Genomic DNA, 142966 nt, shown 5'->3' on the forward strand with positions numbered 1-142966 from the left:
CGTGTTTTTCTCCATTCCATTCATTCCTCATGCTTTGTACGTTCGATTGGAGTTTATGTCTTGATGTGGCAGCAGCAGCTCAGTTCTGATCCTAAAACAACGTGTGACTTCTCTCAGATTGTTTGGATTATTATATTCATGTGAACTTGAAGTATTTAAGTATGACCCCTGACTGTGGTATCTCATTCTAACTCGACTGTGACATGTGGAAACTGCAGTTTGGAGGAAATGAAACCTTTTTTCAATCTCTATTGATAGTTTGAGATCATATGAGGCAGTGAGTCAGAGACCTGTAACCAGGATCTCTCTTGGTCGTTTACTCTTTTGAGCTGCCAAATACATTTTCTCTGTTTTTCTCTTTATCACCCGTCAAAACATTCATCGACATCAGCAGTTATTTATCTGTCTTTGTGTGTTTGATTTGTCTCAGTTTGCGGTTGTTCATTATGTGGAAGTAATGGTCCAGTTTTCATTCTAAAATGTGATTTCTTTCAGATTATATCTGTACATAATACATTTAAAGTTCCTCAGTATGAGCCTAAACTGTGACATGTCATCCTAACTGAATTGGAACATGCAGAAATTGCAGTTTGGAGCCAATGAAACCTAATTTCTTCAGCTAAATAGGCTAATATCTTTTATCTCTCCTGATTGTTTGTGGTAATCTGAGGCCGTTATCAGATGTTCAGGGACCTGCAACCAGGATAGTTGAGCTGTTATGAAGCGTCTCTTTATTTTTACTGTTTAATGTGTTTGTGCTGATTTTCAGGAGTTTTTTTTTTCTGCACACATTCTCCTGTTTTTCTCTCTCAGCCCCCTTCCTCAGCCTTTTCCTCTCCTCCTCCTCCTCTTCCTCCTCCTCCTCCTCCTCCTCCTCCCCACATTTCACTCACGGCAGTTGTCGCTGGTTCAGCTTGACTGCTTCGTTAGGGCTCATCATTTGCATTCAGATTAATTATCTAATTACCGACAAATGTCCGGCGGCCACCCCACACTCCGGCTCGTCAGCTCTCAGCCTGTAATTATTTTAATCATTTACTTTCATCTGGAGCGTTCCTGCCATACTCCTGTGTTTAGAGGCCATTCTTAATTACCCTGCCAAGACACTCTTTTCATGAGAGGCAGGCGGGAGGAGAGAGGGGCTGGTTGGAGGGAGAAGGGAGCAACTGTGTGTGTGTGAGTGTGTGTGTGTGTGTGTGTGTGTGTGTGTGTGTGTGTGTGTGTGTGTGTGTGTGTGTGTGTGTGTGTGTGTGTGTGTGTGTGTGTGTGTGTGTGTGTGTGTGTGTGTGTGTGTAAGAGATAGACCAATGGGGACATGATCCAGAGGCTTTGACAGCACAGAGGAAGCTCCCTGCTCTGCTGGATGCTCTTTCCTCCTCTCCCACTTCTTTCTTCTCCTCTCTCCCTCCCTCAACCAACTTCCACATCTCTCCTCTCACCCACACTCCTCCTCCTCCTCCTCCTCCTCCTCTACACCCTCCTCCCTCCCTCTCCCCCTCCGTTATACTTCCTCCCTTTTTCCCTTTATCGCAAGCACACACAGGAATCGCCCGTGGGCTTCAGTGCTCCGACTGCTAATACACTGACACACACACACACACACACACACACACACACACACACACACACACACACACACACACACACACACACACACACAGAGGCAGGCGAGAGAGAGAGAGAGAGAGAGAGAGAGAGAGAGAGAGAGAGAGAGAGAGAGAGAGAGAGAGAGAGAGAGAGAGAGAGAGAGAACGAGAGGCAGAGGGGGAGTCATGCTCCCCGTTTGTGGCACTCATCAGGATGCACACATCTCTGCACTATCTGCCTGGAAAATCTCTCCTCTCAGCAGCTCCGTCTCCCGCCTCCATCCCTCCATCCCTCCATCCCTCCATCCCTCCATCCCTCCATCAGACCTGCATGGATGCACACTCTGTCTGCCACCCGTCCTTCCTCTTCTCCCTCCTCATCATCTCACATCGGGCCTGCTGCTCCCTGTCCTCCATGAGAGGATGATGTGTCTCTCTCTCTCTCTCTCTCTCTCTCTCTCTCTCTCTCTCTCTCTCTCTCTCTCTCTCTCTCTCTCTCTCTCTCTCTCTCTCTCTCACTCTCGCTCTCTTGCTTCTTTTCTCCCTCTGACCACTTCATAATGATGCTCTCACTCATCCCTTAAGCCTCTCACCCTTCTTCTCCCCTGACTGCTCTTGTTAAGGAGCGAGGGAGAGGAGAGGAACGAGGGGGAGATACAAGCTCTGTAATTGGGCTCTTGAATATTTAAGTCACTGGGGATGAAAGTTTAATGAAAAGATGATTATCTACCAGTTTATCACCCCACTGTTTCATATTTCATTTTCACATTCTCATTCCGAGCGGCGTTTGTTGGATCTGGCGGGCGGTGGAGATTCGGAGGAGCGACGTTGAGGGCCGCGATGCATCGGAGACGCTTTACGGAGACGCAGACGACACATTTTGTCACTCAGACCCAAAAACTCTTCTGTTTTCCACCTCTTTTCTTTTCTTTTTTTAGGAGGGCGGGTTATTATGGGTTGATTTGTCACGCTGATCATCGTTTATGTCTCCTAAGAGAAACGCTGCTCTCATGCATTATTCCTCCATCCGTCGTCATTAAAGCAGACTCCTGGTCCCAGCTGCAGCGTCTGTTTCAGGCAGATGTTGAGATGTGATGCTGGGGAAAGATGTGATGGAGGGAAACGCCAAGGCCGCCATGAAGAGGAGACGGTGGGGGGGGGGGGGGGGGGGGGGGGTGATTATATGGTTCTCCTAAAAGCAATGAGCAAACCAGAGCTTTATGATGTCATGAGGAATGATCTTTGATAGGAAGGGTTTGTTCTCCTGTTTCCTCCTGTCAGTTGGATGTCATTGGACCCTGAGTGTTTAGAACCCCATCAGACCCCATTAGAAGTCAACACTCAATACAAAAAGGGAAACATGTAAAGAAAGTAGGTCACAATGGATATTTTCACTTATTTTCTGGTGCCTCAGTTGGTAAAGGTCGGTGGTCTGAGCAAACATCATGTGTAGACGAGTCAGTGAGTCGTGGATCCTGTGATGCTGCCATCAGGGAAACACACTGAGGTCCAGACGCAAAGGAAGTGGGTGGAAGCATCTGATTGGACACTTTAAACCGTCAAACCCAAAGGTGGCGCTTCGATGCGCCGTGCTTCCATGTCCATGTGTGGACGAGACCAGAGCAGTGAACCCGGAGCACTTTGCACTGCAGGTCACTTTTGTTTTGATGAATTCTTCCAGCGACGACTGGAAGACACTTTCAAACGACGGGAACTGAGTCAATAGAGCAGTTTGTCTTCTAGTTTGTCTTCCAGTTTGTCTTCTAGTTTGTCTTCCAGTTTGTCTTCTAGTTTGTCTTCTAGTTTGTCTTCCAGTTTGTCTTCTAGTTTGTCTTCTAGTTTGTCTTCCAGTTTGTCCTCCAGTTTGTCTTCTAGTTTGTCTGCTAGTTTGTCTTCTAGTTTGTTTTGTCTTCTAGTTTGTCTTCCAGTTTGTCTGCTAGTTTGTCTTCTAGTTTGTTTTGTCTTCTAGTTTGTCTTCTAGTTTGTCTTCCAGTTTGTCTTCTAGTTTGTCTTCTAGTTTGTCTTCCAGTTTGTCCTCCAGTTTGTCTTCTAGTTTGTCTGCTAGTTTGTCTTCTAGTTTGTTTTGTCTTCTAGTTTGTCTTCCAGTTGTCTGCTAGTTTGTCTTCTAGTTTGTTTTGTCTTCTAGTTTGTCTTCCAGTTTGTCTTCTAGTTTGTCTTCCAGTTTGTCCTCCAGTTTGTCCTCCAGTTTGTCTTCTAGTTTGTCTTCTAGTTTGTCTTCCAGTTTGTCTTCTAGTTTGTCTTCCAGTGTGTCTTCCAGTTTGTCTTCTAGTTTGTCTTCTAGTTTGTCTTCCAGTGTGTCTTCCAGTTTGTCTTCTAGTTTGTCTTCCAGTTTGTCTTCTAGTTTGTCTTCCAGTTTGTCTTCCAGTGTGTCTTCTAGTTTGTCTTATAGTTTGTCTTCTATTTTGTCTTCCAGTTTGTCTTCTATTTTGTCTTCAAGTTTGTCTTCCAGTTTGTCTTCTAGTTTGTCTTCTAGTTTGTCTTCCAGTTTGTCTTCCAGTTTGTCTTCTAGTTTGTCATCTAGTTTGTCTTCCAGTTTGTCTTCTAGTTTGTCTTCCAGTTTGTCCTCCAGTTTGTCTTCTAGTTTGTTTTGTCTTCTAGTTTGTCTTCCAGTTTGTCTTCTAGTTTGTCTTCCAGTTTGTCTTCCAGTTTGTCCTCCAGTTTGTCCTCCAGTTTGTCTTCTAGTTTGTCATCTAGTTTGTCTTCCAGTTTGTCTTCTAGTTTGTCTTCCAGTTTGTCTTCTAGTTTGTCTTCCAGTTTGTCCTCCAGTTTGTCTTCCAGTTTGTTTTGTCTTCCAGTTTGTCCTCCAGTTTGTCTTCTAGTTTGTCTTCCAGTTTGTCTTCTAGTTTGTCTTCCAGTTTGTCTTCTAGTTTGTCATCTAGTTTGTCTTCCAGTTTGTCTTCTAGTTTGTCTTCCAGTTTGTCCTCCAGTTTGTCTTCCAGTTTGTCTTCCAGTTTGTCTTCTAGTTTGTCTTCCAGTTTGTCTTCTATTTTGTCTTCCAGTTTGTCTTCCAGTTTGTCTTCTAGTTTGTCTTCTAGTTTGTCTTCCAGTTTGTCTTCCAGTTTGTCTTCTAGTTTGTCATCCAGTTTGTCTTCCAGTTTGTCTTCTAGTTTGTCTTCCAGTTTGTCCTCCAGTTTGTCTTCCAGTTTGTCTGCTAGTTTGTCTTCTAGTTTGTTTTGTCTTCTAGTTTGTCTTCCAGTTTGTCTGCTAGTTTGTCTTCTAGTTTGTCTTCCAGTTTGTCTTCTAGTTTGTCTTCCAGTGTGTCTTCTAGTTTGTCTTATAGTTTGTCTTCTATTTTGTCTTCCAGTTTGTCTTCCAGTTTGTCTTCTAGTTTGTCTTCCAGTTTGTCTTCTATTTTGTCTTCCAGATTGTCTTCCAGTTTGTCTTCCAGTTTGTCTTCTAGTTTGTCCTCCAGTGTGTCTTCTAGTTTGTCTTATAGTTTGTCTTCTATTTTGTCTTCCAGTTTGTCTTCTATTTTGTCTTCAAGTTTGTCTTCCAGTTTGTCTTCTAGTTTGTCTTCTAGTTTGTCTTCCAGTTTGTCTTCCAGTTTGTCTTCTAGTTTGTCATCTAGTTTGTCTTCCAGTTTGTCTTCTAGTTTGTCTTCCAGTTTGTCCTCCAGTTTGTCTTCTAGTTTGTTTTGTCTTCTAGTTTGTCTTCCAGTTTGTCTTCTAGTTTGTCTTCCAGTTTGTCTTCCAGTTTGTCCTCCAGTTTGTCCTCCAGTTTGTCTTCCAGTTTGTCTGCTAGTTTGTCTTCTAGTTTGTTTTGTCTTCTAGTTTGTCTTCCAGTTTGTCTGCTAGTTTGTCTTCTAGTTTGTTTTGTCTTCTAGTTTGTCTTCCAGTTTGTCTTCTAGTTTGTCTTCCAGTTTGTCTTCCAGTTTGTCTTCTAGTTTGTCATCCAGTTTGTCTTCCAGTTTGTCTTCCAGTTTATCTTCTAGTTTGTCTTCCAGTTTGTCTTCCAGTTTGTCTTCTAGTTTGTCTTCCAGTTTGTCTTCTAGTTTGTCTTCCAGTTTGTCCTCCAGTTTGTCTTCCAGTTTGTCTTCTAGTTTGTCATCTAGTTTGTCTTCCAGTTTGTCTTCTAGTTTGTCTTCCAGTTTGTCTTCCAGTTTGTCTTCTAGTTTGTCTTCCAGTTTGTCCTCCAGTTTGTCTTCCAGTTTGTCTTCCAGTTTGTCTTCTAGTTTGTCTTCCAGTTTGTCTTCCAGTTTGTCCTCCAGTTTGTCCTCCAGTTTGTCTTCCAGTTTGTCCTCCAGTTTGTCTTCCAGTTTGTCTTCCAGTTTGTCTTCCAGTTTGTCTTCTAGTTTGTCTTCCAGTTTGTCCTCCAGTTTGTCTTCCAGTTTGTCTTCTAGTTTGTCTTCCAGTTTGTCCTCCAGTTTGTCCTCCAGTTTGTCTTCTAGTTTGTCTTCCAGCTTGTCTTCTAGTTTGTCATCTAGTTTGTCTTCCAGTTTGTCTTCTAGTTTGTCTTCCAGTTTGTCTTCCAGTTTGCCAGTTTGTCTTCCAGTTTGTCTTCCAGTTTGCCAGTTTGTCCTCCAGTTTGTCTTCCAGTTTGTCTTCCAGTTTGCCAGTTTGTCCTCCAGTTTGTCTTCCAGTCCTTCATCTTACTAACTCATGACAACTCAACAAAAATCAGTTATTTGCAGAAAATTCAATTTTTACAACTAACATGTGAGACTATTTATCCTATCAGATTTGTTTACATGTTTCGATGTTTTCCCACATATTAAAATTAGTAAGAGTTACGAAACACAAAGAGACAAACATAGTTTTTGTAATTATTTTCATAAACAGCCAGAACCTTAGCAGAGCTGCTTTTATCTCAATGCAGAGATCTTAAATGATAAATATCTAATGATGTTCGGACCTTCCTGATGTCAGTTTTAAAGACATTTGAAGACGAGTCACCAGATATGGTCACTTAAAGGTTATAATCCTATAACGTTAACTGTGTTTTGGATGTATGCAGTTATATTTTCCAGCATTAGAAAACTCAAGTCGTCTGCAACAAGAACAAGTAACAAGTCTGTCGTGCCTAAAAGATGAATTACCTCCTTTTTATTTCTATTTGTGAACCAAAAAGTGAGTAATCCAGTGTATGTATGACCTGTATGCACTGCAGGGAGCAATGTGTTCGACTTTTCACTGAAATCTAAAGTTTTATGTGTTGAAATCATTTTGTTATCATTTAGAATCAACAAAATTTGAGCAGTAAAATGAATCAAAATGTAAATATGTACCATATCTACAAATCAAAACTCGTATGTGCAAGTTAATATTTAGTTTTTTGTCTTTTTTTAATTCTGTCAGATGGTTCAATAAACACAAAAAAAATCAATTATGGTTTACAGGGTTAACTTTATTAAAATACTTTGCATAATAAAATTTTATTTCTATTAACTATGGAAAGATAATTCATTATATTTAAAAGAAAAAAATGTATTCTGAAAAAATACTATTCAAGCCATCAAAATAAAATCAGTTTAAAGTGTAAAATTGATCCAAACACAGTTATTTCAGATTTTAATGCTAAAAGATAAAAAGTCGTGTGATGATTTCTACATTCTTCTGCATCGTGAAGATTTCCACTGAATAAGACATTTTCTTTTAACTGAAAACTTGAGATATTGGAAAAGTGTAAATGGTGAAGAGTAGTGGACCCAGGATGGAGCCCTGGGGAACTCCACCTGTCCACCTGTCCACCTGTCCACCTGTCCAACTGTCCACCTGTCATTTTTTTTTCTTTCTTTTTCTAATATGTCTGTAAATATTTGAACAATGACACTATTTTCAGCCTTTCAGCTCTACACGGTACCATCATGGATTTGAAAAAATCCTTTAAAGAAATACAAACTTTCAGCTGCAATTTGAGGGTTTTTACTTCCAAATCAAGTAAAGCTGAAGCTCAGAATGTAGAATGAGTCATTTTGATTTAGAGATTCTAAGAACCGAAACACAAGAAGGGATTTTTATCACTTAAAATTGTGAATTTACAAGAAATCTAATGAAATGTTGATGAATAACTTTAGTAACGAGGGTAAATCACTTTGTTAAACAAAATATAAAAGTAATCCTACTTTTACTATTTAATGAGGACCCAAAACAACCAGCTATATTTCTGATGTATTCTTCTGAAGAGTGTATTAATCCCATTAAATCCTCCAACTTAATGGTCTTTTCATTAAGAAAACAGTTTTTCCAATTCAAACCACTCACTTTTAATCTCGCTCGAGTCTAATATAAATAAATAACATTAACAGGTAAAATATCAACTATTTGTTGATTTTTCTTTACTCCACTAAGCCTGTCCTAACAGAATAGTTCAAATCCAACATTTACAGGAATTAAATTAAACCCACTTTGAAAATGCCTGACCTAGAAAAGAAAAAGGCATCAGTGGTGGTCCAGCCCGGTTAAATGTTCATTTAAGTGGTATTAACCTGTTTTTGTTTATTCCTCTAGACACGAAAATGATTTTTTTTCCCTGTCAGACATTAAATAAAAGATGAATTCTGGGTGAAATCTTTAGCTGGGAGCCGGAGATGCTGATGAAAGTCGTGTTGATTATATGTGACCTCCACAAACAGCCCAGAGACACGGTTCAATACGACGCACAAGGTTACCCTTTGCTTTGTTTTAATGGAGTGGGATAAACAGGCGGCTGTTTGTTATTCATTCTCATTATTCATAATGGTGAGGACATTAATCCCCTTTTCGCTGGAAGATGGTGTGAAAAAGCTTTGTAGCACCTTCAACTCCAACCCCCGGTGGAATACGAGGGGACTGTGGCGTTCGGAGGGGGATTATGTGGAGGGCCCACACATCGCCCGGGGCCACCGCTTGGAAAGGCGACACAGTTGGGACGGTGGAGATTAGAAAGAGCAAGGTTCAGCGTTAAAAAAAAAAAAAAAAAAAAAAAAAAAGGCCACTTCCAGGCAGAGATACGGCCTGTGTGGGTCCATGACCATCTCCTCCCATAAGTCTGGGATCAATACTCTCACTTTATGCGTGAAAACAAAGATAAGATGTGAGAAACCAGAGGCCGGGTGCATCTCCTCCCCGTTCTGTTATACGTATATATATCTTTTTTTTGGCAAAGTTGCATAAGCTGCATTATTAAGGAGCTTCAGCTTTGTCTACAGGCGACCATATGTTGAAGTCTGCTCTTCAAAAAAAATAAAAAATCCAATAACCTGTATGAAAGAGGCCTCTGGGGAGCTCCGCACCGTGTTAACCTCTCCACTCCCTCCGCCTCGGGAGAGTGTGGGGTCTGAATCCCTCTGCTGGCTTATCACTTTAATCCACGATTTCACGGCGACGACCTGCGCCGCTTGTCGCTTTTTGTGGCCAGGGTGTCGCCGTTTAGCCCGGCCGGGCGAGCAGCTCCATCTCCAGGCCGGGGGAGGAGCGCAGGGAGGGAAAAGAGCAAGTTAAATGGAAGTGACAATGTGCAAACATTCCTGCCGGCAGCTGCGCAGCATTCTCCATAGTCCACCGCCCTCCGCAAGGCCACCGCCGACCCCTCCCCGTGACCCCCCCCCCCCCCCCCCCCCCCACACACACACACACACACACACTGCCTGGCACACGCACCTGCCGCTCCCAGCCGGGCTTTCACCGACAGCCAGATAATCTGTGGGCGGGACCGGGCCGGGGCTCCCCTCAATGTGCTCTTGAGAAAACCCCTTATGCGTGAAAAAGCCTCTTTTGTTCAAGACAGTTTTATGGGACAACATCGGGCATTATGAGGTTTGGGGGATTTTTCACGGGACTCTATAGAAGGGTATAATCCTTTCACGCACGGGACGAATAAAAAAGTTTTAACCTGCTGTTTTCATATTTATTAGCTGGTTATAGCAGACGAGGCAGCTGAACCATCAACACCCCCCCCACCCCCCCCCCCCTGTCCTCCTCCTCCTCCTCCTCCTCCTCCTCCTCCTCCTCCTCCTCCTCCTCCTCCTCCTCCTCTTCACTCACACACACACACAGACACAACTTGAAGTCGTGGAATCAGAGGTTGACAGGCGGCAGCGTCTTGAGCGAGGGCCTCAGTAATGGACCTGATGGTTTAACTGAATGAGTCAACAAGAGTCAAGTGGGCGAGTGACACTCGGGTCATAAAGGCTCAAACGCTTCGCTCTTTTCTCTTCGTGGCAACAAGTTGTAAAAACACGTTATCCAGCTTTTTATTTTGGTAAAGTTCTTCTTTATAAAAGAGGATCGAACTTTTTTATGTGTGTGATTTTTCTGTCTTTGTTTGAACGTACACATTATTTGAATAGTGAACAGGAGTGAACCCAGGATGGAGCCCTGAGGAACTCCACATGTAATTTGGTTTGGAACAGACTAGAAATAACTACTTTTCACTAAATACAACAATTCTTTTTTATGTTACAGCCAGGGTACGACTTGACCACTCGATTTCAAATGTACAACAGCAAACTTTTATTTACATCCAAATTGAGTGAACAGTGTAGCGACGACAACATAGTTCACACATGCCTTGGTGGTTTTATTTTGACAGTCACCATAATAACAATCCAACTTGGTAGTTCTATTTTGACAGTCACCATAAGAACAATCCAGCTTGCTGGTTTTATTTTGACAGTCACCATAAGAACAATCCAACTTGGTAGTTTTATTTTGACAGTCACCCTAAGAACAATCCAACTTGGTAGTTTTATTTTGACAGTCACCATAAGAACAATCCAACTTGCTGGTTTTATTTTGACAGTCACCAAAATAACAATCCAAATTGGTAGTTTTATTTTGACAGTCACCATAATAACAATCCAACTTGCTGGTTTTATTTTGACAGTCACCACAATAACAATCCAACTTGCTGGTTTTATTTTGGCAGTCACCATAATAACAATCCAACTTGGTAGTTTTATTTTGACAGTCACCATAATAACAATCCAAGTTGCTGGTTTTATTTTGACAGTCACCATAATAACAATCCAACTTGGTAGTTTTATTTTGACAGTCACCATAATAACAATCCAAGTTGCTGGTTTTATTTTGACAGTCACCATAATAACAATCCAACTTGGTAGTTTTATTTTGACAGTCACCATAATAACAATCCAAGTTGCTGGTTTTATTTTGACAGTCACCAAAATAACAATCCAACTTGGTCTGTCCACTAGAACGTCTGTGTTCTCCCAGTGTTAGTGTTTAGAGCTCATTGTTCTGTGTGTGTGTGTGTGTGTGTGTGTGTGTGTGTGTGTGTGTGTGTGTGTGTGTGTGTGTGTGTGTGTGTGTGTGTGTGTGTGTGTGTGTGTGTGTGTGTGTGTGTGTGTGTGGTTTCATTACAAAAACAAACAACAGCGCCAACTTGTGGCCTGATATGTTAGCTATTATACAAAAACTCTGCAAACGGACATCATTTTGAAAGTGTTGCTGGTTGAACGTGACACTATCTATCTATCTATCTATCTATCTATCTATCTATCTATCTATCTATCTATCTATCTATCTGTCTGTCTGTCTGTCTGTCTGTCTGTCTGTCTGTCTGTCTATCTATCTATCTATCTATCTATCTATCTATCTATCTATCTATCTATCTATCTATCTATCTATCGTTCTATCTATCTATCTATCTATCTATCTATCTATCTATCTATCTATCTATCTATCGTTCTATCTATCTATCTATCTATCTATCTATCTATCTATCTATCTATCTATCTATCTATCTATCTATCTATCTATCTATCTATCTATCTATCTATCGTTCTATCTATCTATCTATCTATCTATCTATCTATCTATCTATCTATCTATCTATCTATCTATCTATCTATCTATCGTTCTATCTATCTATCTATCTATCTATCTATCTATCTATCTATCTATCTATCAACTGTTTTTCTCTGTTGTTTCTACTCTGACGGCAGGTCTTTCTATCCAGTTCATCATCCTCAGGCCTCGGGCCTCAGCCTCCCCTCCGCCCGGCCTCACCCGTCCTCCCCTCTCTCCCTCTCCCTCCCTCCCTCCCTCCCTCCCTCCCTCCCTCCCTCCCACCACCACCACCCCCTCTCTGTCAAAGCTGATTGTTTCCACGCCAGCAGAGTGCTGCGGGCGAACACACTGTCACACTACATCAGGCAGCGGGAGGAAGGGAGAGACTCTCACGGCCTCGTACACTGGATGTATTTCTGTGTTGGGAAGAGCTCGACACACCAGGCCGAGCCGCCGCCGCCGCCGCCGCGGCAGCAGGGATCCCCAAAACTTTTTCATGTCAAGGGCGTCTGACGGCGCGGCCACGGAGCTCAGCTTTTGTCCCGGGGAATGTTAATGTGAAAGGCCTGTCAGTGAGTGATGTGACAGGCCGGAGCTGATGTGGACAGGGAGGTGAATCTGACAGCAGCTTCACAGTCATGAAGCACAAAGCATCAGACGCCTGCATTACTCTGCAAATATCAGGACCAATCCGTCAAAGGACATCTTCTTTATGTCCTTTTTTTGGTTTTTTTTTTTTTTTTTTTACAAATTCACACTTTTTAACTGAAAATGTCACAAATTTCATACTGATTTCATATATATATATATATATATATATATATATATATATATATAAACACACACAAAGAAATTAGTTTTAATTTCTCTTTGAAAAATCTTTAATGTTTCAATTTAATTTAATAAATCTAACACTGCAATTAATGACTAAATTAAAACAAAAGAAAGCATAAAATAGCATAGCTTAGCATAACATAACATAGCTGAAGTATTAGAGTGTTAAAATCGAAGCTATCTCTACTTTATAACAACAAATGACTGATTGAAAATGTTTTCGTTGTTTCTTTAACCAGAGTGGTTTTATTTTAGGATCTGAAACTAATTTGCAGAACAAAATGTAGCCTAGCATAGCCTAGTGTAGCCTAGCGTAGCCTAGCATAGCATGGTGATCATGTGATAGAATATTAATCTATTAAAAATTCACACTTTATAACTGAAAAAAACACTGCATGACCAATGTGTTTTCTAATGTCGACCACAATTGGTTTAAAAATGTAAAATTTCAATTATTCACAAATTAATAAAATAGCCTAGCTTAGCATAGTGTAGCAAGGGAGAGATACTTTGACCGTTTGTCTTTTTTTGTTATAATGATTGAATTTATTCCCTTAAAATTAAAGCAAAATTGCTAAAAAAATAACTGAAGTGGAAAAAATCTATAAAACTACTCAAAGTTTTATTTTAATTATATTTACCTATTTTGTCAATAGCGGGCATATGATTCAGTTATCTGTAGAAAATACATGTTCTTGTGGAAAATTCCTCAGAAAAACTATAAAGTAAGTCACAGTCAACAAATGAAGGTTAAACTAAGAACAGGATTAGATTGTTGGCTTTGTTCTGTAAATGATGTGTTGTATTCGGCACTATATAAATAGAATTAAATACTCAGTAGTCACTTAAACGTTATCTACATGTAGATTGTATTTGAATATTTGTCAAATAAGCTGAAAAATAGTATTTAGTTACGGCAATGTGAGTATAAGAGCTTAACTCCTGTACACATATAAATACTAAGAAGTAAATACATAAATATGATTGATTAACTTGAAAATAACATACATATATGTAATAACACATGAAAAAAGAGCAGTTTTCCACAATTCTTCTCAACATATTACTAGATTTTCCAAATTTGTTTGTTACAAGAAACACAAAGACGAGATTAAAGTTTGAACATGTGAGTTTGCGTCACTCGGCTGGTGACCTATTAGAATTCTACTTGATTATTCAACATGTGATTTCTAAAAAAGAAAAAAGAAAAAGAAAAGTGGGAGCTGCTCACCTTCCTGGATCCCTGGAGGTCTCTGCATAGAGCGCGCCTGTGAGCACTGCTGCCCTCTCGTGGCCAAACGTGGGACCAACAGAGGGGAAGCTCCAGTCTGAGTGTGTGATGGAGCATCTCCCCCTCGTGGAGGCTGCTGGTGTGTGTGTGTGTGTGTGTGTGTGTGTGTGGGTGTGTGTGTGTGTGTGTGTGTGTGTGTGTGTGTGTGTGTGTGTGTGTGTGTGTGTGTGTGTGTGTGTGTGTGTGTGTGTGCAGGTTACAGGTACAGATCTAAGGTCAACACACTCATCCGTTCATCCATCCATTTAAACGTCACTTCATCCACCTCATGGAAGCTGGAGAACCCGGAGGGAACCCGGAGGGAACCCGCCCCGCCACAGGGGGAACATGCAAACTCCAGACATAAAGTCCAGAATCAAACCTTTTCACGTACTTAAAACCACAAAACAACCTCCTCATGTCGGGGACACTTCTGTCATGAGCTGCTGGGGTATGAACTAAAATCAGCTCATTTAATGACAGTTTAGAATTAAGTAATAATAATTCCGGTTTAATGCACTGAGACACAAAGGTCTGACCTGCTATGGGATGGAAAGGCTCTTGTGATGAGGAAGTGTTTGGCTTCTCTTGATTCGTGACAGTTAAAACGGTTTCTTTCGTGTGATGCTGTGCAGGTGTATCTTTAAAAAAATCTTACAATTCAATTATACCCACAATTAACTCCCATATAATTTAGATTTATTATACAGAGCCTGAATATTCCAAAGCTTTTTTTGGTTCCTGAGAATCACAAATGATTGCAGTATCTCGGATTATTAAGTGTTGTGTGCAATAAGTTGTGCAGCCGGAAGTCATAATAATCAGGAATAAAATGTAAAAATGTAAAAATGTAAAAATGTAAGAACCAACAAAATGTTGAACTTTCCCCAGGATTCTTATTTTGGCAGATGAAACTATCAAGACTGACGAGTTACACAAAGATAAATTAAAACAAAACGGCTCCATCCATCCATCCATCCATCCATCCATCCATCCATCCATCCATCCATCCATCCATCCATCTCCTCCCTCTTCTCCGTTCCCGGGTGGTGGTGGTGTCAGTCTGAGCACCGTCACCCAGATCACATCGAACCATTAAGAACCTTCCTGCAGGTGGAGAGCCCACAGGAAGGTGGAGAGCCCACAGGAAGGTGGAGAGCCTACAGGAAGGTGGAGAGCCCTCAGGAAGGTAGGGAGCCCACAGGAAGGTGGAGAGCCCACAGGAAGGTGGAGAGCCCACAGGAAGGTGGAGAGCCCACAGGAAGGTGGAGAGCCCACAGGAAGGTGGGACATGAACCCTCTACCTAGAGAGTCTCGTGCTCTACCAGCTGAACTATCCGGAGCAGAACTGATCCATGAAAAGGTAAATGATCCAGTTTAGAGATTTTTCTCTTAATTCGTGTTTTATTCTGCTTATTTTTCTTCCTGTAAATTAAATCCAACCTTTCTGACGCCGCGGAGTTTAAAAGTAAAATCAAAATAAGAATCTGAGGTAAGAATTACTAAACACGTGTATAAAGTGAAGTGTTGCAGTAAGTTCCCGTTGAAAGAAACGTTATTTTTATTTTTATTTTTTAAGAGGTGAAGATGGTGAAGACGATCGTGCGGGCGCTGCGGGGAGCCACGGCCGCGCGCACCGCGCGCACCTCTCCGCTCACTTTGTCTCCGGAGCGGGAAAACACATCAAACAAAGAAGTATCTTACATTATTCTGTAGTTTTAGCTGTTTTCAAACCATCTGAGCGCTCGTGCAGGTTTGCGGGAAAAAGGAGGAGGCACGTGCGTCAATGCGCTCCGTCCGTGCTCGCGCTGCAGGGGCCCAAACGCTTCCCCACCCCGGAATGTGTTTATGTTAAAGAAGATATGAACCCAAAAATAGATTCGTCTTGTTTTTATGCCACTCCGCGACATTTGGTTTAAAACCTGCAGATAAAAATGTGTTGGCACCTTCGAGAAGTTTGATGAGAACGAATCGATCGTTGCGTTGCCGCGTTGCTCTGACGTGTTTGTGTGTTTATCTGACCTGAGGAACCAGTCGATGGAGATGTTGGAACTATGAGTTCACCCGAAACCGCTGAGCAAGAAAATGCAGCCAGTTTCAGCCTCAAGCTTCAATTCTTCATGTTGAATATTAATGAATTTGTTTGGAAGTGAACCGCTAAGTCAATGAGCCTGAGACAATCTGACAAGACAAAACATGAGACGTCACGACTTGACCTCTGACCTTCTGTGAAAAGGTTGCAGGTTCAAATCCGCGTATTTATTGAAAACAAAGGTGATGACGTGTCACTGCTGGAGTGTGACGAACAGGAGCGATTTTTAAAATCAGTTTTCAGTTCGGAGTTCTTAATAAAGTTCTTACTTTATCATTCACGTTACAGGCTGAAAAACACTCCGTACTAATGACGTTACTTTGGCTTGATGTACTCAATTACAAGTGAAAGTAGTCAAACTACTCATAGAATTAGTTCCTTTTTTCAGTACATTGAACTGCTTTAAGGGATTCATTCAGCTTAATAGTCAAAGTTTCTCAGATAAACATTCAAAAACAAAATGACACAATGGTCAATGAACATAAATCACAAATTCTCTCTATTAAAAATACATTTATTGGCTCCAAACAAGCAGATCAAACGGATTGATTATGTATTAAAATTGTGAACTCCACAAGCTTGAATCGTGTAAATTGTAATTAAGTATGAGAAGAAAAGCAGCTGCAAATGTTTTTAAGACTTCAGTGTAACTCTGCAAATCGAAAGGTGGAAACTGAAAATCCATTACAAAGGTTTCAAAGGATACCCGGGAAAATCACTTTGTACTTTTGGTTTTAAGTTAGATTATAATTAATATGAGGAGAATTAAGTACCTAAAATGACTGTGTAACTATAACGTGAGGAGTAATCTGTTAGTTTCAGCTGATAAATCACTGAAATACAGTAAATGTGGTTTATTACCATCGATGGAGACACTGTGACCGTGTCCTGTGCGCGTGGACTTTCACGTGTGTTTCCATGATGCGCGCTCCCGCAGTCAGAGTTCCTCTCGCGCCGTGTGAAAATGTGTGAATTCATTTGAAGCTCTAACTACCTTGAAATCAGGTTTCGGTGGTTTACAGATCGTCACAAAAGGCGCGTTTGTTCCTGGATGTCCTCTCTTGGAGGTGCTGTTGTGGCGCGCGCTGTTTACAAGTCACCAGCACCCGTAAACATGTTATCCGCCCGGCAGACACCCACCTCCAGCCGCACAACAAGGGATCAATATGTAAATGGATCATCCAAGAGAAAGGCGATAAGCTGTGGAGAGGCGAGGATGAAAAAAAAAAAAAGTTGGGGATTATCCCCAAACTTGCCCCGGGGTTTGGCTCCAGTGCGCAACCGGACCGCTGCGTCTGCGCGCCGCGGCCGGATCCGACCTGCAGGGACCCGGGGCGGCAGACTGGCAGGTTTAAACCCCCCCCCCGCCCCCCGCCCACACTCCCCCCGAGGCGCAGCAGAAAGAAGGGTGCCTCGCGCAGGATGGAGATTATAGAGGTGGCAACGTCGGGCTGGTATCTCCATGAACACACGCACACACATATTTACGCACGCATGGAAAGGAGGTGCGGTGGTCCGGGAGTGCCCGCAGGCGGCAGCAGGCTGCCCGCACCGGCCTCACACGGCTATCACACTGTGAGCAGCCCCCCCACAGCCCCCCACAGCCCCCCCACAGCCCGTGTGATGAGCAGATACAACAACACTTTGTTCACGGCACAAAGGGGCAATTGTGAGCTGAAATGTCACGCGCCTTCAGGCGTCAGTACAGCAAGTACAGGGGCTAAAAAAAAACCCCAACTAAAGCCTTTTCTTTATCTGAGTCATATCCGCAGCCAAGAAACTTTGATAAACATTCGCTGATCTGAGATGGAAGGAAGGAAATAATCTGGACTGTTCCTCCATTAAAAACACAGATCAAGTCAGATTAAAGGGAAAAACACACAAAGTGAAGCTAGAAGTTTTCTTTATTCTTTATTCTTTATTCTTTTCATCAATGATAATTATAAACATCGGCGGTTTTCAAAATGTGGAGCAGTGAAGTGTCAGGAGGGACCCGGCAACAGGGAGGATGAGGGGGTCGTAGGAGGCCTCTTCCTCTTCACGTTACAACAAACAAATTAAGTTTCACATTCAACCCAAATGTTTGTGAGTTTTACTGTCCCCCATTGTGAAAACCTGTGATATACATGATTCCAGGGTATAAATAGTCTCTAACACAGTTCAATTTAAATATATTGTGGTACAGCAGATGTTGGCAGGTGACAAACAGCCACAGCGAAAACACACACACACACACACACACACACACACACACACACACACACACACACACACACACACACACACACACACACACACACACACACACACACACACACACACACACACACACACAGAGTTCTTCTGATATAAACATCTTTGTCACGTCACACAAAGTGGTCATACAGTCATTGCTCTGATCAGAATGTACATATATATATATATATATATATATATATATATATATATATATATATATATATATGTATATATACGTCTTGTAGGTTTAGGATTTGGTGGAAACAGGAAGTAAAACTGAAGAGGAGGTGAGGCTACACTGTAAAAAATGACATTCGCAGTATCAGATACTTCACTGAAGTTCAAAACTTTCAACGAGGCGACACCCTGATGCATTCAAAACATTTTTGCTTTAAAGAAGCTACGAAAAAATCTGTTTGCCAAAATTGATTTTTGAATTTTCCCATTTGATGAGAAACATTTTCATTTTCAGGTCATTTAACTTAAAAAGAAACACAAGTTGCTTCCATTAGGGTTTGAAATGAAAGTCATTCCATGCTGTTTCACACGGGAGGGAAGTTTGGACGACTATAAAGTTTAAACTGGTTTCATCAAATGTGTAAAAATGTATGTGGTGCCACATTTGTACATTAGGCGGCGATAGTGAGTCACGTTTGGAATTGTTTATGATCCAATCTGCCATTTTTCTTAAGATTTCCATGATGACAAACTCGATGCTGGAAGAAGAAGACCGCACAGGCCTGGGCTCGCTGGCTGGTTAGCACGCTGGCTGGTTAGCACGCTGGCTGGTTAGCACGCTGGCTAGCTAGCAGGTTAGCAGGCTAACTTCAGCGCCAAATATAAACGTCAATCTCAGACCCAGTTCAAGTGAAAACACCAAACCTTCCTGGTTTTCTGGGGAGCCGGTCACATGACATCGCTGCTCGGAGTCGCTGAAAACTCAACTTGTTGAAAACGAGACACACGAAGGTGGAACTTTTCGAAAACGCTCCGTCTCTGTCGCCATGTCAACGGCGGAAATGATGCTACTGTGCAGAAAATGTGCAAATGAGCAACGAGATTGACTTGGACTCAGGGTGAGTCGGTACTTCATGGATGCGCCTCGAGTGTTGCAGGAACTTTCCTCCTCCTCCGACGTAACAGAACGACGGCGCCGCGAACGGAAAACTTGTTTTCTATGCAGACGATGCTCTCCTCTTTCTTTTTCCAGATTCATTGTTGTTGTTCGTGTCATAAAGTCATAAAAGACATTTGGATTCTGAAATCTGAATTTGTCTAAAAGAAGCTGGACGAAGCTCATTTATCATTTTTCTCAGTTTCTAGTTCGTGGAAACAAGTTTTTTGTGAAACATTTAAAAATGTTCTTAGTGAATTTGTCACAACGAGTAAGATCACGACTGCCGAGTCTATTATTCTACATTTTAATAAAATAAAACACACATAGTGTCTTTAAACAGCCGTAGCAGCTTCACCTCCGTCATCAGTTCGTCTCAGTTTAATTGATGGAAATATAAACGTCATAAAGTGATTTCTGAGACACTGATTAATCCTACAAAGCCTCTAAACGTCTGCGGATGATGCACAACGTTAATACCTGGTTGAAGTTTGAACATCAGATGAACAGAATAAATAAGAGTGAAGCCTGCAATGGAGAATTTAGAGGCCGTGAAGGTATTTTACTATTTCTAATTACAGTTAGTTTTCCAGAATGAGCCATGCTGTTCATTTTTTACAGTGTAGAGTTGAGAACCCAGTGATGTTTGTTTGCGTCATGAGAGGTTTGAAAAAGTCAAACAGGAAGAAGGACGATCGTCTCTTCTTCAGGGGAATCGTCTTCCCGCCTGTTTCAGTTCCTCCTCCCGTTTTCTCAGCTCACGATTGGCTGACGGCGGCGGGCGGGGCGGTGGCGGTGATGGCGGCGGCGGCGCCCATCCGCAGCAGCTCCTTCCTGTGGGTGAGGATGACGTCGAAGCTGGACTGCAGGCGGTTCTGCTGCTCCTGGACGCGGCCCTGCAGCGTGCGCACCCAGCGGATCAGCGCCAGGCGGCGGTACATGGTCAGCTGCACCTGGTGCTTCTCCATCTCCTGCTCCTTGAAGCGCTCGCGGTCACGCAGCGTCCACACCGCGTCCATCAGCTCCCCGTCCGAGTCGGAGGAGCGGTCCTCGCGGTCCTTGCGGTCCTTGCGGTCCTTGCGGTCCTCGTGGTCCTCACGGTCCTCGTCCGGCGCCTCGCTCCCCTCCTCCATCACGTTGCCCAGCGCGCTCCCGGTCAGGGACTTCCGGCTGAAGCTCCGCCGGGCCGCCGCCTCTCGGTTGATGTTCCGCGGCGGCGGCTCGCTCTGGATCAGCTTCGGCTCCCCGACGCCGATGCGATCCCAGCCGCCCATGAGCATCCCATCGCCGCCGCCCTCCAGGTTGAGCGAGGACATGCTGCCGCCGGAGCGGAAGCTGAACTCGGACTCGGAGTCGCTGTCGCCCCACTCGTCGTCCTCCTGCAGCTCCTCTTCCTCCAGACGCCCCCTGAAGCCCAGGCTGCTCTTCCTCCTCAGCAGCTCGCTCCTCTGCTGCTGCTTCTCCTCGTCCGGGAACATCATGGCCCTCACGCCCTCCTCCTCCATCCGCCGCTCCTCCGCCCCGTCGGGCGGCACCCGGCCGTACCCGTCGTCGCCGCTCTCGATCTCCGGCAGAGGCTCCAGCGGGCTCCAGCAGGGCAGGCGGGACCGCGGCGACATGACGCCCGAGTTGTGGTGGAAACCAGGAGACGGCGAGGAGCTCGGGGGGTCGCGGCCCAACGGGCCTAAGTTACGGGGACGCACCTGATTGCGGTTCTCGTCTCCTCCTCCTCCTCCTCTGCTGCCGGTAAAACCGTCCTCATCTTTGCCCGACAGGAAGTTGAAGTTTCCGTCCTTGTCGCCTTTCCTGTTGCGAAGCGAGGAAGAGGAGGAGCTGTTGTTGGCGCCGCCGTAGGCGGAGTTCACAGGGTGGTCCTGATGGTGAAGCATCACTGACCTCGACTGGGCCTCACTGAAAGAACGAAGGACGCCACGTTAGAGCCCCGACTCAGCGTTTGACATAAATCTTCACCAGCCACATAGATTGTTCATCAGAACCCAACCGGGAATCGAACCTATGACCCTGAACACACAGTCCAAACTCCGGCCTGTTCACCACTTCAGGTGAAAATGTGTCGTTTTATTTGCGTTTTTGTTTTAGAAAAAAATTTGCGTTTACACTGCAACGTTTTGAAAACGATGTCCGTTTCCATGGAAACAGCGGAAATGCTGAACGAAAGTGGCTCCAGGAACCGCTGTGGTGTAAACAGATGCACAAAAAGCCCATAAATGACAAATAAATTTAACATTTCAAGGCTTTTTTCTTGTGTTTTTCTTCTTTCATATCTGAGATGATAAACTACGAGAATGAAACATTAACATCCGACAATAATTAGATTTTCTATAAGTTGATAGTTTTTCATAGTTTGTTTTAACTTGAAAGAATAATTGTCACATTTATCGTCACTTCACACGTTATGAGTGTCGGAATAAATAACAAATCAATGAACTTTTCATTGAAATTCCCATAATTTATTTTCTTCCAGAGCAGAAGTCGTCGTCTTTATAAATCTTTTTAGGACCCGAGGCAACGTTTGCATGAATCTTCAGCCTTTCTAGTGGGACGATTTCACTCTTTTCCACGTGTATTTCAACGCGTCGCCACGCATTTCAGTGCACTTGAAGATGATTTCATCATCTTAAACAGGCTCGCGTCACACGACGGTGACGGACGTTCTTCGCTCTGAGGTTTAACCCTTCGAACCCTCAAAGATTTCAGCCTCAGTGGGAAACAGGTTGAGATCTGAAGACACTTTGTGAAACTAGCTCACGTTTGTAGGTGATAAAAGCAGGACCGGGATCAGGCGTACGCAGTGATACGTGTTTAGAAATATGTTTGTATTGTTTACTGTGCGTGTGTGTGTGTGTGTGTGTGGTTTCATTACAAACAAACAAACAGCACCAACTAGTGGCCCAACATAATAACTACACCATTTTCTAAACGTGGAAACACGAAACGTTTCTGAAACAAAAATGAAAAAAGATTTGTTTTCACATTGCGTGTAAACGGACCTGCGACTAATCATAAACTACTAAAATGAGGTTCAGAGTCGTTACCATGGTTACAGATATACTGGGGGGGGGGGGGGGGGTAAATTCTGGGTACAGTATCTTTGTATTTTTAAAAGGGAAAAAATGATGACATTATTAGTAGGAACAAACTGAAGTATTTGTAAAAGTTGTAGACTTTATATTCAAACAAATACTACAGATCCCAATGTCCTTTAACAATTATAATACATCTTCTTGTGTGGAAAATTATAAGTAAATCCAGCATTCAACCAAAACTTACTTTACTTTGGGCAGCGAGTGTTTTGTTTGTTTGCATGATTTAATCATTTGAGTGGGTAATTGGTCCTATTGAGACATATTTAGTAATATGTAAACATTATTCTATTCTATTCAGCTTTAATGATAGAATTTTAAGTTAAATCAAATTTATCTCGAGTTAAAATCCCAACAGGAGAATAAATACAGAGATGTACAGTGTTTCTGTCGGCAGCGTCTCCTGGAAACATAAACAAACTTCACTTTACTGAATTTTCACCACAGATGGAAAGAAAATGAAGATTTTTCATTTTTCAGGGACAGGAGAGTTTGATCAACCACAAAACAGCTGAACACACACACACACACACACACACACACACACACACACACACACACACACACACACACACACACACACACACACACACACACACACACACACACCTATACTGTCTAGAACTACAGGCTGGTCTGCACACTCTGCTTCTATTAGCATCAAATCTGTACACGTCTCCTCCAGAATGGAAATCTCTCTAATCCTCTCTCCAGGCTGCTGTCAATCAATCTCTCCTCTCTCCATTTCGCTTCTTTTTTTTTTTTTTTTTTTTTTACGCGCGCGTTCCCGCGGTGCTGAAGGACAGCTACCGGCGCTCAGACGGGAGCGCGCATGGAGCAAACACATCCCGATGCTGCGACGACCACGGGGAGGCAAAAATAACGGATTATCTGCGTCAATAATCTACACATTGGCGACGTTTTGATGGAAAAACAACTGAAAATTACGCACAAGGTTTATGCGTCATTCTATTTGTTGTGTGTGTAAAAACACAAACACTGAGACAGTGACGCCTTTACAATCCTACTTACATTAATAAGGGTGATAATAAAGATAATGATGATGATAATACCCGCACAGGTGAGCAGCCGGGCGGATGTGAGCCATCTTTAAAAGCGGACGTCTGCAGAGAACGCACCCAACGCGTCCAATGGCGCTCATGTTGACATCGAGTGACGCACGTTAGGGCAGAAAAAAACGCAAAATACGACGACGACGGATCATAAACACATAAAAAAATTAACCAAAAAAGTAAAACCATAACATCGCCGCCGCCTCTGACGGTGATAAAATAGTAGATAAATGTCTAAAAAGCGGGATCGTGTCCTCTGTGCTGCGTTATGTAACGCTCACCCCATATCAGTGCTCCTGTCTCCTCTGCAGTGCCTCTCACATTAAAACACCTCAGACCTTCTTCACCTCCTGCCTGAAGCTTGTATAACACACACACACTCACACACACACACTCTCTCACACACACACACACACACACACACACACTCCCATATGAACCCATTTCCCTCTTTTTTCTTACCTATTTGCGCTGGTTTGGAGAGGAGCCGTTCCTCCTCCTCCTCCTCCTCCTCTTCCTCCTCACAGCCTCCTATGTGATGTTTATCTCCCTCCTCCTCCTCTTCCTCCTCCCCCTCCTCTCTCTGTGGTTCTGGGAAGGGGGAAAAAACCGACTTCCTAAACTGGGCTGGGACTGCAGGGAACGGGAAACGGAGGACATTGACAGGGAACAATGTGAGGACGAGTAACGAAGTACTCATACTCTGATTACTCTGATGCATTCTGCTTCTGCTGCACATATCTTCTACCAGCATTAGTATAATCCAAGCCCACAAAGGTCTGGATGGGTTAATCCAGATTTATTGTATATGATGATTTTAATCTCTCCTGGACACGCCCACTGCTGCTCATCCCACAAATGCACATTCCAGAACCATGAGGAACACTTAGAAAGGTGGTGCCAGACTGCAGATTATTACCAAGAGCAACAAAAGAAATAAACGATCAGACACACATATATCTTTGTACAGTTTGAATCTTGTTGAGAATTTACTGGTATTTGAACTCTAATTGAAAAACTCTTCAAGCATCCTGCTGATTTTAGAACAAACTCTCCCCTCTGGCGCTTTTGATGGACGTAAACTGCAGAACGAGGAATTCACACAAAGACTCATTGAAAGTTTCTCATAAGAAGATGTATAATTTATGAACTTTGTCCATGTCATGGCTTTTATCACTTCACACCCGCGAGGCTCCTTGTGTTTCACTGTACATTGAAAACCTCAACACCGTGTGTGTGTGTGTGTGTGTGTTTTAATCATAAGCTCATTGTTTTAATGGTAACTTGGTCAAACTGGAGGAACAGCTGCTGTCGTGTCACCGAAGGCCAATCCAGCAGATTAGAATCAGGAGGTGAACCTGGGCTCATGTCATCATGTCCCCTGGACTTCATGGACTCCTGGATTGAGGTGGAGCTTCAGAGACGTTTGTTGAGACGAGCCTCGGTCCTGGTGGGAAGATGATTACTGTCCTAACAAACACTGATAAAGTTCTCACTTTCAGTTTTTGGTTTTTTGTTAGTTTTTTTGAGAATTTGTGAAAGTTCCAGATAATGTCAAAGATGGAGAATGTGTGAGAGTTTCCAAACATGTGACCCTTTTCTGATGCGTGACAGTTAAACAACATGAGGGATTCTACAGCGTGGGAGAACTGAAGAGCGTCAGACTTCTAAAACATATCAGAGCTCCAGAATGTGTCACGGTTCTAGATCATGTCAGAGATCTAGCATATAGTTCTACAATAAGTCAGGGTTCTAGAATTTGTCTGCGTTAAAATATGTGAGAGATCTAAAGTATGTAAAAGATTGAGATTATGTCAGCATTCTAAAATACATCAGAGGGCTAGAATTTGTCACAGTTTCAGAATAAGTCTAGATTAAAATGTGTTCTAAAATATGCAAGAGAGCTAGAATGTGTTAGAGTTCTAAGTGATATAGTTCTAGATTCTGTTAGAGCTCTAGAACGTGTGGGTGATCTCAGTGTTGCTATTAAACATTACATTAATAATCTAAATTAACAATTTGATGTATTTTGTTCTCATATTAATTTGCCTTTTAACTTATTTTATTTAGGAAACTGTTTTGGAATAAATGCCAAACCGCAGTGACGTGGAACAAACTGGAGGAGCCGTTTAGAGAGTGGGAAAAACTGCTGACTGCATGTTTTTGTACACAAAGTCAAATTAAAGCCACTAAAAGAAAAACAACCAAACTTTCCAGCCTCCGCCTGAAGACGGCGTTCATACAGATCAACAGATCCCCTTGTGGTTCTTTCCATGTGATTCCCTCTGATCGGGAGCTTCAACAAACAAGCAGAGCATTTAAAGTCCGCTGATGCAGTTTGAAGAAGATCATTTGTTCAGAGTTTATTTTAAACTGTTGGTCAAATCAAATGTGGAATACGTCACGCGTCGACTGAAAATCTTTGTTATCGGCACATCTAGGAAATGTTCTGTACGATCATGTTAAGCCATTTGTCAGAGTAATCAATAGTTAATGATACTAGGCCGGGTTCATTTAGCGATGATTAAATCTTTAAGTAATTCATTGAGTTATGATTATTTGAATTATGAACAAAACTCCTTATTCAATGGAGGTCAATGCAGTGGAGGTGAAGCAGGTCCTCATCCAAGATGGCCGCCACACTGAACACCACCCATCACTTACGTTCACATTTTATCTGTGGTTTGTGATGCTGCGAAGTATAAATCGATGTCATCTTGCGTGGGACTTCACGTTTCACAAGAAAAATAAATAAAATAATAATTTGCATTATTTTCTTGACTTTCTCTACTTGTGCTTCGCTTTCCCTGAGATTCTCCCGAAGCATTCTGGGAGATGTAGTCAGTCACCATGTGATCGCGATTTTGAGAAAAGCAGGAGTGAATGCACGATCCCCGCCAGTGTGATCAGACTGCAGAGTCCTGGTCTCAGGTGGGTCTGTAAACAACGTTTACCCACAATGCATCACGGCACAGTCGGGGAACTGTTGCGTGATTTGTTGCAGCGTGATATTTCTGGCCGACTGACGGCTTTTGATTGTCAGGCTCAGATCAGATGGCGAGTGTATATCTGTGTGTGTGTGTGTGTGTGTGTGTGTGTGTGTGTGTGTGTGTGGAGGGGCTACATCAGACAGACTTAACAAGTGTTCGTCGTCTCTCTCCTCCCTGCTCTCATCCCCCTGACATGTTGTTGCTGGTGGCAAAGAGAAGAAAAACAGCCTTCCCTCCCTCCCTCCCTCCCTCCCTCCCTCTCTCTCTCTCACACACACACTTCTATTCCTTTCCTCCCTCCTCTACTTCAACAACATCCCCATTCAAGTGCATCACCTCCAGGCGCCCCCCACCCCCACCCCACCCCCTCCATCGTTCACCAGTAGCCTAAGCACATAAAAAATACATCAAACAGCCGCCGCACGCCCAAGGCCTCGTCACACGCAAACTCATCTCTCCCTCCATCGCTCCGTCTCTCCCCGCTGAAAAGAAGAGAAGAAAAAGCCAAGTTACAAAAGACGAACTCCAGAGGACAGTGATGGGGGGACGGAGGGTCGTTTGTGAGTCGTAACCCCCCCCCCCCCAGAGGGAACGCAGATTATTGTAACACACAGAACCACAACAGCAAGAAGCGTGATTTACCTTGTGCATAATGGGGCCTGGAGCACATGACCCACTTCCCTCAGTTCAGCTCCACGTCTGCCCCGGTCGGCGCCGGCCTCCGCCATGACAGCGGCCGAGGGGCCTGGCAGCTCCCTCTGGGAGGGGGGGGGCTGTCAGATCCCGCTCAGGAGCTCGCAGTCTGGACAGTGAAGCTGGACCTCCAGCACCACGAGGAGGAATCGAGCAAATCGGCCGAGACGTGAAGAATTCAAGCTGTAATCCAACTTGGGGGGGGGGGGGGGGGGTAATTATCTTATTTTAGGCCTGGATGTATTCACACACACACACACACACACACATGCACAGCCCCCCCTGGGTGCTCCAGCTCATGTTCCTCCTCCATTATTCCAGCCTCTGCCTTCAGCTCCTGAGCTGAATAAAACCAGATCCGTCTCCTCTAGATGTTTTGAATCCTCGGTGCCACAACGTGTAACCTCTCTGCTCCTGGAGTGTTGGACTGAACGCACAGTTCAGGCCAGAGGTCGGCTCCACTCCCTGACCCCGCCGCTCGCCATCCGGGGAGGGGGGGGGGGGGGGACTCAAAAGTTGAGAGATTGAGTTTGCGGGAGCCGGTGTAGAAACGTTTCTCCTATTAAATTCAAATTAAAAGTGATTTCCAGGCAGAACGTGAGCCTGAGGAGCTGGAAGCTGGAAGCTCTTCGTCTCCGGTGATTTGGATCATAATGACTCAAACCACACGAGTTTATTCCTGATGGTTCCACACAAAACTGATCCATGATCTGATCACACACACACACACACACACACACACACACACACACACACACACACACACACACACACACACACACACACACACACACACACACACACACACACACACACACACACACACACACACACACACACACACACACACACTTCAGATGAAACCTTTTGATGAAGGTGAGAAAATAATCTGGATAAAGAGCCGGATTAATCCAGCCTGCAGGTCCCCCCCCCCCCCCCCAATGATGTGTAATGGGGCCTCCTCACCCCAGGACCTCCCCCTAATCACCGCAGCCTCTAATGAGATGGAGAGACATGAAATGAAAGACCCTTCCTCTAATGTCACACTATTATTAGCCACTTAGCAAATCATTAGTCTGCAAAGTGTTTTAGAACTGGAAGGAAAGAGAAGAAGAGCTGAAGGAGTCTAGAGGAGTCCAGGGAAGTCTAGAGGAGTCCAGGGGGGTCTAGAGGAGTCCAGGGGAGTCCAGAGGAGTCCAGAGGAGTCCAGGAGTGTGGGGTGTGAGAGCTTCAGGTGGACTCCAGACTCCAAACTCTTCCCAGTGGATTTATTTTAGCTGCAGTTTTAACTCCTTCGCTTCAGGCTTCATCCTAATGAGGATTCATCACCTTCATCACCTTCATCCTGTTGAAGCTCAGGGAGAATCATTTGTTCACGTTTCAGATTAGAATTAAATTTGAGATAAAAGTTAAGAGTCTATCGAAAAACGTGAAGCTGAGGAGCTTTTTATGAAGGGACACACACACACACACACACACACACACACACACACACACACACACACACACACACACACACACACACACACACACACACACACACACACACACACACACACACACACACACACACACACACACACACACACACACACACACACACACACACACACACACACACAGATAAACTCTTCCCACTTACATAATGTTCTCCTCTGAGTTCCAGATGCTCTTAATCCCACAGATTAACAGTAAAACCGACGTGTTTCAGCTCATTATCAACAGTATTTTAGCAGCTCGTGCTTCTTTTATCTATTTACAGGAAGTAAAGCTCGAGGTTAAGATTACTGGAAACACCCGAATCATTTTCTACTAATTCGCAGGATTATCACACAATTTATAAGACAGGTAATAAACAAACAAACAAAAAAAAAAACTGTCCAAGCGTTAATAACTAATCTATTTAATCACCATTTAGGTGACGTATATTTATAGCGTCCATTGAAATCTCGCGATACTACGTTGTACTGCGAGCGCTGACGTGATGACGTCACAGGGCAGACTCAGGTTAGCCTCGTGTTGCTATGTTCGGCTAATAAATAAACAAATGAATATAAATGAATACCACGTTAAACCACCATCGTGGGACCGATTTAAAGTTGATTTATACCATGCTTTCTCAGTGCACGTGACATTTATTCTCCTTAAAGTCAATTTGTGCTTCACTGCTTAGTTTAACTTTTATTTACTATCATTACTATTAACGGTCCTGGCAGTGTTGAAACACTAAATACTGTAAATTATTTAGGGTAAATATTACTATGTAATATTAGTGTACATAAGTATTTCCCCCCCTCATCTGTATCCTGTACATCCACACACACATACATATATATATATAATTATATATGGTCTAATCTCTTGTGTGCCACTATCTTAACTATCTTTAACTATTTGTTCAGCTTGATGACTGAATTTCTCCATGTGGGATTAATAAAACCTGATGTAATCAGGTAATAAGAATTAGTCTACAACTAATAACACCTGAAGCTTCGCCTGAGCCGCCCCTCCACTCATAAAGATGATTGTAAATGAGGTATTTTCACTATAAAGGAATGAATTGAAATCTCTGAAATGAGGATTTACTGTTTCATAGAGTTTGAGAGGCGGGGCTTTAGGAGTTGGACTCATTGGTTCAGCACATCCCACAGTTTTTTTTAAACCGTCCACACATTCTGTAATGTCTTAAAATACACTTTTATTTACAGATTCAAACATTCAATCACCACAAAAACATTTCCACCTGTTAAAAACACGTCAGTCCATATTTACACGATTAAACACTTTTGATTTGGACCGCCATCGAGTGGCCCGAGGTCAGAGAATAGATATTAAATTACCTACAATCGAGGGGCGGAGCTCCAGTCTGCCCTTCTCAGGCAGTGTAAACATGCAAACCCACCGGGTCCAGGACGTTTAGCTTCAAATCAGCTTGTGGAACCAGAACGCAGCAGAGTGTGTTCAGTGAGACGATTAAGATCGACGAAGAGGCTCCTCAGTGGTCCAGGAAGGTGAAGATGCTCCTCAGTGGTCCAGGAAGGTGAAGAAGCTCCTCAGTGGTCCAGGAAGGTGAAGATGCTCCTCAGTGGTCCCGGAAAGTGAAGATGCTCCTCGGTGGTCCAGGAAAGTGAAGATGCTCCTCAGTGGTCCAGGAAGGTGAAGAAGCTCCTCAGTGGTCCAGGAAGGTGAAGATGCTCCTCAGTGGTCCAGAAAGGTGAAGATGCTCCTCAGTGGTCCAGGAAGGTGAAGATGCTCCTCTGGGAGGCTTTGGGGTTCGATGCAGGTCGGTTCTCCCTGCAGATCCTCTTCGCCGCCGGGTTCACAGAGTCCACCGACCCCCGTTTCTTCACCGTCTGACCAACACACACACAGGGAGCATTTTACTTCTAATGGTTGTATATAACTGGGTAGTTTGTTCAATTTCCACATTGGTTTTCAAAATGTACCATTTATATTGTGAATTATAAAATGGATTTGTTACATAAAATTAATAAATTAATAATAATCCTACTCTGATTTTTTCCCCGTCCAGTTTTAGGTCCAGCAGCTCAACATGATGTCAAAATGAATAATTGTTGAATCACGCAGGTGAGGCGGTGCAGAAAAACGGCAAATTATACATTTAGGGTGAAATATAAAAAGTAAAATCAAGAATGGTGAAAAACGTCCAGTTGATTCGAGACCAAGATAAACAAACGTGAAATATAAACGCTTTGAAAAGTTCAGTTATTTCTACAGCGAGGACATAAAAAGTGAACAGATTCAAGTTTTTGCTGCATTTAAAAAAATCATTTTTGTAAGTTTAACTTTCATAAACAGGTGAAAACTTGTTTATGTTGAATAAGTATACTTTGAGTCAGGTTACAGGAAAATAGCGTCATGTGGTTCATTTTTAAAAACATTTTTCTGTAAACAAGATCGATTTTTTTTACAATAAAAAGGTGTTTTTCACTGTTTAAGTCACATTTGGTGTAATTTTGTAGGTATAACATATAGATACTACACTACTTTAGGATCTTAGAGTCAATAATTATTATTATTTTTTAAATAAAATGAAATGTAAGAACTGGGTGTTACTTTAAAAGAACTGAAGCTTTAAATCATGAAATGTTTGGGATTCTGGTCAGTTTAGGATTTTATCCCATTTATAAATGAGTAAGAACTTTTTAAAACAATTTCTAAAGAATTAATAGTGTATTATAAAGGTTTAACAGTGATGTGTTGGATTAGTGATCGTTCTAAAATCGATGTCAATTTATTTCATCCATTTGGTTCAGTTTGTCTTTATTTCGTTAATTAGTTTTTATTCTTATGTATTTTTAAAAATTGAGGAAAAAGTTAAAAAACAGTTTAAAGCCCATAATGGAGCTTCATCTTAATCCATGGTGTCTGAAAGCAGCATCGTGGACTCTGGCGCCCCCTGCCGTCACATACTGAGATTACATCAGATTATTTATATAAATGGAAAAAAACCAAAACAAGCCACAGTCACATGATTTTGGCCCAGTGACGTCCCAGCGGCGTGGAGGAAAACAAACTGAAGGTTTTTAAAGTTTAACAGATGAAAAGTGTTGAATTCTGCCCAAAACAGTAATAAAAACATAAGTTTGAGTGCTGTAATCTTTAAAGTGTGGTATGTTTACCAATCGGTTTTAAATTGAGAAAGACCATCATTTAACAACGCAGAGCGTTTCTCACTTTGTCATTTGGAATAATAAAGCCAGTCGATACAGGAGTTCCACTTCTAGTGAATTCATAAAAGGGCGTCGTTCTGTTTTGTTGGGTTTTTTTGGTAAAAAAGAACAAACAAACAAAACATGCAGAATACATTTCACACACAAAGGTTTCATTAAAGTTTGCTTTCTGTTGTCCTTTACTGCAGTAATTAGTTTAGTGTTAACCAAACACCATGAAGAAGACGAATGAAAAAAGATGAGTAAACCAGTCGAATGAGCGGAGACGGATTAATAAAAGCAGCTCGCCTGTTTCTGAGCGCCGCCGCCGCCGGACGCCGCGTTGTCCTTCTCAGGCGAGAGCGTCTGGAACAGGAAGCCCCGGGTGTTCCTGGGCGCCAGCGGGTTTCCGTCAGAGATGGACGCCAGTTTCTGGAGGACGGCGTGCGGCTGACTGAGCAGCGAGCCTCTCCGGACCTGAACGCAGCAGCGTCACACACATTCAACTCAACTTCACAAAAACTGGAGGAAAGAAAACTACTTATTTCCAGCAAATGCAGATTTCTTTAATGTACTGTTACAATACTGTCTGCAGTTAGTACGTTTTACAAGGATTTTGTATTTAATTTTTTTTTTAAATTGTACAATTTTAATAAATTATACGAGGCAGAAGGGAGCAGGATACTTAAATACTTAAAAAAAAGTGTAGTTTCAGCTTGAGTGGAAAAAGTCACAAAAAGGAATGAGAAGTAGAGAAAACAAACATTTTAAAACTATTTCTTGATGCAAAGTTTTTCCAATAAACATGAACAGGATCGACTCGAGGGATTATTACAAAAACATCTTTAAAAGGTTTGACTGGTGGAAGAAATGCGTGAAGCTTTTTAAGACTCCAGCAGGAGAGACATGGTCCTTCTGTGTCTCTGAATATAAAAATAGTCTCTTTGTTGAGTCGACATTAATTCTGTGGTTTTCCCTGAATAAACATCCATTACAAGCTTCAGTCTTCAGTTGAAAAACCAGATTATTTTGAAGGTCAAGAACAGATTCATGTGTTTGACTCTGGTCTCTTTACGGCCGAGAAAAGTGTTTGTGTGTTTGTCAGACCTGCGACGGCTGTGAGGGTCTCAGGAAGGGGTTCAGGGCGGCCGGGGGCCTCTTCGCCGGCTGGGGGGCCGCAGGAGGCTCAGCTTTGGAAAGATGAAACAAAACAAGTGAACCTCGTGCTCACTAATAAAACCACTGATGAAGAACATCTCGTCTTCATTTCAAAACATTCATCATCATCATCATCATATAAAGAATTTGATCAAATGTTCCTGTTATGAAGCAGTTTTCTCTTTTCATGCAACAAAAAGGTGAAATTATTTCCCTCTTATCTTATTAACTTAAACCATTATCTTTGTCATTTTTTTTGTTTTATAATCTTATTTGCTTTAATCTTCCACATTTCATAAACAATTTTTTCACCATTTTTTATTTATTTATTTTTATATTGTGAAGCACTTTGAGCTGCATTTTGTTTGTGAAAACTTATTACTGAATATTTTCTCACATACGCAATTTAAAAAAAAACTAAAAACAAACATTGAGAGTAATAATTCACGAAGAAAAAAAAACTAAATATTTTTTTGGGGTGAAATGAATCAACAGATAACTAACTGGTGGCAAACACCAACATTAGTGGAGCTCGTGGTTCCAACCAGGTTTGGTTATTTTTTAGTCTAAAAGCAGCTTTTTCTGTACGTGGAACATGTAAAGTACCCAGACCAGGAACATCCTGACTGAGAGGCGTCAGAGCGGAGCGCCAGCTCAGGGGTCAGAGGTCAAACCAACCCTTCATCTGCAGAGTCTTGGCCGTCAGCTTCTTGGCCAGCTTCATGAACCGACTGTCCTCCTCTCCGAGGTTCTCGTCGTCTGCGTCCAGGTTCTCTCCTTTCTTGGCTTTCTGTTCGGACTGAGAGGAGGAATGAAGGAGGAATGTTTTCAGGATGAAAACCTGGATAATCTGCGTCACCTGCAAGAGGTGTGATGACTCCACCTGCTCTCGGAGCCACTGCTCCCTCTCCAGTCTCTCTTTCCGCCGCTGGATCTCCGTCTGGTCCACGTCCTCGTCCTCCTCGCCGTCCTCCTCGCCCTCTAATCCCGCCATGTCCGTGTCGAAACCGTCGTCTGTAGGAGACGGAAACAATCTTTAAGAAGAAACTACGACCCGAGTGGAAGACTTAATATATTCCCGTCTCAAACTCCCCTCTTCTGCAGCCACGATCACATTTAGTAATAATCTCACCGATGTGTTTCCACCTGAAGCGCCGGGCTCGTCCCGGACCGTCGGAGTGCAAGTCGCCGTCAGCGAGGTATCGCTCCTGGTAGAGCCTCAGGTGGCGCTTGTCATCATCCAATATCTGCTTCCTTTAACACACACACACACACACGCACACGCACAATTTCATTTATGTTTTGTTCCCTTCGAGCACAATATTGAAAAAGAAATGACGGCATCTGATTGGTCAAGAGAACCTGAAGCTGTTTTCAGGTCCAGGACTGAAATTAGGACTTTTGTGTCGCTACTGAGTTCATTACAAAGATCAACGTGACGCGTCTGATTGAAAAACCATCAGAAAGCTGGTTCCAGACATTCGTCCTTCATCAGGTCGTTGACGTACATGTGAATCTTGTTGACTTGCTCCTGCAGCTCTTCGTCGGAGGGAAGCTCCTCCACCGGCTCCTCCTCTTCGTACTCGCTCTCCCCGCCGTCGTCCTCGTCCTCACTTCCCAGATCGCTGCCCGACAGCTCGGCCTCCGCGTCCAGGTAGTCGGTGAGACGCCTGCGGACGCAAACCCTTTAAAACTTCTCAAAAACCAAACTCAGTCCGGCCCGACGCTGCAGTCCTGCGTCTCATCGACTTTCCACGTACATTTTCTTCTTTTTCTTGATCTGCCGCGGTGCAAACACAGCATGCATCTCCTCCTCCTCCACCTCGTTGTCTTCATCCTCCTCCTCTCCATCACTGCCACCCTCCTCCTCCTCCTCCTCCTCCTGTAATACCCACACTTCAGTTTGCTTTCATCCACACTGAAAAAAAAAAAAAAGATATTGACGACAAATATTCCTTTTTATCCTCACCTGGTCACTTTCCACATCCGAGAGAAGCCGGAACCCGCAGTCATCCTCTTCCTCCTCCTCCTCTTCCTCAAGGTTCTTTTTACTGCAAAGAGAAATGAGCATTGGAGTTTTTAGTATACATGAAATTAGATTCTACGTATAGAACGTTTATGAATGACTTTACTGTACCTGTCCTGTGCAGGTGAAGCCGTTGGAGCCGAACCTGAAATTAAGAGGAAAAGGACATTTTAAATTCATTTGATAACAGAACTTTTCAATAGTTACTAAAACTACTTTAAAATGCATCTTAAGCAAAGAGCTGGACTGAAACTAAATATTAAGAGCCGAGATAAACTCAGTCCTTGGCTAACGCTAACGACTAGCACGGGGGCTCAGACCTCAGGCCTGTGGTGACCTGCATGTTGAAGATAAATTGAACGTAGTCTAGACGGAACTCGGACCTGGACTGGGGAATTTTCCGGAGCAGAGCCCCAGCAGCTCCTCCATGGCGTCGCCCGATCCCTCGCCCTCTCCTTCCCCTTTACTCGTCTCGACTGCCGCCTCTTTGTCGGCAGCCTGCGTGGTCGGGAACGCTCCGGAGCACAGCTCCAGCAGCTCGTCCTGCGTCGTCCGGCCCGGCCCGAAGCCCCCCGAGCACAGCCCCAGCAGCTCCCCCATGTTGGCGTCCATGGCGTTCTCATCCAGGTTGTCCAGGAGCAGCTGCCTCTTGTGGGAGCCAGGCACGCCGGGACGCGGACCCACGTTCAGGAAGCCGTCTGCGTCCAGCAGCTGGGAGTGGGTGTCGTCCTCCAGGGAGAACCGGCCCTGGGAGAATCCCCCCAGACCGGGACCGGACGCCGCCCCGCCCAGGGGGCCCAGATCTGCCCCGGGAGACGTGGGGGCGTACAGGTCCTGGGAGTCCTCAACAGGGAGGCAGAGAGAGGGCTCCGAGAGCTTTCCTGAACTCTGTCCGAGAGGAGAAGACTAACATTCAGCTCATCCTGTCCATTTAAAAACACATTTTTATAGATGTATGTGATGTAGATATAATAAAGAACTTAAGATCATTACATAAGTGGAAGAGGAATGACAGAACTAGACCTGCTGCAACTAAAAGCCTCTAACTCGCCGTCGGTCACAGTTTTCACTACTTATTGATCCCAAAAGCGTCATTAAAAAATACGACATCATAAACTTCCACTTTGCTTTACCTGGACTTTGAAATGTAAGTTTGTGTACGAGGCTGTTTCCTCAGGCAGGTGCACTATTTATTATCCACCATATTTTATTTGACTTCTGCTGGATTTTCGGCGCAGGAGCACGTAGACACAGATCACATGAAAACACTGCTGCGACTTTTGTTAATTCAGCAAACCCCTTCCACAAAAATCTGAACAAATCCGTCATTCAAGGCGGAGGGGACACTGAGCAACCGTCCCTCTTTAACAGCTTGAGGCTTCATTTAACTATTAAAACGTTTCCACGTCTGTCCACCCTTTAGGTGTGTTTGAAACATTTCTCTTTTATTAATGCTTCTACAAGGGACTAAAACAAAACCCGAGTCTGACCTTGGAAGCAGAGCCGAGGAAGCTGGGCCTGAAGAGGCAGGGCGAAGGAGAGCGGAAGATGGAGGGGTTGGGGACGCCCCGCCCCGCCGAGCGCTGGTTAGTGACGGGCTGGTAGGACGTGATCATGGATGCTCCCAGGTCGAAGCTGCTGTTGTGGCTGTTGTCCTTCACCGTGGAGAGAGAGTCGTCCTCCTCTGGGGGAGAGAGGGAGGACAGGATGTAAGGATCACATCTAACAGAGAGGTGAACCTGAAACTGGACTTCACGCACCCATCTTATTACTGCCGTCGTGTCCAGGGGGGCCGGACCGCCGCACCCCGTCACTGCAGGGGAAACCAGCAAACAAACATTATAAACACTTTGAGGAAATCTTGTTGATTTATCTGTGAAGGCTTTTACCTTCAAACGTAAACAGTTGAACAGAAGTGTCAAAAACATTTCCGTCCAGCTTAAGTTCATCTGGAGTGGGCCCGATCAGTAAAATAGAGCCATAATAAACTTAAAATTAACATTTTAAACTTTTTCTTCGTTGTGGCATTGATGATGAAAATATCGATATTTTCACAAAACCAAATAATTAGTACAGAAAATGATAAAAATCTCAATATGAAGCAAATTTCTGGAGCAAAATACTTTTTGAAACGTACAAAGAAACGTAAGAAAGTAAAGTCGTTCAAAGTGCTCGAGCTCTCACCCTGTGCGAGAGCAGGAGTTCCCAGGAAACAACATGAGCGTCCCGTCTGTGAGGTCAGGGGTCGGCGAGGGTCGGCACAGCGCCACAGGAGAAGCACTCCTGATGCTCTGAGGCACGCTGCCTTCCTCCTCCTCTTCCTCCTCCTCCTCCTCACCATCGTCTCCTCCCAGAAGCTCATCGACCCCCTGAGGCCAGAAACACAAACTAAGTACAAACGGAGGAATTTTACTTCCCAAAAAGTGTGAAAAGGCCTCCGTACCTCTTCTTCCTCAGACTCGTCGGTCATGTCTTCCTCCTCCTCTTCCTCCTCGCCGCATTCTTCGTTGTCCAGGCGGTTCAGCTCGGCCCTTCGTGTCCTCTCCTCCTGTCGTCGCTGGGCCATGGCCAGATGCAGGCGCTGCTTCAGGGTCAGCAGTTTCTGTCCTGCAGACCGAGAGGAGAGTCAGTCCTGTGTGAAGCGGCCGGTTTATAATCGGCAGACGACGTGTGAGTCTCCACGCCTCCACACGTCCACGTGCAAAAGTTTTAGGCAGCAGTGGCGGATGTAGCAAAGTGAATGAACAGAAGATTAATCTAAGTATTTAGTGTAAGCACTCCTTCCACCCCAAACAGCCTCAATGCTTCTTGGAGACAGTCGTTTTAAAACGCCCAACTCTCAGTGGTCATAATGTTGTGGCTGGCTGGTGAAAGCCAGCATATTGTCCAGCTGTTGGCGTCCTGACCGCCCTCCTCTACGCTCTGTGTTTGCAGACCTGGTTTGGTCTTGGCCGGCTCCTCGGCTCCTTCCTTCACGGTGACGCTCATGGACTCGGCGAGCAGCTCCTCCTGACCGGACGGCGTGCTTTCTTTGCGGACGATGCTGAGCTGCATCGTGCGCTCTCCCTGCGGGCGCGTCGGAGCGTGGACGTGTCGGAGGTAGCGCTCCTTCAGAGCCTCCACACCTGGTTCACGATGAGAAGAGGAGATGTAAATAAACGGAAGGAAAAACAGGCGGACGATTCACTTTCAGTCTAAACTCACCGGGGTTGAGCTGCGGCGGCTCGAGCTGAATGAACGCTCCGTCGTCTGGACACAGCTTCGCCACGGGTGGGGGGGTCAGTCCCAGCTCCTTGAGTCGGGTCAGTTTGTCCTTCTTTGGCTTGGTGAGCTGCTTCACTGACGGCTCTGATCCTGCCGAGTCAGCATTATTGATGTGAGGGTCCACGGGTTCAACTAAAGCCTCAGAGTGAGTCTCAGAGTGCGGAGACTCTGCTGCTGCTGCTGGTGGGATTTGCTCTGTGGGCAGAGTCGTAGCTTCCTCTCCAGAGTCGGGTTTGTCTTCCTCTATGAGCGATTCCTCTAAACTCTCAGAGAGGAACAGCATCGGGCCAGATTCCTGATCTGGACCCGGGATCACTGGGGATTCAGTGACGACGCTCTCCTCTGGGGTGGAGGCGATCGGAGGCTGGAGTTCTGGTGAGACCTCAGAGGAGGAGGCATCCAGGGAGGGAGGGGAGGGTTGGTCTGTGGGTGGGTTTACTGGGAGTGAAGGAGGAGGAGGAAGAGGAGGAGGAGGAGGCGCCATCTCCAGCAACATCTTTGAGTACTTTGTGGATCTAAAAGAAGGAAATCTTTCATTTAATTTCTGATTTTCATGATGACGTGAAACTAAAATGTGTCCAAACTGCCGATGGGACTCGACACGTCTTTTTCCTAATATCTTCCCAAGAGGCTCGTTTCTGATTAAAAAAGTATAATTACTTGAGTGCAGCCATGGCGGGACCCTCCGGCCGGGCTCTCTTCTTGAAGAACTGGTCCAGGGTTTTGGGTTCGGGGATGTGATAAGGAAGCCCGAGTGTGGACTCTTTAAATGACAAAAGAAAAACATCAGCGATCAACTTTCAAGAACGAAACAAAGGATTTTTTTTTTTTTTTTAATGTGAATTTTTCATAAAACTGAGTGAGAAAAAAACAAGCAAGTGTCCAGTGACAAACGGACCTCTGACCAGCCGCTGAGACTCGCTGTGCAGCTGCTTCATGGCGTCTTTGCTGGCTCGCGCAGCTTTTCGCTCCTGAAACGTCACATGTCGACAGTGAGAAAAGCTTTTCTGTCATTTAGGCTGGAATTGGGTCTTTTAACGCTGCTCACCACACGCTGCGGTTTCTCCACTGCCTCTTCATCGTCGTTCACTTCATCTTCATCCAGGAGCGGATCCTACAGGCGCAGTGAGGAAACTCCAAATAATCAACTTTTCAAAAGGATGAAACAAACTTTAAGATGAATGTCTGTACTATTGATTACATAGGTGTATGTGACCGCGTCCTGTTACTGGTATTCAACAGCTGTTTAACGCCATGTGATTTCATCCAAACAAAACTTGACTCAATAATATGTGCATCTTAATTTAATAAAATTTAATGGTAAAACTAGTAACTATTTGATCAGAATTTGCATTTTCAGTGCAACAAAGATGAACTGAAATCGAAGAAAAAGCAAATTAGAATTACAACAGTGAAAATCACTGCAGAACATAAAGATTTACTGTATATTTCAAACTGAAAGCACCTAATGAGCCCGGAAGAGTTGGACAATTTAAAAAAATATATATCTTATAATGTTAAAAAAAAAACAAAAAAACATTAAAAAGTCCCAGATGAAGCCAAAAGTTCCTATTTGGTTTGAGAGATAAAAAGGCATCCAGCAGGAATCTACCAAAGCAACCATTTCCACTTGCTTGTGTTCAATCATCTTTTTAATACCTTGTGTTTTTTCATCTTTTTCTTTATAGCCGCTCGGATTGCATCCAGAGACTCTTCCTCTTCATCACCTAGACCCGTGTCGAAGAGGTCGGGGTCGCCCAGCGGACACCCGCTGTCGTTGAGCGCTCGAGGGGCGGACGAGTCCTGAGGACAGGGAGTGAAGCTGGAGTTGATCAGCTGCCCAACAGGGAACTTTTACACTCACGGTTGTTTCAAACTAAACATCACGAGCAAAATTTAACTAAATCAACTTCCAACATTAGCAAATGGAAAATGCCTCATTAGGAAACTTTGGGGTCAGTGGAAGATGATGACACAGATTTTAATGGATATATTTTTACTCTTTTGGCTCGATCCGCTTGGTGATAGAGATAATAATCAGCTTTGTCATAATCTGGAGGGTTTTACAGGAACTAGAAAGAAACTGACAACTCTTTTTGAGGCTGTGTCAGATGTTTCTAAAATGAGGCGTGGGACCCATCTTGGAGACTAAAGGAGCTCACGGGGAGGCTGGGAGCTCTGCCTGCTCTCAGGCGCTCTAAATGAGATCAGCAGGTCACAGGAAACCACAGTGATTTACCTCCGAGCATCCGGAGGACAAACTGACTCGCCTCATGACGTCTGTCCCTCCAGTGTCCAGGAGCCAATGTCAGCCGTCAAATGAATCACTCTCACCTCATTCAGTCCAGATCGCTTCTCTTTCCTTTTCACTTTCTCTACGGCCTTCCTGGCTTTCTCCTTCTTGTCACGATGCCTCCGACTCTTCTCTCTCTTCTTCTTCACCTCTTCGCTCCTCTCCTGTTCCGTCTCGCTGTCGTCACTGTCAACCGGAGCGCGGCTTATTCTCTTGCTCTTCTGCGGGCTGTTCGTCGTCTCCTTCTCTTCCTCTTCGCCGCTGGAGGTGGACAGCACCAGCGCATCGGCCATGTTCACGCTGTTCTCTGCCTGCTCGTCCTCGCTGTCGCTGTCTCTGATGGCGTTACGGTGAGGCTTTCTGTGGGCGCCGATGGTTTCATCCTCGTCTGATTCTGGGAATTAAACAGCAAAAAATTTATGCTTTCAACTTAAAACCGAAATTCTCAAAATACACATTACCCTTAACTGAAATCCCCATTGTTTGACCGGTTGTATTGTTTTCACAAGGCAGATTTTTAAAATCTGTTTGCACCAGTAATCAACTCTTTACAGCAAGCATTGATAGATAGACGCATCTGGATCAGTATTTTAGGAACCGTCTGTCCAAAGCAGGTCTCTCTTTTAAATCAGCCTCAGTGGGACTGCCTGTATAAATACAGGTTAATAAATAATGAATACTCTGTCAGTTGCTTTGTTGACTTTCATGTTATGTGAATAAACTTAATTTAAATCATGTAGAAATAAGGTATTTAAATGTGCTTTGAAATCCACTTGTAAAAATCTTTTTTTAATCCAAGTCAGGGTCACAGAGCGCATCAGCCAACCAGATTAGAAAGGGTGAACTCTACACAGGTCACACAGGTCACACACACTGAGGACACTGATAACCACTACACCCACAGACCGGCCCAAATCCTCATTACACGTTTGAAAGTGGATCATTTTCTTCAACTGTGATCTGTTTTTACTCATTATTATTTCACAGAGATTAAAATCAGTGACTTTCTTAGTTCATCACTGGTTATTACCTAGTATCTTAACTGTTGGCTGTCCTTTCATCATTTTGTCCCGTTTCGTGACTAACAAACCAAACTTGACCTACTGGTATTTAAACTTCACCTCTCTTCTGTACACAGACAACTGTACAAAAACCATCCAAGGAAATCATGTTGACCATCGTGATTTTGTTCAAAGTTACAAGTCTTTTTTTTGTCGTTTCTTCTGCTTTAGCTCTGGTTTTGGTTGTGAATGTCTCTATGTTGGTACTTTATGTGTATTGATACGTTCATGAATCTGAGCCATTTTTAGGTATCATGTAATACATGTTTGACTTCCTGGAACCCAGGAACAATAGTTGTCACTACTTTGGAAACTAGTGTGGATCTAGAAACAATAAACAAACAGGCAGTGACACACAGTGTGTTGCTTCTTTTTAATGTGCTTGTGGCACTATTACACACGCTTCCACCAGAAGCACCACGTCTGTAAAGCTTAGACTATCCAAATAATAATATACACTGCATGTGATTTAAAGTACTAAAAAAAAGTTAGATTTGTGTGTATTTTTCTTCATCTACTCCACATTCAGAAAGGTCCATAACCTGTAAATACGACATCCAACAAGCAAACAGAGCTTCAAACTTAATGCGTGAACGCAATTTGGATTGTGACCATTGTAAAGAGTTTAATCCAGCTTTGACGGCCAAGTTTCACAATTTTTGCAGCTGGTTTTACCTTGAAGCTCTTGTTTACCACGAGCCGCCTCTGTGGTCATGTCATCTATTGGTGAGCCCATCCCGCTGTCTGAATCGCTCTCTGCTGCAGGCTGAACCACGACCGGGAGCTCCTCCACCTGGGAACAGTAAAGAACATTTTACTTTTACACAAAAAGGCTTGATTACATTGTGAGACAACACTAATGAAAAGCTGTGGAATTCATGACTAATAAACAGCATTCAGGTGGTGGGGAAAAAAAGCAATGTACGTATTTGTTTTCAGTTTAAGTCTAATCAATCCCTTAATTACACTGTTTAAAACAATGTACTGCATTGTTTTAAACGCACATCCATATTCACGCATGCATTTGTGTTTATAAATGTGCACGTTTGATATTACCTATTTAAATGCTTTCTGTCAAGAAAATGCACGTGTTTTGCAAAGGGAAACATGGATAACCGGTGTCTTTATTGTGATGTGTAACAAGATAAATGGTAGTTTTAGTGGCGCCTTGCGACAAACCAAACAATGAACACAAGAGTTAGCTGCAGATTTAGCTTCCTTTTCACGTCTGTAACAAGTTTATTCTTCATAAAACGAGTCGAATACACGCGTTGATATAATACACAGGGTATGCCAAAAGATGAGGGGATATGGATGTGAGATTTTAACAGAAAGGTACTTTCTAAGAGGAAGCTGAATGCCGGATAATCCGTTATCAGCTAAACCCGGTGTTTCGGATTAACTGGATTCCCTGTTAACTGGTGACCGACTTCGTTCATTCGTTGCTGCTCGTAAATGCAGATGTTAAAATAAGACTCACTTCTAAACTATATTGTAAATGCAGTCAAATGGCGTTCGTCGGGAGAACTACAGACTTCTGTCGTGTTCTTAACTTCTGCTGTTACCATCACGCTAAAATAAAGTCGGTCGCCATTTAACAGGGAAACCAGTGAACCCGAAACACCTCACCCATGCTACATGGCTAAAGCTAACAATGCGTGCACAGTATATTCAGTGTTTACGCTGCTTTTATCTGAAGGTGTGTCGTATATGAAGCTAAAGCGGTCACTTTAGTCTAATTTTATATGAAAATTGGAGCATTTAATCACCTGTTGTTGGGCGAGGACGAGGCTCATCTCTGCTGGCAGCCTCGTTTAAGTTCCTCGGCGGATTAAACCAGCTCTTCGTTTAACCGTGGCAGTCACAAACAGACGTTACGATCCCAAAGTCTGCGTGACACAACGCTATTTCGGTGTTTTGGTCAACATTTAGACCCCGATTGCACGGACGGTTTGTCTTCCTCCCGCCGAATGAAAATTTTGATCTTTCGCGCGCCGTGACAGCTGGCCCCGTACGCTCTCGTCATCACGGCGTCAATCTTCCGGGTCTCGCCCTGCTATTGGTCAATTTGGGACCTTCGGGCCCGCCCACATGACGGCACAAGTTGTGGGGCAGCCTAATATAGTAACCTGGATGGCTCCGGAGGGCGGCGACTGGGATTGCTTCTCAAGACTTGATTACTTGTGATGCATTCTGAATTAATCGTGTAATATAAAAGTATTAGTGAATGCCTCATTGATCATCATTTCAATGCAGTTTGAAAAGTGGCGGGGGCGGTGGGATATGGAGTTCAGACGGTGGTTTGAGAAGGGGGGTCCAGGTGTGTGCAGCCATTGAAAATCTTGAAAATTCACTTAATTCTATGCAATAAGTATTTATTATTGATATTTGGAAGTAGTAATTGTGATAATTTGGTTCACAAGCTTTGCATATTGGTCGGGTTATAACTAATGAATGGTTTATTTCTGATCATAATTGAATACATGGATATTAAAAACACCCATAAATACTGTTAATTTTAAATGCCCAAGAAAATGAATATAGGCTAAAGCTTGTGGCTTATTTATGGATATTCTATCAACACACTTGAATAAGGTATATATTTGGCCAAAGAATAATAATTTGCACTGTACAATACAATGTCTTCAAAATCACTCCTCTTTTTCTTTTTATCATGGACAGTAATAAAGATGGTTTATTAAATCCAGATGACAGGTATGGTCTTTGTTAAACGTAATATCGGAGATTCCATTCAGTTTGTGTAGGATTGTGGAGTAGGAGAGATAATTATCCTGCTGTGCAGATGAAGTTAAAATGTTTATCAGTCATACTCAATATAGTGTGCCTGCAGCCACTTTTTTTTTTTTTTTTTTTTCTTTTCTCAAAAGTATTTTAATTTTATTTATTTATTCTTTACTCAATGTACTGATTCTTGATTTCCCCTGTTTATGCTTTGGTGTACTAAAATGAGAATGACTTTTATTTTCACAATGAAAACCTTAACCACGCCACAACAAGAGAAGATCAACCAGCTGATGTTCATTAAGCGAAATGAACGAAGCACAAAGAAATCTAACCACTTGGTGGGAAACAAAAAGTCCAAACTCTCCCACAGTGGCCTCACACAGGGGTTTATGTACGGTCACACTCCCTGATGTTTTCACAGTATAAGATATTAACAACTTGTTGGGATCAGTAAAACCTGAGGTCTTGTGCTAATCTCCAGTCTTCATCCAAAGAGGTAAACCAAGGGTGTCCAACTCATTTTGCTTCAGTGCAATCTGATCACAGGTTGGCCGGACCAGCAAATAATAACATTATAATATGTAAATAACAACAACTCTAAATCTAAGTTTTTGTGTTAGTGCAACAACGTGTTACTATATCGTTATGAAGTTCACATTAAAATGAACGATCAACACATGACAAATCTGAAATTTTAATCAAAGAACTGCAATTCCAACAATAGGATGCCCCAGTTCACGATTTGGCCAATTGTAGGTAGTTCACATCATGATCAGAATAACTAAACAATCTCTCTCTCTCTCTATCTATCTATCTATCTATATACATATATATATATATATATATATATATATATATATGTATGATATATATGTATATCCCCTCGTGGACGCTTCTGGTGTGTGTATGTACAGTAATAGAGTTTTGAACAGTTATTCCAAATGAAACATGTTTTGCTTTTGTTTTCACGTCAGAACGAATGTCAAGTTTGCAAAGGAACCATGAGTTTGATCCAGAACTTCACGCATGCGTAGTGCGCGCCCAGCAGAAGGCGCATGCGCAGTGTTAAATCCTGCGAGCCAGGAGCAGCCGCGGCAGCTCGGCTCAGGTCAGTCGGTCCAGTGAGCAGTCATCCCTGCATCTATCTATATTCTCTTTTCTTAAATTAGCCACTTTAAGCTTCGCGATACCGCCCCCAATTTCAGCGTCGGTACGGAGCCGCCAGGCCGGGACAGAGACGGAGAGAGAGGCCTCGGCCATGGAAGCGCTCGGACCCGGTGAGTGGCTTTTTAAAGAGCGCGGCTCGCCGCGGAGAGAGCCCCGTGTGCGGGGCGCCTGTGCGCAAATGCGCCGCTTCACTGGGGGCCGCGGCTGCGGCGAGGCCTCGACGCACCGCGGGGGAAACAAACCGAGGCCCAGCCCCGGTGCGCGGCTTCGTACCTGCGTGGCTTTGTTCGCAGTGTTTCCTCTCCGTGTGTGGAGGGTTCGTGTGTTTTTATCCGTGTTTTCGCGCACGGCTCGTCGTGTCGCGGCTGGCTGGCATTGTGTGTGTGTGTGTGTGTGTGTGTGTGTGGGGAGGGGGGGGGGGATTTAACTGGGACCTTCCTTCCTCCTTCCTTCCGCGTCGTGGTGTGTTTACGTTCATGTTTGTGTTCTGGCCGCACACCTACAACCCGCGAGCGGCATCGCGCACATTTAACGTCGAAATTGCAGACAGGCGTCCCCCTGCGCTGACTCGATGTTGTTGTTTAACCATCTTAAATTTGCACCATCGCCATCAGGAACAGCGCGTCTCTTCGAGCTGCCTCCCCCCCCTGCGTCCCGCAGATGACAGCGATGGGTGAAAACACACTAGATGTGCCCCTGAAATTCACGTTGCGGGCTTTTAAAGCGCAGACGTGCGTGTTTCGCTGCGTGTAACGTTGTGTGGTCTCCGGGCTTTACGCGCCTCTCTGGGCAGCAGTCGTGCGGACGCACAGAGCACAGGGCAGGGATGGATGGATGGATGGATGGCGCCTTTATCGATCACATCTGCAGGCCAGAGCTCCATAATATTCATCTCCTATATGATAACAAAGGCACGCAGGCTGCAGCCGTCTGAGGGTTCATGCATGCAGAGGAGAGGCCGTCACACGCCCAAGCGGCACAATGCATTTCTAACGCCACAACCCGCAGCCTCTCTTGGGGTTTATTTTTTCCACCTTTTGTGTGCGTTTTGACGAACGCATTAGATGCGTCCTGCACGATCATGTGTGCACCTGGAGAAGCCTTAACATTCATGTAAGAAGCATGCAATCGGCTGGGTTGTGTTTTTTTTTTTTTTTTTTTTTGTCCCTCAACAATAATCCTCCACAGGTGTGAGGGTGAAAGAGACACGGAGCGAAGCACGAGGTGTTTTGTTGTTACTCCTGGTTCAGCCATCTGTACTGGACAGAAGCAAGACGTTTGTGCAAATTTCTCATCAATTGATGGGTCAGTTGACACTGTATGGCATCATTATTATCGGAAGCATTTCGCAGGGAAAGAGACTTGGAAATACATTTAAATAAATTTCAAATAATGTGATAATGCACAGGAACTCTCAGCTGAGAACAGTGTGTGAGCTACATTTCTACTCCTAAATAGCTGTTTCACTTAAATAGTAGTTTGACCCGTATTTGGTAACTTCCTCATTTCTTTCAACTTTGCCGAGTTCATAACAGAAAACCTAAAATAAGTTTGTTTGTGATATATGAGAGTTGTTTAAATGACAAGACACTTCCTATTATGCTTTTATAGGCACACTGAGGAGGACACGGATTGGGCATCTTCAACAACCTTTACTAATAAGATGTGACATTGACATTTAAATGCAAAAGTATATGTTTTTGGCAGTTTTTAGACTTTTCTGAATGACCTCTTGTAAATCAACGCTGCATAATGATGATTTGTGATTTAATACATCAGATAGAGATCAACCCTTGGAAGTGTTATCCTTATGGATATTTTAAGGTATTTCTGATGAGTTTGATGTGTTTTTAGCTGGATTAGGGAATAACCACATTGTTTTATCACAGATTTCTGCACCATTTTATTTCAATGGGTGCTTGTTAATTCACTTAAAGTGTAAATATTCCAACATTCACATGGTTTATTCCCGTCTACATGGACACATGGGTTTTTGGTTTTCTGAAAAATGCTGTCTGGAAACCTTGGATTACTTGGGATGAACCAGAAACACAAACGTTAAGAGATTTTAAGAGAACAAGTGTTTTAGGTTAGAAAGAAGCTCTTGAATGTTTCACTTGACTCATCGGCTCTCTGAGGAAACGGGGGTCACAGGCCTGTTCTTCTTTGTGATTCAGAGCTGTGCAAGTGGCTCGTAGATTACTGCCAATGCAGACGTTGTTACAGGAAGTGTGTGTGTGTGTTTGGGGGGGGGGTGTCATGGGCGGACAGTCGGGGTGGTGTGAAAAGGCAGCAGCGACGGCGGCTGATCAACTTGTAAATGTCGAGCCGGGGACGAATATGCGGAGAGGGACAGGAAGTCTGGAGCCTGGAGGAGAATGAATGAAAAACATCCATTAGCCTTTGTAAAGGAGGAATTCTGATGAATGAATGGACTCGTTGCTCCTGAGGGGAGATCAACTCTTCACACTGATGGATGTTTAGATGTTTTCCTACCACATTAACTGACTGGATTTAAGTTGGTGTCGTGGTTTGAGGTTTTTTTAACAACCGATAATGTCACCAGTGGCATGTTTTTCCCTTTTTTGGGGCATTTTTACAAACGTGATTGAGAGTGTTGCAGAGTTTGTTTCCTCTGTGAATGAATAAGAAGACTGTCCCATCCGCTTTACCTATTTCTGATAGACCTGCAAACAAAAAAAGCTTGGATTTCCCCTTAATGCAGCCCTTTTTAGGCATTAATACATTATTAGCTGCACTTATTAGATTTTGAAAGCATTTGTTTTTAAATTTAATCTAGTAACATATTTGGTTATTGCTCAAATATCTTTTCCTCACTGTAGGCAAGCAACACTATTGGCTTTATTGCAATAGAAATGGTTAAAACGGTCCCATTATTGACTTTTTGTACACAGAAAACGACCTTATTACACTGAAAATTGGTAAAATGATTACATTCCTGTTTGTTGCAAAGATTCAGCTTTTTCTGTTCATGGTGTGCAAATCTCAAATTCTCTGCTATCTGGTAGCTTTAGAGTTTTCTAGAGATCATTATTGAAGTATGTATGTTCTCATTCGTCCGGATAGGAAGCACCTCAAATCAATTGAATCATGAGGAATGTCCTGGAAGTCATTTCATCCTTGATCCAGAGCTCCTCGGGACTTCATGATGTGTCCTTGACGAGGCTGGGTCGTCTCATTGTCTTGTAGAAAAGCCCTGAAGTACTCATCTTTGATCACTGGGTAGCAGTAGAAAGGTTAAAGATGTCGTTCCCATCACAAACAGGACATTTCAGGATCACCATTTCCAATTATATTGATTTAAAGATAATATTCCTTGATACTTTTAGCCATTCAATTGGAGCATTGATTGAATTATGCACAAACAATACTCTGCTAATGACGGTATCTATGTATTGACCAATCAGCCTTCGTTCAAGGCGCCCTCCATGAATGCTGCTTTTTGCTCTTCGGACCACGTTTGACCCATTCTGACGCAGTATATCACACTTATCTCATTGTAATGCATACTGAGCGTATCGCTGAAGATTGAGTGAATCTTAATATGTACATTAACACCCATAATGCAACAGTTACAGGAGAAGTTCTTCTGGACATTTCACTGTAATTTTATTAAAACTGGCTTTATGTTGATTTCCTGTTGATTCTAGAAAAATATTGACGTTCTCATCTTGTACACTCAAGGCCACAACAAAAGAAAGAATTGAAGGTGCTTGTATTCATCACCAATCATATTTATGGCAACGCTCGACACATGCAGTATCTTATGTTTTCCTAACCTCGTGCAGCCTTGGTGCAAACCTCCGCGGGCGCCGGGCGCAACACGAGAGCAGTGAGGGCTGAAGAATGAGAGGGTTAAACCTCCGGCATCTGGGCCTTTTGTCTCCGTACGTTTCCAGCCCAGGTGACTTTCAGGTGTGGGCGTCTCGGTCTGACTCATCAGCGGGCCGAGCCGTCGTCCTCGTGCCGCCGTTACCACGGACACGGCGAGCGTTGACGGGCGTTCCAGGCAGCCGGCGGAGCGCCAGATCTTTTCCGGCGTTGCTCTCCGAGCATGTCCACGCTCAATTTGAATTCCCGTTTGAGGAGATGCTCGTTTGCCTCCAGTGCGTCTCGTCTGTGCCAAGAGGAGATAAATTCACGTCCTCTGCAAACTGGATGCGGCTCTGTGTCCCTCGGAGCCGGAGCATAAAATGAAGGCAGAAGCTGAATTGGCGGCTTGTTTCCGGCGTGTGGGGTCCTTCCCTGTGTGAGCTGAAGCTCTTTTAAGATGTTTTGATGTTCTCCTGACCGGTTCTGGCTGTCAGGACGGTCATAAAACAGAAGGTCGCTAAAGCACCTATTAGACACACAAATCACAACAAACGGTTCAAATAGGAAGCCCTGGAGACGTTTGTCTACGTCACAGTAAAAACAGTGAAGATTCAGATTTTGATGTTTCTGGCGACTATTTTCTTTCTTTAACAAAATATTTAATTGAGGTAAATGAACGAGTCTTAAAGGAATTATATTTAGATAATATTCCCTCAATTTTCTCAAAACTTCGTGGGTCCTTTAGCTGCCTCTTCTTACAGACTGGGTGAGATCAATGTTTTCAGAGCTGTTTTCAAAAGTTGCTCCGAACGCCCCACCACCACAATGCAGCCAAAGTTTTCAGGGGTTTTTTTTGCTTAAAAGTTGTGTACCTGGAGCCTGCATGTGGCGGTGTTTTGCTCTGGGACTTGTGAGATCAGTAGCTCTGGTGCAGCCATTGGATCATTTCACGGAATAATTTTGCATCAGTTGTTTAAATGGAGCAGTTTGTTCACTATAGTCGTGTCTAAATGTAATGTTGGCGCAATGAAGGAAAGTATCAAGAGTTTTCTGTACATATAAAACATGAGACCTCGTTGTTTTGATTCACGACCGATTATGATTTGGCTTCATTATAATTTTGTACATATACACCTCAAAACTGAGCCGGCGTTTTAAAATGTCCCCTCTCTGAAGCGCTGCACCGTGTGGATGATGGATGTTTACCTGAAACGGCATTCTGGTTTGGTTTACACAACTTTTACAAGTGGAAACGTAAAACGTCCGTTGAGTTATGTGGCAGAGGTGATTGAAGTCGCTGAAAATGCAGGTTTTTGAAAATGGCTCCCAAGGTGGAACCTTTTGAGAACCCTGTGACTCCGTGGAATCAAGGAACCTTTCTGAAACTACTAATGACGGTGGTGTCACGACTCCCAGTCCATGTTCTCCTGGACTTTTATTTTGACAGTCACCATTGTGTGTGTGTGTGTGTGTGTGTGTGTGTGTGTGTGTGTGTGTGTGTGTGTGTGTGTGTGTGTGTGTGTGTGTGTGTGTGTGTGTGTGTGTGTGTGTGTGTGTGTGTGTGTGTGTGTGTGTGTGTGTGTGTGTGTGTGTGTGTGTGTGTGTGTGTGTGTGTGTGTGTGTGTGTGTGTGTGTGTGTGTGTGTGTGTGTGTGTGTGTGTGTGTGTGTGTGTGTGTGCAAAAACAGCGCCAACTTGTGGCCTGGCATGCTATAACTACATTGTTTTCAGCTGTTTCCAATGGAAACCGTTGGAAGTTTTAAAAACTTTCTTGTGCAAGCATGAAACTTTTGTGAAACAAACCCGATGCGTTTTCACTTGTGGTGTAAACGATGGGTTAGATAAGAGGATCCCATCTGATCCACTCTGTGTAAAAAAAAATATGAACATATCAAAGATGTTGACCATGATTAGAATTTTGATTAAATATAAAGCTAGAACTACACTCGGTAGAGCGCAGATAGGAGGGTGAAAGGAGTTTCGCAGAGTTTTGGGATATTTTAGGAAACCGTTGGCCGTTAACGTTCCAGAATTTAATCAGTTTGTCTTTGGATGATGAAAAGTCATCCCCGGAAATTTGATGCATTTCAGGTGAAAAGTTGCTGACATGCATGCAAAACAATAAATAAATACACGCAGACATAAACATAACCTTGGCCAACTTCCCAACTTCACCCAACATTGGCGAAGTGACAAACTGGAAAATTTCCTAAGAGAAAAAAATACGTATTTTAACAAAAGTTTATGTTGGTTTTTTTTATGACGGCGCCACAAATTCTAACACAACTTTCCATACTTTCAAGTCGTACTTTTTGGAAGTTATTGAGCGTAATTGAAGACTTTCATTTCACCTGCGTGTCTCTTGCTCGATCTTTCACGCACGGCTGACAGGATTCTGCATTCACGCGCTTCATAAGCAGAACTCCGTTCATGGAGCGTGGCGTCCATTAAAGAGGCCCACAGGACTTCTCTCCTACAACCGTCAGCATGTCGTACATCTGTAAATGAATCCCTAATGAAGCGGTGGGCTTGTGGGTGTTGGAGTGGTTGTAGAGGAAGGATGGCTGCAGGCATTTCTCGGTGTCGTAGCGTGGCAGCTGAGCGGGCTAAATATAGGCACGCCTCTGTTTTTGGTGGAAGAGGAAGACCTCTCGCACTCCACGCGTCACGTAGAGACTCGAGGACCTCCGAGCGCACACGTGGACCAGCGAACAGTCAGAAAACTGATATTAAAGCTTCTTAAAGGCGTCTGAGCGTTCGCAGATAATCGCAGGCCTGCTAGTTACACACCTATAAATAAAACGTGGGATTGCAGAAAGGCTGGTTCAGTTCAGATCTGCAGAAGCTCCTAATGTATTTAAATGAACTAATCCTTTCAAGATTTTAGATTATTTCATCAGTTTTTCAATGAGGTTTTGCTTTATGTCTCTCGTTAGGACTCCAATATGATATCACACTAATGTTTCACTTTATAGGCGCTTCAGATCTGTAACAACCAATAATGTAATAATGGATAAAGTATATAACCAAATGGTAAAAGACTTTTAACAACCATGAATGAATGGATGGACTGGCTGCTCCTGAGCAGAGTTAAACTCTTCACACTAAATGATTCTCAGACCTTTTTCCACTCGATTGATAATCCTCTGATTAAATCCAGCCAGTCAGATGTTTGAACCTTTTTATAAACCAATAATGTAATATTTTTCGGCCATTTTGAACTTAACAAAAGCAGGAATAACTTTCCCATAATGGAGTGAATACCTATATTTCAAAAACGAACTGCACAAAACCTCCAGAAAAAGGTTTTGTTTCCACTCAATGCAGTCCTATTTAGGAGTTATTACAATCTTAGCTGCAGTTATTACATTATTAAGTGATTCTTTTTAATTATTCTCCTTCATGTAATAACATTTTGGGAATTATGTCATTAATTCATACAATCGAACAAATATCTCATTGCTCTCGTGGCACTTTATCAAAGTACTTGAGAAAACACTGAGGGTATATTTGGCTTTATTCCATTATTGGAAGGTTTGGGATTATTGGTGGTTACCAGGTGCAACAAATAGTTGTTTTGAGAGTCGATCAGACTGAGATGATGGCACAGCATGTCTCAACGTCACTTCACCTGTAGAACAAAATGTCAGGTGAAATGGAGGCGGGTGAAATGACGGAGAGGTTAGAAGACCCTCAATCACAGACACTCTGATCCCCCCCTTTTTTTTTTTTTGGTTTCTTCCCTCGCTTCTTGGTAAGAAGGCCAGTGGAGCAAAGTGGGATGAATCATCAGATGGTTTTAATCCAAGTCGTGATGGAGAAAAGTGACAAACGTCATCTTATTCTAATGATTTTGATGAACTGGGGAGGAGGAAGAGGTGGAAGAGGAGGTAAACGAGGGGGCGGTGGTGATCTGGCGGGGGGGTCTATGGGAGGGCATGTCAGGGAAGCATCGGGGAGGGTCCCGAGGGGGCGGTGGTGATCTGGCGGGGGGGTCTATGGGAGGGCATGTCGGGGAAGCATCGGGGAGGGTCCCGAGGGGGCGGTGGTGATCTGGCGGGGGGGTCTATGGGAGGGCATGTCGGGGAAGCATCGGGGAGGGTCCCGATTGTCAGTGTTCTCGCGCTTCGCTTGCTAACTGGAGCGTGTGGGAGGACGGAGTTCAGGAGGACCCCCGCAGTCTGAGCTGTCGGTTAACAAAAGCATTAAGCGGCCAGGCCTGTATTGTTTCACCTTCCCTCATCGTACGCGTACATATCCCCGTGTTTTTGATGCTTTTCTAGATAAACTCTCAAATACTGTAAACTGTGTTGTTGTTCTTTTAATGAGTATTTTGGCAGAAAGTGAGTTTTGATCAGGATCGATGAAGAATCAAGTACAGATGATGTGAGCTGCTCTAGTGGCCCCTGGGTGAAGTGAATGGTAGCTATGCATTGCACACACACTATGAGAACGTGTGTGTGTGTGTGTGTGTGTGTGTGTGTGTGTGTAACGGTAATCCGGACCCTGTGCGTGTCACCCCTCCATATGGCCCTGCTGCTGTCTGTCTGAGCGGGGCTCGCCCTTTGTCTGGGCGTCTGGGTGGAGTCGTGGGCGGACTGGAAGATAATTGGAGGTCATTGTCTCTCCGGCCCCTTGTTGACCCATGTAGGTCAGGGGGCCGGAGTTACAGATCGGTTCCAAGCGCGTTGCGGACCGTTCGCGTCAGCGGCGAGCTCGGCGTGACGCCGCGCAAATGTATGTTTCGATTGAGGCGTTTAATGGGAGGATAAATGCACACGATGCCACCAGCTTGGTTCACCAACAGGCTCTAATGGAAGCGCCACAGAGAAACGTAGAGGCACGTCAGGAAGGTCACCAAAGGTCGCTTCACATCTGCACACATTTTGAAAACCACTGCATGTTAAGTAACGACATGGTTTTTAAAACATTACCATGTAAACAAGCTCTCTGATGTTGCAAAGCTCTCTGTCTGCTTTCTGGTATTTTCTGAATTCTCTGGGTAGTGTTTGTCTCATGGGTATTCTATAAGTACATGTCAGTGGGATTTCTCTGCTTGGTAGTTCTCTAGATGGCATACGCCATTAAAAACCATGTAAAGGTTAAACAAGGACTGTGTCTTCTAAGTGCTTTCTTTCCCCCGGATTATGTAAAATGGATGAAAATTATGTACAAAATTGGTGCATAAAAAGTTCACCTCCTGCTTGATTTCAAGTCATAAATCAAAAAAGCCTCTTGTGCTACTTACAAAAAGGAACTAGTGAACTGTGTTTATCAGTGAACTGGATTAATGTTTATTTTCTGTATACCTGTCAAAAATGTGCTCCAAGTTAAGTTTCAGTCCTTTTTCTTTTTTTTTGAAGTTACTTTCACCTCCTTGACAGTAGCAACAATATGCCGACACGGTGTGTTCATGTATAAGAGAATAATGTTGATTTATTCACATTGCAGCCGTTTGACCCTCCTGCTGCATAAACAAGCAACGATCAAGTCATGATGATGCGTCACAAAGTACACGAAGAGAAGCTTCGCCATGCGGGGAATCGGTCTGTAGATCCGTGTCGATGTTCCGTTCCAGAAATTTAAATCCTCCTTTTTTTTTCTTCCTCCTCCGCAGGCCCGCCCGCCCCTCCCTCTCTGTTTCAGCCTCCGCGGCGTCCCGGCCTCGGCACGGTGGGGAAACCCATCCGGCTCCTTGCCAACCACTTCCAGGTGCAGATTCCCAAGATTGATGTCTATCACTACGATATCGACATCAAGCCTGAGAAACGGCCTCGAAGGGTCAACAGGTAAATCTGTCGCAACAAGAGTTGTCCAGTTGCGTCCGTGGCGAGTTGATGTGTCGGGAGTTGATCAAATGATCAATGGCCACACTGATCCAGAACCATAACTGAGAAGGAAAGATGCCAAACCAGGGTGGAAGTGACCAAGTGAATTGTTTATTTTCATGTTATTCTGTACAGAGAATGCTAAACCATACCAGCCAAATACAGAAGGCAGTTTTTAAAAAAAACCTAGCAACTGATGCAACTCTGCCACACAGTTCCAGCCTCCTACTGATGCCTGCATGTTTAAAAGCAGCTCCTTAAAGTCACAAACACACATGTTGGGGTTTTTTTCTTTATTCCGATTTGAGTACAAACGACCTGTAAATGTCTCCATCGCCGGTTTCAACTCTGGTTTTTATTCTTTGTCGATTTCGCCCTTTGTTGTCTGTAACGCTGGGTTTTGTTTACCCTGGATGTAGACTGGGAGGCTCACTTTTTTCTTTTTCTTTTTTTTTTTAATGTATTTTCAGGCTATTAAATAGCGTGTTGCTAACAAAGCAGACCTGGTTTGATAAAACTGAGCCTGGAGGCTCAGGAGCTTGAATTGTTACTCCTCCTGCAGCCTGTTGCTTAAAACCTTCACCAAACCTCGCAGGCTTAAATGTTTTATCACCATTTCAATGTTTTAATTTCTTTCTAAGCGTGTCGACGGGGCGCTGACCGCCATGTTGAACCTCTGTGTGTCCCGTAGGGAGGTGGTGGACACCATGGTGCGGCACTTCAAGATGCAGATCTTTGGTGACCGGCAGCCTGGATACGACGGGAAGAGGAACATGTACACAGCACATCCACTGCCCATAGGGAGAGACCGGGTCAGTACGCAACTGGATCTGGTTGAAGTTGGGTCCGAGAAGAGAGAGAGAATTGTTCTTAGTAAAAAATCTACCAGACATCGGAATCATTGAGGAAAGAAAGCAGACTTTATCAAACCACTTTTCTGAAATTAAAACGTAAAAACGACACGTTTTCACTTGAAACTGTGTAAATGTGGCTTAAATACTCACGTAAGTGTGAATGTTTCTCCTGTGCAGCTGGATAAAGTCGATCAGAAGATGGAAGATCGCTTTTATAATATCCGTTGCATTGATGCAGGATTTGTAACAGTGAAATTGTGAAAATCTTAAAGATTTGGCCGACGTTCTCGTCCTCCGTCTGCAGAATTGAGCAGTTGGGTTTTTGGTTTTTTTGGGGTTCTGATGCACCTGCACACTCTGCGTGGGCGTGCTGATGAAATCCATAAATACTGAATCATGTTGTTTTTTTTCTTCTTTTGACCCTTTGAGAGAGGAATTGAGTCATCTCGGGGTTCTTCCTCCTCAATCTGCCCCTCCTCATGTCTCCTGCTCAGGTGGACCTGGAGGTGACCCTGCCCGGCGAGGGGAAGGATCAGACCTTCAAGGTGTCCCTGCAGTGGGTGTCTGTGGTCAGTCTGCAGATGCTGCTGGAGGCGCTGTCGGGTCACCTGAACGAAGTCCCCGAGGACTCCGTTCAGGCCCTGGACGTCATCACGCGGCATCTCCCGTCCATGAGGTCAGTCGCTTCACTGGAAACAAGGATTTTGGGAAACTTGTACTTTTATTGGTGGTTTTTTTTCCCCCAAAAAAAGTTGTTTTACTCGTACCAAAGTACTATTTGCACCTCATCATCTACTTTTGAGCAGTATTGTGTACTCTTCTTTCATGCTTATTCACAGTTCCACGACATGACATTAAATAGAAGTGATTTCGAAATACTTTACTGAACATTGATGAATATTTTGCTTGCACAATGCAGTTCCTACTTTTGAAAGTAGTAATGAAATACTATTTGAAGGCGCTTGTGAGTATGAGTTCAGTTTAAATACAAGTACAGATGGAGTACGTCCACAATATAAATACAATTTTCAAAGTTTTTCATCTGAATGTTTTTAGCCACAAAGTCTTTCTTGGTTTTATCTGATAAAATTACATAAAACAATTCTTTGTCTGAGAAACTTTGACTGTTGATATTTCACTCGTTGAACTGACTGCCTGTATAATGCCAGATACACGTAGCCAGATATTTAGCTCCTGATCTCATGCATTTGTGATGAATTAGACTGGCCTGACACTTTAGTGGGCCTCATCATGGTCCAGGTGGTCCCCCTCTGGTGTAGGGTCATGTTTTCTTTTCCATAAGGAATGAAGACAAACAAGCTTTATAGGTCCCATTTTTTTTTATTGTTTTACGTGAATACTGTAAAAGAATCTCCACTCTGTTAAGTTTCTTTTTTCCTCTTGAATCCAGCATATACATGTCTTCATGCACGTGAAAGTGAAACGTCTTAAACGAACGTTGTGGCGTATGCATTTGTGCCCAGGTATACTCCAGTGGGTCGCTCCTTCTTCTCCCCCCCAGAGGGGTACTACCATCCTCTGGGGGGGGGCCGGGAGGTGTGGTTCGGTTTCCATCAGTCCGTCCGTCCTGCCATGTGGAACATGATGCTCAACATCGACGGTAAGGAGCCGAGTCTTCTGCTTCGTGACGCTCTTTCACTTCAATGAACACGAGATTCCACGTTGCTCGTTGGAATCAGTGTAGAGAATCTTATAAGCCTCATATTGGTGCAAATATCCTGGAAGTAGAAATAATAATCTATTAAAGTAAGTAAAGCCTTTCTTAAAATACACAGAAAATGCTGATATATGAGAAATATGTGATTTAGATGACTTGAATAGAATTTTTATTTCCTCCCTAGACTCTCGAGTTTTATCTAAACATGTCAAGTAAGACATTAGGTCTCTTATGAACTGGTCTCAAACGAGATTTCCTCTGTAAATAAAGTAAATCTAGAACTTGTCTGTATGAAATATTACACGGTCATGTTCTTTGATCACATCAAGGAAGTGGATGAAATATATTGTGGTACTGCAATACTTTCATTTGCTTGTTGAATACAGTTGGGATCTTTCTGTTTATTGTAGCTTTCTGATGAATTTAAACCAATATTAGCTGTTTAAGAATACGTTTCCAAACTTAAAGTACATTTTTAAACTAAAGTTTGCTAGTTAACATGTTTTTCTATGTATTGTGAGACTTTCACGACTTGGTTCCTAATGATTGGTACACACTGACTGTGTGTACCCCCCCCCCCTACAGTGTCCGCCACGGCTTTCTACCGCGCTCAGCCTGTCATCGAATTCATGTGCGAAGTCCTCGATATTCAGAACATCAACGAACAGACCAAACCGCTGACCGACTCGCAGCGGGTTAAATTCACCAAGGAAATACGAGGTACGTGCGTAAAGCCGCCGTTAAAGGTTCTCCAGCGCCGTGTCGGTGTGTGATGTTAGTTTCCTCCACAGTGTGTAAGACGTGAGAGGGAATTCCATCCACTTGTGTGACACCGTTAAACACTCACCACTGCTGCACACACTCTTCACCTGAGAGGAACATTAGCTTTCTTCTGCCCTTCATGACACGTTTCTAACCCCGTTGATCCTTTCCTGTTGCTCAGACAATAATCCCAATGCTTCTGCCTCTTAACCAAAGCATCAATAGTGAGAAAAGTACGAGTTTAATTTCCTCTCGTCTATAGTGTCCTCCGGGACTTCTGCAGATCAGAAACATGCAGATTTATGAAGGAACGGTCAGATTTTGGTGATTTTATTTTTTCTTTCCATTTGAATCTGGATTATAAAACAGATTTTCATTTACAAACATGAATACAAACCAAAGCGATGTGCAGTCATGTTATACGAGCCTAAACCACCATGAGTTTAGATTTATACATTGATCATTGTTCATAATCCCATATTATCCCTCTCAGTCCATTTCCTCCATTTATTTTTTTGCAGTTGTGTTTTGTAGAGTTTGAGATTTTCAATTAAGAGGATTTTTTTTCACACTTTTATGCCACTGATCTTTTGTTGTTTGGGTTTCTTTCCACCAATTTCTCCTCCTACTTTACCAGATATCTGCACAGGAATAATTACTTTGGGGATTTTACACACAGTTTATTTCCACATTCTTAGTTCTTCACTTTTCCCACAAACATTTCTGACATTTCCATAAAACATGAGAATGATCCACATTAAAATGTCCACAGCTTTTATCAGCAGACTTGTATGTTTGGCTCATTAAAGAAATGAAGCCGGAGATTGAGTTGGTGGTCAGGTCGTGTTTTTCCTGCATGTTGGACCAAACTTCATCTGTAATTCTGTGATTTTGGTGCTTTTTACACCTACAAATAAGAATAAATCCATGCAGTCCATTGTTATTATTTCTATTGAGGTTTTTCATATTATAATTTATCAATGTTGAAGGCTGTTCAGATCTACAGGCAATAAGAAGCATAATTCATTGCTCTATATTTCAAGTATCTGACATTTCTTGACTATTTTTCTTGCACCAAAGCTTTTTTTTTATATATATCATTTTGATAAATGTACAACATAATCAGTTCAAAAATGTTTAAGTTTTACCTTATGTAGAAGGAACAATCATCTTCCTGAGCCTCAGACACTGATGTGAAAACAAACATGGAGCTCGGCATGAATTTCTGGGTATTGTGGTCCGAGCTGCTTCAGCTTTGCAGCAGTGTGGAGAGGAGTCTCTCTCTCTCTCTCTCGTTGGAGCTTTTTGTGACTGTGCTGTGTCTTTTGATCAGGTTTGAAAGTTGAGGTGACGCACTGTGGTCAGATGAAGAGGAAGTATCGAGTGTGCAACGTCACGCGCCGACCTGCCAGCCACCAAACGTAAGCCTCGACGTTTTGCAAAGAATCAGTGGCCTGTGATGCCTCTTTTTGTGTGATTTCTCCACCTTTTTGGTGTTTTTCTTCACAGGTTCCCCTTGCAGCTCGAGAACGGCCAAGCCATGGAGTGCACAGTAGCTCAGTACTTCAAGCAGAAGTACAATCTCCAGCTGAAGTACCCACATTTACCCTGTCTGCAAGTGGGGCAGGAACAGAAGCACACCTACCTTCCCCTGGAGGTGAGGAAATCAAACTACTGTCTCTGTGGGTCGTCTGCTACACGTCCTCTGTGGAGTGTCTGATTCTGATTTTCATAAAGCTTACACATAGCTAGATATTTACAGAATTTGATGTTTCCCCTTCAAAATTTGATTTGCACACAGCTGCTATGAGTTACATGCCAAACCTATAGGGGGCAGTGTAACGGGACGCATGAAGCCATGTTGGCCAATCAGAATCCTGAAAACGGCAACAAATGGCACAAATTACTTGCTGTTTTCTCAGCGATGGTCAAACCAGGGTTGTTTGGTTGGACCATTAGAGAAGTGAAGCTCCTCCTTAATGTGCAAAACAAGTAAAATACAAGAACGTATTTCCCGGGAATCGATCAAAGTACTTGGACTTACTGGGCAGCTTTTAAGAACAGTAACTATAAACTATGAAGTCGCACACATATGGTTGATTTTGCTTCTTTCTCATACTGTGACGTTAAAGTTTGTCTTCACCGGAGGGATAAATCCCCCCGGTACTCTGATGTTTGACTCCAGAGCAGAGAATGAAGGCTCCGTCCACTGACCAATCAGATCTCTAGGAAAATGACCTGTCTATTTTTATAATATCCTGATTGGTGCACAGATTGTCCCGCCCACTTGGAGAACTCGGATTGCAGCGCAGCAATCTGAGTGTTTAGAGCGATCCTTTTGACTTTCTAAAATAAATCCTGGTCCCTGAGCTTTGAAGGAGGTTCTTGTTCTTGTTCCAAGTCTGTTTAGTTCCATGAAGGTTGATCTGGAATAATGAGGTGAATAATAATGGTCACGTCTGACAGAACTGCAGAAACATGAATTTATGGAGCACAGGAATACTCTGGCATCTCCCTGAGGAAATAATATTCCAACACGAAATGCTTTCACACCGGGGAAACGGCCTCAAAACAAACTGATGGAAAATAGAAAGTTAAAGAATCAGTGAGGAATAATAAAGTGAAACTGTGATCCCAGTGCCGCGCAGGTCTACTTCTCATGAAGTCAGCATTAACAAGTCTGGAACTTTCTGTCTTTGGCTGCAGCAGCAGTGTTGCTTTCAGCCTGGTTGGTTTTCATACCGATACTCGTGACGTTACGCCCCCTGCTGGTCGGCTCTTCTCTAGCAGAACACACAGGATTTCTCCTCGCAAATATTGAACATGTTCACTATCTACGATCTCTCCTTCCGTGTGGATCAGACCCAACAAAATCTCTCAACACACCACAGGAAAATCAGACACAATTTCTTTTGCAGACATCCGACAATCTGGCCGGTGCTCCCGGTGATCGGGGGGAGATCAGGACGAAAATCGTCCGATTCTCCTGTAGTGTGTGCCGGCCTTAAGGGGTGTTGCAGTGGTGGGCAGCACACCTGACTGAGATGATGAGACGAGCTGAGCTGAAGGCTGATTGAGCTCTGGTTAGTTTGGTAGTGTGGATCAGGTGTGGTGGAGCAGGGCAGGCCGACATGGAGGACACGGGGGCAACCGTGAAGGGTGGAGAGTCTCCGGGAGCATGCCTCCGAGACCTGAGTGTAACAACCCTCCTTTGAATTCCCCCGCCGCCTTGATTGAATGTGTTTTAATGAATGAATGAATGAATGAAACGCTTCCTTCTGCTCTGCAGGTCTGTAACATCGTCGCAGGCCAGCGCTGCATCAAGAAGCTCACAGACAACCAGACCTCCACCATGATTAAAGCGACGGCTCGTTCAGCCCCCGACAGACAGGAAGAGATCAGCAGACTGGTGAGCCTTAAAACGTTAAAACACATTGGTTTACATTTTAAATAATACATTTAATTAATTGGTGATAATAATAAATAAAATATAATTTACCACATAAATTAATTTATTACAATTTTCAATAAAAGTAAAATTACATTTAAAATGCCTAAATTAAAATAATGTAAACAATTGGAATAAAAAATGTAACATCGTTATCAACCATATACATTTGAATATTTATAATAGTTTTAATACGATATATTGATTAAATTTTATAATTAAAAATAAGTTTATTTAAAAAGGTAATTAAATAAAAAAATATAAATTTGTAATAAAAATAAATTCATAAACTTTAATTAGAATAAATTTTTTATTTTTTTTAACCATTTTTAAAAAATTGTATTGGAATAAAAGTAAAAAGCAATATAATATTTTTGATGACCATAAATCGTAACGACAGGATTTCCATCAACAATGAAGGCACGCTGCTATACTCGTCAATTTTTTTTCTCCATTCCAGGTCAAAAGTAACAGCATGGTCGGGGGTCCCGACCCCTACCTGAAGGAGTTTGGCATTGTGGTGCACAATGACATGACGGAAGTGACCGGCCGTGTGCTCCCAGCACCCATGCTGCAGTATGGGGGCCGGGTGAGTACAGACACAGGGCGGGACTGTGGCAGGGTGAGTACTGGGCAGAGGCTGCACTCTGGTGGGGGGGGCTACGCCTGCATTTGGGACAGGGGGGGGCATCATGGCATGAATGCTGGAACATGGGGAGAGACGTCCAGGCTTGCAGACGTCTCTGAGGAAGCAATGTGGAAGTTTCTAATGAGCAATTTCTTCATTTTTCAGTTTGAAATATAAACTTTCTATAGCATCCTCATTGTTTGGGATGTGTTTTATAAGCAGACCTGTAAGACCTGGAACTTTCCCCTTGTCGTCCTGGAGTGAATCTCAGCAGTGTTTTTCTCACTCACTTCACAGGACTGCACAGGTAAAGAGGCGAGTGCATTCTCACCTGTTGCCTTCAGTCCTGTTGGAGCTGTGGATCGCTGAACTTCACCCTTTGAATTTTAAATCAGCCTTTTATTTTTTAAAGGTTTAGAGCGATCACAGATAAGTGTTTTTTTTTTTTTTACTTGTGATTGTTGCCTTGTTCTAAGGCTGGATTAAAATTCAAGGATTGTTTGTAAGGAGTGGATGTGGATGTTGATGTTGCCAAAGCGAGGACGATAAGGCTCAAAGCTCCCAGCTGTGATGTAAAAACCACCGTTTCCCGCTCATTGTCTCTGAGCGCTGGTGGTAAACGGTAAAAGGACGGCCCGTCACCGAGGTCTGCAGACGCCTGATAATGACACCTTTATTTGCATGAGCTGTGCTCAGGCTGGGACAATGCAGGGCCCAGGACGAGGGGCAGTGTTGAAACCCTCCCCTCCACTCTCCGCAGTGCTCGTAATGGAACATGAGCGCTTGAGACTTCATAGTAAGACACGTCTCAACCAAAGAAGGACGATATACATTTAATACCACTGTAATAATTTCCCCCCAAACGGTCCCTGATTGAGTGGAAGTTCTTCTGAATCTGTCTACATCTACTCTGATTGGACAGCTACTCGTCATATTTGTAATACCCTGAACGCCCTTGTCTGGATTAGAGGTGTCGTGCGTTCGTATCCACTGCATTTGCCCCCGTCGTGAGCCTGATTTACCCCAAAATAGTGAAACCGACGGGCACAGCACCCCCGTTTGTTCATAAGCTCATGTGAACCTAAAAGGTTCCTCCTGCTGCCCGCGGGCCTGCGGGCCTGCGCTCTACGTCTGCTTATTAACCTCCCGTCGTATCGGCCCTGGAGGATTTGGCCACATGCCTGCTGGGAAATTGAGTCTAATCGGCTTCCAGTGAAATGCCTTTTAAATGTAGACTGAAAGCTTTCCCCGTTCTCTGACATCACTTGGTATGAATGAAACGCACCTTTCATGACTCCAGTTGCATGCTTGTGTTGGTTTCATCACCGTATTCAATGGAGAGAAAACAAGTTGATGTTGAAGCTGCATGTGAGACGGGGAAAGGTCACAGTCCGGTTTCTGTTTAATCTCTCCGCTTTGCTGAAGTTTGATCTCAGTGTTTGTTTTAAAGGAGAAAGAAGCTCTCTGCGGTGGCGTTTCACCGCAGTGGTTGAGTGTGGTCACTCAGTGGGGACAATAAAGCTCCTAATGACCTTTGGCAAATCTTGTTAACTTAATTGAAAGCCACTACTCTCCAGTTTAGATTCACAACAACGCTGTGAGCACTCGCCTAACGACGTGCGTCTCACCGAGCCGACTCAGAAGTTAGTGTCACGTTAAGGCTTCCAACAACAGGAGGGACATTCCTCCTCTTCATAATGGTGTTCTGCACGTTTGGTCGTCATTTACAAACTAGAAATACAGCCGTTTGTTGTTGAATAGTGTATTCAGCCAGCTGGAGTATATTTAAAGTCTTATTTCTGATCATTATGGCCTCCAGGTTGAACAATTTTTAATGTTTCTCTCAATGCAGTATTTAGCTAAATTATACTAATAACTCTTCAGATGAAACAACACAACAGTGTGTTAATGCAGCATGGTGCTTCTGGGTAAATGATGGTAATGTGACTGTAACTGGAGCATTGTTACTCCGTTAACTGTGGCCCCGTTTCCACGGCAACGCGTCAAGTTAAAAACGCATCGTTTTTGCCTTTTTGTTTGAGAAAAGTTTTGTTGTCGATGTGCAAATCCTGAAATCCCACCTGAACTTGAGCTTCAATGCTTTAGTGTCTCCAACTGCACATTTCTGATGTCAGTCACACATCATATATACATATACTTGGTGAGAAAGATGTTTTTGTTTGACAAAACAAAGAAATGTGCCGTTACATGTAATTATGTATAACCATCTTTAAAACCATTACATCACATTTTCTCGTTAAAACATGTGGCCTGGAGTTTTGTCACTCATTGTTTGATCTGGTTAACTGAAAGGTGCAGTTTGGGACACGCTGTGCTTCTCCTCTGGTGGCAGTTGTGTCTCTTGTATCGGCTCGTCCAGCCGGGGGGTTGACTAAGAGTGTAGGGACTCTCTCCGCAGAATAAGACCGTGGCCACGCCCAACCAGGGCGTGTGGGACATGAGGGGGAAGCAGTTCTACGCCGGGATCGAGATCAAGGTGTGGGCGGTGGCCTGCTTCGCCCCTCAGAAACAGTGTCGGGAGGACCTGCTCAAGTAAGTCCAGGAAAAAATGTACAATTTGATGATTGAAGTATCCTGCTGGTTTGTTTCCCTGGACAGAACCAATAAACAGGAAAGTGTCGCGGCCAAGTCAGAGGTTCTTTGAGGTTTCATACTCGATGGTATTGAGGCTTTTCCAAACCAGTGAGAAACAGACTCGGAACTCTGGAGACGTGTACTCTATATTGCCAAAAGTATTCGCTCGACCTCTGCACACGATGCACCTCAACATCTGCTGACCACACTCTTGATTTCCCGTTGCTGAGGAGTCACTTCCACTTTGTTATAGAACTACTAACAGTTGATTGTGGAATATTTAGTAGTGAGGAAGGCTGGACTGACTGCACAGGTTGCATCCTATCGCCGCGCCACGCCAGAGTCCAGTGAGCTCCTGAGAGCACCACATTCTTTCACTAATGTTTGTAGAGAATAGTCTGCATGCCGAGGTGCTTAACTTTAAACACCTGTAGTCCTGGAAGTGATTGGAACACCTGAATTCAACCATCTGGAGAGCTGAGCAAATACTTTTTGAATAAAAGAGTTACCAGTGCCGGTTTTCCTGCTTGGCAATATAGCGTAGATAAATCAATTTGCAAATACCGTGAAATTTAACGTCTCAGCTTCATAAATGTTTTAATTACTGATTGAATGTTTTGGTTTTTGTTTAATTACCAGGAGCTTCACAGACCAGCTGAGAAAGATCTCCAAGGATGCTGGGATGCCCATCCAGGGCCAGCCATGTTTCTGTAAATACGCCCAAGGAGCCGACAGCGTGGAGCCCATGTTCAAACACCTCAAGATGTCTTACGTCGGCCTGCAGCTCATCGTGGTCATCCTGCCCGGGAAGACGCCGGTTTACGGTAAGAGAATGAAATGTGCAGTGCAGTCGGAGCTCTCCGAGGTTCAGGAATGAGATTCCCGGTGGATCCTCTCCCGTGCAGCCGAGGTGAAGCGCGTCGGGGACACCCTCCTCGGGATGGCCACTCAGTGCGTGCAGGTGAAGAACGTGGTGAAGACATCGCCCCAGACGCTCTCCAACCTCTGCCTCAAGATCAACGCCAAGCTGGGAGGCATCAACAACGTCCTGGTGCCTCATCAGAGGTCAGAGTTCACACGTTTCTGAAGCTGCAGATTATCTTTTTGGCTCTTTGCATTAAAAAAGAAATGCTTGCAAAGGTCCTGCATGAAGGTACAAAGAGGGAGAGAGACCTAAGACTAAAGGAGTCAGACTCAAAAGACTCATGAAGAGAGGAGAGAAACTTGAACAGCTTCATCCTTGTTTACTTCTCATACCCTCCCGACAGGTTTAACATATTTAAGAAATTTGGTTTCGTGTCCATGAACTGTTCCGCTGCCCCGAGAGAAGACTCCACCTCGGAAACGCTGCTACTGCTCATGCACACCACGACAGCAGCGAATAGATGTTCTGCACATGCTCAGTAGATGGACACTAAGAACAGCTTCCTCCGTGGTGTCATGACTCTCAGTCCATATTTTCCTGAGACTGGGAGTTTTATTTTGACAATCATCATACTAACAATCCAACTTGGTGGTCTGTCCACTGGAATGTCCCTGTCCTCCCACTGCTATTAATGTTTAGAGCGGTGTGTGTTCTCTGCTGTGTGTGAGTGGTTTCATTACAAAAACAACCAACTAGTGCCCCAGCGTCGTTTTCAAAATGTTGCCGTGTAAATTTAAAACTTCTCTAAAACATTAAAGCTGCAAGCAGCTTTGATCAGGACCTCGCACTCTGGACTCTGGCCCAATCACGGCCTCTGGCCCCTTTAAATATTAATCAAATGTACATTTTGAAGGTTTTAACAAAAAAGGACTTTTATTTAGAAAAATGTGGGAGCTATTATTTTGAAAGCCAACTAAACTCTAATGTAGCTTGTGGCAAATAGGCCACCACCTAACCCAAACCCTAACCTGAACAATCTACAGTTTTCAGGTAAATATTTTTAAAATTTGTTGTCCTTCAGCCTGTGTGGGTTTCGAAGCAGTCAGACGTAAACTTTGGACACTAGGAGGCGCAGTTTGACGCAGACGCACCATTTTGCTCCATCTGATTCGATGATAAATGTCGTTTCAAATCGCGGGTGAAAAAAAAAATGACAGCATTGTTCTCTCTCGTCACAAAGGTCATGTTTTATGGAATCTTCCCTACATGTGTGACATCGTCTCGTTCGTCAGGTTCTTGTCGTGTTTCTGATCTGCTCGCTTTGTCGATCAGAGTCACGGTTTAGCCACAGTCTCCACTTGTTCGGGGTGTTCTGTCAGGGCTGCTTTTCATGAGACATCTTGGTTTTACCATGTATTTGAATCAGGAGGGAGGCGGCACCGCTCGACTAATCAATAAGTTGAACAGAATAATTGAGCAGGAGAGTCTCCTGTCTTTTAATAGTGTTTTGAAGCCGATACGATATTCGCCCTCAGAGGAGAGGGCGACTGCAGTTATTTTGAAAGGCAAATTGTGGACTTCCTGTTGAACTTAGGTCAGTGGTATCAGCACCTGATTTTTTTTTTAGGTCTCAGGACATCCCAGGACATGTCCCAGGACATCACGTGATGTCATCAAGCTTTGATCCCAAACAATTGTGGTGGTCTGACATTTCATAGTATTCACTTGAGAAATCAACAAAAAAAGTACCGTATTTTCACAACCAAAAGGCGCACCGTACTAAAAGGCGCAGTCTCAGTTATGTGTGCCATTACTGCATTTAACACACACATAAGGCGCACCTGCTCATAGGGCGCGGGTTCCATGCCCACACTTCCCCCTTTAACGTTCTCATGGTGTCCGCATTACAACAACACACGCACACAAGCATACAAGTGTGCGTATTTAAAAATAGAGCGGGAGCAAAACTGAGTTTGGTTGTGCTTTATTTAAGTATTGATTACAAAGTACTAACATTTTTTTTACCTGTAATCGTCATCAATCAAACCCATCGAACTCCTCGTCCTCTGTTTCTGAATTGAACAGCTGCGCTAAATCTCCATCAAACATACCAGGTTCATTTTCTTCACTGTCAGAGTCACTTTCCGTGCCGTGCGGCTCCTTGGAAATGATGCCGGCTTTTGCGAAAGCTCGAACAACAGTGCCAGCAGACACGCTAGCCCAAGCATCTACAATCCATTTGCAAATTGTGGCGTAACTCGCCCGGCGCTGCCTTCCACTCTTAGTGAAACTGTGGTCTCCATCGGTCATCCATCGCTCCCACGCCGCGCGCAGCCTTACTTTGAACGGCCGGTTCACACCGATGTCCAGCGGAAATGTTCAATTTTCATTTCTTCTGCTAGCGTTACTGCTTTTAGTCGAATGGTGACCGTCGAAACGCTTCTCCCACTCGTTCTTTGTGCGATGATCCACTGCTCGAGTCTTTCCTCCAACTCGGGCCACCTCGCCTTATGTCCGCGGAAACTCAGCTGCGTCTTCTTCACCTGTCGGAGCTCGTTTTCCAGCTTCCTCCACTTGCGAATCATCGATTCATTAATCTTAAATTCTCTCGTGGCTGCTCGATTTCCATGTTCCTCCGCGTAGCTGATGGCCTTCAGTTTAAACTGTGCTTCATAAGCGTGTATCTTCGAACTTTTCAGGGTTGTTAAAACAACGATGTTCTGCATAACGCACATACCCGTTCATTTATATACAATCCACGCCCACACTTCCCCCTTTAACGTTCTCATGGTGTTCACTACTACGTCCGCTTTACAACAACAACACACACATAGGGCGCACTGCACCATAGGGCGCGCCGCACATTTTGAAGAAAATCTAAGACTTTTATGTGCGCCTTATAGTCGTGAAAATACGGTAAATATTTCTTTCTATAGCAAGATGTAGTTTAAAATCAGGGGGAGAGGCACACCTTCCTGCAGGAAACCAGCGTCGGCACCAAACTGGGTCAGATGAATAGATGATCACTTTTCATCATTTATGATCTTAGTATACTTTGTAGGGATGGAAAACTGAATATTGAACACTGAAAACTAGTCACTGCTCGCGTGCACTACCTCTGCACACCACCAGGGGGCTGCAGCCCACACTCCTGGAAACCTTTAATTTGACTAAATGCTCTTAAAGACATGGAGGAAGGAAGATGATGATAAACTCCCAGTCAACACTTACTGCAGCATTTTAGATTCCAGACCAACCGTATGACCTGCTCATAATAAAAGATATTCCAGTCTAAAGTGTCTGTCCTTTGTCCAGGCCCTCTGTGTTCCAGCAGCCCGTCATCTTCCTGGGGGCCGACGTGACCCATCCCCCCGCGGGGGATGGGAAAAAGCCGTCCATCGCGGCGGTGGTGGGCAGCATGGATGGCCACCCCAGCCGATACTGCGCCACCGTGCGAGTCCAGACGTCTCGACAAGACATATCCCAGGTCACAAATACTGAAGTTAGAGCTCTTTTTAATTGAAAAAATTCAGCTTGAACGTAATCTCGGGTTTCTTTTAAACACGCTTCTACTGAAGCCTTTAAAGCAGAGGTGTCAAACATGATGCTCGTGGGTTGATTCCGGCCCGTATCTCATCAGTTTGTTTGTGGCGCCCGAACTACGAGAGTTTGACTCCTCTCCTTTAAAGTGCTCCTGTGAAGCTTTTTCCTCCGTTTCCCTCTGTTCATGTCTAAGTCGGATGCTACTTCCCTCCGCAGGAGCAACTCTTCAGTCAGGAAGTTATTCAAGATCTGACCAACATGGTGCGAGAGCTGCTCATCCAGTTCTACAAGTCCACACGCTTCAAGCCCACACGCATCATCTACTACCGCGGCGGCGTGTCGGAGGGCCAGATGAAACAGGCGAGTGGGAGAGCGGCAATGTTCTGAGCTGGGCTTGTTTTTTTTAATGCTTCAGGTTACAAATGTCTAATGTGTCATCGTCCTGTTTAATGATGCACAAGTCAATAACATTTCTGACTCTTTCTCTTAAATTAAAGACGTGTAAAGTCAGCCTCTCGGCACGTCGGTGAAAAACAAAAATCCAATAAAAGGCCGAGCAGAGAGTTTAAAGCGCAAAATGTTTGTGTTCAGGTGGCGTGGCCCGAGCTGATCGCCATCAGGAAGGCGTGCATCAGCCTGGAGGAGGATTACCGGCCGGGCATCACCTACATCGTGGTGCAGAAACGTCACCACACCCGTCTCTTCTGCTCGGACAAAGCCGAGAGGGTCAGCGGGAGTCTCGCCTCGCTCTTCACTCTGACTGCGACACGATTATTTGCAGTAATCTGACTACACTCCTGGTCTCTGCCTGCAGGTGGGGAAGAGTGGGAACGTTCCCGCCGGCACCACCGTGGACAGCACCATCACACACCCGTCCGAGTTCGACTTCTACCTGTGCAGCCACGCTGGGATTCAGGTGAGGCTCCGATGGAATTAACACTTTTCACACAAACTGTTTTGGGGGGAAAAGTCTGGATTTTATTGAAGAAATGTCGAGAGCAAATATCAAGAACTTTTAAGTGATGTTTTCATTCAGTAACTAAAACAAAATAAAATCTTCTGCACCATTTAGAGTTAAAAACTCAAACTATTCATTTCCCCCTTTAACAGAGATTTTCCAGGTAAAACGTAGAGATCAGGTTCTTCTCTTTAAAAACTACTTAAAGTAAAGGCGTACTTCTGTGTATAGTCAATGGCAGGAGTTTCTTTCAGTTACTTAAATGTTTTAAGGTCATTTCTGTTGTAACTGAGGAGACTTTTAAGTCAGGGGTGTCGAACATAAGGCCCGTGGGCCAAAACCGGCCGAACCACCAAGCAAATTGTAAAGAGATCTAAGAAAATGTTGTTTTTTATGAAAATAAATTTCTTGATGGACTCGGACACAAAACCACAGTGAGACCCGAGCTGAGATGTCGGTGATGCTGCCCTGAAAGATGGCAAGTTGGCATTGGCCTCAAAGCCGTGCTGTCAGGGGGGTTAAAACTCCCACAATGCAACAGCTACAGAAGATTCATAGACATTTCACCGCATTTTGCACCAGATTGTTTCATTGAAATTGGACAAATTTTTGATATCGATTGGTTTTCATGAAAAGACATTTTCATCATGTGAGCTCTGCGTCACAACAAAGAAAACCTTTTTGAATTCAGATTTAAAGGTTATCGAGGCACTATTTTCTCTAATCAGGAGGAAATTGGGTTGTACGTAGCCCCTCAACTGAAACACCCCAGAGTTCAGTCATCTAAAGTTTTATGCTCGACGCCTCCATGCGGCAGAATTACATCATTCTAGTAGCCACGCCCCTCCGTTTGGACCTGTTCACGCGGTACGCCACCGCTCCGTGCGCCTCCAAATTGTTCTGACACACGGACTGAAGAAGACGGAGGACTGAAGAAGACGGAGGACTGAAGACGTGGTTTTAAAGACACAAAAAGCATAAAGCTGCTCATCCACACTGAAAACGCAAGATTTCATTCATAGATGCCGATTTGCTTCAGTGACTTCAACAGAGGGAATGCTTTATTCTAAACAATAGCTGAGGTAGTAGAGAGGAAGTCTACTTCTTCTGCTGTAATTTAATACTGCAGTGGAAGTGTGTTTTTGTTGCACTGCCCCCTGCAGTTTAGGAGCAGGAGCCGCGTGTAGTATAAATGGCACGCACCTTCTCTCATGCTGATTCCACACGTCTGAGTTCCACACGTCATGTCAAACGTAAAACAGCCTCAAGAGTGCATAAGAGGGGAAAATACCCCCAAAATACGACTTCGGTTTGGGAGTAAATTGCAACTAGAGTCCAGCCACTGTTACATTGCTTAGCTTGTATCTGTAATGGAGTACAAAGTACGAACCGTTACTCTTATTTAAATGTCATTAGCAGGTATTTAATCCAATGTTCCTCCATAAAATACAGTATTGATTTGCTATGTTCTCACACTAAATCAGTTTTTTCCCTCCTGGAATCTTCACGTCCCTGCTCTTCTCTACCCTGCCCCCCCCCCCAGGGAACCAGCCGTCCCTCCCACTACCATGTCCTGTGGGACGACAACTGCTTCACGGCCGACGAGCTGCAGCTCCTCACCTACCAGCTGTGCCACACCTACGTCCGCTGCACGCGCTCCGTCTCCATCCCGGCGCCCGCCTACTACGCCAGGCTGGTGGCTTTCCGAGCCCGCTACCACCTGGTGGACAAAGACCACGACAGGTAGGGGGGGGGGTCCGCAGTATTTCACCTCACACTTTGAGAGCTGGACTCTTGATCCCGTGGATGAAATTGAGAGCAGTTAACAAACAAACATAGAACAGTGTTTCCTCGACATACATTTCGAGTGGCGGGCCGCCATTGGAAGTATTTTAGTCAGTTTAAGTAGCAGCAGGTCCATTTTGGTCCAGTCGTCATTTGGACGGTCAGTTTTCGGACGGTTCGCTCAAAGACGTCCAACATATGTGAACAGTAGAACCTCGGACGAGTGAACCTGATAAGAGCAGACAAATCGAGGTTTTAACTGTTAAGACACTCATGAGCCGACAGTCTGGCCCCGCAGCACCGTCACGCTTTAAGTTTCACTTTTCACCATGGAGTCAAACATTAAGGCCCGTGGACGAAAACCGGCCCCCGAAAGGCCCCAAACCACCAAGCAAGGAGGTTATAGAGGATTTATAGGAGGTCCTTTTGATATTTCACTATTTTGCACCAGATTGTTTCATTAAGATTGACCTTGTGTTGAGATCGTAGCCGATTTCATCACGTACACTGTGGCCACAATAAAACTTCAAAGTGTAAATTTAAAGGTCATTATAGCATTAATTTACATGTCCAGTGGCTCAAGGTGAAACTGGACTGTGTGTGGCCCCTGAAGGGAAATTGTAGTTACTATTTATTTTGTGTACCTATTTGTATATATTATACTTGTGCATTTATGTTGTACACATCTTTATATTGGTCCAGTTGTGTGCTTTTAAAAGTATATTTCTTCCATAAGACATTATTTGGTGTTTTGTTCCTTCAATATCAACTGGTCCTACAATGTAGTATTTCGTTGTCAGAATGCAGTAAAACGCACCAATTGAGGTCTTTTTTTTTTTTTTCTCAAAATGTTCCCAAGGGAGGAACTCCAGACCCTCCACCTGCAGGGGGCGTGGGTCTGGACGAACCTATTTCTTTGCTCCATTTGATTACATTTTTTGATATATATTTATAGATTTTATATTATGGTTGTACAGTAAAACCAAAAACGATATATTTGCCCAAGTGCTTCAAGCACCACGGTAAACTACAGATAGCTATCCTAGAGTAAACGCTTCATAATATATGTTTAGTAGTATTATACCAATAAAAGTATGTCGTTAGAATAGAATATAATGTTATAAATAAGTATAGAAATATCAGTTCTGTGGGAGTCTCTTGGCTGGTTGGACAGGTTGCTCCAGAAGCTTGGAGAAACTGTGAAAAGCTGTTGCAGGAGGAATCATGGGAACCGTGTGCAGCCGCTGCGCTGCCAAGACTTCCTGCTTCTGGTTCTGTAGCAGCACCTCCACAGAACCAAGAGACCACAAGGTGGCGCCGTTACAAGTAAATGGAATAAGCTCAACAAAACACGAGGGGCAAAGCAGTCGTATCAGTGCATCCAGATTGACCCTGAGAAGAGCTGTGGGGCAGGTTTTAAGACGTGTGTCTGTCGCAGGTTGTGCATGAAGACTTGGCAGGTAAAGTTCTGCCTGTCGGAGTTTTAAAGCTCCTGCTCAGCATGAGGCCGTCTGGGAACAACGCGTCACAATAACCTCCACACATCAAACTCCTGTGCTGTGTGTTGGTGGTTCTGTGCAGCTGAATGACTCCAGCCTCTCTCTGTGTGTTTCAGTGCTGAGGGCAGCCATGTGTCGGGTCAGAGTAACGGCCGGGACCCCCAGGCGCTGGCCAAGGCCGTCCAGATCCACTATGACACCCAGCACACCATGTACTTTGCCTGAGCCAGTATGTCAGCCAGTCCGCTTCTTTTAATCTCCTTTGCTTTTTTTTATTATTGTCCCCCCCCCTCCCCTCCCATTGTCTCTTCTTCCTCACACTCTTTATATGTATCGGCACCAAAGCGGCTCTCGTTTGGGGGGGGGGGGGGGGGGGGGGGGGGGTGTAGAGGTTCTGTTTTCACCAGACGACCTCCAAACCAGTGTTTTCCCGCTCGAGCCGCCGTCGTTTCAACCAGCAATCACGCACTGCGAGCCCGGAGGGGCTTCCACTGCACAAAGAATAGAGAGGAGAGAAGAAGAAAAAAATAAAAATATAAAAAAAAAACCACACCAATGCACGAAAAAACAAAAACAAACCACACACACCAAGTTGAGCCATTACTTTGCGTTTGTTTTTGTTTTTTCTATTTGAATGTCTGCACTGGCGCGTTGTGTGAGATACACTGAGCGAGGGGAGTGGATCGGCGTGTCGGCACACACACCCTCCGGCTCTCCCAGCTAAGCAGGACTCTTATCTACTTTTACCTCAAAGCCCTTTTGGGCTGAAATCTGTCACAAGGTCTTGGGTTTATCGGGAGGCGGGGTGGGAACTCTCCATGAACAGAGACGGGCGGGAGTTTTACCTTTTTCAGAATGATATATATTTTTTGTTTTTCCTTTTTATGAGCGTGTGTTTTAACTTTTTCTCCTTTTTCGGTCTTTTACAAAGCGAGGTGACCTGGGTGTCCTTGCCCATAGCTACTTTTTCTCCCATTTAAGTGTGTGTGTGTGTGTGTGTGTGTGTGTGTGTGTGTGTGTGTGTGTGTGTGTGTGTGTGTGTGTGTGTGTGTGTGTGTGTGTGTGTGTGTGTGTGTGTTGATCTCTGTATATACATGTACTGCAGTATGAGTGTGTTTGTGTGTGCATGTGTATTTCATGGCAGGCCACTGAATTGTAAAGGGAAATCAAGGAAATAACTGCTGTAAATGCCTCAGATTTGTTGTTTTTATATTCACACATACAGTACATATAAGCATATATTTACATCTATAGAGCAACTTTGAGACGTATGACTTAAAATCGGGCCTCCTAGAGGCCACTGTGGGTATTGTAGCAGCCCTGGGTCGCTTACTAATTTGAATGATTTGCGTTATAATCGGATTATTGACGAGATTTGCACCTTTTTGAAGTGGGTTGAATCCCGGATTGAGTTGGTGAGCGAATCGTTTGGAGTGGTGGGCGGAGCCAGGTCTGACGTGTAGCAGCGGCGACGGCGGTCCGGCTCGGCGTCGGGACCCGTCGACTAGCTGAAGGCATTAAACGTAGATTACCGTCTTATCAAAACCTGCCACAGCCAGGAGCTTACTTTTAATCGGACCTGATGATACGATGACACTGCTGGACGTTTGTATGGTTTATCTTTTTTTTTCTTAGTACTTTTAAAGGCCTGAAACCACAACTTACTTTTATTTCGACTTTTAGAATTCGAGGTTCTCCTTCGCTAATATTGGCCAATTCATTGCACTGACCCGGGACGCTAGGCAAGTAACGGAGGGCACTCTCAATCTCTCTTACCTTTATGCATTTATACATACGAATCAACAAAGCAGATTTGTAAAAGTTTAATATAAGATGTTTTGTGGTTATCTTAAATACTGTTGTTTAGAATTAGTAGTTTACCATTGATGTTGTTGTCGTTGTCAATGTTTCTATATTGTGATGAAATTTTAAGGTGGGCAGTGAAGCCAGCTCTTCTAGTTGCTAGTTGGATTTCAGGAATGGACTCGGGTCGCGGCGCTGCGGGTGAACGAGGTTTTTTTTCTTTTTCGTAGCATTCTGGTAGGAAGCGGCGACGGAGGGACCGTGTAGCACTCGGATCTGTGGAGGCGTACGGGGACTGGTTTCCATCGGCTGGATTGGAGGAGACAATCAGGACTTTGTTTTGGGGAAAGAGCAGTTTGCGATAAGCAATGAGTTGAATTTTTAGACTTTTTAAAAATAAAACAAAAGGTTTCTATTCCTCTGTATTTGAGATATATCCGCATCTGAAAGTCTATTTAGTGTTTGTTTCAGATTTTTTAGCATTTTTAACACTGGATCAAATGAATTGACATTTGCACTGCCCTGCGACGCCCCCGACCTCCCCTCCCCCTCTGAAACACATTAAGACTGTGGTGGCGCCCCCTGGTGTTGGACAATGATTTCGTATGGTTTTTTTTTTTGGTTTTTTTTGTTTTTATGGGAGTGGTCGACGTGTTTTTTTTGTTTTTATGGGAGTGGTCGACGTTCACGCCTCATCAGGGCGGGAAACGCTCAGATAAAACTCTTTTGTAATAAACCGCCCGTAATGCAGCAGGTTTACTATGATCGAGTTTGAGCAGCGTCCTGCTGAAGGCGTGGGCGCTGGCGTGGAGGAGGGTAACGGCGGGGGCCGGTAAGAGCGGCGGGGGCTTGAGGGGGCGTTGTCCAGGCTTTGCATGTGACGAGTCAACCTGGGACGGATCTTTGTTGTTTCAAAGTAATTTTACTGATTAAATATCCATCCACCATCTCCAAAAGGTTTCAATCTCAGAATTTGAATGGAGTGAGGCGTGCAGTGGTTTGCTCTCTCGGTTCACAGTGAGAAGACCCCCCCCCCCCCCCGTTTGAGCCCCGTCTGTGTGCAGCTGCATGTTCCTCCCACAGGAACATATTCCAGGTTAATTGGCGTGTCTTAATGTCCCTTTACGTGTGAATGTGGCTGTATGTGGACGACCTGGTGGTCTATATCCTGCGTTGGTTCAAACGGCCCCAGAACAGGGTGGATGGATATTTCAAACTCCAGTCAGATGAACGATGACTCCCCGTCGGCGTCACGACGTTTCCAAAGCAATATTAACCCAGTTCAAGTTTTCAACAAGTGGAGAAACAAAGCTATAATTCTACTCATTGTGGTTGGTCGACTCTCGCTGTTGTGTGTCTGTACTTCTAAAAGGACTTTTGTTTCTTGGTTTAATTTTCTTTGCTTGTATCAATCAGTGGGAATGTGCATTTGGTGGACTAGTTTAGTAGGCTTTAGACAATTTCTTTTCCAGTAACAAAGTGTAGACTTTGCTCGCCTGCATGCCGGAGTATCGTCCTTAAAAATGTTTGGAATCATATTTATTATGAGAAAGGAAAAGATATAAACTTTTTTTTTTTTTTTTTTTTCCTGGGGAGGGTTAAGTGTTTATCAGTTTTAGTGGGACTGTTTTAGACTAGCAATATTTGTCCGGTCTCTAAGATGTATTTGAAAAGATTCCTACTCAAATGTCCGCGATGTGGGCGGTCCAAGCGGCTAGCGAGGCGACGGCGGGGGGAGGGGGCGGCGGCTCTTTGCGATGCGTCCTAAATTCAAACGAGGTACTTTTCTTCAAACAAGGACGCGTTAAAGACCGACCCCTCCCCCGCCCTCCCGTCCCTCCAGGCTACTGTGGCGAGCGTCCACTTCGTCTCCCAGTTCCTGGTTTTGTACCCGTGGCCACGCCCTTAGGTTCCTGTTGCCGCGGCAACCACGGAGCAGGATGACCTCTTTTTAACCTTTTTGAAAGACGATCCATAATTCTTTCTGTGCCCCGATAGGAAAGAGAGCATGAATTATTTTTCAATTCCTCTCACTTTGATATATTGTTATATCTTGACAGATTTGTAATTTTACATTGTGTATTGTGTATTTTTTATTTTTTTTGTTTTTCTTCCCTTTTCGGTTCGTTTGTCGGGGGTTTGTTCTCGCTCTGCTCTTGTTTCTTTTTCGTTTTTCTCCTGCTAGTCGTCTCTGAAACTGTAAATTGTCTCATAGCAATAGAACCTCGGAGTCGGAACGTTTTCCTTCCCGGAATCAGAAACGTTCCGGTTCTGCGAATGATCGGAGCCCTTTTCCGATTGGTTGGTAGGCTGAGTGGGCGGGGCTGGTCCGAGGCCCCGCCCACCACCACAGAGGGCCATTCACTTGCTGTTATTGCTATTATGTGACATGTTCAAAAATTTTTTTTTTTTTTAGCCTGCAGGGAATTCTTGTGTTAATGTGCAAAGTAATAAATGGGTATTTTATGCCTATGACAAGCCTGCGTGTTCTCCTTATTGATGTTTTATTCATTTCATGTAGAATGAGCATCTGATTGTCTCTACTGAGCATGTGCAGAAGAACCGTTTACTCCGGTTGTGATGTGCATGACCAGTAGCACTATTTCAGAAAAATGTTTTACACCCGTCTCCAGAGTCTCTGCGTTTTCAAAAAGTGGTTTTCAGTGGCTTTAAGTAGTGTTGCTGTGCAAACAAACATCCAAAACGCAACAAAGGTTTTACATTTTCACTTAAAACTTTGTGTAAAGAGGGCCTCAGTCCACACTGTGACCCTGAAAATAAATCCAAATAAAAAATGATTGGGAACCCCCGCAGATGAATGAAACCCTGGTCTGTGTCTGATCCATCCAGACTGGATAGCCATCACTGGTATGTGTCACCTTCCTCTCTTTGTGTATCATCCCCTCTCCTCTCCCGTTTCCTGTGTCCCGGCTGGTTGTCATGGCGACCGTTGCCAAGGAGAGAGGAGGCGACAGAAGAAAGGAAACCCGAGCCGCAGATCTTGACGCTGTGATATTTAATTCATTGGTACAACGGCACGCTCGCATTCGGCGCAGAGAGCCGGAGAAAATAAGTATGTGACCGAGGACAAAGAGCTGCTGTCAGATCCGTCTGTTTCACACGAGGTCAATTCTCCTTGGACGAGCTGGGCACTCACCAATAAACTCTTCATAACCGTACATAATACAGCAGCCGATGCAGGAGCTCTCAACACCACTTATGTGAAATTGAAATGACATTAAAATTTGCAGTCAACTGGGGGGAAAAAATAAAAAATGTGAAATTTCACGTCGGGTTACAAAAAAATGACACGTTTACTTTTGCTGGGGCTTTTTGGCTGCAGCTATTGTTGGAGGAAAAGAAAAGCATGTGAAGCTGCTTTCATGGCATTGTTTGGCAAAAAGGGCAAGTGAAAGCTCTTTTTAAAAAAATTTTTGAAAGCTCCTTTAAAATGCATACAAGTTTGCGTGGTATGGAGCGACACGGTGTGTAATCCCCGATGTAGAGGCCCCCCATGTTGTCTTTGTGTTAACTGATCCAGCCACGGACACCGCTCCATCGCCACTCCATCCATCCCTCCCTCCTTTTGTTGTCTCACCCACTTTTGCCCCGTCCCTCCCTCCCTCCCTCCCTGCCGTGTTTTTCCCCCCTTGGGTTCACTGTTGCTGTCCGCAGGTTTCACCACACAAGATGGAAGCAGACTGAGCGTATGGCCGAGTTCTGGTACTTCTGGAACCGGACTGGCCCGTTCAGCTTTGCGTTGCCACCAGAGGAGGTGGTTGGGGGAGGGCGACGCTGAGCAGCTGAAGTCTGAAGTGGCCTCGTCAAGTGTTGGAGCCCGACGCCGAGTGTTGCCAACAAGGAGACACTCAAACGGTCCGATGATGAGCTCGGCTGGCCGTTTCCACCAGGATTAAACAAACCCGTCGCTTCCAAAGCTCCAGCTGGACGCTCGGAACGAAACACCGACATGAAGCTTTTCCAACCAGCTCGTGGTCTCAGTTTGGGTTTTTCTCCTGGGATGTTTGTGTAACACGGGACTGGACAAAGAGGCAAAAGGCTGCGTCGTCTTGTGCTCTGTGTAATCTGGCGCCACCGTTTGCGGCCTGGCCGTGATAGGAGACACTCGTCCTGGCCTCCAATCAGAGTATCGGGTTCTATCGGTGTGTACCATCTCGGTAAGGCTACACCGAACCAGCAGCGACACTGAAGTCAACATCAGCTCAACCGCCGACCTGCCGCCTTCCACTGGAAAACCCTTCCAACACACCAAATAAAGGAAAGTCTCTGGCTCTACGCCATCTTGTTCCTCCACCTCGACCCGCCACCGCTGGCTGCGCCGCTATTGGCTTCTCAATAATGCATTGAGTCCGACTCCGGAATGAAAAGGAGGAGAAAGTGTGCGAGCGGCTGATCCCGGGAAAATTCCTTGGAGACGAAGAGTGATTACTTCTGGATAATCCAGCAAACGTGAGGACGGAGAGCAGATGTTGAAAAGGAAGAGAAAGAGAGAAGAACATGGCCGCTGACAAAGTGACATAAAGACCGAAGGAAGCAGAAGGTGACAGAGGAGTCGTGGACGTAAGTGAAGGACCATCAAATAATCAGATAAAATAAACGAGGAGGAGCTCCGGAGCAAAGCGGTCGTCATGGTGAACACGGGCATGCAGCTGATCAGCTTCACCTGCGCGGTGACCGGCTGGATCATGGCGATCGCCGTCACGGCGCTGCCTCAGTGGAAGGTCTCGGCCTTCATCGGCAGCAACATCCTGACGTCGGAGATCAAGTGGGAGGGAATCTGGATGAACTGCATCTACCAAACCACGGGCCACATGCAGTGCAAGACCTACGACTCCATGCTGGCCTTGCCTCCAGACATCCAGGCGGCGCGCGCCCTCATGTGTGTGGCCATCTTCATGGGCTGGCTCTCCTGCACAGTGTCCTGCTGCGGCATGAAGTGCACCACCTGCGCCGGGGATGACCGGCGGGCCAAGGCGGGCATCGCCCTCTCGGGCGGCGTCCTCTTCATCCTGACCGGCCTCTGCGTGTTGATTCCGGTGTCCTGGACCGCCAACACCGTCGTCCAGGACTTCTACAACCCCAACGTTCCCGTGATGCACAAGCGAGAGCTGGGCCAGGCCATCTACCTGGGCTGGGCCGCCGCCGTCATCCTCATGATCAGCGGCGCCGTGCTGAGCAGCACCTGTCCGCTCATGGAGAAGAGCGGCCGCTACCGGCGGGGCTACATCGGCCGCAGCTTTGCAAACTCACCGGCCTCAGCACCAGACCCCCCCAAACCGATCACCTCCAATAATCTCCCACTGAAGGAGTACGTGTAGGATGAACGGATGGGGGGGGGGGGGGCGTTTAGAACAACGAGCTCTAAACATTAACAAGGAGATCACCAACGTTCTGGTGGACGGACCAAGTTGGATTGTTAATAAGGCGACTGTCAAACTAATTTTTGCGTTGTCACTTGATAATCTTATAAACGGGGCCTCGACCCCTCCCTGAATCCACCCTTGTCATGAATAACAAATTTAAATCTATATATTTATCGATATGGTATATTTTGTATATCTCTTTGTCAAGTTTGTCCTCAAGTTTGTTTGCGCTGTGGTTTTCTAAACGAGCCTGAAGAAACGCTGTCGTCTCAACGTCAAACCAACACCGGCGGCGGCGCCCGCGGATGGTTTCTATGATGGCTCGGGTTGTGAAGGTTGCAGTGATTCGTCTGACTGACTTTACCTCTTGATTGGTCACATACATCATGAAATAAAGGGTCTGGTGAAGTGTGCCTTGAAAAGCTTCCTCTGTCCGTCTTTGTTCCGAGTCACATTGCAAAGCTTCGTGGTTTCACACCAAAAACAGGAGAACGTCAACACGAGGAGTGTGATGTGCTTCCTGCTACACACAGTGTATTATCTAAGGGTAGAGTAGTTAAGTAAGTTTTAATAAGACGATGCTACAAAACTAGGATTTGCATCTGTCATTCCATAAGTTCTCCGACAGTTAGAATCATGACATTTCTGGTGAAGCTTAATAAAGTATTTTATAATTCCCACCAAGTCCCGAGTTAGATACTGTGAGTTTGAATCTTAGTGGTCAGTCTTTATATATAGACTGAAACTTTAACACCTAAGCTTAATTAACATCCATTAGATTTGCAATAAATTGATTTCTAAATGTGTGTATTTTATAAAGCGGCACATTGAATTAAGTCTTGATCTTGCGTGTAACGGTCCCAGGTTCGATTCCCCGGTTGAGGCAGAAAGGGCAACCAAAATAATCAACCACTTTTTTCTACAGTTAATTGTTTTATTTTCTCCTTATTGACTGTTAATCAGTTTATATTTAGAATGTTGTTTATGATAAAAAAAAAAATCATAATTTAAAATCATGCTAGAAAACACCCGTCGCTGCCTTGCAGATTTTTCCGGCCTTTCACACTCTCTGGCGCCCCCTAGCAGGTCCCGAGCTGTGTGAGAACGTGAGTGGGAATCGTCCTGGGAGTCCAGCTCTGCGGGTGAAATTCATCTCAGTGTTTTCTGAAAGAAGCATCCGGTCCTTATCTCCGTCTTCACTGCGACGCCACGAAGAAGGAAACTCTGCAAAGTGTATCTGAAAGAAAAGAAACTTTTAATAACTTCTCTTTTAAGTCTGAAGAAAGTGAGAGTCGATCGTCCATTAACTTGTGTGCAGTTTAACATAATTGCTTAAAAAAAGGACGACATTTTAATTAACTGTTAAACTTTCTTGTCTCTCATATCCCATCACCTCATGTCAGGTACGCACATCTACCAAATAGCAGGTACATCTACTTTGTTATTGTACATATTCATTTTTCTGAATCCATCTGCACTTTCTTCTCTTTTACACGGAGATATTACAGTCATGTCAGTCTTATTTTATGAATCATCTTTGGTATGAGGTGGACAAGAGAAGCGAGGCATTAACAGCATCTCCTACCTGTGATTTGCTCTTCTGCACCGGGAGACTCGAAAGATTTCCACCTCTTGGGAACCGACTCCAGAAGCGAGAGGTCGTCTGCTCTCAGCAGCTGAAGCGAAGCTTTCCTCCTCAGGAATCTGAACATCCGAGTCAAGGAAAAGAAAAGAAACAAAAAGCAAAGGAGGCATCTGCTCATACGTAGAGGAGGAGGAGGAGGAGGACGAGGACGAGGACGAGGAGGAGGACGAGGAGGAGGATACTGCGTCCGATAGAAACGCTCAGCATCCTGAAGCCACTCCAGCATGTCGGCGATGGACGGGCTGCTGGGGAATCGCTCGGTGAGTGAGGAAAGATCCAGACGGTCTGCGTTCTGCTCGTACAGCTGAAGAACCGCTGCCACCTGGTTACTTACGGAATCTCTGACAGACTGCAGAGAGGAACTGAGAGGAGAGAGAGATCACAGATATATTTCAATTTGAGCCAAATAATCCAGGAACTGATAGCCAGAGGTGCCATTTGTTGGGCAACTCTGAATGAAATATGATGGAGTCGCTGTGTAAATTATAACATTTATGTGGAGCTTGCATGTTCTTCTTCCTCTTGGTACCCTGGTTTCCTCCAGCAGTCCAAAAACATGCAGGCAAGTCAATTGCCCCTGAGTGTGAGTGTGGTTATCTGTCTCTCTGTGTTTGTCCTGTGATGGACTGGAGATCTGTCCAGGATGCATCCAGCCCTCGTCCACAGTAAGCCAGGGTTTGGTCCAGTCCCCCGGGACACAAACAGTCGAGTGGAACTGAACTGGATACTGAACTCAGCAGTGGTACATCATTGCAAAAAACAAATAATCTGCTTGTTCGTAGTGATCAAGACGAAAGCGACAAACAATAGTGATGCACAAACAAGTGTCATAAGACAGTCAAACAAACATTTGATCTCTTTTTCCACGTGGTCTGCCAAACATGTTCATATTAGTCGTTTGTCCAAATCAAATACAAAACGAAAAGGGGGTATTTAAAGTCTGGTACATTCCCAAGTACAGATTACAGACTGTGCATCAATTGTTTGTAAATGTAGGCATAAGTTTGCAGAGAAATGTATAGTCTTGTCTCAATCATTCCCGGGGGACCTACATCTTCTCGTTGAGCTTCGTCAGAACCGTATCTGTGGCTTGCAGGAGCTTGAAGCGCAGCCGGTTCTCCAGGTCTGGGAAGTCTCTGAGCGGCGTGCTTGAGATCTTGACGTTGGAGAGGGCTCTCAACTGCTCAGCCAGGTTCCCCAGGGACACCATCAGGGAGCTGCACTCGGCCAGCTCACGCTTCCATACCTGCTGATTGTTTTCAAGACTCTGGAAACTTTTCCTCAGAGCCTGATGGAGTGTCGTTACCGCAGGTTTGGACATGTCGCAGGCCGACTTCAAGCGTATATTTGGACTAAAATACATACATGTACATGTTTCCTTTACAAATGATAGTTTTGATGTTAGCAGTAATTACATATCTCCTATTAAAGTATTTTAAATTATTCTCCGAGCAGGGTTGTCACATTACCACCACCAAGCTGCACGGACCCACTTCCGTGTCCCTGATGTCAACAATGACGTTCCATGGTGTGATTGGTCGAACTGGATTTCTGTTTGGGGGATACTTTTTGGGAAACGAGAGAAAAAAAAACGGAAATATTGCATTAAGTCCATGCTGCGTTAGTTTGCATTTGCGTGTATCACCCCAAAAGGTGTTTTTCTTAAAAAAACAAAAGTGAGATCCTGTGACGCTGTGAAAACGTGCAGTCTGATTGGCTCGTTTGTCGCGTTGGCCCCGCCCCGCGGTAAGTTTGAAAAACGGCTTTGTGGAGCGAGGCGGTGAAGCAGACAGAGACGCAGAAAAACACCACCAGGTGATCAATTTCACTCAAAAATACCCATGAATTAACTTTGTTTGGAGTTCTTTATTCTGTGTGTTGTACTGTGAATGACACTGGGCTTCGATGTCAGCAGAATTAAGAGGAGAATGTAAAGCTAACGTTAGCCTAGCCGTCTATAACAATGGCGTCGTTTGTTTCTCTGATCTTAATGTCACGTTAAGTTTCAAGAAGTTTGTTTAAACCTCGACTCTTGTTGCAGACATGGCGCCCAGGAAAAGGACCACCAAACAACAGAAGAACAACCGCAAGGCGAAGCTGGATGCTTTTCTGGGGGATTTCGACATCGAGGGTGAATATTAGTGTAGTTTTATACGAACGAAACAGAAACAACTACTAAACATCGATATTAAATCTTATTATTAGTCCCAACATTTCACTGCCGTCAAGTGAGCCGGCGTTCGCTGAAACAGCGTCAACTGAGCCCGCACTTATTTCTTGCTGCTCTTTTAAAAGCGCCTTTACGGTAAAACACAAGCGAGCGTGCGGCCGCAATGCTGAAAGGGAACCCTTCAAAATAAAAGCCCAAGAAGCAGCGATAGACAGACAGAAAGACAGAGTGACAAAATAATTGGACGGACGGATGGATGGATCGAATGCAATATCTGTACAGACACAAAAGTGAAAATAAACCCTTTAACCCTTGTTTTTAATTGGCCATAAAAATGAATTCCTTATAGGTTTACACCTAATCTGAATCAGTACAATAGAAGACATGCTCATTTGTTACGACAAGCAATATGAAAGGAAATCACTGTAGAAATCTGGAGTAAATTACTGTTAAACTTGGATCTGACCATCGAACGTAATGGTCTCTCGCCTGTTTTCAATTAGCCATAAAACTTTATTCCTTATAGGTTTACACCTAATTTCACTACAGTACAATACTAGACATGCTCCTTTATTACTACAAGCAATATGAAAGGGAATCACTGTAGAAATTTGGAGTAAATTACTGTTAAACATAGGATCTAACCATCGAAAGTAATGGTCTCTTGCCTGTTTTCAATTGGCCATTCAAATGAATTCCTTATAGGTTTACACCTAATTTCACTACAGTACAATACTAGACATGCTCCTTTATTACTACAAGCAATATGAAAGGAAATTACTGTAGAAATTTGGAGTAAATTGCTGTTAAACTTGGATCTGACCATCGAATGTAATGGTCTTTCACCTGTTTTCAATTGGCCATAAAAATGAATTCCTTATAGGTTTACTCCTTATTTCACTACAGTACAATACTAGACATGCTCCTTTATTACTACAAGCAATATGAAAGGAAATTACTGTAGAAATTTGGAGTAAATTACTGTTAAACATAGGATCTAACCATCGAAAGTAATGGTCTCTTGCCTGTATTCAATTGGCCATAAAAATGAATTCCTCATAGGTTTGCTCCTAATTCCACTTCAGTACAATACTAGACATGTTCATTTATTACTACAAGCAATATGAAAGGAAATTACTGTAGAAATTTGGAGTAAATTACTGTTAAACATAGGATCTAACCATCGAAAGTAATGGTCTCTTGCCTGTATTCAATTGGCCATAAAAATGAATTCCTCATAGGTTTGCTCCTAATTCCACTTCAGTACAATACTAGACATGTTCATTTATTACTACAAGCAATATGAAAGGAAATTACTGTAGAAATTTGGAGTAAATTACTGTTAAACATAGGATCTAACCATCGAAAGTAATGGTCTCTTGCCTGTATTCAATTGGCCATAAAAATGAATTCCTCATAGGTTTGCTCCTTATTTCACTTCAGTACAATACTAGACATGTTCCTTTATTACTACAAGCAATATGAAAGGAAATTACTGTAGAAATTTGGAGTAAATTGCTGTTAAACTTGGATCTGACCATCGAATGTAATGGTCTCTTGCCTGTATTCAATTGGCCATAAAAATGAATTCCTTATAGGTTTGCTCCTAATTTCACTTCATTACAATACTAGACATGTTCATTTATTACTACAAGCAATATGAAAGGAAATTACTGTAGAAATTTGGAGTAAATTGCTGTTAAACTTGGATCTGACCATCGAATGTAATGGTCTTTCACCTGTTTTCAATTGGCCATAAAAATGAATTCCTTATAGGTTTACTCTTTAATTCACTTCAGTACAATACTAGACATGTTCCTTTATTACTACAAGCAATATGAAAGGAAATTACTGTAGAAATTTGGAGTAAATTGCTGTTAAACTTGGATCTAACCATCGAAAGTAATGGTCTCTTGCCTGTATTCAATTGGCCATAAAAATGAATTCCTTATAGGTTTACTCTTTAATTCACTTCAGTACAATACTAGACATGTTCCTTTATTACTACAAGCAATATGAAAGGAAATTACTGTAGAAATTTGGAGTAAATTGCTGTTAAACTTGGATCTAACCATCGAAAGTAATGGTCTCTTGCCTGTATTCAATTGGCCATAAAAATGAATTCCTTATAGGTTTACTCTTTAATGCACTTCAGTACAATACTAGACATGCTCATTTATTACTACAAGCAATATGAAAGGGAATTACTGTAGACATTTGTTGTTCAGTGTTGACTCTTCAATTTGTGCTTGGCATGGTCTACTGCAATGCAAAGTTCTCTTTCAAGTGTACTACACTAATGCTAGACTTGCCAAGATTTACCCTTCTGTCAGGGACAGTTGCAACAGGTTCATTCAATCACCTGCTAATCACACGCATATGTTTTGGTCATGTCCTAGTCTTGTTGGTTTTTGGCATCAGGTCTTTCACACACTGTCGGTGGTGCTTGACCTGGACCTTGACCCGGACCCATGCACGGTTCTTTTTGGATGCCCTCCCCTCTCTATATCGAGCTTGCCGGCAGCTAAATGTCGTGTAATGGCCTCATCAACGCTACTAGCGAGACGTCTTATCTTATTTAAGTGGAAACATGCCTTCCCTCAACGCATAATAGTTGGCTTCATGAGGTTCTGACCTATATTAAATGGGAAAAGATGAGATTTTCACTTTCTGGCGACCCTTTATGGAATATTCAGATAAACACACGATCCACCCTGACAGATCCCCCCTTTTATTGTATCTATTTCTTTTATTCATCATTTCTTTTTCCTATTTTTATATTTCTGTGTGTGTGATAATGACATGTATGTATCACTCTTATGATTAGTTTTGTGTCTATTCCAAATTTCTACAGTAATTTCCTTTCATATTGCTTGTAGTAATAAAGGAGCATGTCTAGTATTGTACTGTAGTGAAATAAGGAGTAAACCTATAAGGAATTCATTTTTATGGCCAATTGAAAACAGGCAAGAGACCATTACTTTCGATGGTCAGATCCTATGTTTAACAGTAATTTACTCCAAATTTCTACTGTAATTCCCTTTCATATTGCTTGTAGTAATAAAGGAGCATGTCTAGTATTGTACTGTAGTGAAATAAGGAGTAAACCTATAAGGAATTCATTTTTATGGCCAATTGAAAACAGGCAAGAGACCATTACTTTCGATGGTCAGATCCTATGTTTAACAGTAATTTACTCCAAATTTCTACAGTAATTCCCTTTCATATTGCTTGTAGTAATAAAGGAGCATGTCTAGTATTGTACTGTAGTGAAATAAGGAGTAAACCTATAAGGAATAAAGTTTTATGGCTAATTGAAAACAGGCGAGAGACCATTACATTCGATGGTCAGATCCAAGTTTAACAGCAATTTACTCCAAATTTCTACAGTAATTTCCTTTCATATTGCTTGTAGTAATAAATGAACATGTCTAGTATTGTACTGAAGTGAAATTAGGAGCAAACCTATGAGGAATTCATTTTTATGGCCAATTGAATACAGGCAAGAGACCATTACTTTCGATGGTTAGATCCTATGTTTAACAGTAATTTACTCCAAATTTCTACAGTAATTTCCTTTCATATTGCTTGTAGTAATAAATGAACATGTCTAGTATTGTACTGAAGTGAAATTAGGAGCAAACCTATGAGGAATTCATTTTTATGGCCAATTGAATACAGGCTAGAGACCATTACTTTCGATGGTTAGATCCTATGTTTAACAGTAATTTACTCCAAATTTCTACAGTGATTCCCTTTCATATTGCTTGTAGTAATAAAGGAACATGTCTAGTATTGTACTGAAGTGAATTAAATAGTAAACCTATAAGGAATTCATTTTTATGGCCAATTGAAAACAGGTGAAAGACCATTACATTCGATGGTCAGATCCAAGTTTAACAGCAATTTACTCCAAATTTCTACAGTAATTTCCTTTCATATTGCTTGTAGTAATAAATGAACATGTCTAGTATTGTACTGAAGTGAAATTAGGAGCAAACCTATAAGGAATTCATTTTTATGGCCAATTGAATACAGGCAAGAGACCATTACTTTCGATGGTTAGATCCTATGTTTAACAGCAATTTACTCCAAATTTCTACAGTAATTTCCTTTCATATTGCTTGTAGTAATAAAGGAGCATGTCTAGTATTGTACTGAAGTGAAATAAGGTGTAAACCTATAAGACATTAATTTTCATTGAAAACAAGGGTTGAAGGGTTTATTTTCACTGATCCATCCATCCGACCATCCATTCATCCATCCATCCCTTCTACCTCTCTATCTGTCTATCGCTGCTTCCTGGGCTTTTATTTTGAAGGGTTCCCTTTCAGCATTGCGGCCGTACACTCCCTTGTGCTTTACCAAAAAGACGCTACCAAAAAGACGCTACAAAAAGCGCAGCAAGAAACAAGTGCGGGCTCAGTTGACGCTGCTTCAGCGAACGCCGGCTCACTTGACGGCAGTAACATTTCCCAACCTGCTTCTTCTTCGTTGATTTATCTGCTAAATGTCATGAGATGGTAATGTTTCCTTACAAATCATTTAAAGCATTGCTTCACACGGAATAGAACAGATAATAAAGACAAACATTGAATCACTCAGTTATAAACAAGAATTGCTCTCATTCATCCTCTCAGAAGTGCAGATTGTCTGAAATGTAATGTACATTTTCATTCATCATAATTTAAGAAAAAGAAATTGCATAATCACAGTCTAAAATTAAGATGTATTTAATTTATTTCTTATTACAAGACGGAGCAAAATCAAGGTTTGTAAAGACTGAAGTCTTACAAATAAGGATTTAAATGCAGTTTTTGTTTTTATTTGTGTAACTGACGTGTGTGTGTGTGTGTGTGTGTGTGTGTGTGTGTGTGTGTGTGTGTGTGTGTGTGTGTGTGTGTGTGTGTGTGTGTGTGTGTGTGTGTGTGTGTGTGTGTGTGTGTGTGTGTGTGTGTGTGTGTGTGTGTGTGTGTGTGTGTGTGTGTGTGTGTGTGTGTGTGTGTGTGTGTGTGTGTGTGTGAATGAAGGTCAAAGTTGTAGTTTAGTCTTTAACGTGAGAAGTTCCATGTTTTTTTGTATACATGAAATTGGGGTGCGGCTTTAGAGGTTGGATTTCAGATTTCGGAGGTTAAAACAAAAATGTGTTTACCCACGTTTAGAAGACAGAACTTCTTCTTAGTTCAGTGTTTGTATGAGCTTCATTAAAGATTTAGTGGAAACAGTTTAAAGCAAAACAGCTTGATGTGTTTTGAGGATTAGAATTACACCTGCATTGCAGCATAATGAGCCTTGTGTGTAGTTTAAGAACGACGGGGGAGTTGAACTCTGAATCACAACATCATAAACAATATTTAAACTATTTGTTCGTCTGGGGTTTTTCCAGGAATAAAAGTGCTTCACAAGCCCCTTGGAGGGCCTAATGCCTGCGTTTATTACTTCAGTGTTTATTTACTGAGTTTATAAATGACCTTATATTTGTTTTTAATCAATCGATGCTGGATTGCAGAAAGCATAGTCAGTCCTGGCTCCAGGATAAATCCATTTCTTCAACGCTGTGTTCACAGTGAAAACCAGAATTCAACAACTGAAGGAGAAGATGAACCAGCTGCTGAAGGATTGTGACAACAGCTACCACATGGTGCTGCTCAAGATCCCGAAAGCTGTACGTCAGACCAACTGGCTGGAGCTCTGCAGTGAGTAGGAAGTTCCTCCTGTGGTGGTTTGATGCAAACGTTCCTGCGGTTCAATGAGGCGTGGTTCCGGAGCCTCGGGTGATCTGCTGCGCACTTTAAATCTTTCCTTTTTTTAATAATGCAAAATGCTTTTTTTTCCCTGCAGCGTCTGGGAAACCAAAGATGCCAGAAGTGGATAACTCCAAGGTGGTTTCATTATCTGTCCGTCTCGTATTATTGCTCCTGGTTTCCTGAACGGTGTTTAACATTCAGTCTGTGAGCAGAGAGAAGAGGAAGCTGCCACTGTTGAAAGTGTTGTGGCCATGGATCACGCACTCCTCCTGAAAAGTGCCAAAAGTATGTTACAACAAGTACTTTCTTTCTTTTTCAGGTTTTTAAAAATTGTTTTATTAAAGCGTCATCACTGATCGTGGTTATTTTGTTTAACTTGCAGCTCCAAAGAAGCGTGCAGCCAAGTCCTCCTCACAGGATGGCGGCACAACGAGGAAGGTAAAGACAGATTTTCACGTCACGTAACTCCAGTTGAGTGTTTAAACCCGGGGTGTCAAACCTTCAGGCCCAGAGGCTCCGGTCAGGCCGAGCCACCAAGCGTGCCATGAAAGTTTCACAGAAAACGTTCATTTTTACGTCGTGAGAATTTGCTTCATGTTGACGTTGCAACTTTTTTCCGATTTGGGAAAGTCTAGACGTTCCCATCATGTGTGCTCTGCACTCTGCACCACAACATAGGAAACGTTTAAATGTTGTTAAGGGACTAGTTTACCGGCCGGTGTAGAGACCTGCTGTGTCCGGGGCCCCGGCACCGTCTGATGATGTCATAATGACGTTATCGACGGAAAATTCATGTGGACAAACTACAGCTGAGTTAAAAGATCAGATATATACTGTTATTTTTATGTTTGACAGTTAGCTTTACTCATATATATATATAAGATAGATGTTATTAGTAATGTATATTTTAATATATTTAGAAAGACGAGTCCCCCAATGATTACTTCTTTACTCTTACTGTAGTGGTTTTAGACTTTTTCGATGACACTATCTTAATACAAGAAATATTGTTTGCAATGAAAAATGTATTTGATCATGTGATTTAAAAAAATCAAATATCTGGGGAAAAAATGTTTCTTAAGTTTTAGTACCTAGTAAACGACTATTTTCACTCTCTTACTTGTTATAAGATATTCTAAAACACAGAGCATCCTGATATAACGCCCGAGAGCAAACGGGGAGTCGTGGTCTGAGTCACAGCTGCTCCTTACAGGGTGTTTGGACGCTTGTTAAATAATAATAACACAATGAAAAGGTTGTTTTCCACACCTGATTGGAAAGCTTCAGTATTTCAATGTGGTCTTATAAATTCAGACCAGAACAACCAGGAAGCCTCCGACGACGTCCAGGAGAGCAAAAGCACTGGCGGTGAACAACGAGGCCTCGGCGATTCGACGGTGAGTTTCCTTCTGGTCCCCGTCCCTCCCGTCCTCGCCTCTGGACGGCCAGCTGACGCGTCTCCACTTGGATTCAGGTCGAGCAGGAAGCCTCTGGTGACTCCTGCCCGGAGCGTGCTGGACTCCTCTCTGATGATGGGCGCCACTCCGCTGGTCACCCCGCGCTTGGACCCACGGTGAGCGCCGCGCGTCCGGAGAGTCGCTGGATCCACCGGACTGGATCCACCGGACTGGATCCACCGGACTGGATCCGTGTGTCTCACGTGGGTGTTTTTGCTCCTCAGGCTCCCGAAGACGCCGGCCACAAGAGTTCCCCGCCACAAAGAACGGGTCTACAGCATCTCTGTCAACGGCTCGCCCATCGCGGCGCGAAGCGACGACATCGTCATCAACGTTCCCATCGGCAACGGAGAGGTGAGCGCAGTTCCTCTTCAGAGCCGCCGTTCCACCGATCAGCTGGTTTTATTGTTTATTAGTGCCGGGGGTCCGAATGTTTCAGTAGAAAACTAAGAGCACGTTTACACCGCCACGTTTCAAGTGAAAACCAGTGTTTCAATTCAGGAAAGTTTCACGTTTACGCCCGGAATGTTACGAAACGGTCACCTCAGTGCAGTTTTCATGTTGGGCCACTAGTGGGTGCTGTTGTTTGTCTTTGTAATGGAAACACACACACACACACACACACACACACACACACACACACACACACACACACACTCATAGCAGAGCGTTTCAACAAAGTTGCTTTTCTGAAACGCTCGAGGGTTTAATCACTTACAACTCTTAACAAGAAAAAAAAACCTAAAATATTATCAATAAGACAGAAATGACTATTTTAATATGTGAATGTTCCGGGTGGTTTGGTTCCGCGTCTCCTGGGTTTGAGTGTTGAGTGCGGCTGAGACTAACGCAGTGACGTGTTGTTCAGAGCCTCCAGCTGCTGGCCAGTCAGATGGACTCTGTGGATCTGTCGCTGCTCAATGAAAAAGCTCTGAGGAGCATCCGGAAGCTGCAGGTACGCTCTCGTCGCTCTGGAACCCTGTGGAACCCCGTGGAACCGCAGGATTCTCACTGTTCTCTGTTTCTCCCGACAGACTGACCTCAGCTCGCTGTGCGGCACGTCACACTGACCGTCTCCTGCTCCCACGTGTAGTGCTTTATAGAAAACCAACAAAAAACATTCTTTATCAAGAATTTCACCTCTTTTATGGTCGATGTATATTTCCTGGTTCTGCTTTTTAATCACAGAATGAAAGAATTCAGTTTGGGGACTTATTTTATGTTTTATTCTTCACCGTGTGTGGATTTTACTACTCTTGATTTTTTTGGATGATTTCAAAACTTAAATGTTTTTTCTCTCATGTTTTGTTTCACGTTCACCAAAATGATGTTCCCATGAATAAACATGTTCATCAGTTGTTGCCAAGTTTGGTTTGATTTCTCAAAAAGCTTCTTAGAAACATCTAGAAACGAAGTCATCACATGATTTCATTCGTTTTAACTGTCCGTGTAAAAAGTATTAGAACAGATTGAAAGTCTTGGCTTTAAGAATTATAACAGTAAAGGTTTAAAGCTGCTGGAGCAAAGCAATGAGTGCAGAGTGGGGTCGTGGTTAGCACTCGCACCTCACATTGAGATGGTTATGAGTTTGAATCCAGGCTGGATCTTTCTTTCATAATCCCTCGTCATGAATTTGAGTCTTTAAACCACCAGTAGAAGTTAACCTGAGTTGGATGAAGCTTTGCTGAAGATGTGTGTATATTTTACTTAAGTCTATTTAGTTCCCCTGTGAAGCTGCAGCTTTGCAGTCTGACCACTAGATGGCAGCATTTCACCACAGTAGTTTTTAACAGTCTGCTGCAGCTTCCAAGTAACAATAAAAGCAGGTTTCTGTATTTGCAGCCACTTTTAGCCATGAAGTTAAGCTGACAGTTTTAAAAGTGTGTTTTCTAGGTGTGCTGCCTGCCGTGGAGTCTCTACAGAACACACCTGTTATCTTGTGATGCTTTATTTCTCATGAGGTTCTTCAGGCCAATTCATCCATAAGAACAAGAAGAAAGTTTGGCACCATGGCGAGACTGAAGGTGTCTGGTTTAACTTCAGGAGGGACTGATGGTGTCTGGTTTAACTTCAGGAGGGACTGAAGGTGTCTGGTTTAACTTCAGGAGGGACTGATGGTGTCTGGTTTAACTTCAGGAGGGACTGAAGGTGTCTGGTTTAACTTCAGGAGTGTTTAGAGACTGATGGTGTCTGGTTTAACTTCAGGAGGGACTGAAGGTGTCTGGTTTAAGTTCATAATATTTAAGTTCAGTACACCTTTCACTAGCTCCTTCAGGAAGCCTCCTAACACCTTTCACTAGCTCCTTCAGGAAGCCTCCTAACACCTTTCACTAGCTCCTTCGGGAAGCCTCCTAACACCTTTCACTAGCTCCTTTAGGAAGCCTAACACCTTTCACTAGCTCCTTCAGGAAGCCTCCTAACACCTTTCACTAGCTCCTTCAGGAAGCCTCCTAACACCTTTCACTAGCTCCTTTAGGAAGCCTCCTAACACCTTTCACTAGCTCCTTCAGGAAGCCTCCTAACACCTTTCACTAGCTCCTTCGGGAAGCCTCCTAACACCTTTCACTAGCTCCTTTAGGAAGCCTAACACCTTTCACTAGCTCCTTCAGGAAGCCTCCTAACACCTTTCACTAGCTCCTTCAGGAAGCCTCCTAACACCTTTCACTAGCTCCTTTAGGAAGCCTCCTAACACCTTTCACTAGCTCCTTCAGGAAGCCTCCTAACACCTTTCACTAGCTCCTTCGGGAAGCCTCCTAACACCTTTCACTAGCTCCTTTAGGAAGCCTAACACCTTTCACTAGCTCCTTCAGGAAGCCTCCTAACACCTTTCACTAGCTCCTTCAGGAAGCCTCCTAACACCTTTCACTAGCTCCTTTAGGAAGCCTCCTAACACCTTTCACTAGCTCCTTCAGGAAGCCTCCTAACACCTTTCCTTAACCCTGTGACGTCATCCAGGGGTTCAGATAAAGTCCATAGATAAGGAGTTAGGAGGGACAATTCGGACGTACCCACAGACTCTTGAACCAGAGAGGTGAACTTCCCCTCATCCGGGTCCTCCCTGTGACCCTTGACCCTTGACCCCTCCGGCCAATCGCAATGAACTCCTGTTCTCTGAGGCGGGATCCAGTTTGCAGTCACTTCCTTGTTTACATTGCAAAAGGCTATTGTCTCTGAGTATCAGTGAAGGCACATGGTAGAAAATGGAGGGAAAGTCATGGCAGAATGCAAACCCATTGTCTCTATACCAGTGACCCAAATTAGCAGATTACATGGAAGAATTCAAGTTAAATCAAAGCTGCAAGCAGCGATGGTCGGGACCTCGATCCTTGCCGGACTCTGGCCCGTCGGGGATCTCTGACCCGTAAGCTAGTGATCCGTGATCCTAGCGCCCACATAAAGCCACCCCCCAAAAATCAGCTCAATCGGACAAACTTTGTTAGCATTCAAACCGTATGGCGTGGTCAAACGTTGGCGGGAACCAGCTAATTAGCTAGTGATCCGTAACCGTAGCGCCCCCATAAGGCCACACACCAAATTTCAGGTCAATCGGACAAACTTTGTTAGCATTCTAACCGTAAGGCGTGGTCAAAAGTTGGCGGGATGCAGCTAATTAGCTAGTGATACGTACTCCTAGCGCCCCCATTGTTACACCCCCCAAATTTCAGCTCAATCGAAAAAACTTTGTTACCATGCTTAGTAGCATGCTTAGACCTGTGATGTACCTGAAAAGCACACAGGTAACCTCCCCAGGTGTTGTTGACCCGAAATGTGATGTTATCTCACATGCTAACCAGTTAAGCTAACAGGCCTAGCATTACCATTAGAAAGCATTAGAAAGCATTAGCATTATGTCACAGTGCACACTAGCATGTTAGCTCCTCCACAAAGCACACATGGTAGCTTCATTATACAGGTCAGCTCATAGACAAGGACTGTCATGGCGGAACATTCCGGAAGGTGTGACATCATCCTGGTCTGAGTTCACACAGCGGGGTGTGGCCCCCAGCTAAATGAGTGCATGTGGTCAGAGTGAGAGCCGAAGGATTTTCCGAAAATATTTTGGAAACAACTCCTCTGAATCCATAGTTGTCGGGCATCTATGTGGATACAAATATAATTTCTTGAGAGGAATTTTTGTCCTCTTTCAGTCTGTGTGGGTTTCGAATCAGTCACTCGTAAACTTTAGACTGTAGGAGTCGGTGTTTGACGCAAACGCAGGATTTTGCTCCGTCAGACTCAATGTTAAATCGTGGGTGAAAAAAAATCAGACAGCACGGTTCTTACTCGTCAAAAAGGCTCTTTTTAATGGAATTTTGCCCACAATTCTTACATCATCGTGTTCGTAAGGTTCTTCTGGTGATTGTGATGTGCTCGGTTTGTGTCTGCGAGGCACGGTTTAGCCACATTAGATATTTGTTCGGACTGTTCTGTCACGGCTGTTTTTGAGGTGAAATTTTGGTTTTCCCATGTATCTGGATGGGAGGAGGGAGGAGGCGTGATTCGGCGTTGGAAAATTTGAGGGCTCATAAAAACAAAACCGGAGCATTAAATAACAATCTGTTCTAAATTTTTAAAGAGGACAATCTCCTCTTTCATATCATACTGTTTTCAAGCCGATGCGACCTTCGCCCTAGGAGGAAATCGCGTTTGCGTAAAGGCCATTTTCGGTGAAAATCTTATTTTGAAAGGCAAATTGCGGACTTCCTGTTGGATTTAGGTCAAAAGTTAGAGCACGTGAATCGTAGGTCTCGGTGAGACGAACAAATGAGTTTTCGTTTGAGCTCTCTACGACATTCCTACGGGCCGTGGTGGCCGATTTAGTGCTTCTAGGTGGCGCTAGAGAGCCATTTTTGGACTCTGGGGGATGATTTTCACATATGTGAACTTCTATCCCCGTCTGAACGAGCGTGCCAAATTTGGTGACCCGGGGGCCCGGCACCTTTGGTGCCCATCCACTAAGCCTAAGGTGCTGGTAGGGGGCGGGGCATCATCAATGCTTTCATCTTTCTTGGGCCCCTTAAAAGCCATGTGGCCCTTGTGACATCATCTCTTTCATCTAATTGTCAGCAGTGTTGCAAGTGACTGTGCTGGTCAGATCACAGTGACCAGAGAACCTGTTGGTTGTACGAAACGTTCCATGAGATTTTTTAGCTTTAAAACTAATCCAGTGAGACGACATGGAAACAGAAACGTCAGCGAAGTGTAGTTCAGAAGAAACCCGAAGTCCAGGTGAGTAAAATCCCAGACTGAATGAGGACTGTGCCGAGTGGGTCTGCTGTGAAAAGATAGTTTTATTACTGAGTGTAGAGAAGCACACAGCAGCTCCCAGGAAAATATCCTTGATGGAAAATACAGTTGGAGTCATTTCATGTCAGATCCAGTGATTTCAGAAAATCATGGCAACTCAGCAGATTCACTTTGGTTCTCAGACTGTTCAAAGATTTCCTGTAAAAAAACACATTAACTGACAACAGGATTTATTATTTTCTATTAAAGAACAAACTTAGTAATTCTCACAGTGATAAACATGTGTCAAACACTGTAATATTAACACATATAAACAAGGGTGCAGGTACCCAATTACTCATGCTTGGATGTGTATTTGGGTGTTATTGGACGATCCAATAATACCCCAAATTCAACGACTATATTTGGGCTAAATTGAGGTTCTCCACGAAAATCAAGAATGCCACGCACCGAAACACCATTTAAGAACCCTGTTCACATGCGTTACGTCACATAAAGAGAGTTAGGAATGTGTCCCAAATGACTGGAGAATGATATTCGTAACACATCGGGTCTATGTGTGAACCCTGCAAGTTGGCAGTTTATTCATCTGTCTCACATCTCTGCTCAAATCCGTCTTTGTTTACACATCAGTTTTATTCCATCCTGTTGAGTGTATAGGAGCCATAGTTTCTGTTGGATGGACTAAGTGTTTGTCTCAAACTGACTGAACTCTCTCTCTCTCTCTTTCTCTCTCTCTCTTTCTGCAGTTGAGCTCCAGGAAGAAGAGCTCTACGATGACAGTGAATCCTGTCCTTACAAGCTCGTGGAGCTGATTGGTCCACGTGGATTTGGATGGCTGGCAACATTTCGGAGAGTAAAAGACCAGGAGATTGTGGCTGTCAAGTTGGTTAGCAGAAATGAAGCGAAGGCCACTGAGAATGAGGTAAATATTTTGTCCTCTGGATATATTTCCCTGCTCAGATTTATTCTCCCACAGCAGAATATGGACCAAAATATGTTGTTAGTTGTTGTAATCATTGAGACGACGTCTTCCTCTTTTCTCCCCAGATGGCCATGTTAAATGCCATCAGTGTCCTTGATCCTGACAGCGCTAATATTGTCAAATTTTATGAAAAGTTTCATTGCGTGGAGTCAATCGGTCTGGCCTTTGAAAAGTTGGAGGTGGACCTGTTCACCTTCATGAAAGCACGACAGTTCGCTCCACTGATGCCTCATGAAATCCGCCCTATTGCAAAGCAGGTTTGTAATCTTGACCCCAGTTCTGCACGTCAACCAATGATCAGTAGAGAAAACTGAGTTCTCAGCCCTCACAGCATCACAATCCTGACCTCTCATGCTTTGTCTCTGCAGCTTCTGGTGACCTTAGACGCTCTGAAAGGTCTTGGTATCCTGCATACCAACATCAAATCAGAACATATAATGCTTGTTGATACAGAGTTCGAGCCTTACAGGGTGAAATTAATCGACTTTAGGCGTGCTGTACCAGCCAGTACAGTGCAACCTGGACAGCGGGTTCCATCTTGTGGGTACAGGTGAGTTCATGTTGCGTACTTATGTTCTTCTAAACCTAAAAGTTGTGTGGATCCCCACAGTTGTCCAGCAGATTTCACAGATTTAGCTACTGTCTTTCCTCCCCAGAGCCCCAGAAGTTCTTCTCGGCCTCCCCTTCTCAGAGGCCATCGATATGTGGGGATTGGGTTGCACCCTGGCCTTTCTGTACCTTGGGGAAGATCTCTTTCCATCCAACTGTGACTATCAGACGGTACGTCTCCTCCTCAACACATATCCACAACCTGGTGGAAACTTTGGAAAGAGCCTCAGCTGATGTGTGTGTGGTTTGTGTCTGCAGATGAAGTTCATGGTGAAGATTCTGGGCCAGCCAGAGAACAAGAAGATCCAGGCCGGGAGACACTCCTGGAGATATTTCGTTGAGTCGAAGGCTGGTTATGGCCCACGATGGAAGCTGCGGGTAAAGTAGCGTGTACTTTTTGATTGAAGCTGGTGTAATAATTGTCCTTGAAGACTTCTAAAACTGTTATGTTCATTCTGTTTCTTTAGACACCAGAAGAATTCAAGAATGTGACAAAGAAAAAGACAACACCGTGGTGCCCCTCTTTTGAACCATCCCGTCTGAATGACCTGGTTACGGTAGGTCTTGTTATCTGAGTCAATCACTGCTTTTATCATTTGAACTTTGAACTTTGAAACAAATATGAAGAAGAAGAAGAACCAGATTCTATATATTCATGTGATATTTGCTATTTGGTTGTTGGTCCACTGATCTGACTGTGTTTCCAAATCCAGATCTGTCCACACAAATGTGATGTCGAGCTGGAAGACAGGAAGGCTTTTGTGAACCTCCTGAAGCGGATGTTTTGTCCGGATCCGAATCAAAGAATCACCCCTGGTGAGGCTCTGCAGCACACCTTCATCACCGCATTCCACCATAAAGTGGACCCCAGAAGCATCGAGTAGTAAGTGGCTGTTTGTTTGCTCACATAGGAAGGTTTCTATGTTGTTTCTCAAAGATTAACTAACTGTCATTTTTCCTCCAGCATTGTCACCTCATATGTCAACATGGAACATAGTCCAGTAAAGGCCATAATAGACGAATCACTCCTCGACATGTCTCCAGACCCCAAAGGGTCTGGAGCTTCAACAGTGTCTCCGGCCCCCAAAGGGTCTAGAGCTTCAACAGTGTCTCCGGCCCCCAAAGGGTCTGGAGCTTCAACAGTGTCTCCGGCCCGCAAAGGGTCTAGAGCTTCAACAGTGTCTCCAGCCCCCAAAGGGTCTGGAGCTCAAAAGGTGTCGGCGGGACCCAAAGGGTCTGGAGCTTCATCAGTGTCTCCGGCCCCCAAAGGGTCTAGAGCTTCAACAGTGTCTCCAGCCCCCAAAGGGTCTGGAGCTCAAAAGGTGTCGGCGGGACCCAAAGGGTCTGGAGCTTCATCAGTGTCTCCAGCCCCCAAAGGGCCTGGAGCTCAAAAGGTGTCGGCGGCACCCAAAGGGTCTGGAGCTTCATCAGTGTCTCCAGCCCCCAAAGGGCCTGGAGCTCAAAAGGTGTCAGCGGCACCCAAAGGGTCTGGAGCTTCATCAGTGTCTCCAGCCCCCAAAGGGCCTGGAGCTCAAAAAGTGTGTGCGGTACACAAAGGGTCTGGAGCTCAAAAGGTGTTGGCGGCACCAAAAGGGTCTGGAGCTTCATCAGTGTCTCCAGCCCCCAAAGGGCCTGGAGCTCAAAAGGTGTCGGCGGTACCCAAAGGGTCTGGAGCTTCATCAGTGTCTCCAGCCCCCAAAGGGCCTGGAGCTCAAAAGTTGTCGGCGGTACCCAAAGGGTCTAGAGCTTCAAAGATTTCGGCAGTCCCCAAAGGGTCTGGAGCTTCAACGGTGTTTGCAGCTTCCAGTCAGTCTGGAGCTTCAAAAGTGTGTCTGAAGTCTGCAGCTCCGGAAGAGTCTCTAGCTTTCGATGAGTCTGTAATTCGCGAAAAATCTGTAATTCTCGATGAATCTACAGCCTCCGAAGTGTGTCTGCAGTCTGCAACCCCCGAGGAGTTTCTAACGTCCGAAGAGTCTGGGACTCTGCAAGAGTCTGTCATTCCTGATGAGTCTGCAGCTTCCGAAGTGTGTCTGCAGTCTGCAACCCCCGAAGTCTGTGCAGCTCCCGAAGAATCTCTAGCTTTTGATGAGTCTGTAATTCCCGATGAGTCTGTAATTCTCGATGAGTCTACAGCCTCCGAAGTGTGTCTGCAGTCAGCAGCTCCCGATGAGTCTGTAATTCCCGATGAGTCTGTAGTTCCCGTTGAGTCTGTAGTTCCCGTTGAGTCTGTAATTACCGATGAGTCTGTAATTTGCGATGAGTCTGTAATTCCCGATGAGTCTGTAATTTGCGATGAGTCTGTAGTTCTCATTGAGTCTGTAATTCCCAATGAGTCTGTAATTTGCGTTGAGTCTGTAATTCCCGATGAGTCTGTAATTTGCGATGAGTCTGTAATTCCCGATGAGTCTGTAATTCCCGATGAGTCTGTAATTTGCGATGAGTCTGTAATTCCCAATGAGTCTGTAATTTGCGTTGAGTCTGTAATTCCCGATGAGTCTGTAATTCCCGATGAGTCTGTAATTCCCGATGAGTCTGTAATTTGCGATGAGTCAGTAATTCCCGTTGAGTCTGTAATTCCCGATGAGTCTGTAATTCCCGATGAGTCTGTAATTTGCGATGAGTCAGTAATTCCCGTTGAGTCTGTAATTCCCGATGAGTCTGTAATTTGCGATGAGTCTGTAATTCCCGATGAGTCTGTAATTTGCGATGAGTCTACAGCTTCCGAAGTGTGTCTGCGGTCCGCAGCTCCAGAGGAGTCCGGAGCTCCAGAGGAGTCCGCAGCTCCAGAGGAGTCCGGAGCTCCAGAGGAGTCCGCAGCTCCAGAGGAGTCCGCAGCTCCAGAGGAGTCCGCAGCTCCAGAGGAGATAGGAGCTCCAGAGGAATCAGGAGCTCCAGAGGAGTCAGAAGCTCCAGAGGAATCAGGAGCTCCAGAGGAGTCCAGAGCTCCAGAGGAATCAGGAGCACCAGAGGAGTCCGGAGTTCCAGAGGAGTCAGGAGCTCCAGAGGAGTCAGGGGCTACAGAGGAATCAGGAGCTCCAGAGGAGTCCGGAGCTCCAGAGGAATCAGGAGCACCAGAGGAGTCCGGAGTTCCAGAGGAGTCAGGAGGTCCAGAGGAGTCAGGAGCACCAGAGGAATCAGGAGCTCCAGAGGAGTCAGGAGCTCCAGAGGAGTCCAGAGCTCCAGAGGAATCAGGAGCACCAGAGGAGACAGGAGCTCCAGAGGAGTCCGGAGTTCCAGAGGAGTCAGGAGCTCCAGAGGAGTCAGGAGCTCCAGAGGAATCAGGAGCACCAGAGGAGACAGGAGCTCCAGAGGAGTCCGGAGTTCCAGAGGAGTCAGGAGCTTCAGAGGAGACAGGAGCTCCAGAAGAGTCCGCAGCTCCAGAGGAGTCCGCAGCTCCAGAGGAGTCCGGAGATCCAGAGGAGTCCAGAGCTCCAGAGGAGACAGGAGCTCCAGAGGAATCAGGAGCACCAGAGGAGTCCGCAGCTCCAGAGGAGTCAGGAGCTTACCGTGTGTGTGCAGCTCCTGAAGTGTCTGCAAATGCCAAAGTACGTGCAGTTCGCAGAGCGCGTCCAGCTATCAAAGTGCGTGCAGTTCGCAGAGCGCATCCAGCTCCCGAAGTGCGTGCTGGTCATGGGGGGTCTGCAGCTCCCGAAGTGCGTGCTGGTCATGGGGGGTCTGCAGCTCCCGAAGTGCGTGCTGGTCATGGGGGGTCTGCAGCTCCCGAAGTGCGTGCTGGTCATGGGGGGTCTGCAGCTCCCGAGGTGCGTGCAGCTCCTAAGGTGTCTGCAGCAGAAATCCCCTTACTGGACTCCACTAGTCGTTCCAGTAGAGTGAGGAAGACCATACGCAAAGGTTGGAAGAGGTTCAAGAACAAATTTTGTTGCTGCTTCCATCCCCAAGTTGAGGACTAAAGCTTTCAGTCAGCTCACCTGTCAGTTCACCTGTCAGCTCACCTGTCAGCTCACCTGTCAGCTCACCTGTCAGCTCACCTGTCAGCTCACCTGTCAGCTCACCTGTCAGCTCACCTGTCAGCTCACCTGAGGAGGAGGAACCTGTTGCCTCTCTAGTTCAGTAGGAAGGTGATTTGTACAAGGGACATTTTACATGATGATCTGAACTGTACAACATTATTGTAAAATAGTACCTTTTCTGTCGCATACATGCTGTGTGTATTACAGTGTATAGTAGCGTGTATTTCACAGTGTATGGTAGCGTGTATATCACAGCATGTATATCACAGGTTATGGCAGCATGTATATCACAGTGTATGGCAGCATGTATATCACAGTGTATGGCAGCATGTATATCACAGGTTATGGCAGCATGTATATCACAGTGTATGGCAGCATGTACAGTTCAGACCAAAAGTTTGGACACACCTTCTCATTCAAAGAGTTTTCTTTATTTTCATGACTATTGACATTGTAGATTCACACTGAAGGCATCAAAAATATGAATTTACACATGTGGAAATATGTACTTAACAAAAAAGTGTAAAACAACTGAAAACCCGCCTTATATTCTAGGTTCTTCAAAGTAGCCACCTTTTGCTCTGATTACTGCTCTGGACACACTCTGCATTCTCTTGATGAGCTTCAAGAGGTAGTCACCTGAAAGGGTTTTCACTTCACAGGTGTGCCCTGTCAGCTTTAATAAGGGGGATTTTTTGCCTTATAACTGGGGTTGGGACCATCAGTTGTGTTGTGCAGAAGTCAGGTGGATACACAGCTGATAGTCCTACTGAATAGACTGTTAGAATTGGTATTATGGCAAGAAAAAAGCAGCTAAGTAAAGAAAAACGAGTGGCCATCATTACTTTAAGAAATGAAGGTAAGTCAGTCCGAAAAATTGGGAAAACTTTGACAGTGTCCCCAAGTGCAGTCGCAAAAACCATCAAGCGCTACAAAGAAACTGGCTCACATGAGGACCCCCCCAGGAAAGGAAGACCAAGAGTCACCTCTGCTGCGGAGGAGAAGTTCATCCGAGTCACCAGCCTCAGAAATGGCAGGTTAACAGCAGCTCAGATTAGAGAGCAGGTCAATGCCACACAGAGTTCTAGCAGCAGACACATCTCTAGAACAACTGTGAAGAGGAGACTGTGAATCAGGCCTTCATGGTAGAACAGCTGCTAGGAAACCACTGCTAAGGACAGGCAACAAGCAGAAGACACTTGTTTGGGCTAAAGAACACAAGGAATGGACATTAGACCAGTGGAAATCTGTGCTTTGGTCTGATGAGTCCAAATTTGAGATCTTTGGTTCCAACCACCGTGTCTTTGTGCGACGCAGAAAAGGTGACCGGATGGACTCTGCATGCCTGGTTCCCACCGTGAAGCATGGAGGAGGAGGTGTGATGGTGTGGGGGGGCTTTGCTGGTGACACTGTTGGGGATTTATTCAAAATTGAAGGCATACTGAACCGGCATGGCTGAACCGGCATGGCTACCACAGCATCTTGCAGCGGCATGCTATTCCATCCGCTTTGCGTTTAGTTGGACCATCATTTATTTTTCAACAGGACAATGATCCCAGACACACCTCCAGGCTGTGTAAGGGCTATTTGACCAAGAAGGAGAGTGATGGGGTGCTGCCTCCACAGTCACCGGACCTGAACCCAATGGAGGTGGTTCGGGGTGAGCTGGACCACAGAGTGAAGGCAAAAGGGCCAATAAGTGCTAAGCATCTCTGGGAACTCCTTCAAGACTGTTGGAAGACCCTTTCAGGTGACTACCTCTTGAAGCTCATCAAGAGAATGCAGAGTGTGTCCAGAGCAGTAATCAGAGCAAAAGGTGGCTACTTTGAAGAACCTAGAATATAAGGCGTGTTTTCAGTTGTTTCACACTTTTTTGTTAAGTATGTAATTCCACATGTGTTAGTTCATAGTTTTGATGCCTTCAGTGTGAATCTACAATTTTCATAGTCATGAAAATAAAGAAAACTTTTTGAATGAGAAGGTGTGTCCAAACTTTTGGTCTGTACTGTACATCACAGTGTATGGCAGCATGTATTTTACAGTGTATGGCAGCGTGTATATCACAGTGTATGGCAGCATGTATTGTACAGTGTATGGAAGCGTGTATATCACAGTGTATGGTAGCATGTATATCACAGTGTATGGCAGCGTGTATTGTACAGTGTATGGTAGCATGTATATCACAGTGTATGGTAGCATGTATAACTCAGTGTATGGCAGCATGTATTTTACAGTGTATGGTAGCATGTATAACTCAGTGTATGGCAGCATGTATTTTACAGTGTATGGCAGCGTGTATATCACAGTGTATGGTAGCATGTATATCACAGTGTATGGCAGCGTGTATTGTACAGTGTATGGTAGCATGTATATCACAGTGTATGGCAGCGTGTATTGTACAGTGTATGGTAGCATGTATATCACAGTGTATGGCAGCGTGTATTGTACAGTGTATGGCAGCGTGTATTGTTCAGTGTGTTGAGGTTCACAGCCTCATCAGCGTTGAACTCAAAAAGGTAAATAAAAACTTGACGGAGGCAATAAAAATGGTCTCAAGCACTGAGGCGTATTTATTCCACGAGAGTTTACATCTATATTAGAAGTTGACGAGAAGGGTATAAATCAAAGAAACTTAACATAGAGCTGGGACTGATAGAACACGACTGGGCGTGTCTATAACAGATGTGAACGACACAACATACCTGCGCCCCACAGTGGTGAATATCATATACTGCATCTCAAACAAAACAGTAACATCACACTGATAGTGTCTGGTTTAACTTCAGGAGGGACTGATGGTGTCTGGTTTAACTTCAGGAGGGACTGATGGTGTCTGGTTTAACTTCAGGATAGTTTAGAGACTGAAGGTGTCTGGTTTAACTTCAGGAGGGACTGATGGTGTCTGGTTTAACTTCAGGATAGTTTAGAGACTGAAGGTGTCTGGTTTAACTTCAGGATAGTTTAGAGACTGAAGGTGTCTGGTTTAACTTCAGGAGGGACTGATGGTGTCTGATTTAACTTCAGGAGGGACTGATGGTGTCTGGTTTAACTTCAGGAGAGTTTAGAGACTGAAGGTGTCTGGTTTAACTTCAGGATAGTTTAGAGACTGAAGGTGTCTGGTTTAACTTCAGGATAGTTTAGAGACTGATGGTGTCTGGTTTAACTTCAGGAGGGACTGATGGTGTCTGGTTTAACTTCAGGAGAGTTTAGAGACTGAAGGTGTCTGGTTTAACTTCAGGATAGTTTAGAGACTGAAGGTGTCTGGTTTAACTTCAGGATAGTTTAGAGACTGAAGGTGTCTGGTTTAACTTCAGGATAGTTTAGAGACTGAAGGTGTCTGGTTTAACTTCAGGAGGGACTGAAGGTGTCTGGTTTAACTTCAGGAGAGTTTAGAGACTGAAGGTGTCTGGTTTAACTTCAGGAGGGACTGATGGTGTCTGGTTTAACTTCAGGAGAGTTTAGAGACTGAAGGTGTCTGGTTTAACTTCAGGATAGTTTAGAGACTGAAGGTGTCTGGTTTAACTTCAGGAGAGTTTAGAGACTGAAGGTGTCTGGTTTAACTTCAGGAGAGACTGATGGTGTCTGGTTTAACTTCAGGATAGTTTAGAGACTGAAGGTGTCTGGTTTAACTTCAGGAGAGACTGATGGTGTCTGGGGGAGCTTCATCTGATTATTATGAAGTTTCCTTTTTTGCCCCTCTTCCTTTTACTTTTTCCTTCCAATTACTTTCCAAGTGTTTTTTTGAGCATCAAGCACATTTCCTCAACCTATTTGATGATGTATTTTTACTTTGAATTGCTCTGTGTATGAAATCTGCAATATAAATAAACTTGCCAGGCCTCACTACTTCCTACAGAACGATCGGAATGTCGTCAACCTAATTTCAGTCTCTACAAACCTTGAGTTTGCTCTTTATCTTCGTAATAAATAAGAAAATAAATACTTCTGCTTTGCATAAGATGAGTATATATTTTACTTAAGTCTATTTATTTCCTCAGTGAAGCTGCAGCTTTGCAGTCTGACCACTAGATGGCAGCATTTCACCACAGTAGTTTTTAACAGTCTGCTGCAGCTTCCAAGTAACAAAAAAAAATCAGGTTTCTGTATTTGCAGCCACTTTTAGCCATGAAGTTAAGCTGACAGTTTTAAAAGTGTGTTTTCTACGTGTGCTGCCTGCCGTGGAGTCTCTACAGAACACACCTGTTGTCTTGTGAGGCTTTATTTCTCATGAGGTTCTTAGTATTCCAGTCACAACTATCCAGCTTTGCTTCCAGCTGCTAAACTCCGAGCCTCTGTTTCCGTAAGAAGTTTGCCCTTTCACGACTTTGTTTACTCGGAGGGGCATTATTGCGGGGTCATGTGACATATTGCTGGCAGGAAGTGGCAGCCTGTGCGCTGCTGGCACAGGAAGCTGCACTCTGACCTTCGGGGACGTGATCACGCCACCAATTAGAGGCTTGTTAGGCTCGGTTGGGCCTGATGAGCTCATTAGGGTTTCCACCTGGGATGACGAGGCGGGTCGAGCCGGGGGCCTCGCCCCCGGAGCCCAGACAAGACAAGCTCAGCTCTTTGCTTTTCCCTCCCGACGGATCCTCGTGCATCATATGCTGCAGAGCCACGGCGTGAGAACCCGGCGGCTGAACCGGGGCCCGGTCCCTCCCATCTGTAGCCGCCTCGTGCTCCATCATCCAGCGTCTCCCTGCGTCCCTCCAAACACCAGATGTTGTGGTCAGTGGCGCGTGCAGTTCGCCTCCCTCGTTAGCCCGAGCCCGACGCACCTGCTCAACATGTCATAGAATTTTTCTAGTTTACCTCTGAAGGGATTTTTTATTTTTTATATTTATTTTTTATTCTCTAGGTGGGTGGAAAATTGGCATTTTGCACGGATGGCTTGGTTTTCAGTAAGCACGCAGGCAGCGGCGCTGTGACAGGTGCGGTATGGATGGGGCGGATTCTGAGGTCACGGAGCGACGCGGCTACATAAATCATCCGCCGAGGTGTTCACCGTGAGGGACTGCCAGCGCTGATCGCGCTGCGGAGGAGGAGGACAGACAATAGCAAGATGCTTCGACGCGGCGAGCGAGCCGGCGTTCGCGTTGGTTCAGTCACCCGCTGTGATCGGTACCAAGGAAGCGACGCTCGGAGCAGCTCAGGCAGGCGGCAGCGTTTAGGGGGAAGATTTTCAAACTGCAGCGCGAGACGACGTCTAGTTCGCCGGCTGATCGAAGGGATTTTCACTTAACCTGAGGATCGGCACGAAAAGTGGCTAAAAGTTACTTTACCAGAAAGAATCTACTTCCTGTAAAAGCTCTCGCCTCTGCACAGAGAATAAAACACTAACTTCCAACCTGCAGTTTCCCAAAATCGATCTTCCCCCAGGACTCTTTGGGCGTTTCCGTGACGACAAGATGCCCGCGAAATTTAAATGCTGGAAGTCTGTGTTCTTCTGAGCGTCTGCAGTCTTCGTCTGCAGTCTTCGTCAGAGCGTCCGCTGGCGTTTGATGACGTTGGTCTTCATCATCTGACGAAGACCGCAGACGCCGTCGAAACACGTCAGTCAGGAAGAAACCTCCTTCATTACTAAACTGTTGTTCAGAAAGAATTATTATCGTGACGTTTAGTCGACCAAATGAATATAACTCAGCTGTTGTGTGTCGACCTTTAACCCCGAGCTGCGACTCTCCATCTGTTTTAGACATCTTAGATGTTTTTAGCTGGATGTACAGTTGAGACGGTCTCACGAAACTGATTTGCCGTTGCCATGTTTGCTGTTTTACCTTCTTTTTGGAATTAATGGATCTTTTATTTCAAACATACAAGTAGAAAAAAAGAAAGGAGGAAAAAAGAAACATTAGAATGAATAAAAGAAAAACAATCCACTTGATCTACGTTTGGACAAACGAAGAGATGGAAGAAGTGAACGCTTATTGACTCCTCCCCCTCAGACACTCTTATATCCCCGTCAAAAAGTTCCAATTTAATGTACCGCCAACAGTTGCATAGATGTTTATAATAGAATATGGTATATTTTGATGCACTAATCTCCATTTAACAAATAAATCCTATCCTGACAAAGATTGTACCTCTTATTTTGAAAGGTTTTAGCTGGTTTCTTTTGGCCAGTTTAGCCACATTAGCTGTTGCAGCCACTTTCAACTGTTTTCAAAATGAGCTTCTCTCTTGTTTTTGGCTAATTTCTCCCCTCGTTATACGAAATGCTGAGATAAATCAGAGTCAGCAACTGGTTTGGAATTCTCCTTTTTATTCAAGGTTTTACTGGTTACTTTACCGAGACGTGCTGGAAACTCAACGTTTTCAGGGAACATAGTGGGATGTGGCACAGACTTCTTAAATGTCACATCTGTCACCCAGAACTGCAGGATCAGAGGCTCTTTTAGAGATTTTAAAGAAAATTAAAAGATAAGAATTAGATGTTTCTCTGGCTGGGATTTTGTGAAAGCGGCAGAAAATCGCTCCCGAAGCTGTAAAGTTGTGTTTCAGACCTCCGATCCACCCAAACCCCCTCCTGCTCCATCTCCTTCAGTTAAAATCCCCCAAATCTGTTTTCACTAACATGTGTCTGACACACGACGGTGGCAGATCCCTCAACAAAGCTGTTTCCCTCCCAAACCGCCGGTTAATTGAGCCGGCAGACCCGGAGGAAGCTGCCAAACGTCCCGCCAAGACGAATGAACCTGGCACAGCCGCGTTCTCCTCCTAAAAATTAATTCTCTGGTGTGTCGAGGCCTCCTGTAAATCCCATCCGTCATGTGCTCCACTGATCGATTCACCCCCCCCCCCCCCCCCCCCCCCCCGCCTGCCGACCTCTGGCTGCCGCCGCCCTCGCTAAGTCAGTTTGTCAGTGGAACCATTAAAAAAAAAAAATGGCATCTGTTTTGGGGGAGTGAGCGTTTACCAGGACTGGAGGTGACGGTGGACTGGAGAGGCAGACCTGGAGGAAGAGGTGAACGGGGATTAACGGCCCCCGCCATGATGCATTCTGGGCAATGCGACTCGTCCGGCGGGTCCTGGTGGCGTTTCTTAATGGGCGGGCCTTCTGCCACTCAGGAGCCCCCAGACGACGACGACGACGACGGGGGGGCAGAGAGGAACATCTGCTGCCAAGAGGAAGGAAGAAACACACAAGAATCTCGAGGAAATGAGCTCCTGAAGATCAGCTCAGATTTCTTCCTGGAACCTGTGCAGGTAATGTGCAGCGGACATGAGGGGAACCAGGCGCCGCTCCAGAGACACAACAACGCTTCCAAGTGAAAACAACAAACTCTTTAGGCTCGTTTTGTCATGCCCTCCACTTCTCAACCCCAATTTGGTCCGTTGGCACCATCTGGTGGCCTCCCTGCCTCATGGGCATGACCTCTCACCTCCAATAAACTCAACTGCTTCCAGCTGCGGCGGGGAGTGGCCTCACCACCTGCACCTCTATATAAACACCGGCTGACCACGAAGCGACGCCAAACCGTAATCTACTTCATTCTGGTCCTATGCGTCACTGGATTCCTGCCTGCCTGGAACTACGATCCCCTCTAACCTTCCCACTCTTCAGCCGATCCTCCCCACTCCTGTGCCAGACTCCTCCGCCCGTCCTCTTTGGCTGCGATCGTTTGTACTAGTAGCTTTTCCGTCAGGAGTTTCCTGATCGTTTTCTGTTTACTTCTTAGTATTAGTTTTTTGCCTTAGTAGGTTTTTTTTGTTCCTGATCTTCCTTTAGTTCAAATAAATCCGTGAATCAAATTGTGTGTCTCCTGTTTTGCTGTCTGCACTTGAGCCTCAGTTCCCTCACATGACACGTTTACAGAACGACAGAGTCACCACAAACACCACCTCCTGAAAATGGCCCGCACGGTGGAACTTTTTAAAGACGCGCCAAATCCATCTGCGTGGAAGCAAGGGGAGAAAATAAACTTTTTGAAAATGATAATGAAGTATGAAACAATGAGGCCAGATAGAACCAGCAGATGGCGGTAGTGCAACTTTACGGATGCAGACTGCCGATAAACCCAAAAGAAGAAGACCCAACTCTGTTTCTGTTTGGAACTGGAAAATGCAACCTTTCTGAAATGGCACCCAAAGGTAAAACTTTTTAAAAATGCCTCGAACTCTGTCTTTATGGAAATGAGGGAAAAACGCCATTTTTCTGGTCAGAGGTCAAAGTCAAACCGGGCTGCCACGATTAGTGGACGAGTCACCATTATGTCCACTATTAAAATCGTCGACAACTAATTTAATTTGAAATTTTTTTTTTTTAATCTTTGTTTTTCTTTCAAAACTGCTGCCGCTGCCACGTCTGCCTTTCTGTCCTTGACACACATGCGCAGTAGTGGTAATGGGGTCAGCCGTCACGTCACCGGAAGTTCTACCAGACGGGCAGTGTTGCCAGATTGAGCGTTTTGCCGCCCAATTGGGCTATTTCTGTTTACGCTAGGCGGGGAAAAACTACGTTGGGCTGGTGATTAAAATTTGGGCTACTTTGGTCCACATTTTTAATATTGTTAGAACATCTCTCTCTCTCTCTCTCTCTCTCTCTCTAATACATAAATAGCTTGAATAAATAAATAATTGAATATAGTCTAAATGACTTGATTCATCATGTACTATCCAGCTGTTCTGGCTTCCAGTGACTGTAAATAGTTCAAGTTCTCAACATTGTTGAAGTTAATGGAAAGACGCTGATTCTGCATAAAGGTAAGATGATATTTATGTCACATCATCTCATTTGCACTGGGACTGATCTTGGTAACTGCAGCCTACTGATTCCATGGCTTCTGCTCTTTGAATTAAAACTCAATCAGCTGCTGTGCGGCCAGGTCGTTGTGCGTCTTTCAGCACCAGAGCTGTGGAAAACAGCGAGGAGAAAAAAGAAGAGAGAAGGGAGGGATGGAGGGATTGATGGAGGGAGGGAGGGAGGGAGATGCCTTCTGTACGTGCGTAATTTAGTATAGTGTTAAATTGTTTACAGGTAATTTGTAATGTAAATAACGAAATATATGAGGCCTACACGGCTTAAAAGTGCACATTTTCAGGTGCAGTTGCCACCATTAGTAACCAGGACCTGGCGCCGGGATGCCAGAGGTTCATTTTGCAGTTTGTGTCGCCTCTGGTTGATTTACTGCGCTCTGGTTGGTTGCAATTTGCAAAAACCTCTTTATATATCATTTATATGTGGTTTTTTGATGCAGATATGAAGCTCTGGGTGTGTTTCCTTTTGCATGTGTTATGATTTTGCGGGTTTTCACGGGTGCATGGCAACTTCGTGGTTTTGGGCTGGTTCTTATTGGAACGGGCGGGTTCAAAGACGTGATCGGGCTGGAAACTGTCAATCCGATCTGGCAACCCTGCCCAGACGGGCTCTGCTGTCACGGCGACCCGGCGGCAACGGAGCTCAACCTGTGGAGCAGTTTAAGAAAACAGAAGAGAAAACGTGTGCAATGCAATATCTGCGAGACAGAACTGGGCTCCCGCGGCAGCACAACTTTTATGCGCGAGCACCGGAAACGGAAGCGCGTTTGTGGCTCGTGACAACGATGAAGAGTTGCCGTCGTCTCGGTAAGCTAAGTGGCTAGTTAGCTGCTAATATTAGCGTAAACAGAGAGATAATTAACTACTTACTCGTATAAACGTTAACAGTTGTGTGCACTGAATACACTTCTCTTCTATTTGAGTCGGTGAGACCAAAACGTTAATGATTTCTTAGTTCCAGGGGCCTCCCTCATCGGTGCTGTTTGATGCCAAAGACAAATTAAGGAAATAAAAAAACCTAAAAATAAAGCTGAAGTATTTATTTCTAGGTTGTTTAGGCCTTTTCCTTATTTTACTCGGCTGTTTGCACTTTATGCTTCACAGTTAATCACGTGTTTGTTGCTACAAGCATATTTCGTTAAAGGTTTAATGAACTATCATCTTAATTGTCTTTACTTTTTAGTTAGTATATACCTTAAACACTTCAAGCTGAAAACTAATGATGGTTATATAAGAGCAGCTTTCATGCTGGTGAGATAAGCTGTATGTTTTACATTCAATTTACGTAGGATCCGATTAGTCGACTAATCGGAAAAAAAATAATCGGTGATTAGTCGACTGTCAAAATAATTGTTTGTGGCCCTAAGGTCCAGGTAACTTTATTGATACCTGTACGCAGCAGAGAGGGCATCCGACAGTACATACAGTCACTGGAAACCAGCTTATGTCAACCTTTACCTTATTTTTTTAACACATGTAGTTTCTACTGTCTTTTACTGTCTGTGAACTTTAGTGTTTGAAATGTTTTTTTGAATGTTATCGACTAAAATCCCTCCTGTTCACAGTATGATGAGATGCAATTAAAAAGTAACTAGTTTGTGAGAAAAGTAATTTTTTGACAGAACATTCAGTTGGTAAATGAGTACAACTTTAAAAGTTCCTGTGCTTTGACCTACAAGCGTTTTAAAAATTGAACAGCATACTGATATTAATTGCACATTGAAGGCTGATTTGGCTCTAATCTCGGAAAGCCGCTTTTTGTTGTTGTTGATGCCGTGAATAAATAGAATTCTTATTTCTGGCAATGAGCAGTGTGACAGGCAAAGGGCACGAAGTGGCACAAAGAGGAGTTTTTTTTTTTTAATGTTCTCCGCACTAATGGACCTCAGCTCGGTGCCGCGGTTCATTCCCCATGCCGGACCCGGCCTGAGCAGGTGCACAACAAGCTCGTTCTTATTTGGTTAGAGGAATATGAGATGCAAAATAGCAGGAAGGGGCGACGGAGCGGGGCTGAAATAAAGTGAATTCTCACCTCATTCATTACCTCCATCAGAGAGAGAGAAAAGGAAAGTGACCATAAAATGAGTGGGGAGCAATGGATTGCCTTTGAGAAATAATTAAAGCCTCTTTGCGATGCTCCCCAGCCTCCGGGAAAAATCCCCATCTTCTGTATGCTCTCCAATTGATGTTTGGTTTACTGGCCCCTCTGTATAAAGCAGACCTTCAATAAACTATATCACCCTATTTGTGAGAGTAATACAGCCCAGTGCGGTCCTCCATTACGTATAAATGACACAGCAAATTGGAAAATTAGGGGGAGAGGGAAGGATAATTTGCTCCAAAACAGACTAAAACCAATTCATTAGGAGAGCGGGAAGAAGACGAAGGGTCTGTTTCTGTCCTCCGTAGAAAAACCCTGCGTGAAGTTCCCGTGCCTTACTGTTCACCTTGTCACCGGCTGAACTCGTCCCCCAGTGTGGCTCGGAGACCGTGTGGCGTTACAGACCAAGGCTGCGTCCACGCCACCACGCCGTGTCACGTCACCGCATCGTTTTGGTCCCGTCATCCACACGGCGCCGCGTTTTAGAGCCGGAAAACATTTCTTTTTTTTTTTTTTTTTTTAAAAACGGGTTCCAGAGTGGAGAATTTTGAAAACGGGATGATGTCATCGCCCCACCTCTTGACCCCATAACTCTGTGACGTCACTTAACAAGATGGCGGACGAGCTGCTCCTGGTGGAGCTGCTGATGCTCGTCACTTTAATAAGGCCACATGGTGGATTTCTGCATGCTCAGTCTCCTCCTCCGGTTTTGGTGTTTTTCTGTGGCAGAGTTACAGCGCCACCTTATAGGCCTTGCATATGTACTACATCATTATGAATAGTTTTCGTGGTCTTGCGAGGATGGGAAAAGTTTTTAAGAACGACGGGGAGAAAACGACGTCGCTGCTTCTGATCCCTGACACGGAACCACGCAGAGATGAAGTTGGTCCTGGATGATTGGAGGAACTCTTGGCCCTGTTGGTTGACGACTGCAGACCTCCATGATGGAACAAGTCACACCATCAATTTGTCTTCATTTCCAGCCTTTCTTTTTATTAGATGCAGTGGTGAGCGTGATATGATTAGAGGAGTCTGCTGCTGCACAAAGGGCTCTTTTACACACACACACACACACACACACACACACACACACACACACACACACACACACACACACACACACACACACACACACACACACACACACACACACACACACACACACACACACACACACACACACACACACACACACACACGTTACCACCACAAGGAGCAGTCTGTCTCTAATTATACAATTAATTAATATTTGTTTAAATTATTGGTCTCATCCAATGTTTTGATGCTCAAATGATGTAAAATTGTTCCTGATTATACATAACTTGACTAAAATGTGTTTGTAGCTGCAGGAAAAAAAGTGCAATGATACCAGAACAGACATTTCTGCCGTTAATAATAATCTATGGATATGACAGTTACAGTTGGAAAAACTTTATCAAAGCTTTTTTAAGGTGGTGCTGGTCATATACACGAAGATGTGTTCATTCACAAGCAAGTATCATTTAAGATGAAGCTTTGTTATTCTCTTTTGGGAGATTATTTTTCCGCATTTCATGAGTCTTATTCATGATGCGCTCATAGTAGCAGTGAGCTGCCCAGCCAGCTGCTGGAGGTCAAAGGTCATGGCCGGAGAGCCGCAGTGGGTTTCACTTCTCAACTCTGCGGGCCAGAAATCAGAACTTGTCAGAAGCAATCAGCCGCTCTGCTCCTCGAACTATATTTATGAATCGTCCTTATAGAGGTGAAAGGTGTCCTGAGCAGGAGGTGAAGTGGCTTTTTCTTCTTATAATAATAAAGTGGTTCATGCTTAGTTTCCTGTGTTATTTTGAGATTCTGAAGCTTGTTTACACGTACAAGAACACACACAGACCCTCAAATCCACCTGGTTCAGAGCTGCTATGAGCAGCAAAGCCTGTAGGGGGCAGTGTAACGAGCAGCATGAAGCCATAATAGCCAATCAGAATGCTGGAAAAAAAACAGGTCGTCATGAATTGTGATGTCAAATCTCCGCCTCCCCTCTTTAGATGCAAACGAGACACTGAGCTTTTTCCAAATCTCCACTGTGGCAGAAGTTTTCAGATTTCATCGTTTGTGGCGACTCGTAGCTGCGTTTATGTGAAAATGCAGAGAAATATGACCGTTTTTTCCCCCCGTCTCTGGTTTCAGGCTGGTTGACTTCGGGTCCTCGTGTCTGATTGCTGCTCCCCGCCCTGATGTGTTCCACCTGTGGCTGAGTGAGTGATTGTTGTCGCCTGGTGGCTGCAGTGTGTTTATATCTATATGTAGGGTTTGAGTTCTGTTTCTCCTTGTTGGTCCGTCGGTGTTTCTGGGCAGCGTCTCAGTCTCTGTTCCTGCATTTAGACTTTCCAGCATCTCTTACTGATTCTCCCGTCATCTCGTAGGCTTTAGTTTTTTGGTCTTTCTTATTTTTTTTTGTGTCTTTTGCAGTACTGAGTCTTCTGAGCCTAAAGAGAACTAAAGCAAAACTTGTTTCCAAGGAATTAACAAAGAGGTCATGGTGATGGCATGATGGTTATATTAGGCCCCGTTTACACAACGACAGGGCTCCGTCACTGAAAGCGCAACTTTTTAAAAACCGCTCCCAAGCTGTTTTTGTCCAAGCAGAAATTGTTTTCAAAAAGTTGCTGTGTAAATGCAAAACTTTTCTGACACAAAATGTGTTTTCCGTTGAAACATGGTGGAGAAGCTCGCTCCACATGAGTTTTTAAATTATTGCAGACTTGCTGAGTCATTGTGAGTTTCTGCAGAGTCACTGTGCTCGTCTCCCAAACTGAATCGTGGCGACGCAACAGACTATATTTAGTGCTCACTCGTAAAACATACCAGCAGTTAAATTGCAGGAGCAACTTCATTAGTTGGAACCACAAACTCCTGCTCCCTCGTCAACATTAATGTGGGTGGGTGTTCCTTTTTATTGCCAAACAATATTTTAATTCCAATGTGACTTTTATTCTCTTTTTAAAGATGAGCTACATTAGATTTCTGCACAGAGAGAAGGGAGAGGGCGTGAGATCTCATAAAGAACCACGTAAGCAAGCATCCGATTCCCTCTAATTGACGGTATATTATATTTAACAGTGGAGTGAGTCAGAGGGAGGAAGAAGTCGGAGTAAAGTTTGAACGCCTGCGTCAGAAAACTGAGAAAACTCCTCACTCTTCACTTTTTTTTAAGTGGTCTTTTGTCAATAACTCTCGCTCCATGAAAGACAGAGCTTTTTAACTCCTCGCTAGACGCAGTGTGGACACACACACACACACACACACACACACACACACACACACACACACACACACACACACACACACACACTTTGTCTCTGAGGGGAGTAATGAGGCCAAACGTGGGAGATGTCAAAAAAAAATAAAGGATAAACTAAATCCCTTCTCCTCCTCATAGAGAAGTGCAGAGCAGACAGTTCTGTTTTAGTCTTTGTTTTAAATCAAAACTTAACAATTAACACAATTGAAAGGGTTAAACTATTAGTCAAAGGCCCAAATATCATTGTTACTCAGTATATCCACTACCTACCAAAACCTTCATTCTGGACTCATCTGTGAATTTAGAATTGAGTCTTTCAAAGGTAAGAATCTGTTCTGAACACGGTAAAAACACACAAACAGTAACTTTAGGTCATTATTGACACGTATACAGTGGACCCTATGGATACACCGTCAGAGCAGCAGCACACACACATTCACACAGTGAGTGAGACATGCTGACGTGTTGTGTCTGCGATCTCGGAGCACAAATCCTGGGATCGTGTGGAGTAATTTAAAAAAAAAATGCTGACCTTGCTGGAAGCAACACCAGCGCTCTGTGAGCAGAAAAACCCTGTTCCACCGCCATGCATCACAGAGCTGCCGACCTCCAGACCCCCGCGTCTGTCCGGTCGGCCGCCAGATACGTGCAAAATGTTTTTAAGTGCTCGTGCCTCGAAGCCTCTCCGAGCAGGTGACGGGTTACCGTGGAAACAGGAAGCGTCGCTGGCTTTCTCTCCTCCCGCACAATCAGGACATCACATTAACGCTGTCGGCTGGGGAGCGTTAATGAGATGATGGAGATCCCAGCAGGGCGAACGAAGCAAAGGATTTCAAATCCTGCAAGACGATGACACGTTCACATTAACATCACATTAGTGTGGCCTGTGTTTGAGCATGAAGAGAACCAGTTAAACATGGAGGTGATGAAGTTCTTTAACGCCAGCCGCTCTCCCGTCAAGTACAACCAAAACAAAGTTGGGCTCTTTTATGGATTCAAGTCAAGCGAGGACTGGAAGTCAGGCCTCTGGGAAGGAGAGTCGTACACCATCAATAGACGCCAGTTGAATCTGAACCCCTGCACATCTGCTCCCTGTACAGAAGAAACGGGTTAAACACGTCACAGACGCAGAGAAACAGACAACACACTCTCATAAAAGTGAAATATCAACTTCAAACATGTTTGTGGAAACCAGGACCGGCACAGGGAGAACATGCAAACCTCCCAGACACTCTTGTTGTGAGAAAAGAGTCCTAACGACTCCCACTCCCACCGTGCAGCCCTGTTTCAGAACATTTAGCCATGAAATAATCGGAGACGGCGCACCGTGCTTTAGAGTGGATTAAAGTGGAGAATTCATTTGGTTGCAGAAGCAGGGATGATGAGGCTCAGAGACGCCAACGCCATCCTCAGTCGATTCAAATCACATCAACGTCTCGGAGAATCTGTCTTTCCACCAGCTAAACTGAAATAGAAGGAGAAGAAAAAAAAAAAGATATTTAAACTTTCTCCCCAGTGTGTGTGCTTTTTTAAGTTTTTTTTATTCTTTTGGGTTCTGCTGCAAGATTTTAAAAACTTGTTTTACGTGTAAGCGACCGTGTCAACCGTCACTTCTGGTAAAAAGAGACGGAGGAAAGTAATCTGCGTTAAAACCTGCTGAGCGGCTGTATCGCCGGAGCTCTTGGCAGGTGCAGCCACGACGTAGCCGTGCTCAGTCAGTTTGAATAAGCCCCTTGGCAGGTGCAGCCACGACGTAGCCGTGCTCAGTCAGTTTGAATAAGCCCCGAGATGATCGCCGTGAAACTTTAGATTAGCATGACGCGTGCGTGGCGGGGGGGGGGAAACGCTGACTCTGCTCTCTGCTGCTGCTGCAAAATCAAAAGAAAACCAATCACCATGCAAATAAGTGATGTGCTTTGTGCAGCACTGGAGTCTGATTGTACTGGAGGAACTCGTGGGAGAGTCGGAAGGCAGTTAGAGACTCAAACCGTTATATTGCTGTGAACGGGTGGGTTCATTTCTATTGTTTTATACTGTAACCACAGAATTTGTGCATTGATATCATTTGCTATTTGCTCGGGCCTTCGCGGTTCATTAGAGGAACATATGAGTGTTTGTTGCCGTCACAGATTTGTCTCCGCTTTTTGTCCTCAAATATTTATTTTTGCCCGAACGACATGAACTGTTCCTACTTTAACCTCGTGGCGGCAGCAACAACTGTGTAGCTTATGTGGGACTGATGTACTGAGGCCTTGTTTTCTCAACATTTCAGAAATATTTCGATGCGTTTTGACTTCAAATGTTGTCTTGTAAAAGTGACCTTGGTAAAATAAATAAAATTGTTGGCGACAAAAAAAAACCTGAAAAAAGGAAATTGTGAATGTATTTAGTAGTTATTTGTCATTTTAAAAGTAGAAAAATAAAGCGTGCGGTGCTAATAGGTCTATAATGTGAGTAAGATTACACAGAGTAATGTGAGTATTTGTAATTTGCTGCTGCCCTGCTCACTGAGGGAATTACAGCCGATGATGCATTCAGCGGTCAAAGCATTAAGGATGAAGTGTCCCCATTGTGGCTTGTTGTGAGTCCATATGTTCGTCAAACAAGAATGGTGCCACCATCTGCAGAGTGATGCGACCATCTGCAAATATATTATCCAATAAATAAACCTCAGAGCAGCACACGTCTCGGTCCGGGTCCTCCTCTCAAACCGGCTGGGTTTTTATTAGGCAGCTGCTTTGCAGTAATTAAAACATCATACTGCCCCAAATGTGACTCCAGCTTGTTTCTGCCCCAGGTTGCAGGTACAGATAAGAAGATGTGAAGAGTTTTACAGGCTGTGAAAACTCACATGGCTATATAAATACACAACAAAAACAAGGAGCCAGTTTTTTATATCACATAGAGAAGATTTGGGTAGAAATAGAGAACATAAAGAATACATCAAGCTCCCACAGTGTCTCACGGTTTCCTTCCTGATCCTCTGCTCCCTCAAGGCAACGGGCAATAAAAACAAAATGATGCACTATAAAAGCACGAGAGCGCCACCGATATTGTCGGGAGACCATGAATGCATCCTGCTGCTGGTTTCTTTAAAATGTACTCACCAACATCTGGAAACGGATATCTAAGCTCGATTTTAAGAGTCTAGAATTGTGTAGATTTTCCCCCTTTGCAGCAAAAACAATCCAATGGACGCGGCCTCCGGCCTCCGGACGCTGCAGCCAGGATGGCGGCAGCACATCCTTGAAGTCCTGGAAGTGGGAACATCTGCATCAAGTGCCTCGTTTGATCCGTTTTGGTCCATTTTGATAGATACTGGCCACCGCGGGATGGGAACACCTGAATAGAGCTGCAGGTTTTGAGATTCTTTCACCCTGCTCACGTCAAACTCACCTTAACTTACACTTTTTTTGGGGGGGGCTTCAAACATAAGATTTGAGGTTGAAATGTTCACTTGTTGACATTTCCCACCTACTGGCAGGTGCAATCCTTATGAAATAGACAATGTTATGTACAAAAGTCATTCTGGTATCGACGGTTAAAACCAAATTGTTTTATTTTTTGGGGCAACGTGTGTCACCAGATACGCCTTTAGTCTGTTCATGTTGTATTTTTTTTTTAATACACACCTTTGACATGTTTCTTCTGTCTTAAACGGAAGTGTCCTTTTATCAGCCGGTGTTATTAAGGCGTGGTCGGCTTGTCTTCATCAACCGCCTCCAGATGACATTCGTGATGAAGACAGAAGAACTCTGTTGAATCAAATGTAGGTTCTATGACATATTTGCAGTACCTCAATGAGAGGGAAAAAATGCAAAATAGTAAACACAAATTTTGGCTCATCAGAAACCAACAGACTGGTCAGAAACCAACAGACTGGTCAGAAACCTCCACCTAACTCTCTCACATAGTGTGAGAGAGAAGAAAATGAGAAAATACAAATAAAATCAAAGTGACAGGTGTAAACAGGAGCTGGTTTTTCTGACTGAACTGAGCGACTGACTCTGTCATGTCAGACGTGAAAGTGAGGTGGAACACCATCAAACGGACCCAGACGCTGAGTTTCGGGCGACCTTGCTCGTGTACGACGGGTCGTTCCTCTCGATGCATTAAAGCGCCGCATCAGGAAATGTGAGCAAGTAAAAATAAACGGTCCAAGTTGAGGAATAGATCACCGCCATATTATCACGCAACTAATAAGACACACAAAAAGTCCTTTCTGGGAGCATTCAGCTGTGCCACAGGAAATATTTCAACCACTTGAGGACTGGACGTTATTATGGCCGAGCTGCTGAAGTATTTGTGTATTGATCCGAGTCCTGTAGCTGGTTTAATACTGGATCGATGCGTGTCAGAGCGACAGGATGTGACACGTGGAGGTAATGAAAGGAAACGCTCTGCTGTCAGATTTGGACCTTTCTAGTTCTGATAGGTCAACATGTCTGCAGGCTAGGAGATAAGAGCTCACCATTAACTGCTGCGAGGCCTGAAGGAGAACATGGCCACTCATACGATGTTCTGGGGAAAGACTGGAGGTCGTCAAAGTGAAAAGACAGTGAGCAAATAATAAAGCCTGAGGATTTGTTTTGCTGCTTTATTTCTGTATGAAAAGTGTTTCTTCTTTCATTTTGCCCATGCAGTTAGTGCTGCTGAAAATATCTGAATCAATGAGAGAAAACGCTTTATTAAATTCTGTTCAAAGGTTCTTATTGTTGTTTTCCCTCCCTTTTTATGCCGACAGGTATAAATTATAAATGCGCTGTTAAATAAAATCAACATAATTCTCAAGAGCTGACGTGACTCACGAACCTTCATTTCCACATTTTTATGTTTTAAATTAAAATCCTCTCGTCTAAACTGTATATTTTAGTATTTTGTTGCTTTTACCATGTGCGTGTATCTCTTGCTTTAAAAATGTTTTTATAGAAGTACCTTTTCCTTTCTTTTAGTACATTGTTACCTGACCACGGCGACATTTCTACATTAAACCGACCAAAAATGCTGATTTCTGCTTCTATTTTGGGCTTTGGGACAGAAAGAAAGACTCTAATATTGCTTGCACGATGTTCTTTGCATCATTTTTATTGCAAGCCGAATAAAAAAACAACATTCTTATGATATATGCCTTAGCTTGCTTCTATTCTTATTTGTCTCCAATCCCCTGATATCATGGTGGCTATATTACACAGCTGAGTCTATCTTTGAAGGAATCAAGGCAATAAAAAGGCCTTATTTACCCTTATCTGGAGCAGAACCCCCAAAAACTCTACAGTATTATACAGATCAAGACACTTTGAGCAGAAAGGCCCCAGGTCCTGTCTCCTGGCAGGATTTTCTTCTTATTTTTGTTTATTAAAACGTCTTATTCCTTGTCACTGTGCATTGTATATTATTGCAGCAGATTCCTCGGAGCGAATGATCTCCCACGAGATGTTGAAGCTGAGCAGGGAGGAGAAAAAAGAAGAATGAGTTCGCTGCTGCTAAATGAGGTCCTGCCTTTGACCACTTAATAAAGAGAAAGCAATCGGGCCGGCTCAGTGAGGGAGTTTGTTTCTTTTTATTTATCGAAGGACCCCAGAAGTCCTGGAAGTCTACTGCGTGTCGTCAAGGGCGGTCACGAACAAGTCCCTTCTGTTTTGTTCTCCCTCTGACTTCAGTGTTGGAGCTTCCAGGGTTTTTGTTTCTCAGTCCCGTTAACCGAGACGTGTGACGTTCATTTACGTTTCTGTGGGACGTCCAGTCTCACGACTCGCTCACGTCTACCGATACGGAGTGAATCTACATGGTAGATGCACTTTATCATTTATTTTATATTTGTTTTAATTTAACTCGAATAGGGATATAGTGTCACTTCCAGTGATGTGAAGACTTTTCAGAGCAGTTAGGCTACCAAACAATATCAACATTAGTGATAAAATAGCATAAATCTAGTTTAGAGAAAGGAACTGAAAACAACACTCAGTCGCTTCATGTGCAATAAAGACCAGATTTTTCTTCTGGATCCAGAATGTCGTCTGGATCTTGTAGAAAATTTAATAATTTATTCCTTTTCCTAAAATCTCTTTTATTATTTTTGTTTTTTTTAAATCAAAGTCCATCACAAGTTTTAGATGTACAAACAGACAAATGACCAAACAAAGCAACCAACAAATCATCTATTTACCTTAAGACAATCCAGATAAGCACTCGCACTTTACAACTGTATTTCTGTACCTACCTTTACAATTGTATGTAATATATATATATATATATATATATATATATATATATATATAAACCAACCAACCAACTGATTGAGTGAGCGAGCAGCTGACCAACAGCAATGAAAACCCGTGTTGGAGGTAAATAACAGCAGAATGGAATTGTATTCAACATGATATTGAAACAACAGCAAATAAACGTCTAAAAGTGTCTTCAGGATTGATTTACAGGCTGTCGCTGATTCCTTCAGCCTTATTTCCTCCGGCAGAGCTTTCCAAAGTCAAAGGGCTCTGATTAAAAAAAGAAAAAGAAAGGCTTGATTCTTTATTTTCAGTTCCAACTTTGAAACAAACAAAAGGGTGATCATCAAGTTCATCAAACTTTCATAGTGTTTTTGGGGAAGTGACACGTTTGGTGAAAGCTGGCTGTGCCCTCCAAGCTGGAGTCTATAGTGTCTATAGTCATTAACAATAAGGTGATGACACAGCCTGGCATCACATTAAACTCTGCTGCTCCTCGCTGTGTTGCATCAGCGTTAATCCCTCCGTAAGAGCCGCTTCCTGTTGAACCTCGGGGTTCACTGACTTATGGCAGAGGCGGCCTTTTGGCATCTGACGGCGTGCGCTGACCTTGCTGCTTTCTGCCATTCCTGCACATGGATGAATATATTAAAAGTGGAGTTGTGTGACAGCCAGGAGGTGTGATGGACGGCGCCAGCCCCTCGCAGCGTGTCATTTTCACACGCTTTCCAGGGCGGGTAGCAGGCGGGAGGAAGCGGCGAGGCGCCGTGTGGGGATGAAGGTCGCTGCAAAGCGAAGTGTCTAATTTACACCAGTTAAAGTGCACTCCTGTCGGTGATGACCGCGTGGAGACGCCTCGCCTGTCTCGACCCGCCGTATGAAATTCTGCCCCGGCGTTCATCCGGCTCGTCTTCCACACGGCAACAACATACTTCACTTTCCCAGTCGACGCCTCTCCAACTCAAACGCACAATTTGCCTCGATGGCCCGTTCTCGGCGAAGTCGCAGAGCTGCAATATAAACAGAGACAATCGTTGTCTTCAGTCGCACCAGAGGTCTCAGTTTCCAATGCAACCTACAATTTGGTGCCTTGAAAATATCTGTTATCGCAGCCTTTTATTGTCCTTGGACTCTTTTTGTGAATACACTCTTCTCTTCGCCTCTCGATCTTGTGCCCTTCATGTAAATATCCTCCCACAATGCGCCTTCAGAACAGAGAAGAGTCCTGTCTTGGTCTCAGCCTCACTTTGAGGCTCCCCAAAGGGGCTCCGTCTATCACCTGGTGATTTATGGGCTTTACAGGGCGAGTGAGGTGGAGAGAAAGAAGTCGTACAAGTATGAATGGTGCGATTTACAATGCAGGAATACATCTGCACTTTAGTCTACATGTTGCCTCTTTTCTGCCCTGAACTCACACAGATGACCTCATATTAAGTAGTAATGTTTGGCTGAATGCCGGATTCCTTATATTTGAACCTTTAAAGAGATTGTTAGTAACTGTTGGAGTCCATAGAGAATTAAAAAAGACAATGAGAAGCCTTGTTCTCCGCTGCATGTGTGTGTGGTTTCTTTACAAAAACAAACAGCGCCCTCTAATGGCGTGACATGAAATCTAGATCATTTTCATAATTTCTGCCGTTTTCATGTAAACGGACACGATTTTCAGAACGTTGGCGTCGAAACGCAAAACTTTTCTGAAACAATAAAACGATGCCTCTGAAAAGTCAGACACCTTTTTACCTAAACCCACTTCTGACCCCACCCTAGGGTTACGGATCACAAGCTAATTACTCGGGTCCCGCCCACTTCTGACCCCACCCTAGGGTTCGGGTTGGTCTAAACACAACCCCCATCATAGTAGATCCGTGTCTCTGGAAGCCAGAAGAATTAGAGTTAGGGTTGGGGTTAGGTGGTGGCCTATATGCCACGAGCTACATTAGAGTTTAGTAGTATTTCTAAATAAAAGCCCCCCAGTCCTTTTTTGTTAAAACCTTCGAAATTTATATTTGATCAATATTTAAAAGGGCCAGAGGCCGGGATTGGGCCCCGACGGGCCAGAGTCCAGAGCCCAGAGTGCAAAGTCCTGATTAAGGCTGCTTGCAGCTTTAATTAATATTATTATCACAAATGTTTTTAAAATGTTAAGTGTCTGGTGTTGTAATCCAGGTGAAAGCTGAATTAAGAAGAAGATGTAACACTGTGCAGAACATTTAGCAAAATGTGGACAAAATGAAATCAGATCTTTTTTTGAGATTATTGGAGTTTTTTTTTGTCTGCTGGTGATTTTGCCTTCATAGTTAAGCTCTGAACTCCTTTCATTTCATTTTTTTTATTTTATTTTGGACATCAAAATCAATAACTCACAACAACAATGATATTTCACCTAACACACAGGGACAATACCCACTGAGCAAAGAGTCTAAAGACGTGATTTGGACTCTTTGGTTGTATGTGACGTCATTGGCAGGCGCCAGCCCCGCCCCGGACAGACCGAGTAGCTCAGACAGACCTTCTTTATTTTTTTAAGTGGATAATGTACTTTTCGGAGAGAGGAGGATCTGGACCACTTGTGTGCCAAATCTGGTGCTTTTATCACTAAATGAAAGATGGTTTCAACAATCTGCTCCATGAGAAGGTACTTTCATTTTGTAACCAGAGTTGTGGGGAAACCAGAGCCCCTGGAGAGAAAAACCACATTAATTACTTCTAATTACCTACGAAATATCTCCAACATTAGAAACATGCTGACTCAGAGTGATGCTGAAAAAGTAATCCATCATTAGTTACTTCCAGAGTAACTATTGTAACTCCCTATTATCAGGGTGAAACAATAACTGGTTCTAAATGCTGCAGCCAGAGTCGTGACCAGAACCAGCACCAGAGATCAGCTCACTCCAATACTAACCTCGCTTCATTGGCTCCCTGTTCAATCTAGAAGAGAATTTAAAATCCTCCTTCTAACTTAGAACGCTCTGAACAACCAGGTTCCATCATATCTTAAAGAACTGCTGGTCCCAGATCTCCCCAGAAGAACTCTTGGTTCTCAGAGTGCTGGCTTACTGGAGGTTCCTAGCTTTTCTAAAAGTAGAATGGAGGCGGAGCTTTCAGCTTTCAGGTTCCTCTGATGTGGAACCAGATCCCAGTTTCAGTTAGGGAGGCTGAAACAGGTTCTACTTTTAAGGTTCCACTCAAGACTTTTCTATTTACTAAAGTTAGGACTGTTTCAAAACACTTCTCTCTGTTAAAATCTCCTAGAATTGAATTGAATTGAATTCTAATGGATTCATGGTTCCTGAAGACTCAGATCTGGATGTGATAATAATAATAATAATAATAATAATAATAATTGTTGCAAAAAACATAAATTCTTTACTTGTCATTTATAAATGTTGAATGATGATAAGTCTCTATGTTGATGATAGTATTTTTGAAATATTACTCCCTGTATTAAAACATCCAGTTAGTTTACCTCGGAAGAGAAAAGTCAGATCAGTGTTTACATAAAGCCCAGCAGTCGTACCGAGTTGCCATCATTTCTGTACTATTGAGTGCACCGTGAATATAAGCCGCAACCACCAAATTTAAAAAGAAAATAAGAAAGGACGGAGTTCCATGATGCAGCTGAACGCATCACCCATGTATTAGTGGCATGAATCTGGTTCACTCGCTAAAATCCATAAATTAGCTGCGTTGATTGTTTAAGCTGCCGGGTTCAAAGTATGTGAAAAAATAAATATTTATATATATATAGGCTTATAGTCCAGACACTACAGTATTAGTAATTAGACTTTTGATTTTGTACTAAAGCTCATGTACCGTCCCCAAAAGTATAAAGAATAGGACATGCTGGGAAACATGCCAGTTAACCCCATTAATGATACTAATTTCAAAACTTTGTGACATTATGTCTGTCAGATAGGACGGAAAGACGTGGGAGAAAGTAGAGAAAAGAAAAAATAACTTGTAAAAGAAATATGGTGATCATAATTGGCACTAGCAGCAACAACATCAAGCGCGCCTTCATTAGACTGCTGTTGATTAGTTTATTATGAAGGGATTAATATTAGACGGAGAGAAAGGGCAGATCTCTACATCGTTGCTGAGCTGGACTTCATCTTCACAGAGTTTAATTGCTGGATTGATTACTTTTATTGCATCACTGCAGCTTTTAATTGCACGTTGAGTCAAACGCAGTTGCGGGGTTGTGCTGGATAACATTTAGATCTGATGCACTCAGTTTGAGAGTTTCTGAGCTTCATGTCACCGTGCAGATTTAGTTTCTTGTGTTATTTTGAGATTCTGACGCCTTCTCAGGTTTCAGGCTCCTTGACTTTCTCACCTCGGGTCTGATTGTTGCTCCCCACCCTGATGTGTTTCACCTGTGCCTGAGTGAGTGATTGTCTCCACCTGGTGAGTGAGGTAAACTGAGTGTTCTGGTTCTTAGTTTGTCTGTGTTCGTAGCTCTTCAGCATTTAGGCCCAATTTCTACAACATTTTCAAGTGAAAACTGAAAACTTGTTTTGTATTTTGGGTGTTTATTTCGATAACAACGGTGCTCGGAGCCGCTGACAACACAACTTTAAGAAAACTGCTCCCTCCTGTTTAAATTCCAGGTTAGACACTGGCCACGTATTTTCTCCTCATTTTGAAGCGTTTGGTTACTTTCCCTCATACACTCAAAGAAAACTGTATAAACTGACCCATGGCCCAGAAGTGATTGTGTTGATGTGTCAGTTATTGATAAGATGGGCGACATCATTATTCTTTAAAACATAAAGGTATTCATAACCATTACATTGGTGAAATAAACTCACTTAACTCAGATTCAACCCAGTTTTAATGGCATTACCACTCACCGTGCTTGTCTCCTTGCTGTCTGAGCAGGAAAGAAATGATTAAAGTGATTGGAAATGTTCACAAATCACATTTGGAACAAGGATTTATTCACATTGATTATGTTTTTATTTTCTCTTTTAAACATGACTAGTGAGGCGCATCTTGACTGTCCACTCACTCTTGGTTTGAAACAGGGATAAATCAGGTAAAACTGCAGATTGTAGTTGATTTCTAAAAATAAAAAAACACAATTATGGATAATCACTAGTGAGGTTGTGTTTTCAGCGTCTTTGTTTTCCACTCTAAATGTTTACCGAGGGACTAATTCCACCGTCTGCACTGCCGCCGCCACCTTCCTTCCTCGCCTCCCAGCCAGAGTGCACACCTCCTCTGATGTGACCCAGAACGATGGTGGCGAGGCTATCAGTCCCTGTCAGGCCACACAGTCGGTCCGGTTCCACTAAAGTCCAGTCAATCACTCCCCTCAGTATCACACGCTCCCAGATGGCAGTCACCTCCTCGCCTGCGTCCCAATCCGTCACTCGTCTGATTCCAGGAGGCAGCAGGTATTAAAGCTTTGTCCGGGTGGGATTTTTACTGCTCCGCAAACCCACAAATCTACCAGCAAGCAGGTCAAAGGTCACCCTGTCTGCAGCTAGTGACCTTTAACCTTAACCAGTTCTCTGTCCATTACTCAAAATTACCCCTCTCCGGACTGAGCAACCTCCCCTCGGCCTTAATGCTGCAAACCTGCTCTGCAATTTCTATCTGTCCTCCTTAAATGCCCACACACACACACACACACACACACACACACACACACACACACACACACACACACACACACACACACACACACACACACACACACACACACACACACACACACACACACACACACACTGACCTCGGTGTCAGGATTTGTGCTCGCACATCTTTCTCCTTGCACACCGTTAAGGTGATGATATTTAATGTAATGCATGTTATTAAGGCGAGTCTGCACTATAAGTGCCATTTAGAAAAGAAAAAGCCTTTAATTAAAGTCAGACCAGGTTCCAATGGGTCCACACGGCGGTGGAAACAAACACGCTTTTCGCTCTTTCGGACTCTTTACTTATTCTTCGTAGTTATTCTGGCTGTCGAGGCAAAATGAAGTGCGAAAACATTTGTTTGGTTTCTATTAAGAGGTCAGACGTTTCAACCAGAGCTCGATGAAGCCAGCAGAGACGGGCTCCTGGGACAGTCTAACATATGCAAGTCTAATAATTGATTCTCCCAATATGTGAGTGATTCTTGCATGAAACACTCACATATGATTACAGACGTATTATTTAATTACAAAGCCTCTAATAAATCAGACTTATACGTACAAACACATACAGCAGCATCAACCCTGATATGAGGGTCTCTTGCTGACCCCGGGCCATTTATTATTCTGATGAACCTGACTTTGTTGCCGCTGTACGCCTCCCCTTGTCCCACTTTGATCCCTGGAGTTGTGCCCGCATCCGCAAACACGGCAACTAAATCATCGGTGAGCAAATAAGGCTGAGGACTGATGGCCTTTCAACTTTCTTTGACCTTTTTTTGGGGCGCTGTTGAAGGTGTATTCTCCTGGGACTCCACGCCCTCTGAGCATGAATTAACTGGGGTTTCGCAACAAGAGGAAGATGGACTATGGGGGGATGTGTGTGTGTGTGTGTGTGGGGGGGGGGGGGGTTATTAATTGGATTGCAGAGTTCTACAAGCATCAGCAAAAGTCTGCGTGGCTGACGTCTCATTACTTGTTCAGCTTTTTCAGCAACTTTAATCCAGATGCTGCAGAGTTTCATCCTGTTATTTTACTGTTTAAAGTTTATTGGAGAAGATTAAAAAGATGTTTCACCTACATGAGAGTTTCTATACCACATTTTAAAGTGTTTTTTTTTTCCTTCCAAAAAACAACTTGTCGATTAATATGTTAATATATTCTGAGCTGCTTTGGGACCTGAGGCTGATTAAAACCTACACAAGTCCTCTGTGATGAGCCCGATGAGGCTCCTCCTCACCAAAGTTTAATTTGTAGTGCAATCTGTCTGAGGCAGGGTTTCCACAGGGCGGACCTGTTGAACTATGTTTTGCTCTTTCATCATTTCATTAGCCTCCGTGACAAACAGTCATTCAACTCTGAAAATATGTATTTTAATTAAATTAAACAAGTATGAAGGAAACGTGTTTCCCTGATCCCTGAAGTTTTCCTAAGCTTTCTCTTTAACTTTAACTCTCTTTAACTTTAACTTTCTTTAACTTTAACTCTCTTTAACTTTAACTCTCTTTAACTTTAACTCTCTTTAATTTTAACTTTCTTTAACTTTAACTCTCTTTAACTTTAACTCTCTTTAATTTTAACTCTCTTTAACTTTAACTTTCTTTAACTTTAACTCTCTTTAACTTTAACTCTCTTTAACTTTAACTTTCTTTAACTTTAACTCTCTTTAACTTTAACTCTCTTTAATTTTAACTCTAACTTTTTCTCTTTAACTTTAACTTTCTTTCACTTTAACTCTCTTTAACTTTAACTCTCTAACTTTAACTCTCATTAACTTTAACTCTCTAACTTTAACTCTCTAACTTTAACTCTCTAACTTTAACTTTCTTTAACTTTAACTTTAACTTCTTCTTTCTTTCTTTAACTTTAACTCTCTTTAACTTTAACTCTCTTTAACTTTAACTTTCTTTAACTTTAACTCTCTTTAACTTTAACTCTCTTTAATTTTAACTCTAACTTTTTCTCTTTAACTTTAACTTTCTTTCACTTTAACTCTCTTTAACTTTAACTCTCTAACTTTAACTCTCATTAACTTTAACTCTCTAACTTTAACTCTCTAACTTTAACTCTCTAACTTTAACTTTCTTTAACTTTAACTTTAACTTCTTCTTTCTTTCTTTAACTTTAACTCTCTTTAACTTTAACTCTCTAATTTTAACTAACTTTTTCTCTTTAACTCTCTAACTTTAACTCTCTAACTTTAACTTTCTTTAACTTTAACTCTCTTTAACTTTAACTTTCTTTAACTTTAACTCTCTTTAATTTTAACTCTAACTTTAACTCTGTAACTTTTTCGCTTTAACTTTAACTCTCTAACTTTAACTCTCTTTAACTTTCTTTAACTTTAACTCTCTTTAACTTTAACTCTCTAACTTTAACTCTCTTTAACTTTAACTCTCTAGCTTTAACTCTCTTTAACTTTAACTCTCTAACTTTAACTCTTTAACTTTAACTCTGTAACTTTTTCTCTTTAACTTTATCTTTCTTTAACTTTAACTCTCTAACTTTAACGCTCTTTAACTTTAACTCTCTAACTTTTTCTCTTTAACTTTAACTCTCTAGCTTTAACTCTCTTTAACTTTAACTCTCTAACTTTAACTCTCTTTAACTTTAACTCTCTAACTTTAACTCTCTTTAACTTTAACTCTCTAACTTTTTCTCTTTAACTTTAACTCTCTAGCTTTAACTCTCTTTAACTTTAACTCTCTAACTTTAACTCTCTTTAACTTTAACTCTCTAACTTTAACTCTCTTTAACTTTAACTCTCTAACTTTTTCTCTTAAACTTTCTCTAAACTCCCAGTTAGAGAAGCACAAAGTGAGATCATGAGTTTTTTAAAAATTATTCAGAAAACCTGCCAGCTGGTGGAACTGATGTGAAAGATTCAGCGCTTTAGTTACATTTTGTTGGAATAATAGAACTTTAACTTGATTATACTAACGTTGCTCGGTAAACAACAGATGTGATTGGAGGGAAATTGGTTTCTCAAGGGGGTTTCCACTGAGCGCAGGGAGAAGACGAGTACGCCGTCTCCTCTCCGCTTTCACGAGGTTGTCAGGAAAAACAATAGACACCAGGCGCTTGACGAGTCATTAATTGTCACACAAAAACAATAAGAGCCAAAGAGAGCGAGCGAAACAACACAACAAAGGAGCCCCAGAGATGAGAGAGAGAGAAAAACAGTCTTTCCAGTGTATTGATTTGCATCATTACAAAACACAATCTGTGCGTCTGACTGCAGAGTTACATCATTCCTTCGTCTCCGCTGGCCGTCTGTCCCCTCCACCCATCATCCTCACTGCATCCCACTCTCCCCTCCACCCATCATCTCACTGCATCCCACTCTCCCCTCCACCCATCATCTCCCTGCATCCCACTCTCCCCTCCACCCATCATCTCCCTGCATCCCACTCTCCCCTCCACCCATCATCTCACTGCATCCCACTCTCCCCTCCACCCATCATCTCCCTGCATCCCACTCTCCCCTCCACCCATCATCTCCCCGCATCCCACTCTCCCCTCCACCCATCATCCTCACTGCATCCCACTCTCCCCTCCACCCATCATCCTCACTGCATCCCACTCTCCCCTCCACCCATCATCTCCCTGCATCCCACTCTCCCCTCCACCCATCATCTCCCTGCATCCCACTCTCCCCTCCACCCATCATCTCACTGCATCCCACTCTCCCCTCCACCCATCATCTCCCTGCATCCCACTCTCCCCTCCACCCATCATCTCCCTGCATCCCACTCTCCCCTCCACCCATCATCTCACTGCATCCCACTCTCCCCTCCACCCATCATCTCACTGCATCCCACTCTCCCCTCCACCCATCATCTCACTGCATCCCACTCTCCCCTCCACCCATCATCTCACTGCATCCCACTCTCCCCTCCTCCACCCGAACAAAGACTTGACGTCCTGTGGATTAACCCCCCGACAGCCCACTATCTATCAGAGGAGGAAAAATCACATCCACTTCCTGTCAGCTGTCTGTCTGGCCTTGTCCTTCTGATCTGCGTCGGTACAACTGTGTTTCATCCAGCGACACGTCATGACGGAAAGCTCTCGTTTTCAAAACTGCTCCCGAGGTGGAACTTCTAAAAACGCTCAGACGCCGTCTCCATGGAGACGGCAGAAACGCTGCCACCGGAGTAAAGAGTTTTTCTACACACGCGCGAGAACATGGACAACAACAAGATTGGTTGGAAGTGCTTCTTTTTTAGTATTTCTTCTGTTTCCGTGGAAACTGACATCATTTTCAAAACATTGCTGTGTAAACCTTTTCTGAAACAAAATCGCAAAAATTCTCCATTTTTACTCGAAAACCGAATCTGACAGTAGGTGTGAGTGAGCAGTTCTTCCCAATGTTTTTTTTCAAAGCGGCAACCAAAGTGGAACTTTTTAAAAGTGCTCTGTGTCCGTCTCTGTGGAAATGGGGGAAACGCAACTTCTCTGAAACACTGCTGCTGCGCACCGTGGCTGTGGTAACTAGCTCTTCTGCACATGCTCAGTAGAGACTATCAGAACAATGTTTACTCTGTCGTGTCATGACTCCCAGTCTATATTCTCCTGGACTTGGTGCTTTTATTTTGACAGTCACTGTAATAACAATCTAACTTGGTGGTCTGCCCACTAGACTGTCTCCCATTGTTAATGTTTAGTGTGTGTGTGTGTGTGTGTGTGTGTCTGGTTTCATTACAAAAACAACCAACAGCTCCAACTTGTGGCTCAACATGCGAACTACATCGTTTTCAGTGTTTCTGCCATTTGTGTGGAAACAGACACCGTTTTACATCGCTGCAGTGTGAATGCAAAAATGCATTGTCACTTGAAACGTGTGAACGGGGTATCAGAATCTGCGATACATTTAGTGTCTCTACTCATCTGCCCGTCCCGGCGATTGTGAGATTTCCATCTTCCATTGTCTGCGTTGTGCATCGTAACCGTCACAAACAGTAATTTCTCTTCACATCTTAATCAAGCTGTCAGTGTCTTTCCAAATGCCTCATTAATCAAGAAGGATCTGAAAGATCAGATGTGTCGCAGCCTTCAGATGTGATTAGGTTGAGTCGGGGGAAATGATTTTGAGGTTGGGGGAAACATAACGACCCTTTTGTGTGTGTGTGTGTGTGTGTGTGTGTGTGTGTGTGTGTGTGTGTGTGTGTGTGTGTGTGTGTGTGTGTGTGTGTGTGTGTGTGTGTGTGTGTGTGATTTCATCGTGAGAGGACGAGCACGTCGGAGAACACATACAAAATTTGAATTGTACGATTGGGATGTTTGCGAAGATTTTCTATAGATTTATGTCCACTTGTGTCTGTTTTGGATCTGAAATGACTCAAGATGCTCCTGAGGTTTTAAGATCAGTATTTCTAACTAGTACTTAAATAAGTGGAGAGAGTTTCAAAGCTTTGTCCGACTAACAGGAACCTCAAGGCCAGACGTTCTCCCTCATGCATTCGTCACCAGCAGTCACTCCGCTCTGTATATGAAAGATTTGGCGCGGTGGTGCAGCGGTTACCACCGTGGAGTACTAATGTGTGGAGAAAAACTTTTCTCTGAATGGAAAATATACTTTCAAGGCTTCAGCTCTTTTTTCTGAGCTGAGCTTAATCTGTCAGAGGAACCTTCACCACCTCTAATGGGGCAATCAGCCAGATTGTTGTGTTCAGGTTGAGGGTATTGATCGCTGAGGCGATGGCCGCGGCCGCTGATTGGTTTCACTGAATTAGGGGAAGGAGTAAGATTGTAAAAGCCTCCTCACCGCCCTGCTGACAGGCGTCCTGTCTTTAGGGTTTTTACTAATGAAAGGTCACTTCTCTTTTTGAATAGCTACAAATTTCACCCTGAAAACTGGGCAACATTTGAGAATTATGATTTAAGGTGAATTTGGATTCAGCTCTCACACTTTATATTTAATTTGTTGCACAATGCTTTAGAGACCTACTTGTTTTGTTTTACATTTTTGTGTCTGGTACATTCAGAAGGACCAAAATGATTATTGGTTGTTACAAATATTTTATCTCAGCCTTCTCAACATTACAACATTATCCCTCTCGTCCAGCTTCTCGTCCCCCCCCCCCCATCTTCACCTCTGGACTACTTATTTACTAATGATGTGCGGTAAAAGCTTACTCCCGTGTTTTCTCTCTGCTCTCTTCACCTCCCCCCTCTCCTCCCCCTGGCCTCATCCTCTCCTCCGACCCCTGACTCCACCTCTCCCAACCTCCTCAAGGTGAAAGTGGCTTTAATTGGCCGGCATCAATTAAATTCTAAAAGGACGTGGACCGTCGAGGGACTTCGCTAGTTATCCGGGCTTCCTCCTCCGACTCCCGCTTCGCCGTCAGACATGGACCTCTGTGGGTAAGTCCTTCCCTCTCTCCCTCTCTGCGTCTCTCTTTCAGTTTTCCATCCCTGCTGCCACTTTTAAATAGATCCCTGTGGCAGCGACTCAGCCAGACATGGCCTCCGTCGTGGGACCAAGAGGAGGCTAATGCCTTTTTAATGAGGCCTCGGCCACAATGTGACACAGTAAAGTGGCAGGAATCGGTGACTGTTGAGCTCTTGGTCCCGGGTATTTATCACCTAAAACCCTCTGATCCACTGGGCCAGAGGGAGCGAGGGAGGGAAAGTTACCAAAGAGCTGAGAAAGCAGGTTGTGAAAAGAGGTGGAGGTGAATGTGAAGCTGGAGAAGACCAGCAGTGTCAAACAGAAGGACCGTGGGCCTAAACCGGCCCACAAGAGCACCAAGTAAAACCAAAACACTGAGAGCCGAGCTGAGATATCGGCGATGCCTCCATGAAAACGATCAAACTCACAGCCTTGCTCTCAGGGTGAGTTTGTAGAAACACACATAAGGCAACTGCAGTAGGAGTTTACTTTTGGACTTTTTACTGTATTTTGCACCACAAAGTTTAAATTAAATTTGATTTATGTTGAAACTGGTGTAAGTTTCAAAAGTAAAGAAAAATATCGACATTTTCATAAAGTCTACTCTGCGTCGCAACAAAGAAAAACTGTAAAGTTTAAAATTAAAGTTTATTGTGGCACTGTTTAACCGATCCGGCCCACTCAAAGCTGTATGTGGCTCTAAAATGTGTTTGACTCTCCTGAAGTAGACAGAAAAAGAAAATATACTCCTTTCTGATGTACCGAGTAAGAGTGTTTATATTTTGGTTCTTAATAATGCCATTACCATTCTTAAGAAAAATCTCAATAATCTTGAGATGCTCTTCCTATAGTTTCTCTAACACATTGTTATTGTCACTAGAACGATCAGATTCATTCTGATTTTATGGCTGTAAATTTACGACAAATCTACACTCCTTCAATATTACTGTGAGAAGCTCATGCTGCAGAGTCCCATCGTAAAGAGTTTTTAAAAGTTCTGAATATGATTAGAGGGCTAGGAGTCGTGTTTTGGAGAGGTACGCACAGCAAATACTGTCAGAAATAACAGGATCGGGGTTAACAACAGCAACAATATCAATGTAATAAAAATAACTGCATTCCAGATCTTTATATCCACTTAATATCAGTCACACTCCACTCGCCCAATTTATAGAGAAATTGTCGAGTAGGCTCTTAATTCTGAGCTTTACTATACATCTGTATTCCCAAACCCTGAAACAACCTGTCATGCCCTTACCTGCACAACTCTTCTTGATTTCTTTCTTCAGTGGTTCATTTAAGACTTGGCTTTGAGATTGAGGAAGATTTTTGTGTCTTTGTTTAGTGTATGATGTTAGACCAGATCTCCAGTTTAGTCTACAGACGTCTTTAGTCTGTTGTTATCACTGAAATAAAGCTTGTTCCTCCACAGGTATCAAACCGACATCTGAAATCAGTATTGGTGCAGCTCTTCTTTTCTAATCTAGGAAGTGAATTCATTTAAGAAGCTGGATTATATATATATATATATCTATCTGCAGAGCCTGAGAGAAAGCCATTGTGAGCGGTTTGCCTCCAGTGAGGGAAGCTCACATTATTATATTCCCACTTCATCCAATATTAATACCCACTGGGCCCCAGTATTCTAATATGAGTTCTAGTGAAATGGCCTTAAGTGGCTGAATAGCAAATAAGATAGATTAGCAACAAAAGCAAAGCAGCAGTTTCATTATTAACGTGGATGATTGAAGGTAACGGGCAGCGTGAAGTCAAAGAAGCTCTGATATATGAACTGGAGGAATGTGCTTCAGCGCCGTCTCGGCAGCACGAGGTCGCTCGCTCAGGACTTCACAGGAGGTCTATTACGGCTCCGCAACACATAAAAAAAACGAGTGTGAGATCCAATAAAAGGGTCGTTGTAAAAATCGCCCCACTGTAGTTACAGTCCCTCCACACTGCTCCAGAACCCTGGAGCTGCTCTCTGCGCTCTCACACTGCCGGCATCCCAGGGTCTCATTGTGTGGCTGTCCAGAGATGCACTTCTTCGGATTTTAACTGCATTTGATCAGTTTTTTGAGTTGCTTGTTACGGGGCTCAGGCTCCGCTGACACTACGTCTCATGTGAAAAAGCCTGGTTTTAGTATTATTGTTTCAGAATGTTTCACATTTATACTGCAACGGGTTGAAAATGATGTAGTGAGCATGCTGGGCCACAAGAGGGTGCTGTTGGTTACAAACACAAGTTGGGGAGAAGGTTTTGTTTTTGTCCACGTTTATTTATTTACTTATTTATTGGTATGTAACTACGTATGTACACACACACACACACACACACACACACACACACACACACACACACACACACACACACACACACACACACACACACACACACACACACACACACACACACACACACACACACACACACACACACACACACACACACACACACACACACACACACACACACGCGCATTTTTGTAAAGTTCCTCATTTGAGTCGTTTTCATAAAGCTGTGTTTTCAGTGTCTCTGAGCACAGTTACTTTGTAAACAGAGTTTTGCGTTGTGACAACCACGAATGTTTCTGAGTAGTTTGATTTGAGGTTAAGGAAGATTTCTGTGCTGTGAGGAAAGGAGGACCCCCTCCTCAAATATCTCATACTACATTACCTCCATTTGTCTCGTGCAAGTTTCTTTTATTTAAATATATATGGTAAGTGTTTACATATAGTTTGCCACTGTTGTATCTGTTACTCTAATAATACACTTTCTGATCCATGTATAGTGATTTTACCCTCCACCCATATTTGTATTTTGTTCCTCCTCAAAAATCAAAAGGAGAATCACCATCAAGGTAAATGCCAGCCCTGTGACCCCCAGATTTTCACCACACGCACATACTACCATATAAATAAGCTTTATGACATTTATTAGACCTGTTAGGCTGTGTGGTCTCGAGTTATTGAGAGTAAATAACATGGATTCACAGAAATGGAAGATTATGAGCACAAAGTGCAGGAGAAAATGTTTTGTATGAGATGCAGCATTGAAACCAGAGTAATATTCACATTAACCTGCTTGGAGCGACGGCTGCAGCAGCCACATTATAGTTTGACATCATCTACCCAGAGACACTAGAATGTAAGACATTTCTGGCCATATTTTAATGGTTTGTTGGAAATTACTCGTACAAGATCTGCTTCTACTAGTAATATATTATACTAAATCTGCTGTTTTCAGAGCGGTTTCCTTTTTCAGACTCATCAGTCACAGGAATATCCTGCACAAGGTTTGAATAATTCCGCCTGATGATTTCATGCAGGATCATTAAACTTCCCTGAGACTAAAAAAACAAAATAAAATCAGATACACTGATAAAAAGTGTGTTTATCCATGCAGCTGTAGTTTTCCCAGAGGCCTCGCTTGTTACCAGTTTATGGCACTTCTGCTGCACGCTGCATTCTGCTCCCTGTACACACACACAAACTGTCCTGATTTACATTCACGTGGGAGGAACGATCGACCAGACCCGCTGACGCCCCCTGTGGGGATATAAGTCTCCGACTGCAGCCTGCAGATCTTCTAGTGACCCCCCCCCCCGGAACGCTGTTCCCTGCTAAAGGAGACAGAAATGATCCAGGAAAGCTGTTAGTTGGCATGAACACTCAAATATCTGCCCTTCAGTTTCCTGCTGCAAGTTCCAGACAGTCATAAATGTTGTATGAGTCTGAGCAAAGCTTGGAGGAAGAAGAGGAGGAGAGAATATGAAGAGGAGAGGCACTTTGGTTGGAGTGATTCAAACCTGAGAGCAGCAACTCAACGCAAAGTACTCCTGATATCTTCAGTGGATGTTTTTCTTTTTTTTAATGCATGTGCAATAGAGATTGATTAAAGCGTTGCCACAGCAGCACATGCTGGTGGATTAAAAACTCCTAAATGATCTTGGCCTGAGTTCTGACCTTCTCGCTCTCATTACCGAGACGTGATGGAACATCACAGCTACGAGACGGAGTCGCAGAGCGCCTCCTGAATCAAAGGGATTTTCATTTTCAACAGCTTTGGGCGACTGTAATGAGCATTTGAAACCTTGCTCCTGTGTGTGTGTGTGTGTGTGTGTGTGTGTGTGTGTGTGTGTGTGTGTGTGTGTGTGTGTGTGTGTGTGTGTGTGTGTGTGTGTGTAACATCAAAGTAATGATCTGCCTTGCGTGACCATGTACAGCGCTCGCTGTAAGTGTAATCAGGCACTCAGATACTCAATAAGTTCTGCTTGTAAATTAAAACAAAGCTATTTACATTCATTTACATCGGCGAGCAGCTCGTGGATTTCACAACAAGCTCTCCCATTTAACCGTGGAAGGCATCAATTTATCACAATTTGTTCGGGTTCTTGCGACTCGCCGCCGAGCGGCTGCCTCTCCTGCAGCGTACTCGCACAGTCCAAGAAATCCGCTTATACAAAAATCTAATAACAATTTTTTTGGGGACAATATGTTGACAAGAACAACACGGTGTCGCCTGGAAGATTTTCCCATCTTTTATGTTTCCACATGCGATCCATCCAGCGCTTTATTGCTTTTGCCTCAGGCAACAATTGAGCAATTTTTTTAATTCATGTGCTGATCGTTTCCTCTATTAATCACTTGGTTAATGGAATATCAAAGACGCTGGGTCTTCTATCAGGACACACAGGAAAGTAGGAATTATTCACAGTTTCGAGCTTGAAATTAAGATTTCCATTATTTTGTCATACTCTCTTTAAAACTTTCCCAAATAAACCATCAAACCCCACACGTCCCAGTTTGATAAATTAATCTCAGGATCAGGATAATAGTGGATTAAATCATGAACTTGTTCCTATTGTTTTCTGCTGTGTGTGTGTGTGTGTGTGTGTGTGTGTGTGTGTGTGTGTGTGTGTGTGTGTGTGTGTGTGTGTGTGTGTGTGTGGTTTCATTACAACCAACCAACAGCACCCACTAGTGGCCCAACATGCTAACTACACTGTTTTCAGTATTTCTTCGTGAACTGACATAGTTTTCAGAATGTTGCTGTGTAAGCGTTTTTATTTTATTACCAGTAATTTTAGCTTATATATCTTAAAAATCAAACCCACCACGTCTCAAAAATAAAAAAATTGAATAGCTATATATATATATATATATACATATATATATATATGTATATATGTATTTGTTTCAATCCATCGTTCCCAAAGTTATCTCCAAACATGAAAACTAAAAGGTTTTTAACATTTTAATGAAGTGTAGAAATAGCTGATACATAACAGTTAACTTTTGTAATTTCTGAGATGTTTTCAGATTGTTTATTCACTATAATTAAACTGGATGGCATCACCACACTTTTTTGTGTGATTTATCTTTGCTTCACTAAGATTTTAATGATCAATCATCAGAATAGTTGTCCTACCAGCCATTCAATCACCAAAATGGCACAAAATATTGCTCTTAAATTTAAGTTGTTCCTCTTTCATGTCATATTTACCTCCATGTATTCCGGCTGTGTTTGCCTCATCATTCTGAATTAATAGCCGGAGAAGTGGGAGGGGGAAAAGATCCAGAGGCGGAAAAGCCACCGGTCTTGGAGGATGTTGGGCAGTGATGAATACGAGAGCTTCCCTGTCATTAATCAGACGGCAGCCTGTCTCTGGCTGGGATGCCCCCCCCCCCGTCAGAAACACCTCGGCCCCCCTCGGAGGGGCCTGGCGGGGGGCTCCGCAAAGACCAGAGAGTCCCTGCTTTCCCTCTCTTCCTCCTTCTCTACCCTTCTCTCCTCCTCCAGCTGACAGCTTCCACCCCCGTCCTGCAGTCCCTGTGGTGACGAGCTCCAGAAAAAGGCCGGCAGTGAGTCACAGGTACAAGAGGAGAAGAGTGAAGGAGATAAGAATGGGAGAGGAAAGGAAGATCTGAAGTGGAGCGGGTGGATATCAGGGCAATCCTTTCTGTGTAATCTCCCCCATCGCAGCCCCTCCATGGAGCACACCGGCCGGTCTTTAACAAGGCGCCTGTCCTTGGGAGATTTTTCTCATCATCAATCAAGTGCGGCTGGGGAGAGAGCGGGCGGCCGAGGTTGAGAGTCGGAGAGAGAAGACGGAGAGATGGAAGGAACCGGAGGAGGAGGGTTGAAATGGAGATCATTAAAAGACGGCAATTGAGGTGCAGGAAAAGACTTCCTCCTCCTAATGTCACGCGCCGCCGACAGTTTGAGTGTGAAGCAGGAGTTGCAGGTCGTGACGGAGCAACATGTTTTTGGGTGAAGCCCAGAGTTTGGTCTTCAGGAGGTTCTGTTCCTGCGCAGGTGGAGGAAGTCTCCCCTTTGATTTATTGCTCTGATATAAGTTCTGATCTCTAATCTTTTGTTGTTGCTGTGTCTGCTCGTGTTTGATGGCCGAGGCCAACAGAGAATCCCAGTTTAACATCCTTTTATTGCCCCGCAGTCAGGCTGCTGGAATTCATTTCGGCGCTGATGAAAAATTGCCCCAACATTTACAATAGCTTAGAGCGGATGTTGGGAGCCAGACTGGACATCTGCCAGCCGGGGTTTGAAGAATTTCGCTTTAAGTGAGTCTCAAAGAATCTTTTCAAGCCTCTGCATGCAGGCGGTAAGAAATAATGGGCTCATCTGTATATTTTAGCCAAATGACTGAACCCCAGTGGGTCAAATCTTTTCAGATGTAAGAACTGTGTGTTGTAATAACTCATCAAGTCCATCGTATTTATTTCAAAGTAAAGAAAAACTTTCCTGACACTTTTGTTTGTTTTTCACATTTTTAAAAGATGAAATTGATGTGAAAATATCTAATATGATCAAATTATTGAAACTTAGAAGATAAAGTATATAAAATATGAAAATCACATTAAAACTCAATATATTTATTTTTTCTTGATCTTAAACTTTGTGTTGATATACATATTTGTTATGTTTAGAGATTTAAGATGAGAAAAACAAACATTGCTCCTCCAGGACTAGTGTACTCCTGTTCAAGTACAGTTAATACAAGATAATACGAGATAAACTGCATGATTGTCTTCTTCCACACAAGCTAAAACATTTCCCGTCCGCCATTATAAAAAAGACTTAAAATGGTGTAGTATGTATGCCAGACCTATAGGCGGCGCTGTAACTCTGCCACAGAAATACACCTCGAATGGAGAAGAAGACAGAATATTAAAAAACTCCTCCTATCAACAAATTCAACGTCTTAAAGTGACGAGCATCAGCAGCTTGTGCAGCTCGATCTGGAGCAGCTCGTCCGCCATGTTGTTGTTGCTAAGTGACCTTGCGCGGATATAGCGGGTCGAGAGGCGGGGCGATGACATCATCGTTTTCAGCAAATGTGCGTCTTGTCCGTCCACACATGAAAGCTGAGGCGATGTTTTCGAATTTCTGTACTCTGGAACACGTTTGCATGTAAACGGGGCCTCGCTCTCACACCTAGTGTGTGTGTGTGTGTGTGTGTGTGTGTGTGTGTGTGTGTGTGTGTGTGTGTGTGTGTGTGTGTGTGTGTGTGTGTGTGTGTGTGTGTGTGTGTGTGTGTGTGTGTGTGTGTGTGTGTGTGTGTGTGTGTGTGTGTGTGTGTCGGTATGCTAATCAGCAGCCATAATGTCCCGTCAAGGGAAATACGTAATAAATCAGCTTTGTTTTGACTTTGTACTGCGGCCGACTGTTCTGGGAGAGGCGGTGGCAAGAAGATGATGCACAACAAAACACATCTACACACACACACACACACACACACACACACACACACACACACACACACACACACACACACACACGCACACACACGGATATGATGAAAAGCATGCATTAGTCCCTCCTCGCCTTGTTTGTCCACGCCTGAACTTAAAGCCGAGCCGTGTGCTGCCTCCCATCCCTCCATATGCGTGCGACTCCACCGTTTGCCAGCGATCTCGGGCGAGAGTCCAGACACGTGACGTCCCGACACCGAGGAGGTATGGATCTGTTCCATGAAAGCGTCGGGCCGGCGTCCCCTGATGGAAAGCTGTCGGCGACGCAGGAAGAATGAAGCCGTTGAGCTGGCAGTCATTTCAAACACTGCCTCCACGATATCTATGTGTCCTCCGAACACACACTCACTGGCGGCGGACACAAGCGGCGGA

The 142966-nt window shown here is 43.9% G+C and overlaps 6 protein-coding genes across 12 annotated transcripts; 3 read left to right on the forward strand and 3 right to left on the reverse strand.

Moving 5' to 3' along the window:
* Nucleotides 1-18374: 18374 nt before the first annotated feature.
* Nucleotides 18375-23774, reverse strand: c19h1orf216 (chromosome 19 C1orf216 homolog). 2 transcript variants are annotated; one of them, XM_080484209.1, is made up of 2 exons: nucleotides 23523-23774; nucleotides 18375-20794 (listed from the first exon to the last, which is right to left on the reverse strand). In XM_080484209.1, the coding sequence occupies exon 2, from the start codon at nucleotides 20770-20772 to the stop codon at nucleotides 19642-19644; it is 1131 nt and encodes a 376-aa protein (XP_080340335.1). In that variant the 5' UTR covers nucleotides 20773-20794; nucleotides 23523-23774; the 3' UTR covers nucleotides 18375-19641. The 2 variants fall into 2 exon arrangements, with proteins under 2 accessions (XP_080340335.1, XP_080340334.1); XM_080484208.1 differs by lacking the exon at nucleotides 23523-23774 and adding an exon at nucleotides 23342-23471 and having other exon boundaries at nucleotides 19473-20794.
* A 5648-nt stretch (nucleotides 23775-29422) lies between these two features.
* On the reverse strand, nucleotides 29423-43251 carry clspn (claspin). The gene is made up of 24 exons (XM_080485744.1): nucleotides 42988-43251; nucleotides 41894-42011; nucleotides 40199-40551; nucleotides 39524-39667; nucleotides 38913-38978; nucleotides 38763-38835; nucleotides 38525-38627; nucleotides 37805-38379; nucleotides 37537-37725; nucleotides 37044-37207; nucleotides 36785-36969; nucleotides 36361-36413; nucleotides 36091-36284; nucleotides 34984-35488; nucleotides 34712-34745; nucleotides 34544-34625; nucleotides 34335-34456; nucleotides 34083-34244; nucleotides 33707-33828; nucleotides 33458-33588; nucleotides 33253-33373; nucleotides 32524-32606; nucleotides 31726-31893; nucleotides 29423-30096 (listed from the first exon to the last, which is right to left on the reverse strand). Exons 1-24 carry the CDS (start codon nucleotides 43012-43014, stop codon nucleotides 29971-29973), a joined length of 3900 nt encoding a protein of 1299 aa, XP_080341870.1. The 5' UTR covers nucleotides 43015-43251; the 3' UTR covers nucleotides 29423-29970.
* Nucleotides 43252-45009: 1758 nt separating this feature from the next.
* ago4 (argonaute RISC component 4) lies at nucleotides 45010-73959 on the forward strand. Of its 6 annotated transcripts, none has more exons than XM_080484923.1 (19): nucleotides 45010-45240; nucleotides 54581-54752; nucleotides 55483-55603; nucleotides 56140-56321; nucleotides 57130-57266; nucleotides 57909-58043; nucleotides 59419-59506; nucleotides 59595-59742; nucleotides 61375-61494; nucleotides 61994-62155; nucleotides 64566-64714; nucleotides 65396-65580; nucleotides 65662-65821; nucleotides 68937-69123; nucleotides 69381-69524; nucleotides 69756-69890; nucleotides 69979-70080; nucleotides 71666-71865; nucleotides 73523-73921. In XM_080484923.1, the coding sequence occupies exons 1-19, from the start codon at nucleotides 45222-45224 to the stop codon at nucleotides 73629-73631; spliced, it is 2655 nt and encodes an 884-aa protein (XP_080341049.1). In that variant the 5' UTR covers nucleotides 45010-45221; the 3' UTR covers nucleotides 73632-73921. The 6 variants fall into 6 exon arrangements, with proteins under 6 accessions (XP_080341049.1, XP_080341052.1, XP_080341050.1 ...); XM_080484926.1 differs by having other exon boundaries at nucleotides 45017-45240; nucleotides 61994-62122; XM_080484924.1 differs by having other exon boundaries at nucleotides 45023-45240; nucleotides 64581-64714; nucleotides 73523-73959.
* A 5588-nt stretch (nucleotides 73960-79547) lies between these two features.
* On the forward strand, nucleotides 79548-81005 carry cldn35 (claudin 35). Its single transcript, XM_080485723.1, has one exon. The coding sequence runs from the start codon at nucleotides 79859-79861 to the stop codon at nucleotides 80546-80548; it is 690 nt and encodes a 229-aa protein (XP_080341849.1). The 5' UTR covers nucleotides 79548-79858; the 3' UTR covers nucleotides 80549-81005.
* Nucleotides 81006-81514: 509 nt separating this feature from the next.
* On the reverse strand, nucleotides 81515-83890 carry airim (AFG2 interacting ribosome maturation factor). Its single transcript, XM_080485658.1, has 4 exons — nucleotides 83291-83890; nucleotides 82421-82600; nucleotides 82179-82297; nucleotides 81515-81830 (listed from the first exon to the last, which is right to left on the reverse strand). Exons 1-4 carry the CDS (start codon nucleotides 83599-83601, stop codon nucleotides 81790-81792), a joined length of 651 nt encoding a protein of 216 aa, XP_080341784.1. The 5' UTR covers nucleotides 83602-83890; the 3' UTR covers nucleotides 81515-81789.
* cdca8 (cell division cycle associated 8) lies at nucleotides 83360-92976 on the forward strand. Its single transcript, XM_080485655.1, has 11 exons — nucleotides 83360-84053; nucleotides 84280-84369; nucleotides 89976-90104; nucleotides 90250-90290; nucleotides 90368-90440; nucleotides 90538-90593; nucleotides 91470-91552; nucleotides 91630-91728; nucleotides 91837-91966; nucleotides 92481-92567; nucleotides 92647-92976. The coding sequence occupies exons 2-11, from the start codon at nucleotides 84282-84284 to the stop codon at nucleotides 92680-92682; spliced, it is 822 nt and encodes a 273-aa protein (XP_080341781.1). The 5' UTR covers nucleotides 83360-84053; nucleotides 84280-84281; the 3' UTR covers nucleotides 92683-92976.
* Nucleotides 92977-142966: the final 49990 nt, after the last annotated feature.

This window comes from Lipophrys pholis, assembly GCF_963383615.2.
Source record: "Lipophrys pholis genome assembly, chromosome: 17".
Lineage (NCBI taxonomy): Eukaryota > Metazoa > Chordata > Actinopteri > Blenniiformes > Blenniidae > Lipophrys > Lipophrys pholis.

Excerpts from the sequence above, each read along its gene's own strand:
- clspn (XM_080485744.1), bottom strand. The coding sequence starts at position 43,014 with ATGAGCCTCGTCCTCGCCCAACAACAG. Across the intron at positions 39,668-40,198 it reads AGCGATCTGGACTGAATGAG|GACTCGTCCGCCCCTCGAGC; the intron begins GTGAGAGTGATT and ends CCCTGTCCTCAG. Across the intron at positions 34,245-34,334 it reads ATCAAGAAAAAGAAGAAAAT|GCGTCTCACCGACTACCTGG; the intron begins GTACGTGGAAAG and ends TTGCGTCCGCAG.
- ago4 (XM_080484923.1), top strand. Across the intron at positions 59,507-59,594 it reads CGACCTGCCAGCCACCAAAC|GTTCCCCTTGCAGCTCGAGA; the intron begins GTAAGCCTCGAC and ends TTTTCTTCACAG. Across the intron at positions 71,866-73,522 it reads GTGGACAAAGACCACGACAG|TGCTGAGGGCAGCCATGTGT; the intron begins GTAGGGGGGGGG and ends TGTGTGTTTCAG.
- cldn35 (XM_080485723.1), top strand. The coding sequence starts at position 79,859 with ATGGTGAACACGGGCATGCAGCTGATCAGCTTCACCTGCGCGGTGACC.
- airim (XM_080485658.1), bottom strand. The coding sequence starts at position 83,601 with ATGTATTTTAGTCCAAATATACGCTTGAAGTCGGCCTGCGACATGTCC. Across the intron at positions 82,298-82,420 it reads GAGCGTTTCTATCGGACGCA|ATTCCTGAGGAGGAAAGCTT; the intron begins GTATCCTCCTCC and ends TCGGATGTTCAG. Across the intron at positions 81,831-82,178 it reads TGCAGAAGAGCAAATCACAG|ATACACTTTGCAGAGTTTCC; the intron begins GTAGGAGATGCT and ends CTTTTCTTTCAG.
- cdca8 (XM_080485655.1), top strand. The coding sequence starts at position 84,282 with ATGGCGCCCAGGAAAAGGACCACCAAACAACAGAAGAACAACCGCAAG. Across the intron at positions 84,370-89,975 it reads GGGGGATTTCGACATCGAGG|TGAAAACCAGAATTCAACAA; the intron begins GTGAATATTAGT and ends CTGTGTTCACAG. Across the intron at positions 90,594-91,469 it reads ATGGCGGCACAACGAGGAAG|ACCAGAACAACCAGGAAGCC; the intron begins GTAAAGACAGAT and ends TTATAAATTCAG.